This window comes from Wyeomyia smithii, chromosome 3, assembly GCF_029784165.1.
Source record: "Wyeomyia smithii strain HCP4-BCI-WySm-NY-G18 chromosome 3, ASM2978416v1, whole genome shotgun sequence".
Lineage (NCBI taxonomy): Eukaryota > Metazoa > Arthropoda > Insecta > Diptera > Culicidae > Wyeomyia > Wyeomyia smithii.
This window is the reverse complement of record NC_073696.1, coordinates 25,628,980-25,736,167: the sequence shown is the minus strand read 5'-3', so window position 1 is coordinate 25,736,167 and position 107,188 is coordinate 25,628,980. Positions and strand designations below refer to the sequence as shown.

At 38.9% G+C, this 107,188-nt stretch overlaps 2 protein-coding genes and 1 long non-coding RNA gene across 7 annotated transcripts; 1 reads left to right on the top strand and 2 right to left on the bottom strand.

The window, feature by feature from the left end:
• Nucleotides 1–14,231: 14,231 nt before the first annotated feature.
• LOC129730944 (serine palmitoyltransferase 2) lies at nt 14,232–36,683 on the bottom strand. Its single transcript, XM_055690612.1, has 7 exons — nt 36,262–36,683; nt 35,802–35,993; nt 35,585–35,739; nt 16,757–16,902; nt 15,308–15,852; nt 14,982–15,244; nt 14,232–14,918 (listed from the first exon to the last, which is right to left on the bottom strand). Exons 1-7 carry the CDS (start codon nt 36,382–36,384, stop codon nt 14,702–14,704), a joined length of 1,641 nt encoding a protein of 546 aa, XP_055546587.1. The 5' UTR covers nt 36,385–36,683; the 3' UTR covers nt 14,232–14,701.
• Nucleotides 36,684–42,094: 5,411 nt separating this feature from the next.
• Nucleotides 42,095–98,180, top strand: LOC129732038 (reticulon-1-A). 5 transcript variants are annotated; one of them, XM_055692500.1, is made up of 6 exons: nt 42,095–43,552; nt 64,247–64,282; nt 95,585–95,792; nt 95,860–96,068; nt 96,153–96,258; nt 96,329–98,180. In XM_055692500.1, the coding sequence occupies exons 1-6, from the start codon at nt 42,706–42,708 to the stop codon at nt 96,381–96,383; spliced, it is 1,461 nt and encodes a 486-aa protein (XP_055548475.1). In that variant the 5' UTR covers nt 42,095–42,705; the 3' UTR covers nt 96,384–98,180. The 5 variants fall into 5 exon arrangements, with proteins under 5 accessions (XP_055548475.1, XP_055548476.1, XP_055548477.1 ...); XM_055692502.1 differs by lacking the exon at nt 42,095–43,552 and adding an exon at nt 63,124–63,695; XM_055692501.1 differs by lacking the exon at nt 64,247–64,282.
• Nucleotides 98,181–98,199: 19 nt separating this feature from the next.
• LOC129732039 (uncharacterized) lies at nt 98,200–99,821 on the bottom strand. Its single transcript, XR_008729149.1, has 3 exons — nt 99,704–99,821; nt 99,347–99,622; nt 98,200–99,292 (listed from the first exon to the last, which is right to left on the bottom strand). It is a non-coding gene; the product is annotated as an uncharacterized LOC129732039 (long non-coding RNA).
• Nucleotides 99,822–107,188: the final 7,367 nt, after the last annotated feature.

Below are 107,188 nucleotides of genomic sequence, written 5' to 3'. Positions count from 1 at the left end.
TTTTACTAATAAGGTGAGAAAGTGCGACGCGATCATTGGAGCGTTAACCATATCCCGGCGGTAGAGGAAAGGCTTCTCCGACCCGAGCGTCTGTTCACCAAGATGGTGCGGCTCAAAGCAGTGTCTGATCTCCAGGTTAGGAGCGGCTGATCAACGTTCTGGTATCAGTGTGGGACTACACAAAGCGTGGGAACAGCTAGGGACTCTAAACAGAGCTGACACAATGGTCCCCCGGCAAAACAGGGGGTTAAGGAAGGCCCAACAAACCGGCCCGCATAACACCAAATGTTGCAAAAGGAGTGAATATGGATCGGAACAATCGGCACAGACCTAGGCGACTAAATAAGGACTACGATTAGAAACTATGTACATGAAACTGCAGATCGTTATGATTCCATGGCTGCGACAGGATTATATATGGTAAATCCAATCCACGGTCGGGGCAGAAAGTATGGGCATCGAAAGGCTACCTTTCACCAGAGCTGTTACACCACCAACGAGCTGGGGGCCGGCCTTCCTAGTACTGGGTATGATGCGCCAACGCGTGATCGAATGGTAGCTGAACGACTGTGTTCGATGTATTTAATTTAAAAAAAAATCATAACTTTTGAACCAGTTGATCGATTTGTAATCTTATTGGGTCAAAGTAAAGGTAATAACGTCTAGTTATAAGAAAAAATACCAAAAAATAAATCTGGGTGCTTTTATATGCATAATGTATAAAATTATTGAAATTTTCGTCTTGTTTTTAAAATGAATTTACTCAAATTTAAAAAATAACATATTTCTAAAAGTTCCTCCATTTATAGAGTCAAGTATACCCTTCAAAATGAGACCAAGAGATATTTTTTGTTTATAATAATAACTTTGAGTAAAATTGAGATATTTACGATGTCAGCATTGCAAATTGTTTCTTTTAAAAAGCTCTAAAAGTCATTCAAAGACAGTTTTCAGATGAAACTTGAAATAAAAAAAGTTAGAGCGTAAAATATGTTTTGCCTTTCTCCTAGAAAGGTATAGCAATCACTGGAAAAACCAAAGGTATAAAAGTGGTCCCAATGGCCGAATGTCATATACCACTCGACCCCTTTCAACGAACTAAGCATTTTCTGTATGTATGTATGTATGTGTGTATGTGTGTGTATGTGTGTGTGTGTGTGTATGTATGTTCAACTTTTTTTTCTCACTCACTTTTCTTAGAGATGGCTGGACCGATTTTCATAAAATTTATTGCAAATGAAAGGTCTAGTTGCGCCATAGGTTGCTATTGAATTTCATTGTAATCGGATTTTTAGTTTAGAGGTTATGTATCAAAATGTAAAAATCACGAAACATCAATATCTCAGAAACCACACAACCGATTTTAATAAAATTGGTTTCAAATGGCTGTCTCCAGAACCCTTAACTTTTGAATTTCGTAATGATTGAACATATGGTTCAAAAGTTATATAAAGAAAAGTTATCCTGAGGTTGTTTAAACTCACTCATTTTTCTCAGAGATGGCTGAACCGATTTTCACAAAATTAGTGTCAAATGAAAGGTCTAGTTGCCCCATAGGTTGCTATTGAATTTCATTGTAATCGGATTGTAACTTTGTCCGTTGTTCATGAAAATGTGAAATCACATAATGAAAGTTAACATATTGACTTCCTCCTAACGATCACTGGCTAATTAAAAGGTAGAAAAGTGATCCAAATGGCCGAATGTCATATACTACTCGACTCAGTTAGACGAATCGAGCATTTTCTGCATATAAGCATGCATAGGAGTATATGTTTGTGTGTGGGTGTGTACGTGTGTATGTGCACCTTTTTTCGCACTCACTATTCACAGAAATGGTCTGACCGAACAGATTTCAATGGAATTAATTGCAAATGAAAGGTCTAGTTGCCCTATAAGACCCTATTGAATTTTATTGTAATCTGATTTCTAGTTTAGAGGTTATGTATCAAAGTGTAAAAATCACGAAACATCAATATCTCAGAAACCACACATCTGATTTGATTAAAATTAGTTTCAAATGAACGGGCTACCATAAAAACCCTTAACTTTTGAATTTTGTGAAGATTGAACATGTGGTTCAGGAGTTATGGAAAGAAACGTGTTCTGGAGACTATTTAATCTCACTCATGTTTCTCAGAGATGGCTGGCCCGATTTTTATAAAATTAGTGTCATATGAAAGGTCTTGTTGCCCCATAAGACCCTAATGATATTTTTTTCAAACGGATTATTACTTTGCCTGTTATGTTTAAAAATGTGAAATCCAGCTATGAAAAGAAACATATTCCAAGACAACTTACTTGGACTCACTCATATTTCTCAGAGATGGTTGACCCGATTTCCACAGAATTAGTATTAAATGAAAGGTCTACCTACCTCATAACTCATTATTGAATTTTGCAGTAATCGGACTGTAACTTCGTCTGTAATGTATCGAAATGTGAAAATCACGAAACTTCATTATCTTAGAAACTACACAACCGATTTGAACAATATTGATATCAGATGAACGGACTAGTTAAGGGTTAACTGATGAATTATGATTGAACACGTGGTTTCAAAGTTTGGCTGCCCCATACGTTACCTTTTCATTTGATTGTAATCAAGCTTAAGCAAGCGTTATGTTTTAATTTGTAAAACAACGAAAGTCTATTATCTCAAGTACTACACGACTTATTTGAACATAACTAGTGTCATACAAATGAGTCATCTCTCAAACTTACAAATAACAAACTTCATAACAATTTGTTATGCTGTTTAAAAGTTTTAGAAAGAACAGAAATTCAAAGACTATTCAACACTTTACCTGCTTCGATCAATATATATGGCCTCAACATGATTTAAATGTGGTATCGTACTATCTGAACGTTCCCGGCATCGCTCGTGATTAAATTGTTCGAAATTAAGAGTCATTTCTTTTGTTTCACTATTTTTTGAGCATTTACATTACATCAAATTTCATATTTTATACTTCTATTACAACATCATTATTTTAGAACCCAAAAAGTGAATACACATTTATTGGATTTGAGCATTCATGTAAATCTATTTTTACAAATAATAAGTTTGAATGAGAAAGGCTGATTCTGACCGCTAGGTGGATTAATTTAGGTTTTTTCAATATAAATCAGTTGTTTTCAAAGATAGAGAAAAACTTTTTTTTACAAAGTTACATAAAATTAATGGAGCTATAACATTGTAGAACAAATTTTTCTTCTATCTACAAAGATAAAAAAGTTAGATACTTGATTGCATCTAAAATGTTGGTAATCCTAATTTTTGATAATTTTTCAATGAGCGCTTTATCATATGTAACAACTTTGTAGAAGAAAGTGTTTCTCTAAAATGTTGCTATAGAGCTCTAGACCCAAATTTCCCCCTAAATTTGGTTTCTGGACCATTGTGCAATGGCTCCGAATAGGAAGAACGACTGGTTTGACGACAAGTGTGAACAGTTAGTGAAAGAGAAGAATGTAGTACAAGCGAGAATGCGGCAACACCGAACGTGAGCGGACGTGGAACGCTACCGACGCTCAAGTAACAGGCAAACTCGGTCTTACGAAAGAAAAAGCGCCAGCAGGAAGATCGAGATCGCGAGGCGATGAGTGAACTGTACCGTGCGAAAAACACACGAAAATTATATGAAAAACTGAACAGTTCCCGCAAAGGTTATATGCCACAAGCCGACATGTGCAGCAACATGGATGGATACCTTCACACGAACAAAAGTGAGGTGATTGAAAGGTGGAAGCAGTAATACGACGAGCACCTTAACGGCGATGTAGAGGAGGACGACGACGAAGGGGTAGTGGTAGGTGTACGCACAGACTACGACAGAATTCTAGCCCCTGACCTCCAGAGAGGAGATAGGCCTGCTAAAAAAAGAACAAAGCAGCTAGAGCTGACTAACTCCCCTATTGAAACACAGCGGCGCATCACTGGCTAAGGAGGAGGTAGTTCCAGAAGAGTGGACGGAGGGTATAGCGTGCCCCATCCACAAAAAGAGCGACAAGCGTGCAATCGTTCATCGACTTTGAATCGGCGTACGACACAATCGATCGAGATCAGCTATGGTTGATTAGGCATGATTACGGTTTCCCGGATAAACTGACACGGTTGGTCAAGTCGACAATGAATCGGGTGATGTGCGTAGTTTCAGTTTCGTGGACACTCTCGAGTCCCTACGAGAGTTACGGCAAGGTGATGGATTATCGTGGTTGTTATTTAATATCGCTTTGGAAGGTGTAATACGAGGTCGGGTATCGACACGAGTGACACGATATTCGGGAGGTCCGTTCAGCTAATTGGCCTCTCCGATGACATGGACATCGTTGCACGAACCCTTCAGAAGATGACATAGACGTACATCAGGTTGCAGGCTGAAGCCGAACGAATTGGACTGGCCATAAACGCATTGAAGATTAAGTATATGGGACAAAGAGGTTCCAGAGAAGACAGTATCAACCTCCTACCACGAATTTATATTAGCGGTGATGAAATCGAGGTGGGAGACGAGTTCGTGTACCTGGGCTCACTGGTGACTGCTGACAACGACACCAGCAGAGGAATTAATCGACGCCTTATGGCAGGAAATTGTGCCCACTTTGGACTCCGGAGGACGTTAACCATCTACAAACACTAAATATGGTTCTTGAAAACGACCCGTCTGAAACGAGGCGATGATGTGCGTAGCGAACAAGACGACCTGCGGGCCTTCGCAGACAACATGGCTGACGAGCTGCAGTCATGAACCGACTTCTTTGAACAGCAATGGACACTTCGGCCTGAAGCTGATTGGTAAGGTAAGTATGCAACATACTATGGCAAGTTCATCTTCATCTTCTATAATATCCAGCTTGCTTTGCGACAACTATGACAACTAAGAAGGTCTCCTATTTTTGCTGTTCCTAAACATAGAACTTCATAGGGCCAGAGCAATTCAGTCCACTCACGCCTGAGGGCCTTTAACGACGTTAGTGTTCATTGTGGCTCTCTTATTTCTAAGAATGTTTCTTAGTGTTCGTTCGTACGGTATATTATAAGACAAACCAATAAACCTGGAAAAACCTGGAAAATCAGAGAATGTCGATTCTTTTTGAAATGATTGAAATAGGCCAAGCTGATAAACCCGCAATGCGGTAAAATTTACGCAAGCCTACGATCGTTGTTACCTCATTTCATGTTTGGCGAGCTACTTCACGTAAAACCAAGTGCAGGCTCCATGGATAAGCTACGAGTCACGCTGAATTCTTGTGTACGCTTTGTTTATGGATTGAACCGTTACGCCCACGTAAGTCAGTTACAGAGAAATCTGATCGGCTGTCCGCTGGTTAACTTTTACGCGCACCGCTTATGCATGTTCTTGCGCAAACTTATCCGCAAGCAATCCCCATCGATACTCTTCGAAAAGCTGTTGCCATCCCAAGGGCGTCGCGTGCAGAACCTGATAATTCCTCTTAACAACTCGACTTGCTATTCCAATTCACTGTTTGTTAGAGGTGTGATTAATTATAACTCGATACCTCCTGCTGTTAAACGCTCAACTTCTGAAACAGTTTTTAAACGGGGCTGTCTCGAATATTGGAACTGAAATTTATGTTACTAGTTAAGGTTATTGTTAGTTAACTTAATTGTTTTTAAAAACTAAGTAACGCACAGGTAGCAAATTAAAAAGGTTCGCCTTTACGCTACTAGGTAAATTAATAAATTGAATTGAATTGAATATTTTAGCACCAAAACGGTTTTTTTTAGCGTGAAAGGCTAATGCGGAGCGTTAACTGTTTGGTTTCATATCAAATCGAACACTTTTTTCACTGGGATTTCAAAGTTGCGTTCATCTTCGTTGCATTTTTTGTGTTAAATGTTAAAAATATCAGGGAAATTGATGTTATATTTCAGGGAATATCCGGGAAAATCAGGGAATTTAGTTGTGATGTAGTATTCTTGTATTACCGTTCCGTAATATGGTCGGCGTGCAACTAGACCGAATCAAGCGCTTTTTTTCAATTGAGTTAGTACCATGAGTGGATGTGACACTTAAATCTATCTTTCATCAAAAACAATATCATTCGAAAAGTTTATAATGATATTATAAAAAAATGCTCTGTAGTAGCTTGCAGAAAACATACGGGATGGGCAAAGTTTGAACGCCGATTACTTGATATAATGTTTTTGCCGCTTGGTTCGGTTTGGTTGCACGCCGGTCATATATATGACATTTAAAAAAATCTATTGTTAGCTTTAGGCTACATTATTAGGGGACCTGCTCCCCTGTTGATGAACAGACCAATAAAAAGATTAAATCGAACCCAAAACTGTTCGATTATGATATCGTCAGGAAATGGAAGTAAAATTGGGATCACAATTATCGCCTCTTACACCAATACATCGGGTGTACCTCAAGGCAGTAATTAGTGACCATTGTTGTTTATTTTATTTTTCAGTGACGCTGATGCTGCCCTTAGAGTTGGCTGTAGGCTTTTTATGCTGACGATCTTAAAATATTTTTTGACGATTCGTTCCATCGAGGATTGTAGACGTCTACAGGAAATGTTACATATCGGTGTACATTAAGTTGTTTGACAATCAGCATCACTAAATGCGACGTAATGACTTTTTATCACATAAAATCGCCTATATTATTCAGCTACCAAATAGATGGTCAAACACTGAAAAGAGTGGAACATGTGAAGGATCTTGGTGTGACTCTTGATCCTAAACTGAATTTTGATCGTGATCGCGCGAAAGCTATTTCGAAAGCTACCCGCCAGCTAAGATTCATATCAAAAATCGCATGCGACTTTAAAGACCCGTACTGCCTAAAATCACTGTACTGTACTCTTGTCCACCCTGTCCTCGAAAACGCTAACCTTGTTTGGATACCTCACCAGCTTCATTGGAATCTACGCATAGAACGTGTGTAGCGAAGATTCTTCGGGACCTGCCTTGGCGACAACTTGACAATCTGCCTCCGTACTCAGACGGCTGCTGCGAGGTAGATTCTTCAAAATTCCTAACGTTGTTGAATTTTCGTGCACGTTGTACTGACAAGTCGTTATCATCGCACGAACTTCGGTCGCAATGAACCCACTGCCTCATGCATTAGTATGTTTAATCGAGTGATGGAATATTTTGAGTTTTATGAACCTTCGTTTAAATTGAAGCTAGCAAGGTCTAGTTTTTCATTCCGCGTCGAACACCCGACAGAAACGGACGTGCAAAGTGGTCGTTCTATTACAATCCGGTCCGTGTGTACGAATAGCCAAACAAAAGAGTGTATTATTCAAGGCCATCAGTTGACAGTCGAGTCCGTGTCGCTGTGCTGAGTGATCTCACACCCGGCTCACTGCTGGTGGCTGTATTGGTGCTGCTGTACTGGTGCTGCTGGCTGCTTTGGGTGCAGCTTCGAACGATCGGACAACCACTGCTGGAAGGAAGAAGTAAATAGGTACGTGTTCTTGTCGGCGCAAGTGCGCTACATTTAGCGCGATGGATATAGATCCCTCGCCTCCCGTGCCACCATCCCCGAACCCCCCTGACCCTGACCCTTCTGTTACCCCCTCCCCTGTCCATTCTCCAGTCCCCCCTCGCCCCAGGCTTTACCCGGACGGATCTCAACAGGGCAGCTATACTGTTTATTTTCGTCCAAAGGCAGGAGTGAATTCAAAGCGATTAAACATACTGCAAATTTCTAAAAACCTGACGAAGGAGTACAAGGGCGTGACCGGAATTTCCAAGGTCCGACCTAACAAGCTCCGTGTCGTGGTCAGTGATCTGGCACAGGCCAATGCTATCGCTTGCTCTGAGCTCTTCACACGCGAGTATCGCGTTTACATACCCGCACGAGACGTGGAGATCGACGGTGTCATAACCGATTCGAGTCTGTCAGTCGAGTGTATCCTAAAAAGCGCAACCGGTTGCTTCAAAAATACCGAAACACAGGCGAAGATTTTGGATTGTAAGCAATTGCGGTCCATGTCTCTCGTGGGCGGTAAAAAAGTTTACACTCCGTCAGACTCGTTTCGCGTTACGTTTGCCGGATCTGCACTCCCTAGCCACGTCTCGATCGACCGGGTTCGTCTGCCTGTGCGATTGTATGTACCCCGTGTTATGAATTGCACCAATTGCAAGCAGTTAGGCCACACAGCCGCCTACTGCTGCAATAAGGCACGATGTAGCAAGTGTGTGGAGACTCATGCGGAAGATTCTTGCAGTGTTAATGCTGAAAAATGTATTCACTGTGGGGAAAACCAGCATGAGCTCTCCACATGCCCGGTGTACATGCAGCGCAGAGATAAAATCAAGCGGTCACTTAAGGAGCGTTCAAAGCGTTCTTACGCTGAGATGCTGAAGAAGACCGTGACCACTTCTACCATAACATCGAACCCCCTTTGATCTGTTGTCCTCTGATGAAACCGATTCTGACGATTCATCAGCGGGAACATCTTATGCCAATCCTGGGGAGTCTAGGAAGAGGAAAAATGTTTCTTCTCCTAAACTTCCCCGTAAAGGTCCTAAGATTTCCCAAAGTGTAATGAAAAGTACGAACAAACCAAACAGTGCTGCGGGAAAACCGAAGCAAACTCCTCCTGGGCTTGCAAATTTAAAGTCCCAGAAGGAGTTCCCAGCACTGCCAGGAACATCTAAAACCCCAGTTGTTCCTTTTGCACATCCAGTTGATGAAACAAAGTCTGGATTAGTGAAATTTTCTGACATTGTGGACTGGATTTTTGAAAATTTCAATGTACCCGATCCAATTAAAATTTTTCTTACAGCATTCCTCCTAACAGTTAGATCATTTTTGAAGCAGTTGACTGCCCAATGGCCCTTCCTTGCAGCGATTGTATCCTTCGATGCCTAATTCAACTGCGTATATGAAGGATTCTTTCTCTGTCTTACAGTGGAATTGTAGAAGTATTTTACCAAAAATTGATTCGTTTAAAGTTTTGATAAATAAAAACAAATGCGATGCATTTTCCCTTTGTGAAACTTGGCTTACTTCAAATATTGATCTCAACTTCCATGATTTTAATATTGTTCGCCTTGATCGAGACACCCCATATGGAGGAGTACTTTTAGGGATTAAAAAGTGCTATTCTTTCTATCGTATTAACCTCCCCTCGATTCCAGGCATCGAAGTTGTCGCATGTCAAATGACAATACAAGGTAAAGAGCTTTGTATTGCCTCAATATATATTCCTCCCAGAGCACAGGTTGGGCAACGGCTGCTCTTTGATTTAATAGAACTTCTTCCCCCGCCACGTTTGATTTTGGGAGACTTCAACTCTCATGGTGTGGCTTGGGGTTCCCCTTACAATGATAACCGCTCCTCTCTAATCTATAACCTTTGCGATGACTTCGACATGACTATTTTAAACAACGGCGAAATGACACGTATCCCGAAACCTCCAGCGCGCCCAAGCGCTTTGGATCTATCCTTATGTTCGACGTCGCTACGGTTGGATTGCACATGGAAGGTAATCCTCGATCCTCACGGTAGCGACCATTTGCCTATTCTTATTTCAATTAATAACGGGTCAACTCGCATGCGACCAGTTGACATTCCGTATGACCTCACACGGAATGTCGATTGGAAGTTATACGAGGAAATGATTTCAAAAGCGGTCGAGTCGATTCAACATCATCCACCACTTGAAGAATACAACCTCCTCGCGGGTTTGCTTCTCGACGCCACGTTGCAAGCCCAAACAAAGAAATATCCTGGCGTAACGATCAAAGAACGGCCTCCCACTCCGTGGTGGGACCAAGAGTGCTCCGATGTCTACACGCAAAGATCCGACGCGTTTAAGGCCTACCAGAACGGAGGTATACCCGACGATTATATACGGTATTCGGAGCTTAATACCAAGCCTAAAAGCCTGGCTAAAGCAAAGAAACGCGGATATTGGCGTCGGTTCGTGAACGCGACGTCGAGGGAGACATCGATGAGCACTCTTTGGAACACAGCCCGAAGAATGCGGAATCGCGTAACGGTCAACGAAAGCGAGGAGTCTTCAAGTCGGTGGATATTTGATTTTGCCAGGAAAGTATGTCCGGACTCTGTTCCTGAGCAAAACATTGTTCGCGATGCGTCTCCGGGCCACGACGCGATAGAATCACCTTTTACGATGGCAGAATTTTCAGTTGCCCTCCTGTCCTGTAACAATAACGCGCCTGGGTTAGATGAAATCAAATTCAACTTGTTGAAGAATCTACCCGGCAATGCCAAGAGGCGCTTGTTGAACTTGTTCAATAAGTTCCTGATGCAAAACATTGTACCGCAGGATTGGAGGCAAGTGAAGGTGATCGCCGTCCAAAAACCAGGGAAACCAGCTTCTGATCACAACTCCTATAGGCCGATTGCAATGCTATCCTGTATCCGGAAATTGATGGAAAAAATGATACTCCGTCGTTTAGACCACTGGGTCGAATCAAATGGTCTACTATCAGATACTCAGTTTGGCTTCCGCCGTGCCAAAGGGACGAATGATTGTCTTGCGTTGCTTTCAACAGATATTCAGCTGGCGTATGCTCGCAAAGAACAAATGGCGTCTGCGTTCTTGGACATTAAGGGGGCTTTTGATTCCGTTTCTATTGACATTCTTTCGGGTAAACTTCACCGACAAGGATTTTCTCCAATTTTGAACAATTTTTTGCACAATTTGTTGTCCGAAAAGCACATGCATTTTACGCACGGCGATTTGGCAACTTTTCGCATTAGCTACATGGGTCTTCCCCAGGGCTCATGTTTAAGCCCCCTTCATTACAACTTTTATGTAAATGACATCGACGAATGTCTGGCAAATTCATGCACGTTAAGACAACTTGCAGACGACAGTGTAATCTCTGTTACAGGAGCCAAAGCTGCCGATTTGCAAGGACCATTGCAAGATACCTTGGACAATTTGTCTGCTTGGGCTTTACAGCTAGGTATCGAATTCTCTCCGGAGAAGACTGAGATAGTAGTTTTTTCTAAGAAGCATGAACCTGCTCAGCTTCAAACACAATTAATGGGTAAAACGATTTCTCAGGTTTTGGTACACAAATATCTTGGTGTCTGGTTCGACTCTAAAGGCACCTGGGGTTGTCACGTTAGGTATCTGATGAAAAAATGTCAACAAAGAGTGAATTTTCTTCGTACAATAACCGGACAATGGTGGGGAGCCCACCCAGAAGACCTTATAAGGCTTTACCAAACAACGATACTGTCTGTTATTGAGTACGGATGTTTCTGCTTCCGCTCCGCAGCAAACACACATTTGATCAAACTGGAGCGAATACAATATCGTTGTTTGCGTATCGCCTTGGGTTGCATGCAATCGACCCATACGATGAGTTTGGAGATCTTAGCTGGAGTACTACCATTGAAAAACCGCTTCTGGAGCCTGTCTTCTCGTATTCTAATCAAATGTGAGGTCTTGAACCGTCCCGTGATTGAAAATTTTGAAAGGTTAATCGAACTTAATTCTCAAACCCGTTTTATGACATTGTATTTCAATCACATGTCACAAAATATTAACCCTTCTCCGAATATTCCAAATCGTGTCAATTTTTTAAATACTTCTGATTCTACTGTGTTTTTCGATACATCCATGATAGAAGAAACTCGTGGAATCCCGGATCATTTACGCGTGCAGCAGATCCCCAAAATTTTTTCCAATAAATATCGAAACATCAACTGCGACAATATGTTCTACACTGACGGATCACTTCTTGATGGGTCCACTGGCTTCGGTATCTTCAATAACAATTTAACCGTCTCCCATAAGCTCGATAATCCTGCTTCTGTTTACGTCGCAGAATTAGCAGCAATTCAGTACACCCTAGGGATTATCGAAAAAATGCCCACGGACCATTATTTCATCTTTACGGACAGTCTCAGTTCCATTGAGGCTCTCCGATCGATGAAAGATGTTAAGCACTCTCCGTATTTCCTGGGGAAAATACGGGAACATCTGAGTGCTTTATCCGAAAAATCGTATCAGATTACCTTAGCGTGGGTCCCTTCTCACTGCTCGATACCGGGTAATGAGAAAGCGGACTCTTTGGCTAAGGTGGGCGCAACAAACGGTGATATTTATGAAAGACCAATTGCCTTTAATGAATTTTTCGCATTTGTACGTCAGAATACGATCATCAGTTGGCAAAATTCTTGGACCAAGGGGAAACTGGGAAGGTGGTTACATTCCATAATCCCCAAGGTATCGACGAACCCGTGGTTCAAGGGGTTGGATGTAGGTCTGGATTTCATTTGCGTGATGTCCCGGCTTATGTCCAATCACTATAAATTTGACGCGCATCTCCGTCGTGTTGGGCTCGAGGAGAGTGGTATCTGTACCTGTGGTGAAGGTTATCACGACATAGAGCACGTTGTTTGGTCATGCCCTGTACACCGTGACGCCAGGTCTAGATTAATAGCTTCCCTGCAGGCCGAAGGTAGGCAGCCGGCTGTTCCTGTTCGTGATGTCTTGGCGAGCCGTGACCTATCCTACATGTCCCTTATATACGTTTTCCTGAAATCCATCCACGCCCCAGTTTAGTCCTATCCCCTTCCGCCTACATCCAACCAAACGACAAGAACACGTTAAGACCCCGGATCCGAAACAGCAATCAGACCCGCACGATACTCTCAAGGCCCGATGGAAACAACCCATTATGCCAGTCCGTAATATCTTGGCCCAGCAGCGGAACAAATTTAATATACTGCTTACCTATGGCAATGAAAACCATCAAACAGCAAACCTGTGCTTTTAATGCAAAATATTCTAGCTTTAAGTTAGATTTAGTTTCAGCTCGTAGTCGGCAGCGAGGATAAAAAATTTGCTTTTAGTTATTAAGATACTTTAGAAAGTAAGCTACCAAATATAATTGGCGCCGTTAAACATTGAATTGTATTTGTGCCGTGTCAAATAAACTGGATGAAATCAAATAAACAAAGATGAAGAAAAAAAAAGGTCTAGTTTTTAGAATTCTATATTAGTTTTATACTATTTCATGAAGACTGTCAGTCAGATTTTATACACAAATAAACAAATAATGCCGCCAGGATTCTGCTGTGAGAAGAATTTCGAACAAAATAGAAAGCTGAAGCAGAATTTAGTGGTGATAAGACGTGCTCAGAAGATGCATAATGAGGTTTTAGCGAGCTCCAAAATATGCTTGATGTGCGAGGAAAAGTTCAAGTTTCCATCATAAGCAAATTGAAAAAAAAAATCGCTATTTTTCCTTCAAAGTGCAAAACTTTTCTGATTGTTCTAAGAATTGTCAGCCTTTTTCCCAGGTAGGCCAGGTTTTTCCAGAAAAAAATTTAGTCTATTTGCATTGAATGTTGTAGGTTTTTTTTTTCAGTGGTCTTCGTGGTTCTGTGGTTAGTAATGTCGATCTGCTAGCTCTCCCACACGGTTGTCATATCGATTCGATTCCCGATTAAGTCGAGTACCTTTATGAGCGAAAATTTTTCTTGATTTGGCACGTGGGCACGGTGTTTCGTTGTACTCATATAACACGCAAAATGTGCCAAAAACTATATCGATAACAAATTCTCTGAACTAATCTAGTTGATCGAGACCGCGATTAACCCCACAGACTAGTGTGAGATTTTTTATTCTAGGATTTTCCAGTTTTTCCAGGCACTAGACATCCTGTTTTAGTTCTTGGTTCTTGCTTGATTTTTGTCATCGGTTTTTTCACAAAAACCTACAAAAATGCTACATATAAATGACGTAGCATTTTATTTAAGTTCCCTTCCCTGGATGTTCCCTAAGAGCAATTTTTCATGAATATCTTGTTTTACTATACAATCACAATACTTAATTTTTTTTTTTGAAAATATGCAAGTTAAAGATTATCTGCCAGGATTGATTAAAATCCATGACACTACCGATCTCAACAGCTATCACTAGCAGAATAAGTGGCGAGCGCTTCGACACTTGCCGTATGACGTCACTCCAACCTGGGTGGACAAAGAAACGGAACATCTAGAGGGAGGGCATTGCACTCACACTAAACGTCTGCGACACTGCTCATAGTAATTAACTTCTTAAATGCACCGTCATACTTAGCTTTGAAAAATTGGAATTCTGAGAAAAATAAATTAAAAAAAAACAACTAACGTTTCTTACCTGTCTGAGTTGTGGACTTTCCGGTTCGGAAGCAGCATCTTTCATAAATTTTCTTTCCAACGTGCCCTAGAATTATTAGCCAATGCCTTCGGATAACGAACGGCTCCCTCTTTTTTCTACTAGTAAAGCGGATAGCATTTTAATCTTAATGTTCCATGGTTTCTACTATGCACTGTGTTCATCTTACAATAAGTGTTATCGAATGTAACGGGCAAAAAAATAACTCTGTAACAAAACTGTAGCTCAATACTTAAAAACTTCATAAATAATAATACAGATTTGGAAGCATTGTAACTTCTTCCTCCACGCGCTTGCTCTTTCACGCTCTCGCTCTCTTTCTAATCGCGAATAAATGCGGCAACGTTAGTCGTCGCGACTCTGGACACGTGCGTTTGCTTGTGTTTGTGTGTGCACTTTGTTCGATTTGATTTCAACTATCTGTAATAAGGCATACTTTTGCTCTCTATCCTAGTCAGTAAGTGTAGGGATGCGTGGTATTGTGTTTTTTTTACTTTAGTTCCCTTCGCGATATGCTGCATGCATGCATCAGTTGTAAAGCCTAGTGTAGGTTAAACAAATTCTAGTATTCTATCGGTCTAAGATCGCGCGGTTTGCGCGAATACTTGAGCCCGAGCGTTTCACTAATCTCGTCGATTACGGTCAGTGCGTAGTCCAGCTGTTCTTTGGTGTGCGATGCCGACAGGCAAAATCGGATGCGGCCCTCCATGATGGGAGTGGCAGGAAATCCAACCCCGACGACTGCGATATTACGCGCTGTCAGCGTCCGTACGACGGCCCTAAAAGAGGTAAAATTAGTCACAATCCTGCGACAATTAATAGTACAATCCTGTGGGACTTACCCAATTTTGGAGAACAGGTACACCAGCATCGGTACGACCGGCGAATCTTCGTGCCCGTAGGTGATGACACCGATCTGAGCCAGTCGTTTTCTGAAATATCTGGTGTTACGGGCCAACTGGTCAATTCGCTTACTGCCCTCGCGCGTGCCATCCAAACCCATGATTATCTTCATTGAAGTCAGAATTTGCTGCGCTACCGGGGGCGACATCGAGCTGGCGTAGCAGTGAGCGTGGCTGTTTACCCTTAAAAAGTTTATTAATTTCTAAAATCGAAGAGGTTTTGTATTAATTCAATATCGAAAGAAAATAATGGCTTTTCATAATACCTTATTGCCTGCGATGTAACCTCCAGCCGACCCGAAGCTTTTGGTAAAAGTTCCCATTAGAATGTCTATATCGTTCGGATCGACCCCGTAGAAATCCAACACTCCCCGGCCGGAAGGCCCCGTCGCTCCAATACTGTGCGCCTCGTCCAGATATATGTAGGCTTTGTACTTCTTCTTAAGGGCAACGATTTCCGGCAGTTTCACGATCGACCCCTCCATACTGAACACACCTTCGACGATGATCAGAATCTTCTTCCAGGGTTTGCCGCTACCCGGCTGGCCGCGTGTGATCGATTCGACCAGCACGCGCTCCAGATCCGGCATACTGTTGTGGTTGAACACTTTGGTGACGGCACCCGACAGCCGCAGTCCGAGGATGATAGAGGCGTGATTTTTCTCGTCGCTCACCACCAGACAGCCGGGCGAAATCAGTGTGGGAATGTTTAGCGAATTAGTGGCGAAGCCCATACCGAAGACGATGGCATCCTCGACGCCCAGGAAGCGAGCTGTCAGCTGTTCCAGTTCCACGTGCAGTGGGTTGGTACCTAAAAAGAGAAGCGCAGTAGGAAATTTTTATTTGTCATTGCGCCTTTTTTACAGTTCAGGTTTTGGATGATTATTATATTTGCTACTAGTTTTCTATTTTCAGAGTTTCTAGTCAATTTGAAAAAAAAAAAAGATTTTTTCTGATTTTTCCAGAATATTAAAATTTCCTGTGAATTCTTTGCTCATCCAAAATCATTAGTAGCAACACGTGATGTAGCTTTTGATAGTTTTGAAAATTTTAGTTTAGTGATTTAGTTTAGCTAATTTAGAGAAGACGAAATAAGATATTGAGCAGTGCATGAATAATCCAAAATCACAAGACAACTCTATTCTCATCGAAAGTCTGTTCTCAGGATTTTTTGTTTCCAATATCATCTTGATCAATTTTTCTAAAAATCATTTCAATCTAAAAAATTGTTGGAGTGCTCAGGATTAAGTTTTAGGTAAGCAAATTTTCCAAAAATGCAGCTATAACAGACCACAAATGTGCGAATAGGTGCTATTTCGTGAATCACAACCATTAATCAGCTGAGTACGAGTTCAAGTACTACTCAACGTCAAGACAAAAAAAAACGGTAAATAATTATGTAAACATTGAATGAGTCATTTCGGTGCGCGAATACGCCTCATCGTCACACCAGAAACTGTCAATTCAGTGCTTGCTCGCTTTCGTAGCTCTCTTATCAACGCCGTTTTTTCGTCGCGTAACGTGCAATTATACATTACGCAACCCCAAGGTTAAATTATTTACCACACACGCTGCTGTGAGGCGTGTATGAATTCCGCTCCGCGCGATACATATAAACTTAGATTTGAATTACGCCGCCTAGGTAGGTAAAATCACACTGACGTGCGAAGCTTTTTATTCTGTTTTGTTTTTCAAACATTGTATGAAACTCTTACCGATTTCACGCCGTGAACTGCACGCTGCTAGGCCGTAGGTTTTGATTGACTGTTCCGACTCATCGGCACACGGTCCTACGTTCTGGGCGAAGCCAAGATAGTTGTATGAACCCAGATTTAGGCATCTCGTTTCGGTGCCGGTAAACCTACAAGCAGAAATGAAATACAATTGTTTTTAAAAACATATGATATTTAAAAAATATTGCTATTGATTTCGTTGAAAATCTATTTTGTTTGATTTGGTTCTCTTTACTCTACTGGAGTTCAATTTATTTGGCTCTAGAAAGACTCCGGTCCACAAAAAATAGAGATCTTTTGCCTAGCCAGTGAGTCTGTTTTCTCGTTTCTTCTAATCCTACAGTAATTATAAACCAAGAATATATCACTAGAATTTTTTTGCCAGGTGTTGTTTGTTATTGATGTTTGCTGTTTTCAAACGGTAGAGTACACATTTTATTTTGCACATCCAGTTTCATTATTCACGGAGTTAACCAGTGTTCATCAAGCGAATAATCAAATCGTCAACATTCACATTTCCTAAATGGAAGTGTAAATATTCATATGAGAACATGAATTACAAATAATCTTACTGATTTACTGACCATATTCGAAGTAAATTTGACTGTAAATTCCTACTTTAGATCGGGCTCGATTATCCGTAGTTTTGAAAACTATTCCACTCCAGATAACCAATTTCTCGGCATAATCGAGTGGATTTTGTACTATTTTTTTAAATTTTTTTCTCATCGAGAACAATTAGTTTGTTGAAAAATATTGTACTCGGTGAATATGTACGACGAGATAAAATACATAAATTATCTAGCGACTGTATGTTTTTTTTTTCATACATAGAAAATTTAATTATAATGAGATGAATCAATTATGCATTTAAATTACCATGCAGCATATAGCGAAAAATATCAAATATACGAGAACAAATCACGCAAAAAATAATATTCGCAAGCTACGCACTCTGCTTGATGACACTTAATTAGCATTCGAATGAGGGATATCAAATTCTACTCAATCCCAATTGGAACTTAAGAATGTTTGGCACGCAGTTTACAAGACTAAAAGGATGTAAACTAAGCAGGCTTTACCAAGTCGCCGAACGAAGCTGCAGTATGATTACGACTAGGAAGGAGAACTGGTTCTCGAGATGGTTGAAGCGTTGGGGAAACCTTTGCAAAATAATTGCCTTGGGTGCTACATTCCGATTCGGAACTTGACCTTCTGTTTACTATACACAGACTTCGCAGCCAACCGTTAAGTGTACAGGACAATTGCGGGGCTAGCGCTACGATCCTACTGACACTAACAGTCTCTCCCGAGTCAGGACTCGAACCTACGACGACTGGCTTGTTAGGCCAGCATCGTACCTCGAGACCAGCTGGGGAAGCAAAATGCAAAATAATTAAGTAAATTAAAAAACAGATTTCTTTCGTCCCAAACAGATCGGAAAGCATCTTTTCAAGATACTTTCGTCTCATCAGGTAGGGAGAGATGCAGCGCCGATTTTAAGTCGGCCGTTCCCAACCCAACCCTTTCCCAAAGATTCATGAAAATCAGTTGAAATACCGATTTTTGGCAGCACTTTGAATGCTGCTGTGTCAGGCAATTTCAATAATTTTCATGATCGGGAATCACCATTTTAAGCCTAACTTCAAATACCTGTAACTCCCTAAATTTTGATCCGATTTTGGATAAACAAATTTCATTATGATAGAAAATTTATGTATTTTTTGTCAATTTTCAAGGTTTGCCAAAGCTACAGTTTTTAAATCATTTTCAAAACATATTGCCGGAAGGCCAAAAACATGTGTTTTTTAAGGTGGCAAGGAAATCTGCGAACAAACACCTGAGAAGAGAACTCAAGGTGTGGGGATGAGACTAGGGGAGAGATGCTGGGGTAGTTACACTCCCCCTACTGGTCCCTGTCCCGACCCACTAAAACCCCTCCAGTCTCCAGCCCTGGTCTGTCCGGAACGACGGTTAAGTATTACGTCGGGGAGTGGCTTTTGTACGTGATGCGCCTCCTTTACTCTTATAACCTTCTAGCTAACTACCTGGAGACTGGTAGTTGGCTACCTCTGGCGTGTTGGTGGTTGACCCGCCACACACTTTGCAGCTCCAGAACGCACAGGCCGCGCTCAGATGTCCGGGTCGTAGCACATTCTCCGGACTAGATTGTCCAGAGTAGTGCCAGACCCGCTCACAGCCATCATGTCGTCCTTTGCTCTTACGAAACGAGGGCACAGGATCTGTGACAGGTGGAAGTCACTTCGCCATGGCGCATCCCGACCCAACCGGATATCTCTGGAATAAGTCGGTGCGTCCATCTGCCCTTCGTGGAGTTAGACCATTCCCGCTGCCAGCGGAGCATCGAGATTGACCTTCTGGTACCTCGTATGCCCCTTGTGTCCCGTTGGTCGAAACATTCTCTGTCCTCCTTGATGGCGACGCTGATAGGCATCATGCCGAACAAGACACAGATTGCTTCGTATGACACCGTACGATACGTACTCGCCTGATACGCGCTCATGTGCCTGGGAGTTACTTTCCAGTTTACCGCGGTAACTGTTAGTACCTAGCGCTCTGGACCACACTGGCTCACCATACCTAAGTATGAACAAAACCACGCTGGCAAGAAGTCTGGGGTATTGGACATCATACGAGATAGTGCTGCAATAGCCGGTGAGGCCCTCTTACAGGCATAATCGACGTGACTTCCGAACGAGAGCTTATCGTCAACCATAACCCCCAAGAGCTTCAGAGATCGCTTTGAGGTGATTGTGCAGTTTCCGACTCTGACCACCGCCTGTTGCTCCGATTTACGGTTGTTCATAACCGTGACCTCCGTCTTATGATGCGCTAGCTCCAGTTTCCTGGAGCGCATCCAGTTCTCGACCAGTATACGCGCGGCCCTCAACTCGACCTCCTCGATCGACTCGCCGTAAACCTCTAGCGTTATGTCGTCTACAAAGCCGACGATCACAGCCCTTGAACTTGAGTTTCAAAACCCCGTGATACAATACACTCCATAACACCGGACCCAGGATTGAACCTTGCGGAACTCCTGCGGTGTTTGGGACGCACTTCTGACCCTTCTCCGTGTTGTAAACAAGTACTCGATCCTGGAAATAATTTTCCAGAATCTTGTACAGCGACACCGGTAAATGAGTGAACAATCGTTACAAACACCGATGTCCCACTATTTATTATTTCGTCTCCCGTTTCCGAGCTTTCTGTCAAAATTTCATTCATGAATTAAGTTCAGAAACGTCTCGTAAAATGGTTTATAAGAGGAATATTCGGTACGCACTTGAAGGGATTGGGATGCTTCACCACAGCAAATATAAAATAGTGTTTTCACGGGTGACGCATTAATTATTACCGCATTATGCATTAACTATTACCGAGTCTTGTGCCTTTGAAAATTCGGAGTGGTGACTCGAAGTTGACGAAAACAGTGAAGCTACTCCGTTCAGAAGTGTGCAGCGTCAAAAACGGACATCATGCGGCGCCGCTCCGGCATCTACAACATCAGGAAGCGATCCACTGGTTTCGGAGTGCAGGCAATGACGCAGCGACAGCGACTGAATAAAATGGTCAAGTCGATTTTCCCGACGAATCGCGACGTTGTGGTGGTGATGGAGGACGAGACCTATCTCACCCTGGATGGCAACGACTAGCACAGCACTTCATATTTTACTTCCCCCTCGAAGGAAGTAAACTTCGAGATGGAGTTCCTCAAGACGATGCTGCTGTGGTGACAATCAGCGAGACAGGGACGTGAAAACCGCTCTTCGTTTGGACTGGCCGCGAACCGCAGGACCGAAATTCGATTAATGTCGATTTTAAACTTATTTTTAGTTTTGGCCAACTAAAATCACTTCATTTGGCTCCTACTACCTATTTTAAAACTAAATATTAGAGCGCTCAATGGGTTTTGTTTCAAATTTAAAAATGGTTTCTCCTCTGAGATAACCGCAATATGTCTCGTACACAAACAGTAGGATAATAACAGAAATCGACTTTTCGAGTTTCGTTTAAAAGTAGGGCTTAACAGTTTCGTCCTCGAAAAAAAAGTTGAAGAGGTAGTTTATAAGACACGACCGCAGAGGTAACGTAGAATACGACAGCCTGTCTTATGCCAATGTATTTCTTGGAATAGGTTTGGGAATACACTGAATTGGGGTTAATTCTTCAGATAAACTTTGAGGTTAATTGTGTTTGTCAATGCCATTTATTGACAAGTGAATATTTTTTCAACATTGCAAATTTTTTATTTAGTTTTGAATGATTCACAGTGAAAATCAAATTCTACATGAGGTGATTTGTTAGCAATTACACTACCCGTCATAAGTTTGGAATCGCTTTACTGAGTATTGCAACACCCAGTTTGAATATTGCAACGCCTCTCGAAAAGTTTAGCATCACCTGGAATAGGCGGATATTTCGTGTTTTTGACAAACCTAGAAAGTTGCGGTTTTCAGCAAACTTGTTCCGAAGGTCAAAGGTTACTGTATGGTGGCCAATTCAGTGTGAAATTTTACCGCTATGTGGTGCTAGTGGGCAGACAATGACACACGTATTTTGAACTTAACTAATCTCACAATTCCGACCTGCCAGAAAGTTGCGGTGTTCAGCAAACTTGTTCAGAAGGCTAAAGGCTTCTACATGGTAGACAATTTAATACTGAATTATCCCGCTGTGCGGCACTAGGGTGCATGACGTTTTTCATATTTAGACTTCAACTTATCGCGTTATCATTACTACCCACAAAGTTGCGGTATTCGGCTTGTGCCACCAGTTCTGGTCAAGCATATTACAGTTACAGTTACAGAAATTTGCCCATTTTGAGTGATGCTAAACTTTTCGGGGTGTTGCAATATTCAAACTGGGTGTTGCAATACTCAGTGGGTTACTATGGTTGATTCCAAACTTACGGCGGGTAGTGTATATATGAAAATTTCAACCGCTATACTGCTAGCGCATCGCACGCGGTGGCGATGGCGGTGGCGGTGCCGCACGCGCTATAAACATGCACACACGCGCTACAGGCATGCATACACGCCATAAACATACACACACGCTTTAAAGCAAGCCACACACGCTAGCAATACACCTTATATATTAGGGACACACGCTACAAATATTCACACACGTTATGTGCATACACCCTGTATAAACCTACGCTGGATGATGGTGGCTTCTCAATCCACCTAGCGGTGCGAGTTTCTTTCAGTTTCGGGTTGTATTTGCCCAACGATATCTGAATCGGATTACCGCTGGTGGGGTCTAACTCAGATCGAAGGGGAGCCGAACTGAAAGAGGTAGGACTGCAGCTAACCACTACCACCGCCGCTGTTGCCCGCTGCTGATCCACGCTGCCTTCGCCTACTGCCATCGGTGTTGATGTCCGATGCTGCTGCCTGCTGCTAGTAAACTGACTTGCTTGAGGAGAAACAGTCTCTTATATAGCCCAAAGAGTGCATTCCCGGCTAACTAGGTACTTCATTCTGTCGTCCTATTTAGGGAAATGCAGCAAGCGACCAATCAAAAATTGACATTTGCCTTTCGACATTGTTCAACAATTTTCAATATTACAATAGTTTGAACAATCGGATTACAATTTTCTACATTTGGACGGGTGCTTAAATGATTTTCCAATCGATTGCTGCAAAAATGACAGAAATCGGTTGGAAACTGACTGGGTTTAAAACGTTTGAAATTGGACAATTTTTGTGACGCTCTCGATGTTTTCGATTTTGAAATTGGATCCCTGTATTGAAATTGGGTCCCTGTAATTCTTGCCGTAAGACGTATTCTACGTCAAAAAGCGCTAACCTCAGCTTAATCGAACTTCGGGAGCACGTCGTTTGAAGTCAAAGTATTATTATTTTGACCGATGACAAAAATGCACAGATATGAATTTGGCGATAAAAAGAGGTGGAAACCAAATGTCTTAAAAATGCTTGAAACGTCGAGATCTGGTGTTATCTAAAAGGAATGGGAAAATTAGACCTTAAATTTTGTTTAGCAATAAAGCTCACAAGTTTCGTCTTCTCGAAAAATGTTTTCACACAAAATTTCAGCTCAATTGGACTCCGGAAATGCCCCGAAACGGTCAAAATTCCACTTTTCGACTGAGCCTGAGAATCTCAACGTGCCGAAGGACGAATCTTTCCCATTTTCCTGTTGGGGGGGTTTTTTGGACCACTGCGTCCATTTATTTGAACTATTGTGGTATGCCCCGGTTTGCTGTACTGCGCTTCAAGCTTGTCTACCACTTATTGAGGAAGTGATAGACGGCGAGCTATAGCGAATTAGGTGCCAATCGGGAATAACTTGTTTTATGAAACTAGTTACCCTGACTGGCGGCCAGACCAGATTTCCTTGGGTTCTAGGGAGCCCTCATTGAAGTACTGAAATCTGCATCTAATTAGTGCTCCGCAATTTCAGAACAAATGTTCCGAGGTTTCGCTTTCTGAGTTGGGCAATTCTCGCTGAAACCAGGACACTAGTGACACGAGGTCTTTGAAAATTGATTTTTTTATTTTAGTTCGATTAAACGCAGTAAAAAATTAATAACTGCACATAAATTTGTTCCATTTGGTGGACCCCTTGTTCGCCAAGGGGTGAACAAATTTTTGCAAAAGTGAAAATCGAATATTTTTATCGAGCTATATTTCAAATATTTGTCCCAAAACCCTCTACAAACAGCATTTAATTATACAGAAAACATCTAGGGCTTTCATGTGAAGTATTCAAAAGTTTGACCGCCATCTTGGATTAGCCGCCATTTTGAATTTTATCATTAAAACGCGTTTTTGAACAGGTTGGCAACCACCGATTTTAATTCTGAGACAACCATTGGAGAGCTGAGAAAAAATCCTACAAGATTTTCTATACCGAGTTTTAACATTTCCAACGCGCGTCCACACAGTTCCATACGATGTCCGTTTTGGACGCAGCGGGGTACCGTTCTTTAAACGCACACACTTCTGAACGGAGTAGCTTCACTACTTTCGCCATCACGGTTGGAGTTCGACTGATAGAGCTGTCAACTTTTCTCTGCCGACTCATGGGTTACTATGGTTGACGCTGCACATCAAGTTCGTGGAAATGGAGCGACACTGGACAAATCAGTGTTGAAATTTCTGCAGCGAGGGTCAAACAGTATCATACAGTACCCCATGAACTAGTGGCAGTCGTAGCATCGAATTGTTTCGCAGGACTCGAAGCTGCTCGTTTATATTCCCTCGCTTCAACTCAACGGAACAATCAACGCGTCCTTTTGTGAATTACTTAGCGGTCCTGAAAACGAATCGCAGAATTCTAAAGCATTAATCGAAGGTGTTATGTGTAAGATTCAATAAACGTGTAAAAGCATTGATGCGCCCCCAGAAAGGAGTAGAGAAAACGGAAGAATAAAGAAACAGGTTTTTATGGTTACCGTCATTGAATTCGGACTTTTATTTATTATTTCAAATATAACATTGGCGATCGAGGATCGGATACCGTTAATGCTAAGTGGTTTTTGTATTGATTAAATTCATGGTCGAAAATCTCAGTATTTAGCGGTAAACAGACAAGTTACAAAATAAACAGTTCTGGTTAGAATTATAACCTTGTGAAAAGCATAGTACAAAGCAGAAAAGCCGCTTTTAGTGAAAACTTACTATAGAATCAAGTTTATCATGAATACAGAACGGGAGTACTACCGTTTGATCCAGAGGATACGACTAATGTCAGTTCGAGATGGAAAAAGTGGAAGCGTAACTTCGAAGTGTTTTTGGAGGTTAATAATGTTGCCCTTGCTTCGAGAAAAAAAGCATATCTGCTGCATTATGCTGGTGAAAATGTTCAAGATATCTATGACAGTTTGGTGGGAGAAGGACAACAAGTGCCGGCTGGATCGAACCCTTATACAGAGGCTCTTCGTGTGCTGGATGAGCACTTCCTTCCGCCACATCTTTCGGAATTTGCAACAAGGACCCGATGAGAAAATTTCGGAATTTGTACTGCGCTTGAAAGAGCAAGGGAACTTATGCGAATATGGTGATTGGCTGCATGAAAACATCAAAGAACAAATCTTTGAAAAAGGTTCGTCAGTTGAACTTCGAGCTAAAATATTGACGAAACCAGGTATGACCTTGGAGGAAATTATTAAAGAAGGACGGTCTCTCGAGACAATCGAAAATGTACGACGACAATTGCAGCAGTCATCGGATATCAACAAGGTGACAACTTCCAAAAACGAATGTTTCTGTGTGGGAGAGTGGGGCATTATGCCAATGATGATTGTTGTCCAGACAAAGACAAGAAATGCGAGAAGTGCGGGTTGAAGGGGCATGTAGCTAAACAATTCATTGAAGCAACAGTGAATAAGCACAAATTTGTGGTCGAGAACAGGTGTTATTATGATTAAACTTCTATGCTCTAAACTCCCATGTTTCAAGTAGTAAATTAGAAAAGGGTTAATGGTCACCATTTATCTGGCGAAGTATCTTGTCCACTTAAGAAAGTAGTCCATCTATGGCAGCTCTACCCTATCCAAACAAGTTGTTTATAAAGACCTATTCAAAACATGTACTTCACGCATACTAAACGATGTGCGTTCAGTGTGCGCTGCGTGGCAAGCAGCGCTTGCTGCTATATCGATCGCGCGACGCGCGTTGGAAATGTTAAAACTCGGTATAGAAAATTGGCTCGACGGCCATGTGTCTTTCGCGACACACCTGATTTTTTTAAATGTATCTTGTAGGATTTTTTCTCAGCTCTCCAATGGTTGTCTCAGAAATAAAATCGGTGGTTGCCAACCTGTTCAAAAACGTGTTTTAATGATAAAATTCAAAATGGCGGCGAATCTAACATGGCGGTCAAATTTTTGAATACTCCATATGAAAGCCCTAGATGTTTTCTGTATAATGAAATGCTGTTTGTAGAGGGTTTTGGGACAAATATTTGAAATATAGCTCGATAGAAATATTCGATTTTCACTTTTCCAAAAATTTGTTCACCCCTTGGCGAACAAGGGGTCCACCAAACGGAACAAATTTATGTGCAGTTATTAATTTTTTACTGCGTTTAACCGAACTAAAATAAAAAAATCATTTTTCAAGGCCTCGTGTCACTAGTGGCCTGGTTTCAGCGAGAATTGCCCAGTTGCAGAAGCGACAAATATCATCTTGGGTGAAACCAATTTTCTGAAGATGATGTTTGCTCGGACAGTGACCAGTTATTAGGCCAGGGAATATACTGAGATCGCTTTTATTGGGACTCAGCAACTTTTGAGAAATTTTTGTGTTTGGTGTTATAAATCTTTTTGATTGGTTAAGAGATTTCACTGCCTTCCAATAATTGGCTGTAATCTCTCGTTGCTCCCATTTCAGTACCTCAGCCTCCAGGACATAGTCTGAAATACCACAAAACGTTTCTGGACCAATGAAGGTTGATTAGGAACCAAATCTGACGAGTTCATCCGCAACTTCATTGCCCTCTATTCCGCAGTGACCAGGAATCCAGTAGAGATTTACAGAATTCAACTGGTTCATCTGTTGTAGAAGGTAAATGCAGTCCCAGACAATTCTAGACATGCACTTATAGGCTTTCAATGGCTTAAGGGCCGCTTGACTGTCCGAGAAAATGCAGATGTTGACGTCAGGGTTGCCACATTTATATCTGTTTTTTTTTTTTTTTTTTTTTAATATCTGTATATCTGAATCTCGGGCCAAAAAATCTGTATCGAGCAAACTCAGAATGTTGGATGAAAACATTTTTACTTGCAGAACATATTCAAACAAATTCATTTTTCACTACGGGATGTTTATACTGGATTTGTTAAATTTATTGTTTAAAGTTTTCGTTTATTTAATATTAGTATCTCCTCCTTGGTCTGAAGCGTAGCTTTCAGCTTTAAAAATTGAGATCATTAGCTCAGAGGCCATGCAATTTATGGTTTCTGGTATTTTAAAAGTATGCGTTCTAAATAAGCAGAAGAGTGTGGATACATTTAAAAATTCTCACAAATGATCTGTAACGGAAATTTGAAATTACCATCCCGCCTATAGTGGTGTTCAACAATTCAGACCAAGTTAAGTCATTTGTTTCAATGAATCTTCCGGTCAAAAAGTTTTTTTTCTAGCGTGCGAAATTCGTTAGAAAGCCCTTGTCAGTCAGTTACTGTTACAAATTTGTGAAATTGACACATCAAATCGCTTAAATTTTCCAATTTCACGAACGATTTAAGATTACTTAAAGCACTGGCGTAGCCGGTGGGGGGGGGCGGTGGCGATGAGGAAAATTTTCATGCGTTTCACCTTTAAAAGGGTGATATCCGTGAGAATAACTATTAATTAGGTGGAGGTCGCGGTGAAAATTATATAAATTCGCTTTTAAGAGTATAATATTAACCATTTTTTCAAATATGGGTAGATTTAGTAAAATTGAAAACATACGTGCTAACTCTCACAATTTTGGTTAACAAAATATTTTCACTGCAATTTGGTAGGGGTAACACCCAGGGGGAAAAGGTTATCACCCAAATTTTCCGCCACGGGTGTCACCCGGTCACGCTGAGCCAGTCACTTAAAGTTACCGTTTTGCCTTTCTCCTAGAAAGGTATACTGCCGGTACCCGAATAACTGTCCCATAATGAAAAACAACATGTTGAGAAAACGGCGATTTAATATTATCCGTGAGTTTTCGGGTTTCCAGCAATTACATCCAGAACCAATGACCATAACAGTTTCATGGCACCACAAGTTTATTGTTGAGAACAAAAAACCATAGATGGAATTAGTTTTACGTTATATAACTTGAAAAAAAGACAAAATGGGACAAAATATGCGGGTACATTTCAAAAGTACTCGCACATTTTGTCCCATCACATATAAATTCAACCAGCAACCGGCAGTATCATTGGCAACGTATATTGTACTACAGAAAAACAACATTAGTCTAGGTAATTAAATGACATACTTCTATATGCCTAAAATAATCCGATATACACTAATCTGGAGCAAAATTATATGTTTGCAGTTTGTACCACTATGCAGTGGGACTGTAATGCGGGTACTTTCAATATGGGACAAAAACAACTTGGTATCAGTATGGGACAGTTATGCGGATACCGGCAGTATAGCAATCACTGGAAAAACCGAAGGTATAAAAGTGGTCCCAATTGCCGAATGTCATATACCACTCGACTTCTTTCGACGAACTGAGCATTTTACATGTACATACATGTATGTATGTATGTGTGTATGTGTGTGTGTGTGTGTGCAACTTTTTTTTCTCACTCACTTTTCTCAGGGATGGCTGGACCGATTTTCATAAAATTGATTGCAAATGAAGGGTCTAGTTGCGCCATAGGTTGCTATTGAATTTCTTTGTAATCGGATTTTTAGCTTAGAGGTTATGTATCAAAATGTAAAAATCACGAAACATCAATATCTCAGAAACCACACAACCGATTTCAATAAAACTGGTTTCAAATGATTGGGCTGTCCCCAGAACCCTTAACTATTGAATTTCGTTATGATTGAACATATGGTTCGAAAGTTATGTAAAGAAAAGTTATCCTGAGGTTGTTAAAACTCACTCATTTTTCTCAGAGATGGCTGAACCGATTTTCACAAAATTAGTGTCAAATGAAAGGCCTAGTTGCCCCATAGATTGCTATTGAATTTCATTGCAATCGGATTGTAACTTTGTCCGTTGTTCATAAAAATGTGAAATCACATTATGAAAGTAAACATATTGACTTTCTCCTAACGATCACTGGCTAAGTAAAAGGTAGAAAAATGATTGAAAAGGCCGAATGTCATATACTACTCAACTCAGTTCGACGAATCGAGCATTTTCTGCATATATGCATGTATATGTGTATATGTTTGTGTGTGGGTGTGCACGTGTGTATGTGCACCTTTCTTTCGCATTCACTTTTCTCAGAGATGGTCTGACCGATTCTTTCTATCTTGGTGTCAAATGAAGGGTCTATTTGCCGCTTAGGTTGCTATTGAATTTCATTGTAATCAAACTTTTAGTTTTGGCGCTGCGTCAGAATGTGAAAAACGCTCTTATATCTCAGAAGCTATGAACATAGTTGAATTCAAATAAATGGGCTTTCAAACCCCTAAACAATGAATTTCATAATGTTTAAACATGTGGTTTGAAAGTTATAGAAAGAAATGAAATCCGCAGACTGTTTAAAACTATAGCTACGATCAAAATATGTGGCCTCAACATCATTTAAATTTAATATTGTACTATTTCAATGTTTGCGGCCTTGCTCGGGATTGAAGTTAAAATTTAAAGTCATTTCTATCATTTCATTTTTTGCCTTTCTCCTAGAAAGGTATAGCAATCACTGCAAAAACTAAAGGTATAAAAGTGCTCAAAAGGGCCGAATGTCGTATACCACTCGACTCAGTTCGACGAGTTGAGCATTTTCTGCATGTGTGTGTGTGTGTGTGTGTGTGTGTGTGTGTGTAACGTCCTCCCAATCTCACTCGATTTGCTCAGAGACGGCTGAACCGATTTCCATGAAATTAATTGCAAATCAAAGGTCTAGTTGCCCTAAAAGACCATATTGAATTTTGTTGTAATCTGATTTCTAGTTTAGAGGTTATGTATCAAAATGTGAAAAATCACGAAACATCAATATCTCAGAAACTACACAACCGATTTGAACAAAATTGGTTTCAATTGAACGGTAGCATCTTTCAACTTTTGAATTTTATGAGGATTGAACATGTGATTCAGAAGTTATGGAAAGAAACGTGTTCTGGAGACTGTTTAATCTCATTCATGTTTCTCAAAGATGGCTGGACCGATTTTCATAAAATCAGTGTCATATGGAAGGTCTTGTTGCCCCATATGACCCTATTGATTTTTTTTGCAAACGGATTATTACTTTGCCTGTTATGTTTAAAAATGTGAAATCCAGCTATGAAAAGAAACATATTCCGAAGACTATATGAATTCACTAACTTTTCTCAGAGATGGTTGACCCGATTTCCACAGAATTAGTATCAAGTGAAAGGTCTAGCTGCCTCATAACACCCTATTGAATTTTGCTGTAATCAGAATGTAACTTCGTCTGTAATGTATCGAAATGTGAAAATCACTAAACTTCATTATCTTAGAAACTACACAACAGATTTGAACAATATTGATATCGAATGAACGGGATAGTTAAGGGTTAACTAATGAATTCTGATCATATTTTATACTTTAATTACAACATCAATATTTTAGAACCCAAAGAGTTAATATATCTTTTTAGATTTAAGCATTCATGTAAACCTATTTTTACAAATAATAAGTTTGAATGAGAAAGGCTGAGTCTGACCGCTAGGTGGATTAATTTAGGTTTTACAACAGGATCGGTGGAATCGCATCTCTTTGCAATTTGTTTTACGAACTTTGCATAGAAATCCTGACAAATATTTCGAAACGTTCATTTTCGTGCTTTGTTCATGTCACAATCTACTTCTTCTGCATAGATAACAACAAACACATAGGTCGCTTTTTACGCGGTTTTTTTACGCGGCTTTTTTACGCGGCTCTTTTACGCGAATTCCGGAATTTACGCGTTTTTTCTACGCGGATTCCAGAATTTACGCGGTTTTTTTATGCGGATTCCAGAATTTGGGCGGTTTTGCCCGGATTTCGGTTTCCCTTCACTCGGAATGCAAAATTAACGATTTTTTTTTACGCGAATTCTGGAATTTAAGCGGTTTTTTTTACGCGGATTCTGGAATTTACGCGGTTTTGTTTATGCCTTTTACGTCCGTTTTACGTTTTTTTTTCGTCTCCCCAGCTGGTCTTGAGGTACGATGCTGGCCTAACAAGCCAGTCGTCGTAGGTTCGAGTCTTGACTCGGGAGAGACAGTTGGTGTCAGTAGGATCGTAACGCTAGCCCCGCAATTGCCCTGTACACTTAACGGTTGGCTGCGAAGTCTGTGTATAGTAAACAGAAGGTCAAGTTCCGAATCGGAATGTAGCACAAAGGCTTTGCTTTGCTTTTTTTACGCGGCACGTATCCCCCGCGTAAAAAGCGACTTTAGTGTAATCTTAATGGTGTTGTTTTTTACAAAAATCGTATAATTGAATTCTACATTTGAAATTGATTTCAGTTTGTCGGTATAACAAAAAAAAATCTGTAAAGTCGGTTTTTTGGCAATATTCTGTAATTCTGTAATACAGATTCTGTATTGCTTTTTCAGTTCAAAAATCTGTAAATACAGAAAAATCTGTATATGTATACTTCCTTTTCTGTTGCAGCATCAAGGTTAAAACCCCATATCTTTTGAACAAAAAATAACACCAACTCGAAAATTTCAGGAGAGCTTCGAAATTTCATAAAAGAAACGTGTGATTTTTTTCAGGTTTTTCAGTGCCCCAGAACATAGTTTTTCAACATATTGTTTAAAATGGTTACTATTGAAAAAATATTTTTTGTCCAGAAGGAATATTTTCAAAACCTATACCCTAGGATGCATCTGCTGTGAAAATTTTATCAAAATCGATGCAATATTTTTGATGATATTTTTATTTAAAAAATAATATTGACTCAACTTTCGAATAACAATAACAACTTGAAAACTTACTCAAATTCAGTAAAAAATGGAAAATCAACTTTTCGAGTGAAACTCTTGAAGTTTTTAATATTTATTTGGAAAAATTAGACATCTCGATTTAAAGTGATCCGTTTCACAAATTCTGACCCAGCTTCATTACATCAGGTTTATTTTCCGTTCACATCTCAATAGAGGTTTTGCTTTGCGAAACAGCGTTTGACGGACAAGGGTGTAAGATGTGGACGCCAGTTATTGCAGTCTCATTCCACATATGTTTGGGCATCTTGGCCTACTCTCGATCAGCACTCGGTTGAACATTTCGGAGATTTCGTTTTGCTGCGATTTGATGACCCGTTGCAGCCGTAACCATCGCTTCATAGGTAAGAAATTCCTCGAACAGCTATGACTTCCTCTTTATTATGAAGATAACTGCGAAATGGGTGGAACCGTCAACAAAAGAGATGAAGTATCGGCCATTCCAGTATACTGAAAACCAACATTGTTGACTCCGACGATTTCTCCTTTGTGCAATACTGTTATGGACTGGTTTCTACATTTTTCTGGTTCACGAGATGATCATTACCTCCAGAATCCAGCTTGAAGGTTATTTTTCTTACACCGCTGCTTTCCGATACTCTACCAACCATGAACGCCATAGCTTTACCAACAGTTTCCACAGCTCTTTCACAACTTCTTGCTTTGACATTCCTCGCGGCCATGTATTCTTCTTGTGGCACCAACTGCGTTAGAATGAGAACTTCCGAGGTTTTTGTTTTGCTTCAATAAACTCTGACGGCTTCCATTATGCACGTCGAACGGCACGTAATTCTTCTAGCTTCGCTCCGGCTAACTTCAGTTTCCGAATGCGCTTGGCGAAATTCTCCAAATGGTTTTTGATTGATCCATCTGCCGCCATATGTACTGTTGCGAGCTACTTACGTTTAAGCGTCCATGATCAAACCGACTTCGCGTAAACACCTTCCGAAGGAATCCACCCTGCCGTAGCTGTAAGCTGCGATCATAGCGGAGCGCTTACAGTTGCGTTGTCTACAAATGTCAGTTCTTGTGAAGCACTATTGTTTAAAATACTGTCTTTCGCAAGACGATCACATGTTTAACATAGTTTTTTTTTTTGACGTTGGACTAACGTCTATATCGAAGTTAGGCACCTGAATTTGAAAATCTAGTAATTCAACCGGGGAAAACCAGGGAAAAGTGGTCAGGTTTTGAGCGCTTATATATCAGTCATTTCTTTTCAGAATTTCGAGGTTTTGGCATCAACCGATCAGAAATTCTTCTACGGTTGAATTTATGTAACAAAAATAACCTGTTGTTCGAGATACACTATTGAAAAATTGATAAATCACATCGATTGTCTAAATCATACCGAGCAACCAATCACCACCTCTCTTCACAAGCACAGTCGACACTAACGGATACAACCGATCTGACTTTGTAAACAGTCTCACAGCTTTCAACCAATAACGAGCTCGCTTTCGGTAGCTGCAACAGGTGTTTCAACACCGTTTTAAAATGCTTTTTTTATCATTACCACTGAACAGATTCTAAACACCAATGGCTTGATTGATAGGGGAAATATTGCGCAAGATTGTCATATAATAATTTAAATATGTTTTCGATACTAAACTAGTTAAAAGTTGTGTTAAAAGTCGTGCACATTCAACCAATCACAAGCTCGCTTCTTGTTTGCTCGCGGATGGATTTTTGCTTTGGGCTATATAATAGCCTGTGTCGTCTCATAGCAGTCATCAGTTAACAAGTGAAAGGCCACCAGGCCGGTCTTGTATAATCAGCAGCGGTGGCTGATTCCAGCGGCCAAACTGAGCTGCAGCAGAACCAGAGCGGTGGTATCAGGCAGCAGCGGCGGAGGTAGTGGGAAGCTGCATTTCTTCATTCAGTTCGGTGCTCCTTCGATCTGAGTTGGACCCCACCATCGGTAATCCAATTCAGATATCGTTGGGTGAAAACGTTGGGTGTGTGTGCAGTGTGCACATATAGCGTATGTGCATCTGTATTGCTATGACATATGCGATGATAGGGATGGCGCTGTTGCGTGTGTATGGCTAGCTATAGCGTGTGTAAGACACTAGCATGTGTAGCATATTATGGCTATTGCGTGTATATCTTCAGCGTGTGTACGGATAGTTATAGCTTGTGTGTGGATAGCTGCTGCGTGTGTAATGATTAGTTATAGCGTATGTATGGATAGTAATAGCACATGGTTGGATAGCTTATGCGTGTGTATAGATAGTTGTATCGGATGTATGAAAAAGAATAGCGTGTGTATGGATAGCTATAGCTACAGCGTGTGTATGAATAGTTTTAACGCGTGTTTAGATAGTTATAGCATGTGTGTGAATAACTATAGCGGGTGTTTATCGAAGATTATTATTGTCATTGAAAATATTAAAACGTCTTAACGAACACAGTTGTGAATTTGATTTTACAGCAGCGATTTTAACTTCTTCAGCCAGTCTTTATTCAACGAGGAAAAATTACTACCTATGAATGATCAACACTTATTTACTAGAAATTTGATTTAGATCAAAACGGGTTCTTTTGAGTATCATAAGTTATTGGTAAAAAGAGTTGCAAGTTTTCTCAATGAGCATTCATTAAATTTTCGTTTTTGTTTCTCGGTGCGCGGTTTTGATTTTGTTTCTCGCACACAGAGAAAGAAACAAACTTGTCGCTATCGTGAAAAATAACAAAACAACTAGAAATGCTCTTAATCACAACTGAAGAAGTTAAGATATTTTCCTGTCACTCGCCCAAACCTTGATAACAACTACCGAAAAACGTGTGATTGAGCTCTTGCTATATTGAGCTATTGAACCAAACGTTTTTTTTTTTTCAAATACATGAAGTTATATGCTGGGCTGGAACTAACCTAGCATGAGTTTTATCGATTAAATGTCAAACAATTTTCAAATTTAAAATTTTCGGTTGAATCGTTCTGGGCTCCAATTTCAGATAGTTTCGTAAAGTTTGCTTTTTGCTTAGATAGGAAAATTTTACCAATTCGCTCAATTAAATGATTGTCTTGGTAGTGCAGCAAACAAAGGGTTGATTCGAATATGCATGAAATGACAGCGATTAAATAAAAGATATCCATTCTTTTAGTATATATTATTATTTATAACGTTTTAACGTCTCAGCATCCAGAAATGCACTGTTAGATAAAATTGCAGCAAATACTAGAGTTGCAATTCTCTCTATTATTTGTTTTAATGGAATATAAGAATACCGTAGTCCAACGTCATGCGGTCGTGTCTTGAATACCACCCTCCTACTTTTTTTTTTTTTTTTGTACGAAATATGCATTCTCAGTAGATTACAACCAATCTTGAACAAATTTAAATCTCAAAATGATATCACTGAAGAAATTGATGATTAATAGTTTCCTACGTCAATAGTAAACCCGTATCTAAGATAAGCTGGCATTAGGTAAGAAGCTTTGGTTCAAATTTCTAGCCAAATAAGCCTAACACTTTGGATCCTAATTTCAATAAAACAGAATCGACTGAGATGATTGTTTAGTAACTTAATTTTCTTTCCCCGAAATCATGGTAGTGATTTTCTAGAAAAAAAATAAGTTTGAGTTGTAATGATTACGAGAGTTTTGAAATAAAAGGATTCAATTCATAACTTGCCAAAAAGTAATAGAAATTTGGTGGTATCAACGAAGTCGCTAATTGCATCATTACATCAACGGTAAAGATGCTTTTTCACTTCTTTGCTAGAAGGCAATTGTGTTTATATTGATTCAATTGTGTTGATTGTAAATTCTCGATTCATAAATAAACGCAATAATTTTCGCCTATGACATAAAACGGATTTGTTCGATGCGACAGGTATTACATTCCCGTGAGATAACCATACAGTGATGACTCATTCTATACATGGAGTGCTATCAGTAATAGGAATCTATCACACTACCCGTCATGCTTCAACGTTAGAAATGACTAAACTATATTGCACAAATGGCAAAAAATAACTCAATCAACTCTAATTACCTTGCACCGAAATTCTCTTCCAAACACCAAAATTTGTTGCTTGAACAAACAAAAATCGCGCTGAGCTAGTGCAATCAATTGCTCTCTTGAACTAAACATTTTTCCTTCTTCCTACCCAGGTGTGACACCTGTTTATCAGCAATTATTGTTTATTTATTTGTTGCAGTTTTTTTTAAACCACTGCAAACATTCCTACTTACTCGAACGACCAGCCATAATCCTTGGTGATCCGATCCTTCAGCGTCACTTCGGCGCCCGGAACGCTACAAATGGGTCGGTTCCAGCAATCCTTCACCCGTCGGTACACATACCGCAGGTAGAACTTTTCAAAGGCGTCGTACAGCGGAACGTAGCCCTAAAAATGCAATAAAAACGGTTCAACGTTTAATGGAAATATTGGTACGCATAAATACTTACATCTCGATGCTTTTCAGTGGCAACTTTCGGGGTGAAGAATAACTGATTTATGTAACCGAGTATCATGAGCAGATAGAAGCCCAGATAGGTGAAGCAGGCAGTGTGGAGCGGCACCTGCTCGTACGATGACTTCGACGGTTCTTTGCCAAAGTTTACAGTTTCTTCACTTTGCTGATGTTTGCCGAAACCGTTCTGCAGTGGACGGACGAATGCCACCAGCCCCGCCCCGTCAAAGCAGCGAAGCAGACACCGATGGAAGCAAAAAAATGTCATTTAATAAACTAATACGTACCGAAAGTGATATTAATTATGCGAAGGGCGTGTATGTGTTAACTAAATATGAACCGGAGGCAAGTCGTTTTTTTTTTTGGCTTCACCGTATCAGTATGAGGTGATACGGCTATCGGATCATGAGTGAGTCACGGTTGAATAGTAACACTACGAAATATGAACCACCTACCGAGATCTTCCCGTTGGCCTCCAGTGGTGGATGTTGATGTTCCGGGAAACGGGACCGAACAGTGGCGTGGCCATTGGCCATCCCGTTGTGCGAGGTGTGGCCGTCTTCTGCCGTTTTCACCATTCTGGACCAGCTGTCTGTGCGTGTCGTCGATCCGTCAGAGTGCTCGAGTGTTTCGAAAAAAGCAAAACTTTCTCTTGAAATTCACTGCCACCGTACTGCTGCAGCTCCACCACACACCGACCAACACTCGTGTTCGATTCGCGCACCACACTGATCCGCACAAAATCAATATATGCTAATGAAAAGTCAAAAACTGAAGAAGCGAGCGATATCCCCGCGCCAGCGGCGGCAGCCTAAATGCTCCGAAGGCGGCACGTAACGGCAGATATGCGCACTACACGCGTCCGCACAACATGACAGTTATGCTCAAGTGGCATGTGCTTCGTCGAATGGAGCGTAATCAATGTGAACTCACGAAGGTGTGGTGCAGCAAACTTGCTCTGTACATATTTCCAAAGAATCGATTTTTTTTCGCGCGTATTCTTCTTCCAAACACCTGAAACCGAAAATATTTCCTGATAAAAAGCAAAAATTATTACAAACTACAATTTTCGCAAATTCACTCAATGTATCAGTCATAAGGTTTTTTCGAAATTAGTGCACAGTAAAATTTTTGATTACAAAAATTTATCGATTTTATTCAGTTGCTTTACACTAGTCGACAAAATTAAAAAAAGGACATTCCAGAAGCTCAAACCGGAAAACATAAATTATTATAGCCATTTCACCATTCTTATTTTTTGCATTCTCCGTGCAATGAAGGTTCAGAGTAAATAAACTACGGTTTCAAATACGTCGAATTGGTGCATATAATCTAAATTTCTGGAAGTAGTTCAGCTAAATCAACTCGCTGTGAAACGATTTCGTCATACTCTCGCCGTTCTTTTAATGATTGAAGGTCCATCAACATGCAGCAAGCTTAATATGATGTAAGATGATATGAGACCCAGCCTAGTTTGAAATTGTAGAAGGCACGTAAAAAAACCCAATATGCCATTTACCTTGTCTATAACAGTGTTCTAGTGGTAAAAAAAAAAGTTCAGAATCTATGATTATTCCTAAATTCCTCTTTTCCACACATTTTTCTATATTTTATTTTCCTAATGCGTTAAACGTTGCTAGTTTTCTGCTGCAAGGTATTGAATTGCATTTTTTAACATTTATTTTCAATAATATTCTTCTATACCAGATGAAGAATGAGTGAATTTGATTGAGAAATATATGATGTCTTCCAGGTTGTTTATTTAAAAAAAAAAAACTTCTTGTCTTCTATGTCGTTTACGAGCAAAAAAAAGTTGTCATAAATGGAAGCCTTGGGGGACACCTGAAGTAACTTTATTTAAAATTTATTTGTTACCTGTTATAAATATAATTCATGCCACTTCAAGAGACCAGGCTCAATTCCAATGTTTGCAGTTTAAAAAGTAGCATTGATATGCCAATACGATCAGATACCTCACTTGTGTCTAGCTCCAACTTTAACGTTGTTCCTAACATCCATTGTATTTAATGAGTAATCTACAAATTCAAGCAGATTTGTGGATGTTGCGCGGACTTAAAAAACTGTTGTGTGTTGGGGATGCACTTTGGGAATGCAAGAGATAATAGCGATTCAACAATAATTACGCATGTAAGATTTTCTCCAGAGAAATTCTGTCAGGTCCAGGATATTCCAAAAATACAAAGTAATAGCGGCCACGATCTTTTGCCGAAAATGTGGTAATTGAAGAGTTTTTTTGACAGGACTTGATTCCAAGCTTAGTTTTTACATTACATGCTAAACATGCATTACTGATTGCAAAGTTCAATGCTTCAATGCAATTCGCTGCTATTGTGTTTTTTTGTAAGTTTTGTGACTAGATGTTCGGTCCATTGTGTCGTTTTTTCCCTTTAATGAAATCTCTTGAAACACATGTTGTAGAGAGTTTCGTAGAAGACACCTGCACACTTAAAAAATTTCGACGAATCTCGGCATTGTTTGTGTCGAGATTTGGACAGCCGAGTGCTCGGCAACCATCTCGGCTGAATAACTTTTGCCGAGAATTTTGGGAAACCAATATATGACAGATGTCATTTTATGCCAACTGTGCTCTCGGCAAATCCAACCGAGAAGCGGCAAACTTCGGTTACATAAACAGAATGTTTCGGCACAGTAACGAGTAGTTTTTTTTTTTTTTCAGTAGAATCCAATCGCAGAGAATAATTTCGCTGAGAATTCGGTAGTTTTCTTTCAAAAGATGAATTATAAGCTCAACGAGTGAGTTGAGCTCGAGAGGACTCAACAGCTGATAAATTCAGCGAAATGTTCTACAAGTTTTCGGCAGAATTTTCAAGAACTTCGGCAAACAAAATATCAATACATGCTGGTTTACGGTAGATCGATATATTTCCCGAACGTTCGTCGAAATATATCGCTGACATTTGTTAAAAGCTTCGCGAGCTCGATCAGCTGTTGGGAAGTTTGACGAGATAAATTAATAGCGAATTTTTTTACTCCACGGGGTTAGAGCCAACTTTCGGGTGAAATAAAAAAATGATTTCGATCTACGCTCTAAAGCCTTGCGTTGGTGTGCGTGAAACCATGTGCGATGTAAACATAATGCTGTCAAAATACTTTTTCCGTATATCCGTATATTTTTCAACTAAGTACGTTGATGACAAAGTTCGCCACCCGACTCCTTCTTGTCCTCGATGGCTTACTGAAAATTGTGATTAAAGCACTTTCGAACTCGGAATCTGAATCCAAATCTAAATCCGATTTCATTAATTCCATAACAAACACATTTGCTGCAGCAATTATTTCTTATTTGCGTTTCATGATTTCACTGCACAGTGCGACGAATTACATTTTTCTTTTGTTTTCAGCATCACCCGCATATTTTGCCCGTTTTGACAGATACGATGTATACGATGGTGAACCCACTCGCAAAACTGACAAAAGTTACAGTGCGAACCTGTCTGTTCTGCAGGCCCTTCCAGGTCAATTCTGGGTCAAATTCAAGCGAATAAATAAAGGTTTTGACAGCACTTCGGGTGACTCCAGGTCGAAACGAGGTGAGCTGGTGGAATCAAGAAATTCGCAAAGTGTGTAGGTAAAGAAATTTATTCATATTGAGTTTTGAATGTTTGTCTTTATCATGGTCACCAGTAAGGCATTGAGCAGAATATTCAGTCTGAAAGTACGTCTTATGCTTATCCTTTAAACAATATAATAGTATTACCACAGACTAACAGACGTAACACTGGAACCTAGCTCCATCGCCACAAAAAACGTTCAATTCAAATTTTCAATCGAATAACAGTCATCGCGCGAAAACGTCGTCTGGGGCGCTGTCATGCAATTTCATACATATTTTGTAGTTTCCCATTTGATACATGCAGTAACGCTGGCGCTGATGTCGAAATACATGATGCAGCGCGAACACGACAGCAGATGGTGCTAGTGTTACTAACGTAAAATACTAGAATCATCCAAACGATGATTTTATTGGAAATTTGTTCGACGTGTTATGTCTGTTAGTCTGTGGTATTACTATAAAATATATTATGTGAATAAAAAGAAATATTGTTTCGTTGGGATCATCACCGCCTAATTTTATTTCTTTTGAATTATCGACGTTTATCGGTGAGAAATAAATTAAAAGCCACAAATTTCCGGACGTTTCGACTTACTTATTTATTTTTTCAGTCATCTTCAGCGGATTTTGCTTGACTAAAAAACTATACCGGCGTACTGTTTCACTTCTATCGATCTCGATCGTTCATGAGAATGACAACTGTATTGCCGAAACACGGCAATACGTAAAATTCGTGCCGGGATACCAGTAATGTTTTTGCTGACCTCGACATCAAAAGTGTTTGACGAAAAATTCGGCAAAAAATAGAGACGGGATTCGCCAAGCTTAGTTTTTTTTTGTGAAGTCTCGGCAATATGATCTGACGACTTTCGGCAATCGGCAGTTTTTGCTGAAATATCGGTTGAATCCTACACACTTAAAATTTTTGCCGAGAACGCACCACTGAGTGCTCAGTTAAAAAAAGAAAAATAAATAATATTTTTTCGTAAATCTCGGTTCATCGTTACTAAAATTTCGGCATGAAATATTACCGAGATTACAGATATTTTGTGCCGAGATTTCAGTTAGGTGAACTAATAGCGAATTTTTTTATTCCACTGTGTGCGGGTAAAACTGCCGAGGAATAATAAAACGTCATCGCCATTTAAAGCCCTATTTAGAGTTCCAAGCGAAGTGAAAATCTCATACAAAATGTTCATTTTTCACGCCCGTGAAAAATGCAACCTGCAAAAATTTCACTTCGCTTGGAACTGTAAACAAATTCGATCCAGCGAAATCGAAGATTGTGGATCTCATCTTATTCACTTGGGTTTACTTTTTTCACGCATGCAAACGCTAGTGAAAAAACAGCAGCAAGTGAAAACTTGATTTGAAGTGCGTTTATATTCTGTCAGTTGCAACCAATTTTCACTTCGCGCGGAGTGTAAACATGTGAATTTCGCTGCACTTAAACTGTAAACTGACGGCTGGTGAAATACCTGCATGTTCCACAAACGGACTTTCACGTCAGTTTTCGCTAGCGAAAATTTACGCTTTTTCACTTGTCAAATTTTTCACTTCGCTTGGAACTGTAAACTATGCTTAAGACGAAAGTGAGAAAGAGATGCCAGATAATTGTTTACGAACTTAGCACGTGCGGTGATGGGTTCAAGCTGACAAATTTTACAGTGCGCTTCGGGCAGCACGGCGAGTCCAAACTGGGTCAAAATCAAGCGAATAAAGAAGGGTTTTGACAGCAGTTAGTGCGCTTCCAGGTCAAAACGAGGTGAGCTGGTGGAATAAAGAAATTTGCTATAAGATTCACGAAAAAATGTGACAGTTTCATTATTTCTGCAAGTTGCCAAGTGAACTAGAATGATTTTTAGCCGAGCTCGAGATCCAGTTTTAGGTGTGTGCAAATGAGGTGGAGAAATTTCCGGAGATACGGTAGGATGGTTGAATGTTGGCCAAATAAGTGATTTCTATGAACCTCAAACGGTTCTTCTTTTAAAATTGTGATACTAATCTTAAAAATTGTGCTTTTCAAAATCTCCTGCAAATGAATTAAGCTTAAACATGCTGACAATGATTTGAAACTAGACGCAAATTTAACACAAAGTTAATGTCACTTGTCATACTTTTGCTAGTTCTAGAAACTCTATTTCCACAATTTAATTTTTCGATTTGTTTTTTTGAACCAATTCAAAACCAATTTTTCATTTTTTTCGACACCGCTTAATCTTAAATATTCTCAAAAGCAATCCCAAGAAAATATTCCTATCAAAATGTCTGTAGGTTGTTTAAAATAATAATTCCTTCCTAAATATCGACGAGACAAAGATTTACGTTCTTTTCTACCCTTGAGTTCCTTTCTTTATAATGCGTATATTATTAAATTATGCTGTAAATGCATCTAAATGTTGATTTCACTGTAAATATTTAATTGGAGTTTAAAAAATATACGAATTGAAATATGTGTTCAATTTAACAGAGGATTTCAAAAATATATGACACCCTCTCGACAAACATACTTTGACCGATCGAGTTTTTGCATACGAGAGTGGGAGAGAACAAATTTTTATCATCACTTTTGCATCCAGAAAAGCACCGTTCGCTGTCCGCAGAACGCAGTGTCAACTATAATTAAATTGTTATCAGTTTGCTGTGAGGCTGCAGTCTGCTATCCAAAGCAGATAACGGTGTGATTTGACAACGAAAATAGAAAAAAAGCAGTTGCAACGAGTTGAACGGTATCGATTTTAAATGTACGGTTAGGCATTGTTGTGTTGTCATTTGAAATACCGATTGTCAGTTTGATCTAGACAAGTTTTACGCACACACACGTTACCGTTGACAACGGGAAAAACGATCCTTGACAACGTCGTAGTTGTGTGACTCCACGAATGATCTCCAAAGAGATGCATATACAATTGTATATCCCTACACTGTACACATTGTGCGCATGGTCAATATATGTATACATATAAGTAGGCTGGATAAAATTCACACACACGCGCGCACGCAGCACAGCCGTTGCAGAAGAGTCACCGTCAGTCGGGTTCTGGAAACAGATGAAAATTATTCCTCTTCACAGTGAGAGAACCTTTGTGCGTTGTCTGACGAGTTACGAGGACCTGTCCTACTTCTGCTGCTGCTGTTGCTTTGTTGCTTCTGCACCACACCGCACTCCAGAACGGTTGCTGCAAATCGGTTCGCCGCGTTCCATCAGTTGATTCGTCCTTGGAGTGAGAGGAGAAGCAGAAAGTACTTTGAACTTATTTCGAGTGTGACGACCAATAGTGCAAGTGCCAGTGCCAGTAAAAAAATGGATAGTTTTTTGGGAAACCCCGATAGTGCTACAGTGATTTCAAAAGATCTGACCGATATGCCGAAGGAACAGTTTGCGAATGCAGATTTATTCTCCGACCACTCCCGTTTTCCAATAATGACCGAAGAAAAATCGGATATTTCACAGAAATTCGTTGCTGCTGAAGCAAACTTGCTGGGTGATTCCTTCTCCATGCCACCGATTGCGCCCGCTTTAATAGATAACAAGCTATTGACGCAGGGACAAAACAATCTAGATGATTTTTTCACTGGCAAGGAGATCAATAAATCTTCGGAGCCGGGACCAGCCTCCGTGAGCAATCTGATGGATATGGGAGGACTCGATTTTCTCGAACCCCAAAAAAAGTCACAAAACAACGATAAAATTGAAAAACCACAGCATACTGAATCCGTTCCGTTCGGTGCCGGTCCAGGCGAGTCTTTGCATTTGATGCAGGATGAAATCGCCAGTGATTACATGAATCCGTATGCCGAGGTCCGTGCCAGTGCGGCTGATCATAACAAGCCAAAAATCGATGAACCTTTCGGAATGTCGGCTGCTTCCGTCGAAAAGGAGGACATTTTTAGTGCGTTTGACAGCCACAAGAAGGAGGACCATTTTGCACCTGAACCAAAACCGACCAAACCGCTACCGGCTGCCGTCCCGGAACCCACTCCCGTTGTGACACCAGTCCCTGCCGCACCCTCAAAAGTGGTACCTCCGGCAAAACAACCCGAGCAGAAACCGATTCAGCCACAGGCTGAGGCTTTGCCAACCAGACAACAATCAGTAGCCGGCGAGGAGTGCATTCAAGCTGAGAAGATCTTCAAGCAATTTGGTTTAGGTGAGTAAATAGCGATAAGCAGAAATAGACGTTAATTGAAAATTGCGTCATTTGCGCAATATCGACGGTGATCGAGAAGGTTAGCCGTACCGGCTGTAGCAACCAAAACAATTGCTGAGTTTATAGAGGGTGGCTTTGCTTGCTTCTGATGAAATAACAATGAATCATAGTCTATTAGTGTGCGGTCACTGCAACTGTTTCTGACGATGGCTAGCTAGTATAATGATGATCATGCTGGTTCACAGTTTTATGCACTGTTCGTGCTAACGTTGGGTGGAAGTGTTTTGAATTTATACCGGTCTGTTTTCCCCCTCTGCACCATGGATTGGTGAGTTTCGTATCACAACAATAGGGAAGACGCAATAAGATGCGCTTTGTTGTGAAGGTCAAACGGGTGCTCGGTAAGGGTAAGCTACTAATTTCGCACCCTGCGAGTAAATGTTTCACGTGTTCTGCTGCTTACTCATAATTTTGCTCACGAATGTTCAGGTGCATTTGATTTTATATTGCTGTTTTTACAGCAACATTAGGTTAGATAGATGTAGGAATTATAATTTATTAATTGGTTTTCAAACATCTTATTATTCAGCGCAGTTTGATCTGAATAATGGCAATAATTTGTTCGTTTTACACACTTTTTTTCAAAATGCTACGAATATTACAGGTTTTTACAGACGAAAGTTTATACCTTCAACTAGCAGATAGTTATATTATTGTATGGAACTGCCACTTGTTAAGAATTGCGAGTTTTGGCGATGGCAAACCCCCAAAAATAACGAAAAAAAAAAAAATAAAAATAAAAACAACCTTTTCATTCATATAGATAAAATAACAATAATCTGGCAAACACGCATTTTTATATAGCTGGTAACTTTGCAGCAGTTTTAAAAATTTGGAAAAATCTAGGAAAAAAGTTAGAACAATTGGAATTTTTAGTGCCTCTTCATAGAAAAATTTATGTAGCTCGTAGTATGTAAGAGATAGAAACATGATGTCTTCGGCAAAGTTACTTGTTTTGAGCCCACTCAAAACCTTGCTGAAGACACTACGCGTCCATCTAAATGTGATGAAAAAGTAAATTCTGTATCTAACTTTTAGATGAATTGATCACCGATTTTTCTATATCAGAAGATGCGTTTCTGAATATATTGACTATACATTTTTCAATCTTTTTTGACGTTGACTAACGTCTATATCGAAGTTAGGCCCCTGAATTTGAAAATCTATTAATTCAACCAGGGAAAACCAGAGAAAAGTGGTCAGGTTTTGAGCGCTCATTTTGCAGTCATCTATAATCAGGTTTTCGAGGTTTTGGCATCAATCGATCAGAAATTCTTTTACGGTTAAATTTATGTAACAAAAACAAACTATTGTTTGAGATACACTATTGAAAAATTGGTAATTAATATCGATTGTCTAAATCATACCGCGCAGCCAATCACTACCTCTCTTCCCAAGCACAGTCGACACTAACGGATACAATCGATCTGACTTTGTTGTTATTGTTGTTGTCATTTTCTGTTTCCGATGTTTATGCTGCTGCTAGCGGAAAAAACCTTGCAAATATGCATCTTGTTGTTGGTGTTAATTTTACGACAGCGGCCGGCGCCCCATCATTCTCATTCCAAAACCGCACCAGTGACATGCGGACGCTAGGTGATAGCAGCTGAAAGGATGAAATACAAAAGAGTACCGCTCATCTCGTGCCGGTTTCTCCCGTTATGCTGGTGGCTGTTGGTAATAAATAGCTACTGCAAAATACTAAAATGGCTGGAATTCTGGACGGACTAACCAAAAAACAACAATATAATCGACAACTGGCACCTTTTGGTGCCTCGAAATTTTGGTACAGAAGCGACTAATTGAATTTTCTGTTTTACCAAATGCTGCTGATAGCGGAAAAAACCTTACAAAAATGCATGTTTGTGTTGGTGTTAATATTACGACAGCGGCCGGCGCAGCTTTCAAGAAACATTTGTCTCTACCATTCCATCATCTATGTAGCCCCTCCTTCTTTGTAATTATCTGACGAAGCCTTGGTATAAAACGTATCGTTCGAACATTTCACCACATCCGTTTCATTATTAAACCGTACCGGATACATACGGACGCTCGGTGTTAGCAGCTAAAAGGAGGAAAAACAAAATAGTACCGGTCATCTCGTGCCGGTTTCACCCGTAATGCTGGTGGCCACTGCAAAATACTAAAATGGCTGGAATTCTGGACGGAAAACGGTAAACAAGAAATCGGCAACTGGCACCTTTTGGTGCCTCGCAGTTTTATAATAGAAGCGGTTAGTTGAATTTTATGTTTTACAATTGCTGCTGCTAGCGGAAAAAAAACCTTGCAAAAATGCATGTTTGTGTTGATGTTAATTTTACGACAGCGCTAGGTGTTAGCAGCTGAAAGGAGGAAAGACAAAATAGTACCGGTCATCTCGTGCCGGTTCCACCCGTTATGCTGGTGGCTGTTGGTAATAAATGGCTACTGCAAAATACTAAAATGGCTGGAATTCTGGACGGACTAACCAGTAAACGAGAATATTCGGCAACTGGTACCTTTTGGTGCCTCGAAATTTTGTTACAGAAGTTTTGAAAAAGAAGCGTTGCAATTCCCTCTACTATTTGGTTCAATGGAATATAAGAATACGGTAGTCAACGTCATGCGGTCGTGTCTTGAATACCACCCTCCTACTATTTAAATTCTTTTGATGTTTCATTTAGTTTGATGAGCTGTTAATAATAAGAGATTTTTAAATATAACAAAATAATCGTTTTGACTCACAAAAAAAAAACATTGACAAAATAAAGCTATATGTAATATAATGTTTTCGATAAGTTTCCTTCGAGTGACCCCTCGACTGCTTATGTTTCGAATATTTTGACGTTTTAGAAACTTCTGCCTTGTATCTGCAGCATTTGTTCACGTGTTTCCGATTGATAAGGTCGGAAAAAATGGAAACTGCCGTAATTATGTAAACGATTCCTGTCTGCATACGAAAATTGTTGGTTCGAAGCTTCGGCAAGAGAAATGCGATTCATCAAGGATATTTCGAGAAAGTACAATATCAGAAAAGGTTCGGAAGGAAAAAATATGCTGAAGCTGAAAACCTTCGGGTCGTTGGTGGGTCGGTCAGAGAGAGGGTGGAAGCCGGAAACTGACGCCCGAACTGATATAAAGATTGTTCGAGAGGTGAGGGAGGTTGTAGGTTTCTCATCGGACTGTCCGTCGGCGTATCGAAGCAGTGGGAAGCACGGAGAGGAAAATGGTATAGTAACGATGTTTTTCGTGGACTGGTTTGGCATGCCTGGTGAAAATTGACGGGATAATGGCGGCAGAATCTTACTGCAACATCCTCAGATAAAATTGGGAAGTTTATCTGCTCAAGATCGGGCTGGGAGATCGCTCTGTGGTTCAGCAGGACCATGATTCAAAATACACAGCCAAGCTGACCAAGACATTCTTTCGGTCGTGCCGCATCAAACGGATGGAATGGTCCCCACAAAACCCCGACCTCAACCCAATCGAGAATTTATGGGCAATTCTTGACGCCAAGGTGGACAATGTTGCTGTTACCAACAAACATAATTATTTCGCTATTGTAGAATGCACCTGGAAAGATCTCGATCCACAGCATCTCAAGAATCTCGTGGAGAGTATGCCAAAGCGATTGCAGGAAGTGCATTAATTATTGATTTGCGTCTACATTTTTATTTTTGAGGCCTTTATGGGCACTTTATTTTGTTATTGCTTTTTATCGAATGAAAACTCGTCTGTTGCAAAAACTTTTGTTTTTGGCAGCCGATAATGAATCAAATTTAAAAAAATATAAGGAGGTGTTTACTTGTCATTTTCACCAAAAATAAAGAAAAGAAAAACAAAGTAGGTGCCCACTTTATTTTGTCTAGCATAGTACACGTCGGACTCGATTATCCGGAACATAAAAAAAATATTCCGGATAATCGAATTTTTCCGGAGGAGGGTAAAATCTTGAGAAGCAAAAAAAAATTGACATTGATTATTTTCACTTAATTCGAACATGTCCCAAACATTTTGGAAGTGGTAACAACATATAAATGGAAACAAATATGCCAGAAGGGATGGTTAAAGTAAAATTTCTGAACAAAAATAATAAACGATCACCAAAAAATTAAAATTCCGGATAATCGAATCACGGAGATTCGAGTCCAACCTGTACTGAATATAATCATGATAACAAATGATCCCAAGTTTCAATTCGATGACTGTTTCGATCTATAAAGCAATATTAAAGTAGTTATCTAGATTAAATCTTTGGGTGTCCATTTTAACTACTTTCCTTCACATAAACTGTATCCAGAATGTTGCTATTCTACATAGAGCGCAGCAAAAGTACTGAAATACTTACTTCATTTCTTCTTTATTTGGCGTAACATCTTCAAAATATAACCTGATGAACAAAATTTCTCTAATAAACTCGGTTCTAACCACGTTGCTCATTGCGCTCCTCTTCGCCGTGTACCAATCGGATTTCCAGCAGTCTTGCAGGGTCCGACATTCGTACAACATGTCCTGCCCAGCGTAACGAGTGTTGTTCATAAAAGAAAGTTTTGGACACATCTCCGCCATCACTTGATAGTGGTCCGATTCGTTGTTACGCCTCGGAAGGTTCTGACGTCGGCGATGTCCGAGAAATGCCGACCATCTATCAGTACGTGGTCGATTTGCGATTCTGCCTGATTTTGTGATCTCCAGGTGTACCAATGTGGGAGGTTGTGCTGGAAGAAAGTACTACTGGGCGTTGTAATCTCCGATGATGATCTTGATATCATGTGTTGGGCAGCGGTCGTATTCGCGGTCCAGCTGCGGGTAGACTTCATCTGTATTATCATCGGTGCTTCTGAGGTGCGGGTTGTGCATTTGCTGACATTGAAGAACCGGCCTTTGATCCTCAAGTGGCCCATTCGGGAAGTGATCTGCCACCACCCAATCACCCGCTTCTGCATCTGGCCCATCACGATAAAAGCTATACTCAGCTCATGTGTATTGCCACCGGTCAGGAAGACGGTATGACCATACCAGAACGTATGTACTATAGAATATTTCCAACACATCTTCTGCAGCGCTACGATGTCGAATTTGCGGCTCTTCAATTCATCGGTAAGTACTCGAGTGCTTCCGATGAAATTAAGAGATCGGCAGTTCTATGTTCCGAGTTTCCAATCGTTAGTTCATTTTCGTCACCAGGGTCTATGCCGAATATTCTGATTCGAATTAGTTTGCTCTTTGTTCGTCGCTAGATTGTTTTTCCTGGTGCAGACTCGCAAGGCCCGCAATCAACCCCACTGTCTCGCAGGAGAATCAACGTGGTACCGCAGTGTCAGGCCCTCAATGCCACTAGAACTTAAGGTGTTGGTGCTCAGGGTCCTGGGTAGTTCAGCCGCTCCTAACAAAGAGAACAGACGCTGTTTTGAGCCTCTCCTAACATGGAGGTCAGACGCTTCCCTGTTAGCATGCGACTAGAGGTCCCACCGGGGTTGGCTACCCGATCTATTCTAAAGTTACTCGTACACCTGTTGGCACCACGGGGTGGTAGGGATAGAAGTTACTGGACAAGAGGCTAAAGGATCATTAGTGATACATTACATGGATCTGTTTTATATCTGCAGATACGGGATGTACCGGTGGTACGCATTGTCCAGCCATTTACCAATCAAAATGGAAGAAACCGAAAATCGCCATCTTGGATTTCAAGTTGGTACTTACTTCAGCAGCCTAGACTCGTAGTGGCTCGTGCCGTATCAAGAATTAACCTTCATTCTACTCGATCCAGGACTACTCGTCGCCAATTTTCTAGACGTATCGATACTCGCAGATCTGCTTCAACCTGGTCAAGCCATCTATCACGTTGGGCCCCTCTATCCCTGGTGTCGGTTTGTACTCCACCAAATATTGTCCGAAACACTCCGATCAAATACGGCTAGGGTGGTTACTAGACATCCCAACTTCTCTACCACTGCGAATTCGTCGCCGTCCATCATCACCGTCCGTGGGAGGCGAATGTTGGATTCTTTCGAGCCTCCTCCTTTCATATACTCGATTTTCGACGCATTTATTCCTATTCCAACTCTTCTAGCTTCCACTTTAAGTCTGGCGTAGATTGCCTCCGCCGTCGCCAAGTTTCTCGTTATAATGTCCAGGTCGTCTGCGAAGTCTATGAGTTGACTACCTTTGCTGAAAATCGTGCCCGCTCGTCGCATTACACCCTCAAAGGCAATGTTGAACAACGTTCAGGATAATCCGTCTCCTTGTCTCAACCATCTGCGCGCTTCGAAGGGATTTGAGAATGTCAACGACACGCACACATAACAAATCTTTCGGTCTAAGGTATCGACTGTATCATACGCTGCCTTGAAGCCCACGAAAACATGATGTGTGGGCACGTTGTACTTCAGCATTCCAAATCCTAGAGATTACCCAGTGAAGTTGGTATTAGGAGTCAATTTGGCTTCCATTTATCATCCCGGTTCCGCATGATGTTTGGCTATTTCCAGATGCAGAACACGAAATTCGCCATCTTCGATTTCAAAATAGCTTCTAAAGTTGACATTTGGCCTCTAAGTACCATCCTGGTTTCGGAAATATCCATATAAGATAGTATTTGACCATGGATGCCTGTTTTCCATTTTACATCGCTCTTGAGGGCGCAGTACGAAGAGCAAACGTGGAAAGAAACGGCACGATCATCACGAAATCTCACATGCTTCTTGGCTTTGCGGACGACATCGATATCATCGGTATCAACCGTAAGGCCGTGGAGGAGGCCTTCGTACCTTTTAAGAGAGAAGCAGCGAGATTGGGACTTGTCATTAACTCTGCCAAAACGAAGTACATGGTAGCAGAGAGCGTGGGAGTAGGTGCTGAGGTGGAGATAGATGGGGAACGATTTGAAGTGGTTGACGAATTCGTTTATCTTGGTACGCTTGTGACATGTGACAACGATATGAGCCGTGAAGTGAAACGATGAGTTGCAGCTGCGAACAGGGCTTTCTACGGACTGCGTAACCAGCTAAGGTCCCGTAGTTTGCAAACTCGCACAAAACTAGCGCTGTATAGGACGCTGATACTCCCGGTGGCCCTTTACGGACATGAAGCATGCACGCTGAAGGAAGCTGATCGACAAGTGCTCGGAGTTTTTGAGCGTAAAGTTCTGCGATCGATACTTGGCGGTAAACTGGAAGATGGAGTGTGGCGCAGACGCATGAATCACGAGTTGTACCAGGTATACAAACATGCTGATATAGTGAAGGTAATACAGCGGGGCAGGCCTCAGTCGGCTGGACATGTAGCTAGGATGCCTGACGAGAGAGCCGCCAAAACTATCTTCAGTAAAGAACCAGGAAGAGGCCGTCGACTTTTTGAAGTTGAAGTTTTTGTGACCTCGAATTAAAAATAAAGCTCTGATGTGTTAACCCAGAAGAGAAATTAGTTTTTGATTCAAAAAATGAACTTTAAACTCTTATTACTAATCAACTCTATGAACAACTGACACAAACTGTATTGCATATTAAAAATCAATCTGGTCCCTAACGATACTGAAAAAAACCTAAAAACCTAAACTAATCCACCTAGCGGTCAGACTCAGCCTTTCTCATTCAAACTTATTATTTGTAAAAATAGATTTACATGAATGCTTAAATCCAATAAAGGTATATTCACTCTTTGGATTCTAAAATATTGAAGTTGTTATTAAAGTATAAAATATGAAATTTGACGTAATGTTAGTGCTTAAGAAATAGCGAAATAAAAGAAATGACTTTAAATTTTGAACAATTCAATCACGAGCGATGCGGGAACGTTTAGATAGTACGATACCGCATTTAAATCATGTTGAGGTCATAGATATTGATCAAAGCAAAGTTTGTTATTTGTAAGTTTGAGAGATGACTCGTTTGTATGACACTAGTTATGTTCAAATAAGTCGTGTAATACTTGAGATAATAGATTTTCATTGTTTTACCAATTAATACATAACGGTTGCTTAAGTTTTATTACAATCAAATGAAAAGGTAACGTATAGGGCAGCCAAACTTTGAAACCACGTGTTCAAACATAATTCATCAGCTAACCCTTAACTAGCATGTTCATCTGATATCAATATTGTTCAAATCGGTTGTGTAGTTTCTAAGATAATGAAGTTTCGTGATTTTCACATTTCGATACATTACAGACGAAGTTACAGTCCGATTACAGCGAAATTCAATAGCGTGTTATGAGGCAGCTAGACCTTTCCCTACTTATTCTGTGGAAATCGGTTCAACCATCTCTGAGAAAAGTGAGTGAGTCCAAGTAGTCTTCGGAATATGTTTCTTTTCATAGCTGGACTTCACATTTTTAAACATAACAGGCAAAGTAATAATTCGTTTGCAAAAAAAAAAACAATAGGGTCTTATGGGGCAACAAGACCTTCCATATGACACTAATTTTATGGAAATCGGTCCAGCCTTCTCTGAGAAACATGAGTGAGATTAAATAGTCTCCAGAACACGTTTCTTTCCATAACTTCTGAACCACATGTTCAATCTTCATAAAATTCAAAAGTTAAGGGTTTTTTAGGTAGCCCGTTCATTTGAAACCAATTTTATTCAAATCGGTTGTGTAGTTCCTGAGATATTGATGTTTCGTGATTTTTACATTTTGATACATAACCTCTAAACTAGAAATCAGATTACAATAAAATTCAATAGGGTCGTATAGGGCAACTAGATCTTTCATTTGCATTTTATTTCATTGCAGCAACCTAAGCTGCAGATGGACCCTTCAGTTGACACCAAGATAGAAAGAATCGGTCAGACCAGCTCTGAGATAAGTGAGTGCGAAAAAAAGGTGCACATACACACGTACACACCCACGCACAAACATATACACCTATACATGCATATATGCAAAAATGCTCGATTCGTCGAACTGAGTCGAGTAGTATATGACATTCGGCCATTTGGATCACTTTTCTACCCTCTAATTAGCCAGTGATCGTTAGGATTAAGCCATCTCTGAGAAAAATGAGTGAGTTTAAACAACCTGTGGTTTCTGAGATATTGATGTTTCGTGATTTTTACATTTTGATACATAACCTCTAAACTAAAAATCCGATTACAATGAAATTCAATAGCAACCTATGGCGCAACTGGACTTTTCATTTGCAATTAATTTTATGAAAATCGGTCCAGCCATCTCTGAGAAAAAAAAGTTGCACATACACACACACATACATACATACAGAAAATGCTCAGTTCGTCGAAAGAAGTCGAGTGGTAGATGACATTCGGCCATTGGGACCACTTTAATACCTTCGGTTTTTCCAGTGATTGCTATACCTTTCTAGGAGAAAGGCAAAAACAGCGTCATTCATGCATGCCCACTAGGCTGTCCCAAAAAAATCGATGTTGAAAAAGTCAAGGTGCTCAGCCCTAAATTGAAAGATAATGTTATTTAAAGCATTTTTGTAGAACATTTCGACTTTCTAAAAGGTCGTTTTCAGGTTGCCGAAACGTGATTTATGAAAAAATGACTTTTTCAAGCTACAAAACCACTCTTCTGTACTTTTTTCAAATTCGTTCGATTCCTAAGTATTTTCATATATTTTTTTATTTTTATGGGATTGTTTTTCAGTATTTTGCATGGTTTGTTTCAGCATCGCATTCAATTATTTGACTCTCAGAGCCCATTGAATATCACAAAAAAGTGAAGTTTTCTCATAATTTTTAGATAAAACCCTTAACACATATAAAATTTTTTTTTGATTAAATTTTTATTGCAAAGCGGGATTCAGGACGAAAATTTACATAAAAAAAGATCCTTGATATCTTACCGGGGGGATGAGATATTGGCGTTTTTACATGTGTTGGAAAACTATGCATTTTGTCAAAAATGCCACTTAAGCTCAATATCTTCATTGCACAGTATTTTATTTCGCCGTTTGTGCGTATAATTTCCTAAATAGTGATTCAAATGTTGATCATAGCCATAAGGTGTGTTCGGAGAAGTTTCAGGATATTCAACAATGCATCTTTTGATGTAGAAAGATGGGTGATCAAATCTCCTATGAGTGAGATAAAAATAAGAGAATAAGATAGACGCAAGGTGTATTCGATAAAGTTTTAGGTTATCTTAAAACAAGAAACTTTACTGAAGACATCATATTTCTATCTCTTACATTGAGTTTTACATTGAGTTTTCTAATAGAAGGCACTAAAAATCACAATTTTGGTTTTAACCTCTTTTCGCAGATTTTTTTCGAATTTTTAAACCTTCCACTAAGTTATACGCCATAAAAAAATGCAGTTGTTTTCTGAACATTGTTATATTTTATCTCTCAAAATAAAACAGTTATTTAACATATGTGTTAAAATGCATAGTTTTCCATCACATATAAAAATGCTAATATCTAAGATACGATATCAAGTATCTTTTGTCATGTAAATTTTCGTCATAAATCTCGCTTTGCAATGCAAATTTCAGTTCTTGATAAAATTTTTTTTTTGTGTTTTGAAGGGTTTTATCTAAAAATTATTTAAAAAAAATATTTTTTCTGTGATGTTTAATGGTCTCTGCGAGTCAAAAAAGTGAATGCAATACTGAACTGAAACATGCAAAATATTCAAAAAAAAACCTCACAAAAATAAAAAAAAATATGTATAGAAAAATTTAGGAATCGTACAGAATTGAAAAAAGTGCAAAAGAGTGGGTTTGTAGCTTAAAAAAGTCATTTTTTCATAAATCACGTTTGGGCAACCTGAAAATTTTTTTTTAAGAAAGTCTAAATGTTCTAAAAAAATGCTATTAGTGACATTATCTTACAATTTAGGGCTGAGCACCTTGACTTTTTCAAAATCGATTTTTTTGGCCCAGAAAAAAAATCCAAAAAATTGGTGATTTTTTTTATCTTGTTACATCACATCCCTGACCGGAAAGGATTCGAAATCAAGAGAGCGAGAAAAGCAATCCGCACTAACTATTCTGCTGGAAAATGATATAACATTAGTTATAACATCATTGCAAAATCGAAACCAAAGCTGATAGAAAAAAAAAGCTTTTGGCAGCGATAATCCCTTCGTCGTGCGACATTTTGTTTTTTCACTACTCATTGAATCGTTGGAAAACAACAACAAGAGTAAGGTGCACACCAGGTAGACATTATCTGTCCCCGACCCTGCGCCATCATGTTACGGATACGTGATCGCACTGAGAGTGAGAATGTATCTACCTAGGCAGTACATGAAACTCAACTATAGCACCAAAAGGAGGCGATATTGTCGGTCGGTTATCTGACTCATCAGCGCACCCCTCCCCTTTTATGTATGCCTGTTCCAGTTGATAGCTCAGGTGAATGAGATTTGCGAAAGGGACACAGGTAGCTTTTTCTATTTCAATCTAAAATTTACTTTTCTTTCTGGGGTGTGTCGAGAAATGCAGTTAGATTTTTTTTCACATGTATCGTGTAAGAACTTTAGAAGACGTGCTAATGAATGTTTCTGATGGAATTTTAGTTAACATATTGGTTCTAGCGATACGTCATCATCATTATCACCACGATGACTCATTTGAATGTCGCGTGTGATCGGGGTAGAACAGACAAGTAGTGTTGTAAGTGAGACTTGTTGAATGAGTCGTTGTACACACATACTGTTGCCTCCAAAAGTGGGCCAACCGATTGCGAGTTGTCCCTACGCAGGCAGGATAATAATGAGTCATTATTCGATATCCGTTCGTACCGATTCGCACCAACTGGTCTGGTTTATTCCAGTATGATAGTATTTCCTGTGAAGCTCATTCAATGACAGGGAAGTCGATAATTGGTCTAATTTTCGAAGTTAATATGTTTTTAATATTGTTCCTAAATACTCTTCGAAACTCAGGCGTGATGACAGTGAAAATGTTGAATCAATTGTATGGTTTGGGTGTTAGGCAGTACGGTGCGTGGAAACAAGGTTTTAATTCACTGTAATGAGAATCGTGACTGGAGCTTTCGCTTCGTAAATACATATTGCGTCGTTCTTCGAGATGAAATTTTCACAATCAGATACGAAACTCATGATGTATTGAATGTCGCTTCTTCGGTGTGGAACTTTTCGATCATTCCGGGCATGATCGGGATTGAATGAGTCAGCGAACTTGAAAGATATGGTTTAAATTTTTCAGTCATAATTCTCTTTCAACTCTCTTAAATGCTAATATTACGATAGATGATCTGGTATCAATATGATTATGTCAGTAACTTTAATCCAACAAAAATGAAATAACTCTTTAAAAATATTGTGGCGGCCCTAAAGAAATTCCAAACGGTAACTGGGGTTGATTTACACCATGTTGGATTTCAAAATGGTATTTGGGGCCGATTTCTAGCCTTCGTGCATCACCCCGATTACAAAAATACCCTAATTGTGTAATATTTGCTCATTTTATACCGTTTTTCTGGAACCGGAAGTTGCGATTGAGGATTTCAAAATTGCAACTGGGGCGGATTCAGGTCTCTGGGCATCATTTCAATTTTTAGAGTACTAATGTTAAGGGGTATTTGCATGTCAATAAAACTGGAAATACAAAGTCAGTAGAACAAATATTTTACAGCGTGAAAACCGAGTGCTTATTCGATGCTTATTAATTGTTAAAACGTCGAGTTTAGGTTTGCAGAACATTATACGAACAATATATGACTTTAAGCTAACAAACAGTTCTATAACGATCAAAATAATTCAATGCTCATTAATGCACTTGGAAAAACCTGGTTTTTATGATATTTCATTTGATTTTTTTATTTTCGAAAATAAAACACATATAAATTACAATTAACGCTGTTTCTGACCATTGTTTGATACTTTTTACTTAAGCTAGTAGCAGCAGCAGCACCTGGAAATGGTGTCTAGAAATGATTTCCGATTTCTGGGCATCATTCTGGTTCTAGAAATATCGATGTTGCGTGATATTCGGCCATAGTAGACCGTTTTCTAGAAGTCGGAAGTCGAGATCTTTGATTTAAAACTGACGTTTGGTGTCGATTTTTGGCCTCTGCAGGGTGGCCACCCAACCGGGAAAAAACCTGGAATTGTTTGGAACCGGGTAAAACCGGGAATTTCACTGAATATAACAAGCCGGGGTGAGATTGTCAGCTATCTCATGGCGATCACAAAACCGGAATTTCCTGAATAAGTTTTCTCGAAAACTTGACCAAGAAAGACTGGTCTTCTGTTTAAGTGTAATGTGAAGTCATGTGTTTTAAGTGTTATGAGAATCTGATTGGTCTGATCAATATAAATTTTGTTTTGCAAGAAACGTGTACCATAATTCTTTTATATATTGAATCTTAGGTAGTTGAGGTAAAAACGGTTCCTACAAACTTAATTTGGCCTAGGAGTTCCTGGTAATGAGTATTATAAGCGTTGTTTATAAGTTACTTGTAGACAACATAACGTTTGCGGTAAAAAAATGGACTTTTTTCAGATGGTGATGAAAAAAAACTAAGACGGATAATTGAGTTCATTAAGCAGACAGTATTTGAAGAAAAGAGAGTGAAAAATAAGCGAACTGGACTGTGATACAGATTTGGAAAAATATACCGCATCCCGACGGGACTTGAACCCGCAATCTCCTGATCTCCGGCATGGTGTTTTGACCAATTAAACTACGCGGGACGGTGGTACTGTTCCACAATCTATACCGTATCACATTCCACTGCCGACTTCTATTGCTCATCCCTAGCTACGCACACTGCTGTGCAAGCGTTATTTATAGACTTAAAGGAATGTCTCATCACACACAGAAGAGTCAGCTGATGCTGATAACTCTTATAGACCTGTGTGATCGAGACCAAAGTCAGTCTGCGGATGGTTGAGTTGGGTAAATTTCCCATTAGTGGCAATTATATCATCTTATTTGCAAAAAAATTCTACGCCCTTGCGAGCGGCCTTCCGGCAGTTAACCGGAACATTCGCCATGGCGGACGAAAACATGCGTGTAGGCATGTTTTTAAACACTTTCTTCGTTTTTTTAATAATTCCTCCTCCGTTTTCGCAACAAAATAGTTGAAATAGATCTGGCGCAGCTTGGGGACGTTGGGCGGATTCGCCGACTTCGGTACCACATCGATATTCAGCCGTTCCATCTTCTCCAACGATCGCTTCGAGTAGTGGGCCGACGCCAAATCTGGCCAGATCACCGTGTCTTCGCCCTCATGGTATTTATTGATGAACGACGCAACTTCTGGCAGGCCCTTCGTAGTATAAATTTCCCCGCTCACGACCAGCCCGGAGCAAAAGAAGAGCGACTTTGACATCTCTTTCTCGCTGATTGTCAGCCACAGCCGCACCTTCTTGGGGAACTTGGTCTGTGAAATGAACTTCACCTCGGTGTTCACTTCCTTCGTGGGGAGGTAAAATACGAAGTGCCCAGCTAATTGTTGCCATCCAGGGTGAGATAGGTCTCGTCGTCCATAACCACTGCCACGTCGCGATTCGCCGGGAAAATCGACTTGACCATCATATTCAACCGCTGTCGCTGCGTCATTACCTGTAGCTCCGAGACCAGTGAACGGAACTGTCGCTTCCTGACATGTATGTCGATGTTCTCCAGATACTTTTTCATTGTTTTACCGCATGCACCAACCTCCAAGGCCAAGTGCACGCAGTGATTTAGCCACTTTTCCCTCGGTCTTCCTCTTTAGCATCCTTTGAAGCTTCTCGTCGCTCAGGGTCGTTGGCCGTCCGGAACCGGGCTTTCTTTCGATGCTCTGATCGTTGTCCAATAGTGTCAAGATGTTGTAGATGCCGGAACGGGCATACCTGGCGTCCACAAAGTGCCGCACGATGTCCGTTTTTGACGCGGCGGGGTACCGTTCTTTGAACTGAACTTCTGAACGGATTTGCTCTACTTTTTTGCCATCACAGTTATAGTTTGACTGATGGAGCTGTCAATATTTTTTTGCTAAATCATGGGTTACTATTAGCGAATTTCTTTATTCCACTCTTTCGGGCAAAACTGCTGAGGAATAATAAAACGTCATCGCCATTTAAGACGCAAGTAAGAAAGAGATGTCAGATAATTGTTTACGAACTTAGCACGTGCGGTGGTTGGTTGAAGCTGACAATTTTTACAGTGCGCTTCGGGCAGCACGGCAGGTCAAAACTGGGTCAAAATCGAGCGAATAAAGAAGGGTTTTGACAGCAGTTAGTGCGCTTCCAGGTCAAAACGAGGTAGGCTGGTGGAATAGAGAAATTCGCTATATGATTGATGATGCATGAGTAGTGTTGTCAGGACGATGTGGAAAACTGCAGAATTCAGAAGTACAAATAACCGGGAAAAATATTTGAACGAACAGGGAAAAACCGGGACTTTACTTCCGAGTTTTGAGTGGCCACCCTGCCTCTGGATATCATCCCAGTTTCGGAAATATCCATGTTGGATGGCATGTGGCTTTGTTTTCACCTATATTTATCAACGCTAAAAACATACTGAGTTATTAACAATTGAAAGTGGAAAATTTTCGTGATTTTAATGTGTACCCCTAATCCAGAATGTTGCCAAAAGTCGTAATTCTACGCAAAAAAAACTCTTTCTAAGGTTATACAAGAGTTAGAAATTAAGAATCATCTCACACTTCTGGAGTATCTAGAGTCGACTTCCGGCCTCTGGGCTTCATCACGTTTCTGGAAATAATCAAACTTGGTGATATTTGGTCATTTTAGACTTTTTAGAAAACCGAAAATAGCTATTTCGAGTTTCAAAATGGCGTCTAGAATCCGACGCTGAACTTGAACTAGCTGCCCCATCGTGATTGATCTGAGCTAGTGAAGTTGCACAAAGAACCACCACAAGATACTTTGGGATTATTTTACCATCTTCAATGTACAGCAATTCAGTAACTTCCGCTTTGTATAGGTCGATAACGGCGCCGGGTACGCATCTACGGTTGGTCAGGGAAAGAAGGAAAAAAGGTTTACAATCGTTGCCAGAGACCGAGTTTATCTCTGCATCGCTAACGAATGTTACGGGAAGGGAGAGTACTTTTGTCACCGTTGTAGGTGACGGATTATATTATACACATGTGCACATATTATATTCTATTCTCTAGCGGAGCGACCCATCTTGCTTGCCTAGCTTATTGACGGGTTGCAATTGGCTTTTGTTTTTGCGGTGTGGTGCAGCTCTGCGCCTGCTGTTGCGAGGTGGACTTTTCGTTCGCACACTGTTAGCCAGAAGCTTCCTACGCGTCACGTTTCATCTGACCCGGGACGATCTGGTTACGCGTTGCGTTCGCTCTCTGCGGGTAGCACTGGGGAAGATTCCTATCAATCTTCGACTGGGTTTTGTATTCAAGTAGGCTCCGCGATTAGGTTGGCGTTATTTGTTGTGTGCGAAGCACGTTGATGTTGAGGTTATATAATAAAACCGATCACGGAAGAATTTGTTACCTCTAATCTGAAAGGTCTTAGAGATGGTTGTTAAAATCTTCCAAACGAATATCTTTAGTCTATATGGTCGGTGTTAAGTCAGACCGGACCAAGTCGCAAAATTTGAAAAAACGAGTTAACGATAGTATTGGATAAAGATTTTCTTAAGCTACATCAAACAACAGTCAGATTTTATTCATCTCTAAAACAGCAGAAATAACAGCATGTTTTTTGTCTGAATGACCAATGAAAAGCGATTACAGTGTTCAGTCAGAATGGACCATGTGTATATATAATTTAAGGATACTGCCTAAGTATAATTGTGTCTAAACCTATATAAATGCAGCTCTGTATGCCTGCCTGTTACAAGGTTGCAAGGTTACAGAGTCCGCCTTGGTAAGCGGGTGGTCGTGGGTTCGAATCTTAGTAGAATCAGGCCATTTGGTTGCCAAAGGACTTTAGCATGGGTTTATTCTTAGGCTTCCCACCAAGTACCTTTTCTTCAATCTGAATTCTACAGTACCTCTGTTGACTCTCCTTTTGACAAAAAATAAGTCCCTATTATAATAAAACTGGTGTGAGTAACATATGAAAGTTCTCTCCAGGGAATTGTAATTAGGCGATATTGTTAGGATGGACAGAGGCTCGGTATGGTAGAGCAGTAAGCTTGAAACGGAAAGGTATAACTACACACAAGCACGGACATGGATGGTAAGCGTATCAACTTACTTCAATAGTGATATTGCCAATAATATGAAGTGCGGAGTACAAAAAACACGTGGACAGAATCACAATAGATCTAATCTCTGGTCGCAGTGATGAGTCCACACAGGAAAAAAAATTCAACGGATCATGCTTCGAAACCTGAACCAACTAAAATTATGTAATGAGACAAGATTTGACGAAAGAATTTAAAAACCAATGCGATAGGAGCAAATTTGCTTCGAGGATGTTCGCATATCGGTAAAATCAATAATTTAAAACTATTTTTCTTTTGGGTTTGAGTATCCAGTATCCGATTCTTCATGCATTTGTAGACTATAAATAAACCGAAGGTAAATTTTTGGAAGTATGTGGAATCAATTTAGAACGTTTAAATGTAATGAAATAAAGAAAAATATTGGCGAGACAAAGTTGGCCGGGTCAGCTAGTATACCTATAAATCTAAACATATAAAAATGTAGCTCTGTCTGTCTGTCTGATCGATATAAACTTGGAAAGTACTGATCGGCGTGAAATTTTGTATATAAGTGTTTTAGAGGCCGAGAAAGGTAATTAAGATAGTTCGAGAACCCTCCCTATCTTGGAAGAGAGGGGTTCCAAACAAATTGAACTCAAATTTCTACACAATTCGGGAGCTAATCAAGCATATGTACACTTTGGTATATGAAGTTTTTGAAGGCGAAAAATATTTCCATGGTGGTTTGACACCCCTCCCTCTTCCGTAAAGAGGGGTATTATACAAACGAAACACGAATTTCTGCATAACTCAAGAACTAGTTATGTAAATGAAACTAAAGTTGGTAAGTGAAATTTTTTGGACGCGAGAAAAATCTTCATGGTGGTTCGACACCCCTCCCTCTTCTGGAAGGAAGGGCTCTTATACAAATCAAACGCATAACTCGGGAACTAATCAAGCAAATGGAATCAAATTTGGCAGGCGGAGGTTTTTGAGGGTAAGAAATGTTTCTATGATGATCCCAAATCCAAAATGGCGACTTCCAGTTCTTGAAAAACTGCCGAAAGCGCCGAGTATTTCAAGCCAAAAATTGACCTCAGACACCATTTTGAGTTCTATTATAGTGGCTCCCGGTTTCTAGGAAACAGTAGAAAATGGTCGAATCCTGCCCAATATGGGTATTTCCGGAACTCAAATGATGCCCAGAAGCAAAAAATCGACCGCAGACACCATTTTGAGTTCGAAGATGGCGAGTTACGGTGTCTAGAAAATAGCCGAAAATACCATCCAATATGGTTATTTTCAGAATCGAAGTTATTTGCCAGAAGCCAAAAGACGACGATGTTCTCATTCCGATAAAACCCATCATTTGCCGACTATGAACAAATCAGAAAAAAATCAATCAAAAATTATCAAAATTATTTAAATAAAGATGTTTTTCTTCACAATTTTAACATTAATGACAATCCGAAAGCTGCATTTTACGTGTTTTGTGAAGTAGTTTTCAACGGTTTTTCATTCTCAAAACGAATACCTACTCAGAGTGCCATATTAGTTTTTAATGTTCTTACTACCAAAAATTAACTGATTTGATCTGACTTTCTTATCTTTTATCTAGATCACTAGGTGAAAATTATACTCAGGGTTTTAACGCGATTATTTTGTGCGGATTTTTCATGAGGTTTTTTTTTGTACGCGGGTTTTAAACTGATTCGTTATTTTCAACATTTTGCTGATTATGTCGTCTTTATATTCTTGACATCTTGCTCATTTTCTATGTTTTTTTTTGATATTCTGGCATTTTACAATTTGCAAAAATAAATATCTTAAAAATAATCTGTCGATTCGCTCGGAAAAACTCCTGGATAAGGTTATTGAATTCATATTTATACCGACTCTGGGAGGAAAAGAAACAACATGTTCCTCAACACGCTGGGTAATCAGCTGAGTTAGAAACATCTCTTCTCTAGTCAAGGAGTGATTAATTGAGCAAAAATCAAAAGTGATATATGGTTGGTAATACAACATTAGCAAGTGACGGTTTATGCTCTCTAAACATTTCTCTAGTAGATTTTTCTTCATGAAAAAACGCAACTGAACAAAGCTTATTAGTTTTTGTGACTGTAAAAAAAGGTTTATCTTCTATTCAATACTGACAAATAAATAATTAACTTTTTCTCTAAAGACATTGCACGTTTATGCGTTCCTACTGCATAGGGGATAACTGTGTTCTCACGGTACAGTCACCTTCTCAAACCTTCTTCCCACTCGCTTCTTTTCGCAATCCCCAGCGGAGTAGACCATGCTGCGATTGCGGAACATGCGCAGAACCCAGGGTAGGCCTTTTGAGTACAGCGCAAATTATGTCTACTCCTCACCAATACCATCAGAAAGCAAAAAACACAGTTGTACAACGTGTGATGATGAATCAGCAGAGAGTAGTTATCCTTTGCAGATAAGTCTGAACCATTGCGGAGAGAATTCGGTTTGATCCTGGCTCTTGTGCGGTTTGTCCATTTAGTTGATTTTCATCAGATTGGCAGTCGCGGTGCAGAAAACAACAAAGAAGTGCTGGGAAAACAGGTTGCAGAGAGTCCAACAAAAAAGAGTACGAGTAACGTAGAGACAGAGAGAGAGAGACTACTCTACTTGGTGTTTCTAGTCCCGAAAGGGAAAAATCGATATTCGCACAGAACTCTCCGAACGAAGTGTCCACGACTAGGGCCCAGAATAATCGAACGCGTCGGACAATTTAGACGGAAAATTAACGTGATTTGGCAAGTTGACGGTGATTTGGCTGACAGGTGATCGTGTGAAGTGAATTGGCCAGGTTGTGTGTGCTTAAGACGACACAAGTGGCGATCGCAATAGTGTGAAAGTGAAAAGTTACTTCGGACAAGGCAGTTTTTCGACTTCCTTTGCCTTTTTTCGAACCCAGAAGCGGAAGAACTTCACGGAAGCAGCAGCAGCACAATGAACGGATTGGAAGGAAACGCAAAAACATCCAGCCCTCTCATCATATGCAGTGTGATGAATCCTTGTAAGTTTTCCTCGTGTTTTCCACCGATAGTTTTGGTTTCGCACTATGGAATTCAAAGCTCCCGGGCGGGCGAGTTTTGGTAATTAAAGGGACCTGTCGATTTTGTTTAAACTGCGATGGACGAAGAACGGTGATTGCGTATTATGAAACATTTCGAAGGGGCGATGTAAAGCTCCTGAATATGGGTGGGGATCCTAAAGGAAATCGATGCGAATGGGGATTTCGTCCTCGTGGTTTTCCTCCTGGCCTGAATCCTGAATGATTGAATTATTAATACCACAATTGCAAGCACTCGTTTAACTATTAAAATGCAAGAGAAAAAGCATGGTTCTTCATTTTTAAGATTGGGCATGATAAGACAGGCCTGTTATTATGCTATGCAACATCGACAGCGCAGTATTGGTTGAGATTTTCTCTAGTATTAGTAATTTATTAGAGTGCATCCCCCCCTGCTCTCGTATCTATTATAGTCACTTTGCATAGCCCTTTCTTTCATCACGCAATGCATTTTTATAATCTGCTTCATTACATTTTTTTTCATCGTTTTACAGATGCTTGGTTCAAGCCGGAAAAATTGCATCCCAAAGGTAAGTTTCATTTCGGCTTCCTTGATAGTGGCAATTTTGCTTGAGCATATGGATGGAGTACCAAAACAGGCGAAGCCGGTTGTGCGGGGTTGATAAATTAATCGCCACCGAAGAGGAACATGCGAACATTGTAGTCTTCTTACTTATCCGGAGAAGTTTTTGAGTGATTATCGATTGTGTTACGTGGATTTTTTCATGCCTATGGCTGGCTGGATTTTTTTTTCTCATGATGGGGATTTAATTTTGGAATTGATTTTGTGAAGCATGTGATACAAACCTGGTAACAGCTGGTAATTTGACGCAACTTTGATTAGGTTTTAAAAGTTTCAAGCTTGTTATCATAAAGATTTCTAACCATATAGACCGGTTATAAAATGTGATCTAATTTTCAGATATTCTTTGCACTTGAAGGAAAAAAGCGATAGATTTTTTTTCCCTGATTTGCAAGTCATCGAAGAACATTTGGAGAGTGTGTTTTGTTACAATTGTTTTTGATGAATGTACTAGAAGTAATCTCAAACATCTTAAGGGGTTATATACCTTTTAGCTTTCAAAAAATCGAATTTTTTTTTTATTATATTGTCTTGAACTACAACATCTTGAGAACATTTTCACAAATTTTCATAAAGATCTGAGCAATAGGGCGAAAGTTAGAGCGATTTGCAACACGCCTCGCTACGGCCACATAAGCTAATTTCGTTATTAAATTCGCCGGTCCATGAACGATCGCTTTTTGAAACATATAGTTACGTTTTGCCGCAAAAAAATTCAATGCAATTTTCAGCGCTCAAAAGGTGCATTTTTTGGGAAAAACATTCCCGTTTGCACTGAAAACAAAATACTCCTAAAAGCGATCGTTCAAGGACACGACACACTTCTAAACTAATGAAATAATATGAGTTTTTTTTAATTCAGTTGACCCGCTGAGTCTCTATCAGGATCACTGCAAGCCTCTGCGAAAGCTTTTCGAGGAAACGGCCATTACTCCAGTAATAATTGGTATATCTCAAAATCAAACGTGTTTTTTTGTTGTTGATAAACTGTACTTTCAGAAAAATACCACTTTGATGCAATAAAAATGGTGCTATGCAATCTTGAACAATCTTGAACATAAACTCAGAACATCTTGACAATCTTGAACATAAACTCAAATTCTGAGCCGAAAATGCTCTTGAGTAATTGACTTGAATATTACAAAAGTTCACATCATTCACGTTGTAATTCTATTCTCCTAACGAAAAAAGTAGAAGCACACAACCGAAGATTGACGTAGGACAACGAGAAGCTATCATTCATTAACACAACACAGTGGGAAAACTAAATCTACCACATCCTTAATTTTTACTTCCCAAAGCCATTGGTTTCAACTTCATCATCGCTTTATTATTATTAGGTCGCGTTGTAACGACAAATTCAGCACATAATTTCCCCCTACCTCCTCACGGCGAACGGAAGTGTTGGCATCTTTCATGTCTCGTTATGTCATAAATTAAATTCTATCCTGTACAGTGAAGAAAATTCTGCAAATATCTGTAGACAAAATCATTTATTTATTAAAGTATAAGTAAAACATGATTTAATCCAGATATACGCATTTATTTCTCGCTGTCTCTTGCAGTATTTTAATAAAAATCTCCAATAACTAAATAAATGTAAGAGATAAAAACTTTCTTCGGTGAACTTGTGTTTTATTGAGGTAAACAACACTGTAGAACATTGAAATTTTTTGGAGAATCACAGTGAAAATTTATATTAAAAAAAATTCTTTTAGAAGCATTCTTAAAAAACTTTATAATAGTTCATTGAAATTGGCAGATAGAAGTATGGGTCGCAGTAGTTTCTTATAAAATGTGCTACAACTTTACTCAGCAAAGTTGATTTTCATATACAAAAATCGGGAAAATAAAATTTGTTCCTCACTTTTAGGTAGATGAATCACAAAATTCCAACTTGTATAAAATGAAAAATTATATAGCATATAGCATGTGCAACAGCTTTGCCAATCAAAGTGGATTTGGAATGAAATGAGGAAAATAAAATTCATTTCTCACTGTTAAGTGGATTAAACACAAAATAGCTTCTATAACATGGAGAGTAATTAATGGAACAACGTTCCTGAAGACACTGTGGCTCTAAAATCAATTTTTGGGTCAAAATAACTTCGATCACGTTTTTGCAGTTTTAGAAAAATGTAGTGTGTGTTGGTGGGGAAACATAGCCTCAAGATTCTTTTCATACATAGAATCAGATATGCGCCACGTGTTCATTTCTAATTTAGCTTCTGAAGCAGTAGCACTAGTGGCAGTTCCTAAATATCTTCCGAGAGATGATGCATATGAAGTACATACAACTATACAACTTTTCAAAGTTCCGTCATTCTCGCTTCTGCGTTTACGAAGCTGGTCATTGTCATTGCCTCAGAGAAAAAAAACAAGCAGCTTACGGTACAACTTACGACCAGCTTACGGTACGGTAAAACGTAGTCCTAATTCAAAAAATGTTTTGAAACCTTGAAATTTAATTTTTTTAAGGCTTGTTCAATCATAATCTTTTAGACCAGCTTAATTTTCTTATTTTCGGTAACAAATCAACTTTCGAGTACAGAATATAATGAAAATCTAACGGTTTTATGAGATTTCCTGACAGATTTTGGCAATCACCAGGGATTTTCAAATTTTGATTTGTTCATTTTGCAGTTTCAACGTGTTGATTGGGTAGTTATATGATCTTAAAAATCTGATAAGGCAAAGATAGAGAAGAGCATTTTCATAATTCAAAAGAAGAAAATATTTAAAAAATACCGTGAAAATTGTATAAAACGATAAAAAGTAGGAGGGTGGAATCCAGGACACGACCGCATGTCGTTGGACTACGGTATTGTAGATCTAGTATTTTCTGCAATTTTATCTAACTGAGCATTTCTAATTGCGGAGACGTTAAAGCGTTATAAATAATAATGGTGCTTATTACTGGAGTCGCTTCACGATGAAATCAGAGTGAAGTATTCGAGAAAAATGTCGCAAAGTGTCATCTGCCGTGGAATCTGGGTTATTCTGAGTATCATATGAGTGAAGTGAGAACAGAAAAAGCGATTTCACGACCATTTTGAACGGTGAAATGTTTTCACGAATATAGGGAAGTTTAAAAATCGATTCATTTGTGATCTAGCGGTAATATGTATGGGATTTACTTTCCAGTAACAAGGACTTTTTTTTGAAAAAAATCGGCTCTCTAGGACTTCCAAATTTTTGAGCTGCGACCAATGGAACGTATGGGAAAATATGACCTTCCAATTTCGTTTAACGGTAGGGCTCAAAAAATTCCTCTTGTCGAAAAATGTCCTCTTAAAAAATTTCAGCACAATCGACTTTCCGGGACTTTTTAAATTTTTAAGCTGGGAAACTCGCTCATTTCACTTGTCCTATTCTCATTTTCATTTCACTGCCAATCTCACTCCACGGAGGTGATTTTTGTCACCTCATTTGAGTTGGAATTAGAAATAGGTCTTAAAAAGTGAAGTGAGCGTGAAAGTGAAATATATTTCACCGTGAAGTGATTTCCGTAATAAGCACCACAGTTCTATTGCGGGACTCACGTAAGTGAGAAAAACGTCGCAAAGTGACATCTGCCGTCAAATCTGAGTTATTATGAATATCACTGAAGTGAAAACGGAAACAGCGACGTTTCGCGTGGAATTATTTCACAACCGTTTTGAACGGTGAAATGATTCCACGAAGAAGGGATAAGTTAGGAAAATTGATTGATTTGTGATCTAATAGTAAATATTGGATTTATTTTTCAGTAACGAAAGGAATCAGAATTCGATCCTTGCCTCAAAGCAGCCAAAGTTTCAATTTTTACCGATTACAAAAATGCAAGCTGGTTCACGAAATTTTCCGATACCGAAAAAAAATCTTTTTTCTATGCAAAATGTCTTAGAAATGCAGAAAACGTCACCATCTGGTGTTATTTAAAAAAAAAAACAGAAAATCGACTCTTTGGGACTTGAAATTTTTGAACTGGGAAACATTCTCATTTCACTTATCCTATTCTCATTTACACTTCACTGTCAACGGGGCTTATTACGGGAGTCACTCCACGGTGAAATGACAACCGTAATAGACACAGGGGCTTATTACGGATGTCACCTCACGGTGAGAACGAAGTGAAAAAATCTCACGGTGAAAAAAGAGGCGTGCAAATCAAATGGGAATCACTTTCACCGTGCCTATTACGGTTGTCATTTCACCGTGAAGTGACTCCCGTAATAAGCCCGACAGTGAAAGTGATTCCCATTTGATTTGCACGCGTCTTTTTTCACCGTGAGATTTTTTCCCTTCGTTCTCACCGTGAGGTGACATCCGTAATAAGCCCCAATCTCACTTCACGGAGGTGATTTTTGTCACCTCACTTGAAAGTGAAATATATTTCATCGTGAAGTGACTCCCGTAATAAGCACCATTCGCAATTTCACTTCACGGATGTAATTTTTGTCACCTCACCTGTAGTGGAATCGGGAATGGGCCTAAAAAAGTGAAGTGAGCGTGAGAGTGAAATATATTTCACCGTGAAGTTACTCCCGTATGAGGACCAATATATACTAAAAGAATGGACCTTTTATATTAGCGCTGTCACTTCAGAAAAACCTTAGCTCCAGCCCAGCATATAACTTTATGTCTTTTAAGGAACTACGTTTATTTCAGTAACTTAAAAAAGTAAGAACTCAATTACACGCTTCTTGCGTAGTTATCAAGGTTTTGGCGAGTGACAGGAAAATATATTACTCCTTTATTTATGATTCAGAGCATTTCTAAATGTTTAGTTACTCCAATTGGTATAAAAATCATGTTCGGATAAGGTTCTAGAAAATAAAAGAGGTTAAAAATAAACCTCCTAGTGGTATATAATTGGCTCATTTTTCTAGCACAGTTATCAGAATGGTAGGCGAAATGATTCCAGAAAGCAATACTTCTGGCGAAAATGTCGGTGGTGCAGCAAAAAAATAACATAATTGTTCAGAAGATAACGGACGGGTAGTTGAAAATTGAACTTTTTGTTGAACAAGCAATAAAACAATAGCTTTAATCGGAGGCAACGTTGCCAGTATGCCAAATAAATCTGGATTTCGGTAGATTTGTGACTGCGCGCCAGACAAAGGGGCCGTTCAATTATTACGTAAGCAAATCAGGGGAGAGGGAGGGTGTGAAATTTTCTAACGTTATCTTACAAGGGAAGGAGGGGGGTGAATTGACTATCTTATGTAAGAAAAACATTGTTAATGCAGTTGTTTAAATAACCATGTTTATGATAGTGTGGACTGTAAAATTCATATAAAGAAAATTACGGAAGAACGATTAACTCGAAATAAGGACGAAAGCTGAAGTATTGCGCTTGCTTCAGGATGATAAAACTAAAATAAAAATCTATATATTCTGCTATAGTAAGATCTTACTAGGGGGAGGGGGGGGGGTATTCAAAAATCTTAAGATGTCTTACAAGGGGGGAAGGGGGTGGTTTGAAAAAGTGGAAAAATATGCTTACGTATATACGTAATTCAGTTGCTTTGAAGTTAAGATTCGAATTCTAGTGGTTTGCATGGGCAGGCTCAAGTTTCAAATCATGTTGAGAGCTTTTATTTTTATTTGGCGTCTACCTGCTAACACGTACGGTTGTGTACTGCCTACATAGCAAATTTAGTTTGTTTTCCTTTTAACTGAAGAGTTAAGTGGAGTTGTTCTCAAGGCAAGCAAGCAAATTTCACAGTTTGACGTAGAACTACTTTTTTTTACTATACTGGGGTACTTTCTGTGAAAATTCTAATTTGACATTCAGGGCTGAAATACTTCATTTTGTTTTTTTTTTTTTTGGTTGGAAATTACGTTGACAACACGTTACGTTGAGGGTGTATGTTTTGTGATTTGGTTTTGAATCAATATACTATACAATACAGCGCGAAACTTACCCTCATAGAAAAATCATTATACAGATGCTTTTTTCGAACGGTTCTCGTCATTTTTTTTACTGTGCTATTTAAAAAGTACGTCATATACGAGCAAATCCAAAAAATCCTCTAGAAAATTGATGATTTAGATTTCCTAAATTTTATTTTCATTCATGAATGCATACATAAACTCTATTCGTGAGAAAAATATCAAAATGCTCAGATCCATCGTACTTTTCCGTACGATAAACCAAGTCTAGTCTAGTATAATAGCGGCGACTTGTTTTGTTACGTTACGTGTTTACTGTTTCGTTTGCAGTTTCACATTCTGCGCGAAGCGAGGTGGTAATGTGTGACATCTTATGTCATGCATGCATCCGATCTAATGATTCAATGATGAAACCCGTCGTGTCTGGTTCGTATGCGGTTTGGTGCTGCACCATATGACGTCATGTATACAACTATCACCGAAGTAAAATATATCAGAAGCACCTGACAGAATAGAATTACATTGGCTGTTTTGATTGCTTGTTACTGATCATCATAAAACAGGGCCCTACGGTGCGAGTAGATGTGTTACTCATAAAAGTTACTCACACAGTCCATTACGGTAAACCGGCGGCGCCGTACAGAGATTAAAGATCTTCGTACCTGACTGACTATCACAGGCCGCGCTTGACAACATTTACGTGCGCACATGTGTATTTGTGTGTACGGCGCAATCGATTTTCCTCGTACCTACCAATACGTTTGCACCGGACAGAGCACCACAGCCAAAGCCTGGCGGAACAGAAGACGAAGACGCAGTAGTCGTTGGATTAGGGCGCATGCCGTGTGGTGTGTAAAACAGTGAGTTTAAGCTAACGGAAGCGAGAAGAGTCGCGCGATTGCACTTCTCACCGCCGAGTTCGAGAAGCGAAAATTATTTTAGTCTTAGTCGAAATATACACGGAGTAAGAGAAAAGTTATTAATAAACTTGATTTTCCTCTCGGCCAGCGTGGTTGTTTTTCCCCTTTTACAGGGGTAAATTGAATTCTATAATAAGGTTCTAGAGTCGGCTAGCGCTAGTTTGCTGTGCGAGAAGAACTGTGAAATTTGAAGTGAAGTAAAATTTGTCCTCCTGCGCCAAGGAGTCGATTCGCGGAACGAACCGCCGCAGGATTCGCGCGCGTTTTCAAAAACTGTGTGTGCATTTCGTTCAGGCCGACGACGGTTCAACCGTGCGTGAAGAGAAGGGAGAGAAAAAAAACTGATCTGGAAAGTTTCGATTGCTGCCCGGTAAAGCAAAAAATTAGATCACGAAAATGGTGTCCTTAGAAGACCTTAAGCTGCTGCGGGAGATCGAGTTCACCAAGGAAGGATGTGAGTGGTTTTCCGTTTGATATCCGATAGCTTGTGAAATTACGTCGTTCTTTATTTGCGTTCAGTCCGATCCAGTTATTATAGGGTGCTGGCTGGCTGGAGGGTGGAGGTCCAGCCTCTGTAAACATTTTGTTCGCATTTGTAATATGATGTATCCCAAAAAGGGTCCGGGATGGGATGAAACGTTGTGAATGGAAGTGCAGTGTGATGTGAGACACGTACGGAAAATTATGGCAGCTACCTGCGGTGTCGTTTAAGCTAGAGCTACACAGCTCTATAATGTCATTTTCACATTCGTTCTTGAGACTTTGGATTACGTAAAAAAGTCATCCGCATGAAATGTAACAAAAGCGCGCCCGATACTGGTGTAGCAGGCCAGGCGTGTAGAGAATCAAACGTGCTGGGAATGATCATCGTCGTCGTCGCCGGTTGCTACGGTGATCGCTTTGTTACACAGAGACTAGATAGAGCCAATCCGTCACTTTGGCAACCAGTGGAAGAATTATAAAAATACACATTTCGCATTTCTATACCTAGGTGTTATTATATCGCTAAAGTCAATTGCTGGCTACCGTTGAAGCGCATCTTGGGAGCAGCAGCGCCAGAGCGCAGGAACAGAAAATAATATCTATTTGATCTGTGGGCAGGGGTTTTTTTCACGCTTTTCACTGGCCAACAGCACAGCTGTTGTGAGATAGGTTGTGTGACATCCAACAACACGAGGATGAAAATGCAGGTGTGCGACAACACTTAACCGCTGAGAACCGAGCTGCGCCGTGAGAATGTGCACTGGCTTGCACGCAGAGAGGGTATATCAGCCTATAGTGGATCGTTCATTTACACTGTCTAGAAAAGTAAACAAGCGGTTGACAAAAAAGTGCTTATAAGTGAGGGTCCACTTTTGGTCAATGTACCCTAGTGCCGCGTAAGAGCGCGTAAATCCCGCGAGACAGATCGTGGTTAATAGTGGCTGTCTTTGAAAGTTCAACTTTCCTGATTTATGACCTATGGCAGTGAAAAAGTGACTGCTAATTAGTTTCAAATTATTTAATCCTCTGGATGACGTATACACGAAGGTTGCTGTCTAACGTTTTTTGTTTAAGTGAAATAATGAGAAATCATGCCAAGAATCGTACTCAAACTAAACGTCTTATTTCAGTTGTTCTTAATGCCAAGTCAATTTGTATTAAAGTCTATTGAGAGGAAAATTCAATTTCTTTTTTGTTCAAGTGTACACCGCATTGCCTACCAATAAAATCATAATCATGTTTCATTTCGCCACAACAACAAGTGCTTGCCAAAATATGAGGTCACCGTAATTCTGGCAGTTTTTCAACCACCAACGGGTGCCGAAATTTTCCTCTTCTGAAATATCGTATATTTCCAGAAGAATAAATCCTGGTCACACACAATGACCGCGGCCGGACACCTTTTCGGCATTTACTTCGTCTGCAGAATTTCTGAAACGTAAATTTTGTTTCTTCGCTTGCTTGCCGTGTTACGTCTAGGTGTGTTCGGCTCGCAAGGTGCCACCATTCCAATTAGAGACATGCGGCTAATGTTGCAGAATATACTATTAATTATCATCCACGAAAGCTTGAACAAAAATGAAAATGCAGGAAACGTGAAACTTGGAATATAGTATCAAGTTTCCTAATTAGACGAGCAGTATTGACCAGATATTTTTATATTAATCCTCAACGAAATGCTGAATATATCTCTGATTTACATACGAACCCAAATCTGCACAATTCTATAATTTTCAAGCGTTGTACTCGATCTCAATTTCATTAAAAAAGACGATGTTTAAGTCGCAAAAAAAAAAAACAAAACTGTGCCCTGCTTTCAAAGCTATATGACATCATTCCAGATCCGATTTCAAGTCAAATCTAATCTAAATGAAAATTTCAATAAAATTATTTCCCAGTCTATTCAACCCAAATGTCGTTAAAGTTTATTCAAATTAATCTGAATCCAATCCAAAAACGAATTAAGAATATCCAAGATAAGAAACTTGGGGTCGTTTGGCGAAAAAAAAATTCAGATACGGTAAAACTACAGAAAAAAAATCTCACAGGATCATGTAAAAGGTCTGGGCAACATTAGGAAACCAGACGAAAATTTCATGAAAAAACAAAAATTAAACTTCAAAATTTGATACAGACTCATTGTGACAAAAGGGAAAACAAAGAATAACAAGACCGTAGGCCAACAAACCCTGCAGGAATGGATTTCAACATATTTCATACCGGTTCCATAAAACCTAAATAAAGATTATGGAGAAAATTAAGATGAATATACTAAATCGAGTAATTTGCAGATATGTCCTCTAAATGAAGCTCACTTTGCTCACCAATCCAACAAATCTACAGCTGCAAGCGTTGTGAGAAAAATAGAAAACACACTTGGCAATAAAAGATTGCGGTAGTAGAATTCCTTCATATTGAGGGTGCTTTTGATACTGCGTTCCACCGCTCAATAAAAATGTCATTGAAAAAAAATTATCCTGACATGCTTTGGATGATGGAGTGGTATCAATATTAATAGAGCAGAGGTTAGGCAGATATCTACCGCCGTGTTGGTGAAAATGTTGCAAACCCGATCAAAGCACTCGAGTATATTACGTCACAAAGTTTGTTTTGAAAATTGAAGTGAGTTCATTTATGCGAAATTGACGGAGTAAAATGCCGCTATGTGACAAAAGAAGCGCAACCATTGGCGGAAATTATCGACCACGTCAACTCATGGTTGGATGTTCTCAATTCTCACCGAATCAATCCATCTGATCTAAAAAATGCTAACATTAATTAACACCATATAAGATTCTCGACGACATGTCTGATTTAATGGAAAACATCAGAACTTTAAGTAGGTAACCATAAGTTACTATAATGTTTGAATAGTGCATAGTGGAATAATCTCTAACATTGAATCTTAAAAAAAATCATATGCAAATCAATTTGTAGGTGTTCTAGCAGTCTTCGTTTAATCAAACATTTTTAATTTCAAATGAAACACGATTATGATATTTCGTTTGGGTTACAAGTTAAATCAGGAATTTGTGGAAAATCTTCTCGCTACACTTTGTTTAAACAGTGGATAACAAGACAATCCGTCAAGTGCTGGAACGATTACGTTTAACTATCCTTGGCAAAAATTCGAATCAGCAGCTCGATGGTTAACAATCACTCAGAACTTTTTAGTTGACAAAAACTACATAATGACTAGACTGTCTAGAAAAAGCAGCAATATTGAGCAAATGCGATCGAAGGTTACCGTAAACGTGCACTCGATTATCCGGAATTCGCTTATCCGGAATTTTGGACTCGATTACCCAAAATTTTATTTCTTTTGGTGTTCGTTTTTAATTTTTATTGGGAAATTTTACCTTTACCATCCATTCTGGTATATTTGTTACCATTTATGTCACGTACGGCATGTTTGGGACATGTTCGAAATAAGTGAGAATAATCAATGTCCAATAATTTTTTTTGCTTCTCAAGTTTTTACCTCTTTTCGCCTCAGAAATAATTTCTGGTTGCGCCACTAGATTCTAGAGGGAAACATTTACAAGTATAATATAGTTAAGATGAAACAACAGGTGGAAATTTAAAATTAAATTTCTTGATGTTTTTAATAACCCGGGTTTTACCGGAACTCTTCTCGCTCATAACAGTTCCTCTTCACAACATGTTTATCGAATGATTTCCAAACTTACAAGGAAAAAATCTTTTCTCAAAAGATGTATTCATTCCTTAAATTTATATTTCTTTAACAATATCTACCAGTGCGTTGTGATAAAACTTACGACGTTGTGACATAGAAGCTTTTAGCATCATGTTTGTTTACTATGTTTTCATTACCAAGACAATCAAATTCTTTCTTTCTCCTAACCTGTCAATCTATTATCGTTGGAGTGGTATCTCCTTTGATGAGGTCACTTATTGTGGATGATCTTCTCAATCGATTAGCAGCGAAAAGATTTAATCTTATCGACATCACTGATGAAGGATAAGAACAACGTTCAGAATCCCAAAGTTGTATTGATTCGTAGTAAAATATTCGTCTTAAGTAAAGTATCTAGCATTTATGCAACATAACAAAACCAATTATACCTCACACCTAGATTGTGATAAGCAAAATTTTGAACACTTTCTGGGCGAGTAAGCCAACGTTTGGAATGAAATGGGTATTAAAATCTGAAACGACGATGATTTACTGGATTTATATGGTTATAGTAAGCCTTAAAACAACATACAGGGGATAATCAAAATAAGTAGTATAGGCAAAGATTTGATTGAATTTGAAATGAAGTAGCTTTGCCAAATGTTATTCGATTTAAATAATTCGAACACCATTGAACTGTAAAATTTTTGAAGTTTCATTTTCTGACCTCAGATCTGGCCTAAGTCACCGGATGTGGGAAATATTCCTGAGTTTCGGTAGGCATGTCAAACCTGCTAATTTTTGGATGGATTTGGTGATGGGTTACTTGATGAAAATGCTTATTCGCATCATTGACATAGATGGCAAAATCATTTCTGAAGCGAATGGTCCATCAAGATCCTGAATCGGCCAAGAACTCATCGAGAAATGGCTATTTTTCATCCGGAAGTCCTCAGAGGAACCTTTAGTACGGGACATTTACGTTTTTGCAACAAATATAGCGTGTGACACCTCTATCTTCAGGATTTTTAATCAGAAATCTTTCAAAAGACATATTTTTGAATATAGGCTTCATTGGCCACTTCCGGAACAACCTGGATGCCCCGAAGGAATTCGTAGTGAGGGAATTTACATTCCTGCATCAAAATATAGTATGCTAAACTGTATACTGTATACTGACAAACAATTATTTAGAAGGTAACCTTATTGGACACTGGAAGTTTTTGAAATTAATCCCCTTGCAGAGAACGAAGACTGGATGGAATCTAGGCTGAACCTTGATATACCGACGTGATGGAAACAGATCGTCAAATATGGCAATCAGGGGGACCAGCTAGTAGTGTGGAATACATTGAACTACTAAAGCAGCCAATAGAAAACGGGATAAATTGTACTGGGTTCCAACCCTAAACCGGGTTTTGGTGTATGAGACTGCCGAGAGACAAAAACAATAAATGTTACGGTGGGAGTCCCGCAAGGCTCCATCTTAGGTCCTACCCTATGGAATGGAATGTAGAACGGTGTGCTGTCACTAAGGCTACCCAAAGAGGTAATAATCGTTGGTTTTGTAGACGATATAGTATTGTCGGTTACAAAAGAACGCTTGAAGAAGTGGAAATGTTGGCGCCGAGGCATTTGGATAGATTGAGAATTGGATGCAAAGGGCTAAGTTGCAGTTTGCCCACCATAAAACGGAAGTACTGTTAGTGAGTAACTGCAAAGCGATACAACGGGTACAGATTATGTCGGAGAGCACATTGTCGCCTTAAAGAGAGTGCTGAAATATCTTGAAGTGATGGTTGACGACCGGCTCAACTTCAACAGTTTCGTCGACTGTGTCTCTTCATCAATACTCAGATACGATAGTCCCGCTTGGGTGAAAGCTCTGCAGTTTCAGCGAAACCAGGTGAAACTATGTAGCGTGTTTTGGATCATGGCTATCCGAGTTGTGAGCGTGTACAGAACAACATCGTCGGAAGCAGTCTGCGTCATCGCCGGGATGATTCATATCGGTATTAATCTGGTAGACGATAGTGAATGCTATGTGCGGAGTGCCACCAGAGGAGTTAGACAAACTGTGCGAGAGGAATCGTCAATCAACAGAAAAGAGATTCATCGACAAATATGGATACCGGTTCTGTCAGTGTGGCTCAACCAGAAGCATGACGAAGCTACCTTTCACCTCACTCAGTTTCTATCTGGACACGGTTGTTTCAGAAAATACCTGCATCGCTCCAGACACGCAGCGTCACTATGTGACGGATTGTCTTGAGGTGGAAGAAACCGCGGAGCACGTGGTCTTCGAATGCCCGAGATTCACAATAGTTAAAGGCGAAATGTCGCCGATTCTGAATGTCGAGGAAATGTGTCGTAACGCAGAGATTCGGGCTGCTGTTAGCACTGTAGTGGCACAGATTATGTCAGAGCATCATCGGAAGTGGAGAAATGATCACGTTCACTGAGCTTAAATGAAGTGCATGAGCACAGGCCCTCCCCCAAAGTAATATTTTTTGAGGAGTTCCGGAGGGAAGAGCCAGTGGTGCGGGTAGGCTTTTAGTGGATTGGAGGAAACTTCAACCCCACTTCCTGATCATCAAAATCATTAGAAGTCTCAGGTGTCTGTTTGCAGTCTAGATGGTAGGATTCGAACTATTTTCTACTTGTGGATGTGGGAAGTTTTATTAATTTTCTTTTCTTTCATTTTTAGACCAATACAAATTTCTTGATGATACACGATAACATTGTCTTGTCGTCATTATACAAATTCTATATAGGAGGCCGTTCCTAAACCACGTGGTCATGTTTTGATCACTTTTTATACCTCCCGTCCCCCCTTGTGATTTTTCGTGGTCTTTTGGCCAAACTCCCCTCTCCCCCTCCCTCCTTGCGACTTCAACCACGTGGTCTTTTCATTTGTCAAGTGCCAAAAATTCACTTAAATTTTTACATTTTTATTATTAAACACCCCCGTGTGTAGTCTTTCGTGGTCTTTTGTAAAACCCCCCGTCCCCCTGTTTATGACCACGTGGTTTAGGAACGGCCCCATAGGGTAGTTGGTTTCTTGTTGAGAGTAGTTCAGCAGTAACTCTAATCTACTCAGAGTTACTACATAACCAATGGAATTTCTCTAGGTATACTTTATATAAGAGTATCCAAAAAATTTCAAAGTTGAATAACTCCGAGTAGATTAACGTTAGGGTATATGCGTGGAGAAATTTCTTTATCATTTATTCATTTTCTATATGTGGCTGTCTTTCAGCCCCTGAAATACTCGCAACAAAAAACCAATCATCGTGTAAAATATAATTCTCAATTGGCATAACAAAAAACGAAAGTGTTTTTGATTTAAAACATATTTTGCTAAATCCAAACACTTGCATAAAACGTTCCATGAGATGTGAGAAAAATTGCAATTTTCTGTTCAGTTACATCATAACGTTCGTTCACTGCTTTCATTATCAAGTTTGGAGGTTTGTATTATAACATACCGCGCTTTAAAGGTTACTCTACAAACAGTTTAATTAATTTTCCATTTTCATTGTTTAAACGAGGAGTAGTCTTGTGAATGCGAGAGTGTACTGCGTTTCACCGTAAATCTGGTAATAAATTATCGCCGTGTAGGCAGCGTGATTTTGCACCCGCATCCAATTAAGTTATAAAACTGGTGTTTGCATCTATTTTTCGGTTATGTAGCTCCATTAACCCTTTCGCTTGCTTGAGCTAACACTCGATTTGGATTTGAGTCTGAATCCTGCGTAAAAGTTCGCGATGCGTTGACTGTTTTGATGTTATTAGAAAAAGTTATACAAACAAATAAATTAATGTTAAACCCATGCTGATTGGACCTCAATGATTGAACAAAATGATCGTTATTATAGTTTAAATTGTAAAATTGCTAAATATTCTTGCAAAATTTGGTAAAATATTGTGATTCCTTGGGTAGTTTTTCATCTTTTGTTTTGGTAGATGCCATTGGGAGTTTTAGACGCCCTTCCTCCTACTTGTTTTTTTTTTGCGGTCATTTCACAGACCATTTCAATCCTATCGTCCTTCTTTATGACCACGTGGGTAAAGGATTCCTATTAATTCCGATTTTCAAAATAGAACTTGATGGTAAACTGGTAAACTTTTCTAAGAAAAGATAGACAATATTTTCAGCTTGATGCTATTTAACAAAAGTATTAATAATACCCGAGAAATGAGTTTGAAACTTTGAAAAATTATTAAAGTAAAGACAACCACTACAAGTAAAGTCTTCCACTACGTTCAAAATCATAAAAGTGATCAAATATTATTCTGCTGAAATTGAAAATCAGAATAGTTTTATAAAACTTCAAGTTTATTTTTCTTTGATTAGCTTTAATGTCAGATAGGAAATGTTTCTCTAAATTAACGTTGATTCTACGGGCTTTAAATTTTGTTGTTGTTGTTTGGCTTAGATCTAAGATAGCTTAACTTGAGTTAATGCCAGCAATGCTACCTAGTAATCGGAATTGTTGGTGCGTGATAAAAAATGATAAAATGACGAGATTGTCTGTCGAGTAGCTTTACTAATTTCAGGGAAATTTACAGCGATTCAAACTATAACGATTATCAATATTAATCGCTCTAGAATTCAGTTCTGCTTTACTTTTATTCTTGCGAAGCAATACCTCAAATCCATTTAACATTGGGCGCCAATCGTCGATTAATCCAACCCCAATTAAAAACACCAAAAATAGAATCCCACCCCCTGTCGTCTTTTCCCTCCAACAGACACTTCAAACCTCAGCAGCTGGCTCTGACACTAATTGGTCTACTAAGTCAATCACTAGTGTCTCTCTTCTCCCTCTGGGCGCTCTCATTCACTCAACGTGTCTCGTTCACCCCTGAGCATCGAAATTTGCAGGTTTGCTCTGACTTGCGCGAAAGTATCGAACCAGCAAGAGTGTGCCGTCAGTTTGCCAGCACTGTTCGAGCAGTTTGCCGCAGCTGATTAGAGTCGACGTCGACGCTGACTCGGCCAGGCAGTAGTGGGCTGCGTCGTCCGCGCTGTCTTGTCTGCTGGTATGGCTCGCCTACAAAACAACTGATGGTATTGGTAAAAGATTTCCGTCTCTCACTTTATTTACTTCTTTTGATCCTCTGTCTTGCCTTCATACTCCAGTATCGACTCCACCCCTCCCGCCTCTTTATAGACCTTTCTCTACCGAATTCCCGTTCACAATCGTAGCGTAAATGTAGCTCGGCTCGGGTAGCAGCATAAGGTATCCCTCGTTATGGTACCGACCGACTCATAAGTGAGCCTACTGTGCCCAAGTTCAGTTCACTTTTTGTAGGTTGCTACGATCGAATAGCGAATTTTTAGCCGATAGTGCGCTGATTTGTATAATCGACAGAAAGAAAAAGAAAATAATGGTTAAACGTCAGAACTCCCGCTACTCCAATGGGAACGGAAATGGGCACTACAAGCAGCAACAGCAGGAAGAATTACCCCCGAGAGGACCAGGTATTTAAACTAACGGAACTTGGAGTGGAAACAAAGAAAGGATCGTGGTTCGGTAGACCAGTTTCGGTACGAAGAGCTCGATGCTCCAATTGGCAACGTGTCATGTTTTGGTGGCGATCGAGAGCGTTTCGGCTTTTTGAGTTTCGTGACGATTCGATGTCTCTGAGTGATTCTGCCCGCAGGTTTGTCAAAACAAACTGCTGCATTTTGAAGTGAGCATTTGCTGAAATTTGAAGCAGTTTTGCACTGCAACAATTTCGCTACGGTCGCTATGCAATGAATGGAAAAATCTCGGATTTCTGCCAGGCAGGCAGGCCGGGGTTTGTATAAAATGCGTATGCAAAGTCTTGATGCGTGAAGAAGCTGTAACTTGGCACCGCCGCAGCCCTGGTGAGCTACGGTCCGGCCCTGGGGTGATGAGGTGTGTTGGCAGCAAAAGCGCAACCCAAGAGTGTCAGTGCTATATCGCAGCACCGTACTTATCTCTTGTTTACGCTGGGAATCTTCACGAGTCAGCAGTGGAGACTCCGCGTGGTGCAATGCAGACACGCGACGCGTTGCACCCCTACTAAGGTGAGAGCAAAGCACTGCTGCGTGTTGCCAACTGGTCGCCGCGATCGCAGATCGACTTGGAGTTGTCAAGGTCCTTTGGACTTTTGTTTCTTCCACGCTGGCAGCGATCAGCAGACAAGCTGACAAGGACTACAGGAACCGTTGTCGAATCGAACTGGTTCTTTTGCCAGGAAAGAGCGCTTCATTTATGCTGCTTTTAGTGAAATTGATTAATGGTTATTTAACCTACTTTTTCGCTTGATGAGTGGCTACTTGAGCGATAATAGAGATTGGAAAGGTCTGAATTTGTACGCTATGAATATCTAATCAATTGGTTAGGCTGTCTTTGAATGATTAGCGAAACGAGCACGTGTTAATGAAAGTGAAATGCGTTCACTTTTCTTCTGTCGACACGAACGGTGGGGGAGGTGTGCTTGATGTGCGCTTATCTGCGCTGATAGCCACAGCATGTGGGTGATGAAACGTGGCTGTCTGCTGTATATAAAATACATTTCGAGCGGCTCGGAAATGGTCATCTGTTATTCAAAATAGCAGATAGTAATTTGAAATGCCAACGCGTCTGGTGGAGATTGTTTATATAATAATTTGAACGATTATCAAGAAACGCGTCTCTCCATAATGTACGTAATACAGTGATGCATTATCCCCAAATTTTCATTTCGGAAAGAAAGAAGAGCAGACAGATCTGCGAGAGAGTCTTGGGATGCACAAATACAGCGATTGTATTGCGTGTCATTGCTCGTGAGAAAATAGGAGGCTTTTGTTCAAGGTTATTCGGAACGACAAGCTTTTCCAGACAGACGGTCGTATTTAACAAGTGGCATGTCGCAGTTCCATTCTGAATTGGAAAAAATGCAATAAACGTTTTGTCAAATTTAGAAAACTGAAAAGATAAGGGAAGGCTAAACTTTATTATTATGGACAAAACTGAAAATCAGAGTCAAATATGCTATGCTATGCTATGCTATGCTATGTATAAGCTGACCAACTCCTGAATGATAAAAATCCGGACCATTTCGTCAATACTCAACCTTATTGGATAGTCAGTTAATAAAACCCAAACTTTTGTCAAACGTTATATCTTTTAGTTAAAGTTTGATGAAAACAGAATTAAAATTAGAGATTAAAACCTGTTTCTAAAATGTAATCGGGTTTTCATCTTGCCGGAATGTATACTTTTCTTGCGATGCAATTTTCTTCAAAAAAATTCGGTTGGGTCTTTGATGCTTGCTGGTAAGAATGTGTTTTTTGATAGCTGACTTTCCATCCGAGGCTATGTTGATTCGCGCACTACAAATAATACACTCAATATCACAATCTGTGCTTCCTTTTTTCAGGAAAGGAAATTCTTTCTTCAGGTGGTCGTTAAATGAACATTTTCTTCGGGCTCTGCCCATTTTACATAAAAATTGCAATTTCTTAAACGCCTCAGGAACAAAAACGTTTTTTTTTTCTTCTTCTGAAAACGCAAGTGGTGACTCAGAACTAAACCTGCTGACTCTTGCTTTTCGGGCGCAAAAAAAGGCAAATATTTTTGACAATTCTTGCATCTCTTTTTTGGTGTTTGTAAACTGAACGAATGTCAACATTAAACTTGAAAGGAACCCATGGAAACTGCAGCATTTTAACGAAAGAAAGAGTGTCTGCTGTCAAATCCCCATAAATAACTGAGGTGCATTTAAACTTGATCAAAAACCGTTGATAGTTAATTCTAATATGTTCAATGTTAAAAATCTGGGAAAAATCCGAACAGTTCAAAGAATCCGGACAAAATCCGGACAGAAATTTAATCCGGACACCACCTCTGAAAATCCGGACCGTCCGGAAAAAATCCGTAAAATATATGCGTCACCTAACGACTTGGCAACGAAGTAAATTTCACCTTAAAAAAAAACAAATGTACAATTTATTTTATTTTTTCTTGCAACGGAGGCATACGTCTTTCGATTCTTTTTGCAATTGAGTTGAAGCTTAAAACTTAGTCACCTATTTTATAATCAATTTGCTTCATTTTTTGCACTCATAACGATCATAAACGTATGAATGAACTTAATTTATTTTCAACTTGTCTTTTCTTCGTTAATTATGTATGAATATTTCGCAAGAAAAAAAATTATAGCTTAGTTATTTTTTCTCGGTTTACTAAGAATCTTCATCGCAAGATCCATCTGCTAATTTTGATTCTACGATGTGTCAATAAACAAATATGAGCGACCGTAATATAAAAGATAAACTCTTGGGATACCTACTTTGACACCAGATTTCAACTCAATCAGTTATTACTCAGCGCGTTCTAGAATAGAACAAATAATAATCGAAATTCGCGGATATTCAAAACATAGAAATCTATTGTATATTTAAAGTTTTTTCTTCATTCTTTTCTTTGGTTTTGGCGAGGCAAAATTAAAATTATTTTCCTCTGTTGTTATGCCAAAGCCATAAAATGTCTTTTTGAACTTTTTTTTACTTTCGACCTAATATTCAAGCTGTCAGCTGTGCATAGCAGACAGTGTATACAACTGTGAAATGCAGAAAAGGAACAAGAACTGAAAAGTTAGACTTAGGAAAATATGTCTCAACGAGAAATCTGCTTTTCAAAACTCAGGGTAGCTAGCGAACCTGAAAAAAACCGAAAATTTCGAAAATGACCCGGGAAACCTGTGAATTTATTATGTTGGATTCGAACAATATTTTTCGTTTACTACATGCTTGGAATAAGGTCTATCAGTTCAACGCGTTCTACACTTTCTGCCACCTCACGAACACTAGAAAGGCCCAGGAACCTTCTAGTTGACCCTAGTTAGTAGAGGTAAAATGCTGGTCTAACAAGCCAGTCAGCCATCATTTCCTCGAATCTCGGCTAAGAGAGATTTTTTTTTTTTTTTTTAAGGGGGGATTTGTTAGTAGCTTAAGTATTTATGATAAATATTAGTAAATAATGAGTATGTGTGTCCAATCACAAATGGTGACTTCTCAACACTGTTAGAAATTTGTAATTTTAATTGTTAGGATTTGTTTGCTTTCGCAATTAGGACTTATCATTCGTAGGGATTTAAACCTACTTGTCAGAAAAGGGGAAGTAAACTTACAACTAACTTAATTGCTAACTTATTGGCTATAAAGAGAGCTTATCGTAGCAATTGAGGATTGCAACGATTTTTGTCGAAAATTGTTAATAATTTTATTTGACATAGCTTCTAATGGTTCAACACCAGTAAGTCTATGTAATTCGAGTGTACCAAACCAAGGAGGACGCTTCAAAATCATTTTCAGAATTTTATTCTGAATCCTTTGGAGCGTTTTCTTCCTTGTTGAACAGCAACTTGACCAGATCGGTACAGCATAAAGCATTGCTGGTCTAAAAATTTGTTTGTAAATCAAAAGTTTGTTCTTTAAACAAAGTTTAGAATTCCTGTTAATGAGAGGATATAAACATCTCGTATATTTGATGCACCTGGCTTGTATACTCTCAATGTGCTCTTTGAAAATAAGTTTTTTATCATAAATTAGTCCCAAGTACTTAACCTTGTCGGACCAACTTAAAATAACCCCATTCATCTTGACAACGTGATTATTGTTTGGCTTGAGGAAAGAAGCCCTAGGCTTATGCGGAAAAATTATCATTTGAGTTTTAGAAGCATTGGGAGAGATTTTCCACTTTTGCAAGTAGGAAGAAAAAATATCTAAACTTTTCTGCAATCGACTGCATATGACACGAAGACTTTTTCCTTTTACGGAAATGCTTGTGTCATCGCAGAACAATGACTTTGTGCATCCTGGAGGCAAATCAGGAAGATCTGAAGTGAATATGTTGTACAGGACTGGACCCAAGACTGAACCTTGAGGCACACCTGCTCTGACAGGAAATCTATCAGATTTTGAATTCTGATAGACAACCTGCAGAGTTCGATCAGTAAGATAATTTTTCAAAATTTTGATTAGGAAAATTGGAAAATTAAAAGTTTGCAATTTCGCAATCAAACCTTTATGCCAAACACTGTCGAATGCTTTTTCTATGTCTAAAAGAGCAGCTCCAGTGGAATAACCTTCAGATTTGTTAGCTCGTATCATATTTGTAACTCTGAGCAATTGATGAGTTGTGGAATGCCCATGGCGAAATCCAAACTGTTCATTTGCAAAAATTGAATTTTCGTTGATGTGTGACATCATTCTGTTAAGAATAACTCTCTCAAACAGTTTACTTATTGAAGAAAGCAAACTGATTGGTCGATAACTTGAAACTTCAGCTGGGTTCTTATCCGGTTTTAAAATGGGAGTAATTTTTGCATTTTTCCATAATTTGGGAAAATATGCAATTTTGAAGCAGCAATTGAAAATTTTCACTAAAAAATCCATTGTGCTCTCAGGGAGATGTTTGATTAGTATATTAAAGATTCCATCGTCACCAGGTGCTTTCATATTTTTGAAATTTTTAATAATTGATTTAATCTCATTCAAGTTAGTTTCAATTATTTCTGCAGGTAAAAAATTCTGGGAAGAAATTAAATCAAATTGACGTGTGACTTCATTTTCAATTGGACTCACAAAATTCAAATTTGAGTTATGAACACTCTCAAACTGCTGAGCAAGTCTTTGAGCCTTTTGTTCATTGGATACAAGAAAACGTTCACCATCTTTTAAAACTGGAATAGGCTTTGAAGGTTTCTTAAGAATCTTCGACAGCTTCCAAAATGGTTTTAAATATGGTTTCAATTTTTCAACTTTAGTCTCAAAATTTTGATTTCTCAGAAGAGTAAATCTATGTTTAATCTCTTTCTGTAAATCTTTATAAATAGTTTTAAAAACAGGGTCACGAGAACGTTGATATTGACGTCTGCGGACATTTTTCAAACGAATTAGAAGTTGAAGATTTTCGTCAATTATTGGTGAATCAAATTTCACTTGAGCCTTTGGAACAGAATAATTCCTGGCATCAACAATTGCACATTTTAATGCTTCCAAAGCGGAATCAATATTCACTTCGTTTTGCAAATCAAGCTCATTATTGAAATTTCTCTCAATATGAGTTTTGTATCTTTCCCAATTAGCTTTGTTATAATTAAAAACAGAGCTCATAGGGTTTAAAACTGATTCATGTGATAAAGAAAAAGTTATTGGAAGATGGTCAGAATCAAAGTCAGCATGTGTGATCAAATCACTACATACATGACTTTGATCTGTCAGCACCAAATCAATTGTTGAAGGGTTTCTTACAGAAGAAAAGCATGTAGGACTATTCGGAGACAAAATAGAATAGTATCCTGAAGAACAATCATTGAATAAAATTTTGCCATTGGAATTACTTTGAGAATTATTCCATGAACGATGTTTAGCGTTAAAATCGCCGATTATGAAAAATTTCGAACGATTTCTGGTGAGTTTTTGTAAATCACCTTTAAAATAATTTTTGAGCTCGCGTGTGCATTGAAATGGTAAATATGCTGCGGCAATAAATAAAATCCCAAGTTCAGTTTGAACTTCAATTCCCAAAGTTTCAATAACTTTCGTCTCAAGATGGGGAAGAGCACGATGTTTGATTCGGCGATGAATAACAATTGCAACTCCACCGCCGGAACCCTGAATCCTATCATATCTATGAACCATGTAATTGGGATCATATTTTAATTTTATGTTAGGTTTCAAAAATGTTTCAGTAATAATTGCAATATGCACATTATTTACTGTTAAAAAATTATAAAGCTCATTCTCATTGGCCTTCAATGAGCGAGCATTCCAATTTAATATTTTAATTGTTTTATTTAAAATCATTGCTAAATTTTAAATTAGAAACAATTTTAATAGTAAAATTTGTGCCTATTTGAATGGCTTCAAACATTGATTTTGCCTGCAACATGGCGTTCATAAGATCGAACATTGCCTGTTGCAAAAAAGAAAGTTTACCTGCCGTAATAGGCCCCAGGCAGTTGACATTAGAAAAAATATTTTCGGCAGCAATATTAGCTGGAGTAATAGGTGTACAATTATTTTCTAGCGTGTTTTGCTTACCCATATTAACGGTCATTTTCGAACAACCAACACTAGGCGGTATAATGTTTGAACTACCTGTAACCTGTGCATAAGTTAAACGGGTATGCAAAGGAGTAGGTAAACTATGCGTCACTGGTACGCTCGGAGAATTTTGTTTTGAAGTTGGTTTTAATTGAGAAATTGAATTTTGTTTACCTTGCCTTGCCTTAACAATTGCTAAACGGACTGGGCATTGATAAAAATTTGACATATGGTTGCCGTTACAATTCGCACAGCGAAAATTTTTACTCTCTTTCACAGGGCATGTGTCCTTTTTGTGAGAAGAGTCTCCACAATTAAGACATTTTTGGTCCATGTTACAGAATTTGGAACCATGGCCATAACGTTGGCAAGTACGGCATTGGGTGATATGCTTTTCACCTCCGCCATACTTCCTATAAGTTTCCCACTTTACACGCACATTATACAAAGCATGTGCTTTTTCAAAAAAATTTAAGTTGTTAACCTCATTGCGTTTAAAATGAATTAAATAATTAACAAGGGAAATTCCAGTTCTCTGACTGTTTTCGCCTCGTGATTTTTGTTTCATTAGAATTACTTGGGTAGGGGCTATGCTAAGTAATTCTGTTAAAGTAAGTTTGATCTCATCAACGGTTTGATCGTTGGTGAGACCTTTCAAGACAACCTTGAACGGCTTGGCGTTCTTGGTGTCATATGTAAAAAATTTGTACATCTTGTCAGTTAAATACTGAACAAGACGATCACGACCCTTTACTGAGTCGGCTAATAAGCGGCATTCACCTCTACGGCCAATTTGATAGGTAACTTTAACGTCAGAAACAAACGTTGAAAGTTCCTTTTTGAATATATTAAATTCAGAAGAAATAGTTACCACAATAGGTGGAACTTTCTCCTTTTTTAAAGATTTTATATTTTGTATAGTTTCATTATTGGTAACTTCCATTTCACCAGCTTCTTGCTCAGGCAAAATATCAAAAGGATTGTCACTACAGACACTCGATGTGTCAGAAAGAGATGCCTCTCTTTTCCTCCCCGCAGCGATGCGAGGTTTCTTTTTCCGTCCAGCCATTTCAGGTGATACGAAAAAAGTTAAAACAAATGTTAAATTCAAAAGTAGGTAGTCTTGAGAAAGACTGATGGGAAATAACTTTCAGGTAGTCTTTAAAAGACACACTGACAAAACACAAACTTTGAAGCTATAGGCAGTCAAAGACCAGTCCACAAGCAACCGAAAAAACGTCTGATCTGTAGGACAGTTCAAGACGCACTGGGCTAAGAGAGATCTTTAGAGTCAACACGAACGTAATCGTCTGTTCTGTTGTGCGTAATATACTGTGATGTTTTTCATTCGAGTAAAGTCCATTTAAGTAAATTAGTTATAATTTTGAGAAAATGGCTACGACATTTTCTTCACGTTACATGAAACTTTGCGTGATCTTCAACGGAACCAAGAATGCCCGTTATGTCAGATGTAATAAATCACCATTCTCAGCCACAAAAGTCGCAAAATCATAAGCAGCGAATAGCAGTTCACCGAACTAATGTGTTCCAGTTTTTGGATTGAAATATTGATAATAAAATGGAATGTTTCACAGAAGTATATTATATAAAAGTTTTTGAGCAAATAAAACCGGGAATTTAAAATTGTAAATCAGTTAGTCATTATTTGAATGTAACGATATCAAGAAAATAACCTAAACACTCAAGTAAAATAATCCCCAAATATGACTGTTTCAATAAATTAGAGTGTTGCCATCGAAATTGGTATCGACATGCGTGAGAAAAAAAAATAGAATGTCTTCTGAATTAAATAAGTTAGAAAAAGGTTATTCCACAAATTGTCTAAATTAGACCTTTTTTGACGTAGGACTACGTTTTACTTTAGTTAAAATGTTTAGCTGTGTAGTGTACTAAAAAAGTATCTTTTTCAAATGAAACCATTTCGAGTGTCCTGACCGACAGCTAAAATGTTTCTTAAACTTAAGGTATGACGATTGTCATATCTGTTCGATGACAATCTAGCGAAAAGTTGAGTTCAAATTCAGCCAATCGCGAGCTCGCTTCTTTTAATTCACAAGTTTTTTCGTAAACACGATGTTGAAGCGACGAACCCGGCGAGCAATTTCTTTGCAAACTCTAACGTAAGCTGACGCGTTTTGGTAAAGGTTCGGGGCACCAAAATTCACAGGAATGGTTGAAAAGCTATAATTATTCTAGAGCAGCTTTTTCGGGCTTCAGAGCAGCACTTTTTTGGGTTTTGTCGATTAGTGTTATTTTGTGGAATCTGAAATTTTTACGCTTAAAATCGTAAAGAGAAAGGAAACCTAACCTCATCAACAAAATATCACCAAATTCGCGAATGGTAATAAAGTTCACAAAATTAGCTAGTTTATGTGGCTCTTTTTATGGACTCTTTTTCTCTATTACTCGAATTTCTATGAAAAATTGGAAAAATTACCTCAAAGAATTGTACTTTGAGATGAAGCAATAGATATTTGTTCAAAATTTGAAAAAATGGTATATAACCCATTGAGATTTCTGTGGAGGAAACTAACAAGTCAGGTTTTTGTAACTTTTTAGCATGATCAAGTTGCTTACAAATTTAGGCAAAAAAAGATTCTACGCAAATTTTCCAGCGAATTTTTTAATAAATTATTTTTTGGTAAAGTCCAGCCAGAAAATAAAACTGGATTCTAATAATTTGTGAAATTTGGTAAAAATAATGTTATGGTGTAATCTATATATAAAAAATAAGACTTCTGTTTGTCTGTCTGTCTGATCCATATAACGTACGATTTAAATAAAATAGATATTTATTATTATTTTTTAAAAGCCAGTGGCGCTAACTAGTGGCGAATTCAAACATGCCATCATTATATGATATATGTTCACTGTTTATGAAACAAGTTTGAACGTACTTTACGAACTAATTTCATTTTTGTCATATGACTTACATTTGAAAGGTTAGTAAAGCGGGCAATGTATGTAGTTTGCGAGGATGCGAAAATGAACGGGAATAGAAGGTGTGACTTTTTTTTAGGCTAAAAAAAAAGTCACACCTTCTATTCCCGTTCATTTTCGCATCCTCGCAAACTGCATACATTGCCCGCTTTACTAAACTTAAAAAGTTTGAACGTGATTTGCGCAGTATTTCCTTAGCTGTGGCGAAGACTGTGCGGAATCTCCGTGCGATGGTTTGTTGTTTGTTGAGAAGGATAAGAGAAGGCAAAGTGGCGAAGTCATACCGGTTGTTAGCTAGAAATTTTGGAATAACCGGTCAAACTGTGATGAAAATATTTCCGGAACATGGGTATTGAAGCGCAAATCCAAACCGGAAGTTTCAAAACAGCAAACCGAAACCCAAAAATGACGCATGAAAAAGATGGCTGCAAAACAATTTTCCCAGCCAAACGACAGGTGAAGGTGTTGATGGATGATGAAACTTTTTTGACTCTGGATGGCAACGATTGGCAAGGAACTGGATATTTTACGTCTCCGTCTAAACTTGTAGACAACAAGGTGAAGTATATTTCCCAAGGTGAAGTATATTTCCCATGCAAAGTTTCCCAAGAAAGTTCTCTCGTGGCTAACCATAAGCGAAAAAGGGATTTCTAACCCAACACTTTTCCCTTCGGGTCTGGCAGTTCATGCGGAGGTTTAGAGTACCCAGGTTTCTAAAAAAGTTCCACGCACGTGATGATATTGTGTTTAGGCCTGACCTTGCGTCATCACATTACGCAAAGAAGTCATTAGGCGAAATAAGCCGCTTAATGATACCTGTGGTACCCAAGGATTCCAACTGTCCCAACGCTCCGCAACTACTTTCAGTCCAAAATTTCTGAGCTAACTTGAAAAAAGTATCTATGCAGATAATTTTGTGGCCAATATACTGATACGGCCCAGAGGACGGAGAGTGTATTCAAAAATATCCCAACAAGTTTTTTTTTGGGTGCTAGGGCTAATGTTCCGGCTAACTGCCGCAAAGCAGCCAGAAAGGGGCAAATTCATTTTTGTAAATAACAATACTAATTCTTCATGCAAATAAAAAAAAAACTGATCGAAAATATGTATTATGGTTTTAAATTCAGCTCACTCTGCAAAAAAGTCTACTCTATTTAATGCATACTTTATGTATGGAAATGACTGAACCGATCGGCGTGAAAATTTGTATTAAGGAATTTTTTGGGCCGGGGAAGGTTCTTATGATAATTTGAGACCCGTCCCTCCTCTGAAAGGGAGGGTTTCCAAACAAATAGAACACAAATTTCTACATAACTCGAATACTAATCAAGCAAATGGGACCAAATTTGGCATGAGGATATTTTAAGAATATATATATATATATATATATATATATATATATATATATATATATATATATATATATATATATATATATATATATATATATATATATATATATATATATATATATATATATATATATATATATATATATATATATATATATATATATATATATATATATATATATATATATATATATATATATAATATTTAAATTACAGTTTGACACCCCATTCCTGCTCTGAAAAGGAGGGCACCCATGCAAAAGAAACACAAATTTCTGCATAACTCGGCAACTAATCAAGCAAATGGAACCAAATTTGGCGTGTGGTAGTTTACGTCAGCAAAATATATTTCTGTGGTAGATTGATACCCCTTCCTCTTCTTGAAGGGAGGGCTCTCATACAAAAGAAACACAAATTTCTGAATAGCTCGGCAACTAATCAAGCAAATGGAAACAAATTCAACTTGAAGAGGTTTTTGGGGGCAACAAATGTTTCTATGAGTTTCTATGATGATATGACACCCCTCCTTACTCTAGAAGGGGTAGGGAGGAGAGAGGTTCATAAAAATTTCCACCTCACTCGAGAACTAATCAAACAAATGCAACCAAATTTTGGGAGCAAGAAATATTTCTATAATGGTTCGACACCCCTGCCTCTTCTGGAAGGGAAAGCTTCTTTATAAATGAAACACAAATTTCTACACAATTAATAAACTATTCAAGCAGATCCAACCGAAAATTATGTGATGAAACGAGTTTTGACGAAAAACATTTTAAAACCAATGTATTACGAACATCGAAACTTAAAGGCAAGTTTTATGATTAAGATGTTCTCATTTCGATAAAACCCTTTATTTGAAACGATTTATGTTTTGCGTATCCAATATCTGTTTCGTCATGTATTAATTTTGGATTTTTGGAATGTAAGATCAGTTTAGAAATTTCAAAATTAATTAAATATAGAAAAAATGGGCGGAACAAAGCTTGCCGGGTCGGCTAGTGTGCTAGTGGCATGTGTGCTAGTGGCATTTACAGTGGATATTTCTTTGTAACAGTGCATTTAATCTAAAATAAGCTCTCGTTTTTCTAAGACTTTATCTTTGATATCAGTCGATAGTGCGACAGTGATGGAAAAACTAATAAGTTTTTGAATACACCTTTCTCAGAAGAAATTCCTTAGGAAGTAGAACAATAACTAATCCATTTACCACAGGGAAAAATCATATTTTTCTTTTAAAAATTGCACGTTTAAACTCCCGTGTTCCATTGATCATAGGGACAATTCAAACAAACTATGTTTCAATCGGATAATCGATCTTTTTTGCAATTGAATTTCAGGGTACCTCTTATTAATCGAAGAAAAAAGCCGTCGAACTCCCGAATTTTGTTCAATATCGACAGTTTCAATGACAAGAACAAAAGCTCTGATTAACTAACTGTCTTACGAATGTGTAAAGTACCATTCAATACAAAAATCTCCAAATAAACATAAATTGAAAAAAAAAAAACCAAAATAGCAGCCATTCATGCACCATTCGGGTACTAAAAGAAATCCCCTGCAAAACAGATGCAAACTACTCAAAATAGGTTCGGGTTGATTGAAATAGTGTCCCTCCGTTGGAAACTTCAATTGGTTATTGTTCAGGAAAACCGTTTCGCAATTTGAAAATAAGTGCTAACAGACATAAAGATAGTAAACAAGTTGATATACTTATGTTTGTATTTCACCTTATATATACATTTCGAGTATTTCGTCTCAATACACAGGAGGCTCCATAAGCTACTTAAAATAGGTTCCCTATCCCTATTTGAGGAATTTTTGTAGAGGGGTTTAAAGTTGAGTTATCCAGCAGTCGCGGAAGCAAAATTGAAGACAAAATTCATAAATTTTCATTCATAAGTAAAGAGATTCGTGTATAGAATAGAGTTTAATCTACACTTTGAACTGAAACTACTCTGCGATAACTTTGCTTCCCCTGTATTTCCCTTGCTGAGGTGAATTTTGTGTGAAGTTTTTTATTAACTCCTGAATCAGTTTACGATGCAATTAAAAAAAGTTCGATTGTTTGTCTCTTAAATTCGGGCATAAATCTTTTTATTTTTTCTCCCAAGCTACGATAAAACAGCCCTTAATCTCTAATAAAAGCAATAAAGCGCCTGCTCAAGAATAGTTCTCAAAGTTCGCTTAAAATTCATAATAGCATTTTTTTAAAGTTTGTAATTTTCAATGCGTCAAGATATCACTGCCAAATTTTTTATTTATTTATAAAATAAAAAAAATATTTGAATTTAACTTGAATTTGGGATTTGCCTGATGTTGGTTAAGTTTACTAGACATTGTGTTCAGTATGGTCAACATTTCCTACTTAACTATTAGCGTTCTATAAGTTTTCTATCAGCGTTTATACTATCTTGTGCAAGACTAGCAAGTTTTTTTTTAATTGCGAGAAGTTTACATTTTTATTTTTGAACTCTTGAATAAAAGTTGAACCTTTCAAGACAAAAAAAATATTCAAGATAGCCCTAAACTTGGTTCTTGAAAAATATAAAATGTCGACGTTGCAATGAAAAGAGCTCAAAAACAATTTTTTTTGGTTTCAAAATTATAAAAATTATTTTCTCTCATTTTTCAATCCCATACAAGCGTCAAATTATTTGGATTTTTGGCTCGGTTTATAGTGAACCATTTCATTTGATTCATTAGAGCCAATAAGATCCATTAAACAATATTTACTTTTTTGATACATAACTCTCAGTTGAAGCTCCTCTACCGTTTGACAGCTATTTGTTTACTGTCGAGTATCGGCGAGAATGCTGCATCTTTTCGATCGCTAGTACTTGCATTTTCATCCTTCGTTTCGTGTTCGCCGGTTGCTTGGATGATGGATTCAAAATATCGGATAACTCCCATCAAGTTTTAGGGAAGTTTTTTAGAGATGTTTTGAAAGAAATAACGGGCGTGTTTTAAAACCTCTAATGAGGTGAATTACACTTGTTGAAGATAGAGTTTTATGAAGGACTATGATTTATGATTCTTCATGTGCACTTCAACTACTCAAACTTCTCTTGATTTTCTCTTGATTATCGATCAATGAAACCTTCAATTGCTTCAAAAAACCCATGATAATACTTGATGGATTTAGTAATGCTTTGATAAAACTACCATGAAACGTGAATAAAACTTGAGTTTGGAGGATTGTTACTTGAGTATGGAGAGATACAAAAATAAGGTTTTTTTACACGCATTTTTCTTTAAAGTTGGTATTACGCGGTACATTTTCTGTTGGGAAATTTCCACGATCGAATCCACGAACATGCACCAATTTGACCTAATTTTTTTCTATATTCTTATCTTAAATCGCATAAAAAAGTTAGAATAACGATTTTCAGACACAAGAAAAATATTCCTTCACCTTTCAATGTTAAACTTTTTTTTTCTGCCTGGAATATTTTTCATGCACTGACAACAAATTTTTACAATATTCAAATTTATCAGATCAGAAGAAATTTCTACTTTACTACTCAATGAACAAACTGTTTTGAGGAATAAAAGTTTATTCCTTTTTTTTTTAGTAAAAATTCGTTCACGAAAAATTTTATGATGAGCAGAGAAATTTTGTAAATCTGTTTAAGGTGCGAACGATATGTATCCAATTGCATTATCTGTTCAACCTTAGCAGCAATAATTAAACTCCATTTTAAAAATAAACTTTCCGAGGAATCTAAGTCACGCAAAGTTATTTTTAGCTCTTTTCCGTCCAAACGTATATTTAGATTACTAAATACATTATGAATGAAACAATGACGCAATGGAAATGATTGAAATTTACGTGGGATGGATTTTAGAATTGGTTACTTTCCACCCAAAAACAAGCAATTTTTGTAAAGGGGAAAGCGACAAGTGACACGTTTCTAACTAACCCCCTTTCCTCTTGTTCTTCTTTCCACAGTGGAATCGCTAATCTATTGGCGCGATGTTAAGAAATCTGGCATCGTGTTCGGCAGTGGCTTGACCATTCTGATCGCCATGTCACTCTTTTCGCTGATCAGTGTATTTTCCTACGTTTCCCTGCTGGTCCTGTTCGGCACGGTTGCGTTCCGGATCTACAAAAATGTACTGCAGGCAGTGCAGAAAACCTCCGAAGGACACCCGTTTAAGTAAGTGCTCACATCTGGTTTGGTTGTGTGTGGGTTTTTTTTAACTCGATTTTTTCTTCCGTTGCAGGGAGTACTTGGATTTCGATCTAACATTGTCGCAGGAGAAGGTTCAGCACCTGACCACGGTCGCCGTGGCACATGCTAACGCTCTGCTCTCGGAGCTGCGCCGTCTGTTTTTGGTAGAGGATTTGGTCGATTCAATCAAGTTTGGCGTTGTCCTGTACTGCTTAACCTACGTCGGTGCCATCTTTAACGGAATGACCTGTGTCATAATTGGTAAGGTTTCTTAGCGTTGCGAAGACGCAGCCTAAACATCGCTAATCTGTTGTTTTATTCTCTGTTCCACGCTATCTTTTGCAGCATTCGTTGCACTTTTCACCTTGCCAAAGGTCTACGAAAACAACAAGCAGTCGATTGACGCTTATTTGGAGCTTGTCAGAAGCAAAATTCTTGAAATCACCGAAAAGTGAGTATCGTCTGCGCCATTATATAGGGTAAGTTTTCTATTTTCGTACTTACGATTCTCGTATTTTCAGAGTAAAAGCGGCCGTTCCACTGGGCAAAAAAGCCGAAACTGACAAGGAGAAATAAACCGATAGATCGTAATTGTAAAAACAAAACAATTTTTATTTTTAACTTATTTAACTTGATAAATGTTAGCGAGGGAGAAAGCATGTAACAAGCAACAAACAAGATGTGCAAAAAACCCTGACGAAAAATCGAAATATTTTGTTTTGAACCAAATTTATTTGAGATCCGTTTTAAGACACGAGTTCGAATGAACCATGAAATCTAGTTAATGAACGAATAAGAACATTCAAACAAGTTTACGATTAAAATGCAAAACAGAAACTCTCAATAAATAGATAACTGAACAAAACGATTTCTCTTTGTGTTACCCTTTTTTCGATAGTCTTGATAACTGAATGCAAAAAAAAAAAAACGAAACAATAGAAACACACATTCATACAGACAAAACAAAAGCAGTAAAAGTAAAATGCATAGTATAATAGCAAGTAAAACTTTTCACTACAAAACAAACAATCCTTCAAGGCACTAAAAGCGCGACGGAGGATCAAGCTGAGATTGACAAATGATTCAAAAGAACTAACTAGAACCGGAACGGTCCGCCGTTCAGAGCGGAATCTTTCATCCGAAGCTGTCATTGTTTTCGTTTAGTGAGAAAAACATAATATCGTTAATGAAAACTCAACCCAAAGCAAACAACTAAATCTTCATCATCTTCATCGTATAAGTACAGTAACACAGTGTTCATCTCATTTTTGTTTTAAATTTTCGTAATCAACTCACTTTAGGCGAACAGAATCAGAAAGGAAAAAAAAACAATTGCAACATCCACCACAAAACTAAGTTTTGAGTGTTTTAATTGTCGTAAGTAAAGTATTAGATTGACACACACACAAAAGCAAAGCATATAGGTTAGTTTCCTGTCCGCGTTGTTCTCCTACCGTGTTAAACTGTGTCGCGTCTGGTTTTAACTAGTTAAAAGTCTTTCATTTGCCGCCACCTGCCTGCCTGCTTGTGCTTCGTTTGGCCGCTTTGTTGTGTCAGTCTTTTTTTTCTTTTTTTTTTTACCTTCGAAAACCGGAAAAAAGGAGCAACGTTCGTTTCGTGGAAATGACCATATTTTCCTTGTTGAATCTAATAATCCGAACGCGGAGGTGTTGTGCAAAGAAGCAAAGTAAAACAAATCTATATAAGAAAGCAAGAAGCCGCTTAAAATCTGTGTATAGCAAGAAGGGAAGACGCAAAAAAAAAGAAAAAATACAAACACGCTCTATATTCATATATTATATTCGTCTAAGAATTAAGGCTTGTTTGGAAGTGAAGCGAAAAATTTTAGCGTTAAGTAAACGGGAACACAAACCACATTACTCCTCGTCAAGTCTACGTAGCCTTTAATTCTGTTGGAGTTGTGCATTATTTAACCAAAAAGATAAGAAACCTATCGAATCTTTTTTTCGTTGACTCGTTATCGCGCGTAAAAGCTTTGTTTTTAGTGTACATTTTAAGCATTGAACCATTTTCGATTCACACACACCCCCTTTTTCTAGAAGTAAATTCGAAAAAAAGATAAAAAGAAAAATCTTAAAATTGAAAGAAAGGAAAAAAAAGTTAAAATCACAGCAAAAAGAAAAAGTGCGGCGGTCATCTCAGAGGAGGATACTTTTTCATGACCACGTCACGCTAAGCAACAGCACATAGACGAAGAAAGAAAGATGAAAAAGATTGCTTACAAAAAAAAAAACTATTATTATAATTATTAGTATGACTCATTGAAAGATGCGATAATAAGAATAGTAAGAGAGAAAAATGTCATCAATGCAAGCAAACACTGGAAATACATAATGAACTGGAAAAATCAAATCGTGTTCGGAGTCTTTCCGTAACTAAAAACTTAGTTTTATTCGCTAATTTCTATCCTGGATGGCAGCGAATAATCATGTTCCCAAGTGAAATAACCATATCACATTCGCTCTAAATTTGGAAATCAAGTTGGCCTTGATCGTATCGTTGTAAGAGCTGTCAAAAGTTTTCCGCCTCTGAAGTAACAACTATTGGAAATGAAAGTGATTTCTGAACTACTTTATAATATTGTAAAAGTTATTCTATGGAAACAGTTAAAGTGTACGAAAGTATAGTGTTGTGGAAACTGAGACTTTCACGAGTGATTGAGTACATCGCCACTTCGGTGGGAAAGTGGTTCAGGTAATAAAAAGCTAATTAAACCATTGCTATTAGCGAACCAAAACTCTATTGGGTAAACCTATATTATACAGTTTTGACTAGAATAATATTATCAGTAATCAGAATTCATCAATTAATTTAAAGATCAACCCCAATTTCGACACAATGCTCTCCTTCCTTGATTTTTCGATTCTTCTATCCGTGCTATTGGATTGGAGAGTTGAATGAAGATTAAACGTTGACTTCTGAACTTTCCCCAGTTATAGTAGTGTAAACAGTTTGACGTTCTGGAATTCTCCTTCAAAATACGTCTCGTATCTGAAATCGAAACACCCTCGCGTGAATTGAACCTGTTTCACCTCAGATGATTTCGGGTGAGGCAAACTAAAGCTCAGAACAGATGGTTTCAACGTAATGTAAATCTTTCAAAAAAACTTATGACAGCAAAAAATAAGTTGATTTCATCATTAGACTGCACGACACATTCAACGAAGTCCGAAAATATGTAAAGTTCACCTGTTTGGTATTTCCGAATACTTTACCGACATAAACGTATGTCCTGACTCAAAATATTTGAAGGTGATTTCATCAGTTATGATAAGGGGCGAAATCACTAACAGTATCATATGAATTATCTAATTCCTATTCTTGTTCTGACTGGAAGAATTGTCCGCTGCATTCCTGCCACCTATAGTCCATCCTCCTATTGATGCGAATGTCTCATTAGGAGCAACGATTCTCTTGGAAAACATAACGTCATTGAAATGTTCCATCCTCGATAATTGTATAACCTATTCGAGATTAAAATTAGGATATAAGAGAAAATTCAAAATGTTCATTTAAACCTTTTGCAAACCGACGGAAACAGCAAGACTTTCAGCAGCAAACTTGTCATTTTCGTATTCTTGTCGTGCTGCGATAGATGCTCTGCGGCGTTTTAACCATTTGGCACACTCAGAATAAGCGCTGAAGTCTTCAAATATCAGGCTCGACGCGTCAGCAGTTAACGTTCTGACGCAGGTTCTGTAGGATAATGAAGCCTCTTTGCTTGGCTAGGAGAAAGTAGGGTGATTGATCGTGATTCGCACTATGCAAAAACTGATCCTGGTTCGTGCTATTAACTAAATCATCGATAAACCATTGAATAGTCAAAGATTTTAAATTGATTTTTAAAGCTGCTTCTATTTTTTAACAATACATACCTTTGATTTTTTTAAAGGAAACTACTTCAACTAGCCCTGATAGCTAAGCTAATGAAAGATGTAAATTCAGCGAACCAGTAGTCTGTTAAAGCTTCACTAAAGTATTTTAGCTCGTAATGTGAAACTTCAAAATAATTTCAAAAAGTCGATTCATCTATATTTTACCAGTATTAAAACTGTTATTATAGAAAAAGTCTCTGATTGTGATTTTTTTATTATTCCAATAACAGTTTTTTGATCCGGGTTCGCGCTACAAATGTTTTGAAGTTTTTTTTCTTCCCCTTCCAATTTTCAACAGTTTTGAAGGGAGTGGTGACCAGCGTTGCCAGGTATCCAGATTTAGCTGGATTATCCAGATTTTTGAACATGTATCCAGGTAAACAGCTTCGATGTCCAATTATCCAGATTTTTCATGGATGATCCAGATTTTATCCAGATATTATTTTCTCTGTCCCGCAAAAAGGTCATCACTTCAATTTTGGCGCGAAATTTTGCAATTTTGTCACCTCAAATTTTGCGTACCCCAAGACTTTTATCCGAAAAATTAACCTTTCACTCCACGAAATGACTGCCAGATTTTTTCCAGATTTTTATTTTGCCTTTTCCAGATTTTTAAAAAAATGACCTGGCAACGCTGGTGGTGACATAAAATGAAAATGAAATTTGTATCGGCCTAATTCAATGTGTTCAGCTCTACCCGCTCTACCTTTCTTCCTCAGCACAGATGACACTAAAATACACAACCGATTTGACTTCGTGAACGATTTGTTGTTGTTGTTTCTTTGTTCGCTCGAACGCACACCGACCCGTTCACCGGCAGGATATCTCAGTAATCACAGTAGAGACAGACAGTGTACGGTTTTTTTTGACGTTGGACTGACGTCTATCTGGAAATTAGGCGCCTGAATATGAAAATCTAGTAATTCTTATCTATCGTCACATTCACCGGTAGTACCTGTTAAAAAAGCAACCAGGAGCACCCGTATTTGTCAATCAATGAGCAACTTGATGCAGGAATGCAGGTTGGTTAGTAAATTTTGATAACTGTAAATCAAGGTCCCGCTGCTACCTGTCAGCTCTAGCGAGACCGTCCCTATTTCAACCTTCTCGGATGCTAACAAGGAAACAAGTAACCTTAGTGGAGATCCGATTTTAACCCTGGTAAAAGCTTGGCCCTATTCTAACTGAGGAGGGTGTCCGTAATCGTCTGTTCTCCCATATTGCCAAAGGTCTGGTAATCTACAACGGCTGCAGGGGTCGTCGTCCCATGAAACCTGGCAGGCCTTCCAGTACGTTCCACGTCGTCACGTTCACGTCGGTGGGAATCAGGCAGGAGAAGTAATCAGATGGTGAAATTTTCTAGGACTAGATGCCCTTTCCTGACTTACGCCGGTCGGGGGTGACATAGTTGCTCATAAGGCGCTATGGGCGACCTACTCTCCAACTTGAAAACTTGAAAACCTGGACGAAATCACCGAAAAACTGAAAAGGAAATTCGTCTCCTAAATGGCTCTTCTGGGACCCAGGTTGCCACCGTAAACCTTCCATCAGCAGAAGGAAGCAAAGCCCTAAAGAAAACCAAGCTGAAGATCGGTCTGCTCGGGACTGCTACGCGGCACAGCAACTGCTATATCGAACCCCTACCGCGTTCCTACCGGAAACGGCAACTGGGTAGCGGATAAATCCGGGATGGCGGCCATTTGGACGACAGGCTGGTTGCCAAGATGAACGGATTATTCTACTGCAGTTACTATGCTTCGCCGCGTTGGTATACAGAGAGGTTCGCTCAGATGGTCGATCGTGTAATCGTGGAACTAACGGGTCTAAAGCCGTTGGTGATGGCGGGTGACTTCAACGCTTGGGCTGTTGAGTAGCGAAGTCGCTGCACTAAACAGCTCTTGTTGGAAGCAACGTCGCCATGCCTAGGTCTTGTCAGCCTAGAAATGGACGGCCTCCGACATACGCAAAGATCGGAGCACCTGGCAGCATTCCAATCCGAATAGCAGTACATATACCTACATAGGTAAACAGGTGATTTTGTGTTCCTCTAGGACGTAAATGTTGTTCGTTTTGCGTTAAATCTAACCGTTTTTGAGATATTCGCAGTTTCAGTGTACACTCTTACAATCTGCGAATATGTGATAATAGAAAAATGCAAAAGGCGCTCAGGTATGGCGGACCTATGAGGTCGAAAGCGTTGGGTACTTCCGGTTACCAAAGAAAACAGGAAAGCATCTACAAGCTCGCGTGCTTTTTGTATGTCCTCGCCAGAATTTCAAATAGGGGGCGGGAGGTACAAGTTCTTCAAAATTTTAGAAGTAATATAAATGGTATTTTGCAAAATATAAATAAATGCTAGTATTTAATGCTCAACACTATTTTGCATAGTACACAAGTGTTTTTGCACTTGAGTCAATTCGTCACATCACACTGCAAGTTGAAGTGATTTCGTGCTGATTTCTCGATGATTAACACTTTCCAATGAAATGATCTTGCGTTGGAAACTGGTTAATGAAAATCATCATCGTATTATAATACATCGTATTATAACAAAATAGCCTAATAGGCATTCAAAGAGCAAAAGAGCAAAACCAAGCATGGTACTGCGATGCCAATTTCTTGCTGCTGACTTCAGATCAGAACGCATGGCAAACTAGACTATTCAGGCGTAGCAACCTCACTTTTCGCGCAAAACGTTGAAATGGTTTTGCTATTTTGCCGAAGAAGTGATGGCGTGAGAAGTCAATGTATTTACATAAAACGTATTAAAACAATTTTTCAACATAATTACTCAGATTTTATAAGATCAGATTGCGTAATGAAGCGCTTCTGTTCATTTGGGAACGATTTAAAACAAATCGCTTCTGGGCCGGTTTTGTGTTTCTGGCGCTTACGTTAAAATCTCAGCCCACGGCAGATCTGCCTATGAACACTTAGCAAGCAGAGAGTACTCAACCGCTGCTCAAACATTGTTGACCTCAGTCAGGTTTTCACCCGACGTAATGTGCTGAACGATCGTGCATGTTGTACATGGTAGAGCAAGTGCTAAAATTGCTCAGTCGCAGAGAAAAAGAACGGGCTTCAGCAAGCAGGTCTATAAGATCCAGCTCTATCAAGTTCTTACGGTCTGCTCTCATGCTGCACACTTAAAATTTTTTGCCGGGTCTCGGTAATTTATTGCCGAGAACGGCACCACTGAGTGTTCGGTTAAAAAAATAATGACAGCTGTCACATTTTTTCGTAAATCTCGGTTCACCTAACTGATATTTCGGCTCGTTAATATTTTGTGCCGAAACTTCAGTTAGGTTGAACCGAGATTTTCGAAAAAATGTGACAGCTGTCATTTTTTTTTCTGACCGAGCACTCAGTGGTGCCGTTCTCGGCAAAAATTACCGAGACCCGGCAAAAAAAAATTAAGTGTGTGCTACAATGTGGATACCAAACTTCCACCTCTCCAACAAAATTGTCAACTTCGTGAAAAAAACGAAAGCTTCAGGTTTGCGCTTGAACTCTTCCAGCGACATGCGTATTACGTTAGCGGGATGCAGCTTTCAGTGAGGTTACAAGAGAAGGTAAGGAATTGTCACAGCTCGATCCCAATACTCCGTTGATCTGGCTGATACTTTACACAGATGTTTCTATGGCCTAATGATGTCGTTTTTGTGCTATTAGAGTTATTGAAAACAATATTCTGCACCAATGTCAACAACTAGGGAAGGGGGGAACAACGCACCCCCCTGGCTACGCCGGATACTACTACGGAAAACATAGTGCGACGGATGTGCGACGACGAGAGCGCCTGAAGAGTAGTCATCATTGCTGCTTCCCAGATCTTTCTGACGTTGCAAGACACCAATTGTTGGATCACCCATCGAAATGCCAGCGAAGGCTACTTCTACCTTTACGCAGTCAGCCAAGCTGTTAAAAATAGGGGGTGCACTAGGCACACTTGCCCTCTCCCTGAAGCAATGCCTAACTGCAGTCTCAAGTGAAGAAAAGAGAGTTGTCGACAGAAACGGTAGAGATATTGAGGATGGTCGACAAGCTGTAGATCCGTCATGCTTGGATGGAGTTGAGAAAGCTTTTTAAGAACTAGAAAGCCATGAAACAGCCGAAAAGGACTGCATCCCTGTAGAAAATGCAACATTTTACAGATGGTTCATTGATTTAACGTGTCATATGCAGTAGGCTGCAAAAAATCTAGATATATTTTCTTTCTTCATATTTGCAGAAAGGGAAGATTTCTCCTAATGCTTTAAAAACATAATTAATAATTTTTCCTCATAAACCAAGAGTTTCTCAAACCCACTAATAATCATTGTTGTTAATTAAGGTGAAAGGTGCAATCTTGAATTGGTCTGATCAAGTTAAATACTAAGGGCTAATTTATGATAAAAATCTTACTTTCAAGGAGCACATTGAGAATATCATTTTCATTTTCATTTTCGGGTACAGATGGGGGCCGCAGGGCCAAGTCTCCAGTGCTTTAACACTTTCCATGCTGTACCAGTGGAGAGATTAGATTTGGCATCGCAGCATAGTAACCCGAGAGGTCAAATAAATTCCATTATTCCATTAGTAATACAGTCGTCGTTCGCAAACTGCAACATGTTTACATTACAGTTACCGAATGCCGTTCGATAACTGCAACACTTGACACATGCCAAAATTTAGAGGGGGGTCCGTCACTACCATTTTTGTCTCAATGATGTCGAAATGTATTTTTTTAATGAAGTACATAGTAGCAAAAAATAGCAGAAAACTAAAATAGGTAAGCTTTTTGATTAATCAATTTGATAGTCATATTTCCGCATCATAATTTATTGCGTTGTAGTAACTACTTTACATAACCAATATGTAGGCGAAGATAAAGTTCATCACTACAGAAGACCATTTTACAAGACGTTTCTGAACTCAATTCATGAATGAAATTTTGACAGAAAGCTCGGAACCGCTGACATAACGCAAGTAAAAGCAACATCAATGTCAGCAGGATTCGTGTCGTGAAAGCTAGCCAAACAATGCACAAGGAATTTGTTTTTCTCTTATAATAATTACGGAAAGTGAACCACATAACATGGTGATTTGGCTTCATTGATTAATAGTGGAGATCCATAATCTTCCATCTAGAATGAAGAGACAACAAGTAAGCGGAATCGAAAAAAATCGAGAAAAATGAAAAGTCCTTTTGAAATTTCTCTAGAGATTCAACAATTTTTATTTTCGAATGCATTTAGAATCCCCCCGCGAGATTTGTCACTTCAATGTCAAATATGACTTTGACTCCAGATTTGACGGATTGCGGTCCGATAACTGCAAAGTTGTTACAGTTATCGGTCTTGCAGTTAAAAAGCGTTGCAGTTAAAGACTTGCAGTTATCGAACGGCGACTGTATATGTATGTTATATTTGTCTTGTATGCCGGTCTGTGTCCAGGGTCTCTCAAGGCAACCCCTCCCAACCGCACATATATTTAAATATTTTTATTCATTAAACCTCTTGTCAGATGAAACATTTGATAAATAGTAATAACAATAGTAATAGTTATTTGCTTTTTTACATACCTGCTGTGCCTTAATCCTTTACTTACCCCGTTTTATGTTTCTTACCTTTAATCACTCTTTCATTGACCTTTGTTTGATTGTATTCCTCAGGGTAATTGCTTGATTCTTCGTTTGCTCTAATTCTTGATTTTTCTCGCATTTTTTTTTTGAAAAAGGAGGAAACTGGATTAATAATTTGGTTTGAACAATGAAAATTAATGTAAATAAGTCTAACTACTGGTTAAGCGTTGGCTTTGAGAGAGTTGACAACGCAATCTTTTGATTACTATATCAAATTCCTTTACTGAGCCCTCTCGGCACCTCAGTAGAAAGCATGTCTTTGTTGTCACAATAGTCAATTAAAACTGCTTAATCCGTAAAAGACGATATCGATCAATCTGACCTTTCATCAAAGTGTTAAATGACTCAAACATTCCACCCAATCATTATCATCAGCTTCGTTTTATTACGGCCGTTGCAATGAAAGATTCTAATGAGCTTTATAGACATTTAAAATTATTTTACAATGGTCATGCTGTATGCAGTATTAGGTTGAGTTTTATAGCTTCTTTATTTTGATTACAACCGAAAAGCCCATCAAAGTCTTTTCGAAGAACGTTTGAGGTGTTTTGCAACTAGCATCTGGCCTTATTAGACTGGATCTATCTTGTATAATACATAACCGAAAAGAGTATTTTAGTTAACGAATTTAAACCAGATATTACTAATTGCAAAACCGTCAAGCCCCTGAACCTTGGAGAGGGAAGCACATTGAGAATATCCAAACAAAATGCACAACGATTACAACGATTAACTCACTTTATAGTCAGTGAGATAGGTGCAAGATTAGGTTAAGGTTTGATTTTAAATTCATTTTTTGCTTGACAAGTATGTTCACAATTTTCCCACAATTACATTCACTTAACTGCGGAAACAATTAGAGGAACTGCTCCATTATTCATCTCATTAAGCCGATATTCACGAAGAATGCACGGATTAAACATTAAATTTTCATGAAATCATTGAACAAATAAACTGAATATACTTACGTGCTCTTATGGAATCGTTCAGCATTGTATATTTAGTAAAATTTGCTAGATTTATTATATATTTGCTAGGTTACCTAGATATCCGATGTAGTTGTTTACGTGCAAAATTGGTAACCTAGGTGTAACCTCTACAGTGCTGTAGATTTATGTCAATTATGTCGAAATAATTCAACATTTTCAGTATGATTTTTTCGTATTAACAGGAACTGATTTGGCAACTTTTGATTTTTTTTTTCAACGCAGTGAAAACAGATGAAAATACATACAGTTGAAATTTAGGAATAGTAGAGATTCGTCGCATGTATTTCTGCTAATTCAAGCTTGTTTTAGGAAAATTCAGGTGAACAGTTCAAAGATTAAAGTATTCTTAGTGTAGTGCACTGGCATAGCGTGGTGGGGGCGGCAGGGGCGATCCGCCCCGGGTGTCACCCTCTAGGGGGTGACACCCATGAGGAAAATTTTTCATTTGTGTCACCTTCAAAATGGTGATATTCGTGAGATTAACTATCAATTAGGTGGAGGTCGCAGTGAAACGTTTGAAAATTATATGGATTTGCTTTTAAGAGTATAATCTCAACAATTTTTTCAAAAATGGGCAGATTTAGTACAATTGAAAACGAACGTCTAACTCTCACAGTTTTGGATAACAAAATGGTTTCACTGCAACCTGGAGGAGATGACACCCAGAGAGAGAAAGGGGTGACACCAAACTTTTCCGCCCCGGGTGTCACCCGGTCACGCTACGCCAATGGTGTAGTGAGTGATTATGTTTAGTGACTAAAATAAAAGGTGGTGCGCAAGTGATGAAAAAAACTTTGGTTGGCTGCTGAACGAGTCCCGTTGTAGCCGTATAGAACAATGCGCGGATTTTGTTTTCTGAGGTAGGCGATTGAA

What these genes read in the sequence shown, in the direction of transcription:
- LOC129730944 (XM_055690612.1), bottom strand. Translation starts at nt 36,384, where the DNA reads ATGGTGAAAACGGCAGAAGACGGCCACACCTCGCACAACGGGATGGCC. An exon ending in CCACTGAAAAGCATCGAGAT is followed by an intron (nt 35,740 to 35,801) that starts GTAAGTATTTAT and finishes TTGCATTTTTAG; the next exon opens with GGCTACGTTCCGCTGTACGA. An exon ending in CAGTTCACGGCGTGAAATCG is followed by an intron (nt 15,853 to 16,756) that starts GTAAGAGTTTCA and finishes TTCTCTTTTTAG; the next exon opens with GTACCAACCCACTGCACGTG.
- LOC129732038 (XM_055692500.1), top strand. Translation starts at nt 42,706, where the DNA reads ATGGATAGTTTTTTGGGAAACCCCGATAGTGCTACAGTGATTTCAAAA. An exon ending in CTTCAAGCAATTTGGTTTAG is followed by an intron (nt 43,553 to 64,246) that starts GTGAGTAAATAG and finishes ATCGTTTTACAG; the next exon opens with ATGCTTGGTTCAAGCCGGAA. An exon ending in ATTCTTGAAATCACCGAAAA is followed by an intron (nt 96,259 to 96,328) that starts GTGAGTATCGTC and finishes TCGTATTTTCAG; the next exon opens with AGTAAAAGCGGCCGTTCCAC.